Source organism: Hibiscus syriacus, unplaced genomic scaffold, assembly GCF_006381635.1.
Source record: "Hibiscus syriacus cultivar Baekdansim isolate YM2019G1 unplaced genomic scaffold, ASM638163v2 tig00110374_pilon, whole genome shotgun sequence".
NCBI lineage: Eukaryota > Viridiplantae > Streptophyta > Magnoliopsida > Malvales > Malvaceae > Hibiscus > Hibiscus syriacus.
In genome coordinates, this window is record NW_024062710.1 from 163,529 (window position 1) to 294,932 (window position 131,404).

At 33.2% G+C, this 131,404-nt stretch overlaps 8 protein-coding genes, 1 non-coding gene and 3 pseudogenes across 13 annotated transcripts in view; 1 reads left to right on the forward strand and 11 right to left on the reverse strand.

Annotated features, from left to right (window-relative positions):
• The window catches only part of LOC120121494, a 3,564-nt gene extending 2,219 nt beyond the window's left edge, over positions 1–1,345 (reverse strand). For both annotated transcript variants that reach the window (XM_039140838.1, XM_039140837.1), the window contains exon 1: positions 1,129–1,345. The gene's annotated coding sequence lies outside the window, so the exon portion shown is untranslated. The remainder of the gene's footprint in view (positions 1–1,128) is intronic.
• Positions 1,346–6,816: 5,471 nt separating this feature from the next.
• On the reverse strand, positions 6,817–9,002 carry LOC120121497 (superoxide dismutase [Cu-Zn]-like). 2 transcript variants are annotated; one of them, XM_039140842.1, is made up of 8 exons: positions 8,916–9,002; positions 8,258–8,346; positions 8,079–8,180; positions 7,895–7,990; positions 7,697–7,728; positions 7,490–7,565; positions 7,238–7,291; positions 6,817–7,069 (listed from the first exon to the last, which is right to left on the reverse strand). In XM_039140842.1, exons 2-8 carry the CDS (start codon positions 8,331–8,333, stop codon positions 7,047–7,049), a joined length of 459 nt encoding a protein of 152 aa, XP_038996773.1. In that variant the 5' UTR covers positions 8,334–8,346; positions 8,916–9,002; the 3' UTR covers positions 6,817–7,046. The 2 variants fall into 2 exon arrangements, with proteins under 2 accessions (XP_038996773.1, XP_038996774.1); XM_039140843.1 differs by lacking the exon at positions 8,916–9,002 and adding an exon at positions 8,813–8,837.
• A 4,251-nt stretch (positions 9,003–13,253) lies between these two features.
• On the forward strand, positions 13,254–17,520 carry LOC120121496 (vesicle-associated protein 2-2-like). 3 transcript variants are annotated; one of them, XM_039140841.1, is made up of 9 exons: positions 13,254–13,430; positions 13,928–14,032; positions 14,414–14,484; positions 14,628–14,709; positions 15,507–15,622; positions 15,698–15,880; positions 16,141–16,560; positions 16,755–16,832; positions 17,245–17,520. In XM_039140841.1, exons 2-9 carry the CDS (start codon positions 13,984–13,986, stop codon positions 17,389–17,391), a joined length of 1,146 nt encoding a protein of 381 aa, XP_038996772.1. In that variant the 5' UTR covers positions 13,254–13,430; positions 13,928–13,983; the 3' UTR covers positions 17,392–17,520. The 3 variants fall into 3 exon arrangements, with proteins under 3 accessions (XP_038996772.1, XP_038996771.1, XP_038996770.1); XM_039140840.1 differs by having other exon boundaries at positions 13,936–14,032; XM_039140839.1 differs by having other exon boundaries at positions 13,952–14,032.
• Positions 17,521–50,509: 32,989 nt separating this feature from the next.
• Positions 50,510–69,358, reverse strand: LOC120121517 (thioredoxin-like 1-1, chloroplastic). The gene is made up of 4 exons (XM_039140859.1): positions 69,226–69,358; positions 68,661–68,840; positions 68,303–68,467; positions 50,510–50,815 (listed from the first exon to the last, which is right to left on the reverse strand). Exons 1-4 carry the CDS (start codon positions 69,331–69,333, stop codon positions 50,510–50,512), a joined length of 759 nt encoding a protein of 252 aa, XP_038996790.1. The 5' UTR covers positions 69,334–69,358.
• On the reverse strand, positions 66,873–67,068 carry LOC120121529. The gene has a single exon (XR_005515997.1). It is a non-coding gene; the product is annotated as a U2 spliceosomal RNA (small nuclear RNA).
• A 638-nt stretch (positions 69,359–69,996) lies between the features above and the next one.
• On the reverse strand, positions 69,997–71,281 carry LOC120121486 (pentatricopeptide repeat-containing protein At1g09220, mitochondrial-like). The gene has a single exon (XM_039140835.1). It carries the CDS (start codon positions 71,116–71,118, stop codon positions 70,057–70,059), a length of 1,062 nt encoding a protein of 353 aa, XP_038996766.1. The 5' UTR covers positions 71,119–71,281; the 3' UTR covers positions 69,997–70,056.
• A 1,707-nt stretch (positions 71,282–72,988) lies between these two features.
• LOC120121502 lies at positions 72,989–74,386 on the reverse strand (annotated as a pseudogene).
• Positions 74,387–98,500: 24,114 nt separating this feature from the next.
• LOC120121518 lies at positions 98,501–100,383 on the reverse strand (annotated as a pseudogene).
• A 5,915-nt stretch (positions 100,384–106,298) lies between these two features.
• On the reverse strand, positions 106,299–106,955 carry LOC120121519 (apyrase 2-like). Its single transcript, XM_039140860.1, has 2 exons — positions 106,804–106,955; positions 106,299–106,498 (listed from the first exon to the last, which is right to left on the reverse strand). The coding sequence occupies exons 1-2, from the start codon at positions 106,946–106,948 to the stop codon at positions 106,299–106,301; spliced, it is 345 nt and encodes a 114-aa protein (XP_038996791.1). The 5' UTR covers positions 106,949–106,955.
• Positions 106,956–107,068: 113 nt separating this feature from the next.
• LOC120121520 (apyrase 2-like) lies at positions 107,069–111,393 on the reverse strand. The gene is made up of 5 exons (XM_039140863.1): positions 110,906–111,393; positions 110,324–110,452; positions 110,177–110,233; positions 109,998–110,090; positions 107,069–107,299 (listed from the first exon to the last, which is right to left on the reverse strand). The coding sequence occupies exons 1-5, from the start codon at positions 111,224–111,226 to the stop codon at positions 107,069–107,071; spliced, it is 831 nt and encodes a 276-aa protein (XP_038996794.1). The 5' UTR covers positions 111,227–111,393.
• Positions 111,394–118,897: 7,504 nt separating this feature from the next.
• Positions 118,898–121,202, reverse strand: LOC120121498 (aquaporin SIP1-1-like). Its single transcript, XM_039140844.1, has 3 exons — positions 120,729–121,202; positions 119,941–120,213; positions 118,898–119,221 (listed from the first exon to the last, which is right to left on the reverse strand). The coding sequence occupies exons 1-3, from the start codon at positions 121,026–121,028 to the stop codon at positions 119,030–119,032; spliced, it is 765 nt and encodes a 254-aa protein (XP_038996775.1). The 5' UTR covers positions 121,029–121,202; the 3' UTR covers positions 118,898–119,029.
• Positions 121,203–125,081: 3,879 nt separating this feature from the next.
• Positions 125,082–127,746, reverse strand: LOC120121521 (annotated as a pseudogene).
• Between the last annotated feature and the right edge of the window lie 3,658 nt (positions 127,747–131,404).

Here is a 131,404-nt window from a genome sequence, read left to right on the forward strand (position 1 = left end):
CAAGAAGATAAAATTCTAAAACAGGACAGGAATGCGTGAAAGAGAGTAACACATAACAGTATCTCTTGCCAGTGGAGCATGATCTATAAAATAGACTCCATAGCAGACGTAATTATACCATGTCCCAGATACCCATAGAAGAGTAACACCCAAAAATAGAGTCCACATTCAGATTCCCACCTCATATTTTTATGTTTGGATAGTGACTAAATGATAAACTTGGCTGCAGGTGTTACATTGACATATTCCAACTGTCTTGAAATATCACATTTACTGTCATACAATTTTTACATCCGCATTGTGACTTGAACCAGATTAATATTGATTAGCTATAACTTCTTCTCAGTCGTGCAATACTACCAATTTTAATTAAGAACCACATATGATCATCTTCTTGCATTTGGACAATTGAAAGCTCTAACTATCAATTTAAAAGAAACTCGATATAAATATTTAAAGTTATATGCTGGACTCCAAACTAGACGAAGCAAATATCACAGGCCATGAGAAAATTCTCCCTTCTCCTACTTAGAACAAGGAACAACAGTCTAAAATAAAATGCCATAACTTTTAACTCTATTCTTCCCTTCCACCAATTTCATATATCTATTAAACAAGCTCAATTTAATTTCCAAGTAACTAGTGATTCTCTCATTCTGAATGTTTTATTCAGTATTCCAAAAGCGGTTTAGCATACAATTAATGTATATAATATCAATGCACGTTTATCTAAATATCTTATTAGATCCCAGTCCTTGTATAGCTACTGATAAATTCTCAAAAAGTAACACATGAAAGTGCACAAAAATCTGTTCCAGTTCCAACTAAATTAGTAATGATCCTTAAGAGGTCAAACAGCAAAAAAAACCCACATATATCCGAATAAACACAAATTAAAACGCGCAAAAGTAAATTAGAATCGTTTCAATCTTAGCTCTAATCAATCAACAATTTTCACTAACAGTAAGCTTTTACAAAACCCTAGAACGTTAATCCACGTCAAATTCCAACTTACACAGGTAAATCAACGACAAAAAAGAACCCATGAAAACGCAGTAGAATAATCAATCAAAAGAGACCATTCCCATAATTATAAAAATTGAGAAAAAAAATTCAAATTTCCGTTACCTTGCCTCTTCGTTTCCCAGTAGACAAACAATGACAAAATCAAATTACACTCCGGAGAATACCGATACGGAATCCGATCAAACAAGCATATTAAGGATTTGAATCCTCGAAAGTGGATGTTCGGGGGATAAAGTTTTAGGGATCCCTTCAATTACAAAGATAACAAATTTCGAATTTCTTTATTCTCATTTTATCTCAAGGGTAAAAAGAAGAAAAAGAATCTTGAAATAAAAGTATGAACGAATGGACAATGACACGAGTTGCGTTTAGATATAGATGCGACAAAAGCTGGTGGATTGTTAAAATGGTGATTTCCCCAATAAATCACCTTATTCGTTTTTATTTTCCTGTCTAGAAAGACGTCCTGCCACGTGAGGTAAGATGCGCCATGCAACGCGTCTTTTTAAAAGTGTGAAAAATTCATATGTTAATTTTATAAATATTTTTAAAATGATGCCTAATATGTAATTAATTTATGTTAAAGTGATATTTGTGTAAAAATATCAATTTTATCTATTTATTTTTTTATGATATTATTTTTTAAAACATTTAATAATGTTTATTGAGTTTTAAAATTAATTTTTTAAAAATATTAAAATAAATTTTTAATTATAATTGATAGATCAAATGAATTATTATTTATTTTTTAAAAAAATAAATAAAAATCCAATAAAATTCAATAAAATTCAATAAAAATATAATGTAAAGCTAAAAAATATCACATCTTTATTTAAAATATTTTTTTAATATTAATTTTAAAAAAATATTAAATAAATATTAAATTTTAATTTTATTAAAAATGAATAAACATTATTAATTGTTGTTAAAAATAATAATTAATGAATAATAATTCATTTGATCCCTCAATTGTAATTAAAAGTTTATTTTTATATTTTAAAAAATTAATTTTAAACTACTTTATTCTCAAGACCTATAGTCATGTTTATGATTGTTAAACAGTCGTAGGTGTAGAAAGCTATAGGAATCGAATGAAAATTCAATCGTACAAAGTTAATAACTCAAAATTGACTAACTGCTGTCTAAATATCAACTCAATTGTACCACGAATAAACATCCGATCAAAGAGTTGATTTTTTCTGCTCAATCTTCACAAAAACTATTTTGTCTCATCATTTTCTTCCGCGTATGAGCTTCTTTTTTTTATAACATTCATGCAAAAGAATACGTATTGTGTAATTTCATGCAAAAATTAAAATTTGTCGAGTTATAAAATAATTTGCAAAAGAATATTTAAAAATATTTAAAAATATTAGTATTTCTTTTACAAAATGATGATGATGATGATGATAAATATTTTATAATTTAAAAATTTCATATATTTTTGAAAAAATTTATTGACTTTTAAAATTAATTGTTTAAAAATATAAAAAATATTAAAATAAACTTTTAATTACAATTGACTTTTGTAATAAAAGTCACTTTACTTTTGATTTTTCTGTGTGCACATGGACAACTATATTCAATAGAAAAGAATTTAAAAAGAAAGGAACTCATACGCAGGAGAAAATTATGAGACAAAACAGTTTTTGTGAAGATTAAACAGAAAATATCAACTCTTTGATTTGATGTTTATTCGTGGTACAATTGAGTTGATATTTAGACAACAGTTAGACAATTTTGAGTTATTGACTTTGTACGATCGAATTTTCATTCGATTCATGTAGCTTTCCACACCTACTACTGTTTAACAATTATAAACTTGACTAAAATAAACTTTTAATTACAATTGAGGGATCGACTAAATTATTGTTCATTTATTTTTTAACAACAGTTAATAATGTTTATTCATTTTTAATAAAATTAAAATTTAATATTTATTTTATATTTTATATTTTTTAAAATTAATATTATAAAGAATATTTTAAATAAAGAGGTGATATTTTTTAGCTTTACATTATATTTTTATTAAATTTTATTTATTTTTAATTTTTTATTGCATTTTTTATTTATTTAAAAAATAAATAATAATTCATTTCATCTTTCAATTGTAATTAAAATAAATTAAAAGTTTATTTTAATATTTTTAAACAATTAATTTTAAAAGTCAATAAACATTATTAACCGTGGTTAAAAATAATATCACAAAAAATAAATAGATAAAGTTGGCATTTTTACACAAATATCATCATAACAGAAATTAATTACATATTAGGCACCAGTTTAAAAATATTTACAAAATTAACACCCGATTTTTTTACACTTTTAACAAGGCGCGTTGTAGGGTGCATGCTTTAACTATGTGGCGTCAGATCAGCGTAAAGCGCAGTGCAGGGATGTGCTTTCTGTAAAGGGTGTTAGATCAAGAAATATAGTCTAAACGATATCTGACAGGAAAATAAAGACATAGGATGATTTTTCGGAAAACTGCCTGTTAAAATTAGGGTATTCGAATTTTTTATATTTGAAATATTGGGTATTTAGATTCGATTTGTAACCTGGCCTGAAAGAGGTGGGTAGTCATAAATTGCGTACTTGTAAAACTCAAATATTTGTATTTTCAAATAAAATATTTTTTTAATTTATATTAATTTTTTAAAAATTAACATAGAAAACGCAAAATTTAAAACTTAAAAAAATAATAATGCATAACATAGATATAAAGATTATAAATTCAAATTATGTAATCTAAAAATAAAATTTAAAAACATAAAATAAAAATAATTTAAATGGTAAAGTGAAATATTTTGAAAAAAAAATAGAGGTTTAGAATGTCAGGGTAAAATAATTTTGAAATTAGAAATAAAATTTAAATTTAAAATAGTAATAAAATAAAATAAAAAAGAAAATTGGATCGATAGGTCGACTGGTACCCACTTAAGGACAATTTTGTGGTTAGGGCTTAACCTGAAAACCTACCAAAAATAACAGGTCAGATACCTGACCCGCAAAATGAGTACTTATCTTTAAAATACCCAATAATTTATATTGGGTCGGCGGTGGATGGGTGGAGTACATATATTTAACGAATATTTATCATTTTAGTATTGTTTAATATATATTTCTGGAAGTGGCACTCTTTCGGTTGAGCTGGCGAAAGACGCGTCTCCGGGGATGCTCTTTATCCGTGTTTTCGCTGAGTTAGATGTCACGTGTGGAAGGCGCGTCTTTCGCCAGCTCGACTGCCACATATTTTGTTTAATAATAAATATTTTATTTTATTATTATTATAAATTAGTAATATATTATGTAAAGTGTTTCGATTATAATGTAAGAATTATCAAATGTATTTTGTTAATGTGTGTTAAAGGTGGAGTGAATTATCTACATTAATATGATAGAACAATATATGAAAATCAGTTTTGACTTTATTGTAGTTATAGGAAAAATGTATGAAATTATAATATTACACATATGGTTATATTATTATTTTTGATTTTGATTATCGATCTATTAATTTTATCAGTTAATTATTTAAATGTTATCAATCTAGTCATCTCTTATCAATATTTAACGAAAATATTGATGCATAAGTTAATAAATTAGTATAATTACATATTTAATCTTCAAGACTTACATATTTTATGATATTAGTCTTATTAAAAATTTAATTTAATAAATTTAATCCTCCAATCAGAACATGAAATGTGTTATCGAATACATAAATTTTTTAATAACTTTTAATTTGTTTAATTTAATATTTTTCTCTACTTAGAAGGTGGAATTATTATTATATTTTAAAAAGTTTTATAACTAATAATATTAATTATTATATTAAATAAATATATTAAAAATATTTATGTATTTAAAAGTTAAAAAAATTATTTAGGTATACATACATTGACAAATTATATAAATGCAATAACATTAAATTATTAGAAACAAAAACATTCATTTAAATACAATATTAATTACATAAGAGTTAACGGTTATATGATGATAATAGAGCTGGACATTTTTTTCTATTGTGCCCGATGTTTCTACAATGCCCACATCGTTTTTGTTCTGTTGACTTCTCCCGAATATCCATATCACAATGTATTCTAGTAGATTTTGGACGACCGGAGTCCCTCAATAGCAATGGATCTGGTACAATTGTAAGCCAAGTTTGAATCTCATTTGGGTCTCTTTCGTTTCCTATGGGTGGAAACTCAAATTCATATACCTTGAATACTTGTGAAAGTTGGTATACGGGATCAACATAATTTTTGTAGTCCAAATGCGAATGTGAGCAAGCTGCAATGTCTGGAGATATGATCAATATCCAATCGCAACAACATTTCGTTTTCCATTATAACTGTAGACAAAAACAATATAATTAGCACAAAAAAATTAATAATTCTAAATAAATAATAATTATATAAATATTATTTTAATAAAAAAATAGTTGGAGAATTTGAGTTATATAAGAGAGGAGAATATGATTTTGGTGTGAAGAATGAGGGAGGGTTGAGGGGGTTTATATAGGGGAGGAGGAGGGGTAGTTAGGGAAAATGGATGGGGGTATATATGGAATTTAATGGAAGGCACGTCTCCGGGGATGTGCTTTCCACACGTGGCAGTCGAGTCAGTGAAGGCGCGTCCCCGGGGATGCACCTTCCACACGTGGCATCCAACTCAGCGAAAACACGGGTAAAGCGCGTCCCCGAAGACGCGTCTTTTACCAGCTCAGCCGAAAGGGTGCCACTTCGGAAAATATATATTAAACGGTGCTAAAAAGATAAATATTCGTTAAATATGTGTCAGTTCGGTCAAATCGCCATTTTTTTTAATACCCCTAGCGAATTCTACTGCTAATTACAAATTTACTCTATTGCAAAATTTTAAAAATATTTACTAAAATACCAGAATATGTTAATATTTAAATCGGGCTCAAAAGATTAATTGAATAAAATTTACTTAACAGGAGATATAATTGTTTAAATTTAAATTTTTAATGAAGAATAACATTTTTTATTAATAAGACAATAAGTTCAATTGAAACATTACTTTTGTACACGTTTTAGTTCAAATTAAATAATAAATCATATATTTAATTACGTAGGTATGATAGCAAATGAATAAAAAAAATAGATAATAATTCCTCAGACATTCTTTTGTGATTCTTAAAATAAAGAAATCTGTTTAACAAAACTTTTATTCTTTTTATTTTAGAAAATTCTAAATTATTTAACAATAAACGTTGAAATACCTTTGATACTCAAATCCAAAACATTTTTAGATAATAATTATCTCTTTAATTATTGTGGTAATTTAGTTAGTGTAAAAATAATATCAACGATGTTCTTTTTTAAAAGAGAGGGGACATGTTTCGGAATCTATGAAAGCAAGGGCATTCGAAAGTATGGATTTAGATATTTTTAAATTTAAATACCATACGTATCTGAATGCACACAATACCTTTAGATCCAAACATCTTTAAGGACTTCTAATGGATTGAGAAAGGAATTGGATGCATAATGTAATGAATTGATGGAAGAATCGAATAGATTTAGAAAATGTTAAACGAAGTAAAGGAAATAATGTTTTGTGTCCCTGAAAATTTGGGGATTATTTTTCTTTTCCTGTTTGATCCATTTGTTCAAAAAGCAAAACTCAATTTGAAGCGCTAGTGTACTCTTTTCGTCCGTTACAATACACTTTGATCGATTACAAGCCCCCCTTCTTTTTCTGTTATCAAGCCAACTAAAAATCCAGTGGTTTAAGCGAGTAAAACCTGTAACATAGAAGTTAAGCAAAACCAATGAAAACTACAGAGCAACATAGAAATTATGCATTAAAGTTCCAACGCAAAACACTTCTAAATTTCAAAGGCCGCCAACAAAAGAGTACTCTTTTCAAATGACAAACACAAAACAAAGTACACCAACAACCGACTCTTATTAACACAGTTTTTACCTCACATAAACAGCTCTCAAGGCCCCTGCATCTATTATTTTCTGCTCACCATGGCTCAGATTTTACCCTTGCAGACCAATAATACCTACAGAATTTACAATAAAAAGTTACCAATCTACAAGATTAAGAACTTGCAAACAATAGTAGAAATCATAGTAACTACTCTTGCTTTCGCATGCATGATACTACTACAGTGAGAGATGTTAATAGAAAAAAAAAAGTTTGTTCGAATGTGACAGATAACAAAATTTACCACAAGCTACTCTGCCACCAGCATTTCCTGTGCTTTTGCTAAGCTCATGGCCTCCTGCAAATATGATAGCAGTGTCACAAATTATGCCCTAACATCTGGATCCAGTTCATAGCTCCAGCGGAAACTTAGTTAATATTAACAAAAGGGTGACCGATCTAGTGAACTACTTATTTACCAGCGCTCGTACACATGCAAACACTATAGGAGAAAGAAAATAATTTAAGCAGAGTTCGGTTTTTGAACTATTATTACCCTTGCCGAGATCATCAGGATCTGCATGGACTACAACAGCTCTTCCGATAATGGAGTTCGCGCCTTTGAGAGGGATCTGAAGAATTGAAAGAAAAAAAACACAGCTATTAGCGATAAACTCAAGTCAAACACTGGTACAACAATAAACATAAGAGAAAGAAACTTGGATGGATGTAAGCATAAACGTATGAGGAGTTGAACAAAGACCTGGCTGTCGATGATAGAAAAATTTGCAGTACCTGGACCACAAACAAAATTAACAAAATAAATAATAGAAGTAATAGGAAAACAAACATGCTGCTAAAAAAGACGTGAATTGAAACAAAGAATGAAAATATAAAATTTTAGAATCTTTTGAAAACCACTTGAAGCTTATGGTCATTGACCGAAGGCAAATATTCCTACCATCATCACCGACAGTGATATTTCCTAGATCACCAGCATGGCGGTTCTCATCCTGTGGAGCACCATGCTCTTTTCCAGCAGGATTAAAATGGGGCCCTAAAATCAGATCAATCACAAGGTCAAAATCCGGAAAAACAAATACATGTAAGCTGAGATCAACTAAGCCAACTTTTAGACTTTTTACCAGTTGACATGCAACCGTTAGTAGTGTCCCCAAGGGCATGAACATGGAAGCCATGGAGTCCAGGCTTAAGACCAGAAATTTCCCCGGTCACAATTGTTGAACCTAGAAAAAATGGAAAAGATAAAACTTCTACATGAAACACAGAAAACAGAGAGATCTTATCAGGGTTGGTGATTTACCCTCTCCATCTTGGGAGAACAAAATAGTTCCACTAACACCTTCACTGCTGCTAAGGACGGCAACGGCCTTCACCATCTTAGTATGTGATCTATACTACACAATGTTAGATATGCCAGTATACCATTTTACCTAAATCAATACTAAATATATGTACTACATCTAACAATCAATCCAACAGTGTCCTAAATTCAACCAAAAATCATCAGAGAAATTCAAGGAATCACTAAAATAAAATTACAAAAGCTAAAATTTTCATCAAATGAGTTAATTTCTCCCAACTAGAAAAAGACCATCTTTTATGCACGATCATTGAATCATATAACAGCAAAAAAGAAGAATACTTCTCTCAACTAGATTACAATTTCTTAAAATGAAAAGAAAATTTATAACTTTCAAAAATAAAAAAGGAAATCCAGCTACTTCCTTCAGAAATAAGACAAAATGAAAATCCATAGTCATCAAAATCAAGCTTAACTTATGCAGGAAAAATTGGGGGGGGGGGGTTCAACAAGCAAGCAAAATCTAGGTAAGAAAAACAGAAATCAAGAGCAGACCTTGAATAGAAAAATCAAGCTTGAAGTACATAGAAATGGAGCAGATCAAAGCTTTAAAACCCTAAAAATGAATGAAAAATAAGAAAGTCAATAAGAATCTAACCTCAGAGCACCCCTTTACGGACTATAAAAAGAAACAACAAAACAAGATTGTAGGAAGCTTCTATAGTTCTGGCAAGATTAATGTGCACCTACCGCTATCGAGGGTACAATTGGTAATTGATCAATGGGATATTGGGCTTAAAAGGTGTCCTTTTCTCAATAAGAAAATTCCATTCTTCTACCCGACTTGCATGTTAAAATGTTAATAGAAGGCTTAAATGCATATTTTTCCACTCAACTATATTTTTTTTTTTATCGAATTGTTCCTTAAAACGGATTCGCATCTCTTACAATCAACACATTTTTTATCGAATTATTTCTTAAAACGGATTCGCATTTCTTACAATCAACATATTTTTTATCGAATTATTCTTTAAAGTGGATTTGCATCTCTTACAACCAACACGATCTTCTGTTCTTGAGACGGAAACAATTTGCTTAGCTTTACATCCATCCCAAGATATTATTTCTAATACAATGGTGAGATAGGCTCTAGTAAACTTGTAAATGAATCATTATAGTTAAACACCAGACGAATCAACGATTTATCAGAAATTTTCTAATCAATTTCTTTCCTTTGAGATCAACTCATAAGAAAAAGACCAAGATACTTTGATTTCTCACGTTTTAGAAAACATGATATAGATTCTAACATATTAGACATGCTAATTTAAATTGTTGAATCTTATAATATTATATTATAAATATAATATTACTTATTCAACAAAGTTGATTGATTTTTATCCCTTTCCTTAACTATTAATCGTTATCTTATTTGTTTTAAATAATTAATTCCGTTAAAAATAAAATTCACATATCAATTAGAACGCACTCCCCTCCCTCACTTCCATCGTAACATCACCATTTCTAACCCCAACACTTCTATTTTTATTTTCTCTATTTTTCTTCATCTCTCCATTTGACCTCTCATCAACTCTCTTTTGTTTACATTTCACTTGGTCTTTGTCTTGGTTTGTTGATATGGATTGGTTTTTGCTTCTAATGTTTTGTGTTTTAGTTGATTTTTCTTGGAACTTTGATTCGGTTTCGTCCGTATTGATTGAATCATATATTCTTGGAATATGATAACCTGGAAATTTGGATAATTTTTCCTGGTAGATTCAAATTCGTTTTCTTTGATGGGATTAATTGCTTGAATTTATTTTTCTTTCTTTTCCTGGGAACATTGTTTGGTTGCTTGAAAAGAAAAGAAGAAGGAAAGAACCAGGTGAATTTTTTTTCCTGAATCTCTATTTTTATGGTGGTTTTAATAACTGTGTAATACTGCCAATTGGGTGTGAATTGTTCTTTAATTTGTTTGATTTTTTTTAAAAAAAAATTAGGGAGGAATAGTTTGCTAATATGTTTGCATTGTTGGGGAATTTTGAGTTGAAATTTAGTGTTCTTATGTTGAATTATTGAAATCGTGTTTTCAATTTGGAAGCTAATCTTAGGGTTTTCAATTTGGAAGTCTCGTTGGCCGAGGAAGAGAACGCTGATGGGATCTCTTCCATGATCGATCGACGCGATGGAGGGTTAGAGATGGTGATGTTATGGTTACGGCTGTAAATGAGACGAGACAGATCGTGAACTACTCAAAAAGGTTGATAAATAGTCGACTCAGTTAAAGTTTGATAAATACTTGACTCGAGTTTAAATTCGACTTAAATTCTTAACGAGTCAAAATGAACTAATTAATACTCGACTCAAAAAGCTCATGAGCAACTCAAAAATATAATATATTAAGATTTTTTTAAAATAAATTATTGATAATATTTCATTTATGTGTTGATTTTTTTAAATGTACTAGAAGATTTTCATGTATTTAATGTTCATGTTTAAGTTTAAGTTTGAAGTTTTAATCGAGTTAAGTTTAAGATTTTTTTTTCTTTACGAGCTTCAGTTCATAATTTCGAGTTCGAATCGAGTTTAAAAATTTTCGAGCTCGACTTGGCTCGTTTTATAGCCCAAGTTACGGTGGAGGTGGGGAGAGGGGAGGTGGGGAGAGGGTATTTTATGTATAATATAAATTTTATTTTATTTAATAGATTTTTATTTATTCAAATAAAAAATAAATATTAAAGTAGTGATGTGACACGTTCTAATTGATCCATGAATTTTATTTTTAACGATGTTAACAATTTGGATAAACGGTGTAAAGACTTATAGTTGAGGGGGCAAATCGTCTCTAAAAATACTTTAAGGGGGTAATTCAATAAAAAAAATGTATAGTTTAGAGGGAAATATGCATTTAAGCCTTTCTAGAATATAAAAAAATATTATTATTGAAAAAATATCAATAATTTTATATATAATTAAATAATAATAAATGAATAATATATTGTTTGTTTAAAAAAAATAATTGTGTCACCCAATTTTTGAAAGATCAATATCGAAAGGTTTAAAAAGATTAATATCAAAAAGGTTAAAAGGTTAAGAGTTTATCTTTAACAGATACAGTCTTGTAATTACTTCAAATTAATAAAAAAAACTCAGATTAATAAAAGAGATAGAAATAAATATAGAATTTTATGTTGGATTTGTGTCTGCATATATTAAGTTGGTTAATTTAGGTTAATTTTAGTTATAATGTAATTGGGTCGGCTAGATTTTAAAAAATTGTGTCGGATTGGGTTGGTTTGGTTATTGGAACATGGGTAGTGTAGTTGGAATTGTATAAATTGGGTAATGGATATTGTTGGGGCCTCCAAGTATAGGGCTGCTGAGTGCTCAGGGACCCGGTTTTGGCAATATAATTGAGGCCTGGATTGGCCATTAATAGGAAATTTTAACGCCTCAATTAATTGTACTAAATCCACCATTTTCAAAATTGAAGGACTAAAATAATTTTTTCTTAGAAGGACCAATTTGCCCAATTCCAAATTGGGAGGGATTTGAATGACCTTTTCATCGAAATGGAAGTTGGGAAAAAATAGTTGTCATAACGCACTATTTATCTTTTTCTCAATCATAATTCCACTATCGGCATATTCACCTTTTTGGGCGACTTTGGCTTTTTTGACAAACTTTTTGGCGTTAAATTACCCCCTTTATTGAATATGCGAGTGTTTATATGACTCCATTTCGTATTAGAATATTAAATATTTGTTTGAATTATAATTTTTATATTCATTATTTTATAGATAATTTTTTATTCACATTGCTTCCTACCTAGCTCATGCAAGGAATTCTAAAGGTATTCCATCAAATTGTTTAATTAAGCGGTGGCCCAAAAATTAATTAATTAAACCCCAGTGACGTGTATCTCAATTAAAATAGGTAAAAAAGAATCTGTTTTATAAATTATTAATTTTGTTCACCTACAATAGACTTGGAATAAATATTTATGTTGCATGATTGTTTATTTTTTCTTAAATAATTATTTAATTGAAATATGCAAAAGAAGCCATTGCATGGATGTTGATTAACTTAAGTTTGGGTTTAATTACCACTTTGACCACTCAACTATACCCTGTTAAATATGATCATTTATACTTGATCACTCTATTTTCTTATAGTCACCCACACTATTTTTCCTTGTCACATGCAACATAAATTAATCAATAAATATATAACGTGTGTCAGTTTAGAAAGATTAAAACCATATTTAACTTTTATTCCATTACATTTTTTCAAAGTCAATACCATTTTATTTTCTGACAACCACAGTGAATAGATGCATCATCTCATTTTCTTGCTGATCTAAAAGTATTCATCATCTAAACAAAATGTCATCATTTAATACGAAAATACATCATACTAAAAATCCCTTTTTGTACGATGGATGTACATTTCTTTTATTTACATAAATAAATAATATTTCAATAAATAATTTAGATTCGTTGAGTAATTTTAATGGTTAAAAAATATTATTCTCTTTTAATATCTTAGATTTAAACATTATATCTATACGATGTGTAAACATTATCAATAATTAAAAAAATTATAAATAAATATATCCTATATGTTGTAGTCACCTATAATTATTAAATAATAATAAATTAAAAGGATCAAATCTATAAATAAATTTAACGACGGTGTTCAGTAAGATGATCGAATATCAATTATTAAATAATTAAAAATATTTAAAAAAATATATAATTTTATAATCACTTTAATTTAATTAAAAAAATTAACGACAGTGTTACGGGATAATAAGCCTAATTTAGATGCACAGTTGTGGTTCTTCTCCGATTGAAATTCAAGAACTCTGTTGGGGGGATGTTCATGGCTCACCGTACACCAGGACTGGCTTAGGCTTAGGCCTTCTCTTTAATTCAAAAAGGAAAAGAGTATATTGAATTATCCAAATTTTGAATAAATTAAAGCTATACTCTTTTCCCTTTTTTTCTTTTACTTTATTTCTAGAAAACTAAAGCTTTGGTTGCTTTTCTATGATTGTCTCGCTTCGCTTCGCTTCTTCGGCCTTTTTCTTTGTCTCCCAGTTTCCATCTCTTCTACTACCAAATTCCTATCGTCTCTCTCTCTCTGACAGGAGATTCTTTCGTTGAACCAGGTAAGCTTTCGCTCTTCTGATTCTCACTTTCCCGCTGAATTTCATGTTCAATGGAACTGGAAACCCTAAGAAACGGTGTCGATTTGCCTGGCTTTTTCTCGAGTTTTGATCTCCGGATCCAATTCAAAGAAGGCAATCCAACGTTGCTGTTTCTCTTGAGTTGAAGTTCGACTCAGTTTCGAGTTTGTAATTGTTTTTTAGCTCAATTTTTTCATAGCTGGAGTTTGTTTGAGCTTAAAATGATTCGAGTTGGAAGCCAATTCATTATCTGGATCTTTGCTTTCAAAACTTTAAAACCTCTTATTGTTTTCTGTACTTTTGATTTCAGAAACTTCTCGCCTTAGTTTCAACGAACTGGGGTCGTTGCTTAATCGTAGTTTGGAATTTAAACTGCGTTGCTTCAAGTCTAATCTGAGTCAAAGCACGTCAAACTCTATTTTCGTTATCAATTTTTAAAAATTAAAAAATGGAATTAGCTAACCATCGTTGCTTATTAGTATGACAGTAATTATCATGTGCAGATTAAGATTTGTATGCTGATAGAAGAAGGAAAATGAATACACAACTTTTGGAGATTGAGCCTAAGGCGCTTGAATTCAGATGTGAGTACATAATTACTTGATTTTCTGTTCGTTGTTGTAACACAACTATTTTTTTAATAGTAATAATTAGTATAAAATACTTTTGATTTTTTTTGTTGCATTTATCAGAAGAAATAATCAATCTTATTTTATAATCACTTTGTTTTTCCCCCCTTAAACCTCTTCCTAACTCTTTATTATTTTTATAGAAAAAGTATATCATATAGAACCCATAGTAAATAATAAGACTTTTTCGCAGCAATTATATTAATATTTCTGGATTTTTTATGGAAGAATTGAAAGGGTAAAAAATTTAATAATATGATTTTCAGTTTAGCTTTGATATTAATTTAAATAATTGTCTATTTTCCAGTTAGAGTTATTTATTTTTGTTTATTATAGTTACGTTGAAGAAGCCATGCTCCTGCTCCGTCAGACTCACAAATAACACTGACCAAAATGTTGCTTTCAAGGTCTGAACTTTGAACCAGGCCTTTCTGCATTCTCTTTATTATTTTTCTTTTCTTTAATAAAGTTTATGACCTTTGTTTTGGATTTTTATTTTTAAGTTTAGAGTACTGGATTCTAATGTAATTTCAGCAATGGTAATTTGCAGGTTAAAACTACATCTCCTAAGAAGTACCATGTGCGGCCTAGTTTTGGCATTATTATGCCCAAATCAATATGTGACTTTACAGGTAAGGAGCTTTTGTACCGAAATGTATATGTCAATGCTTGTGCATGTAACGAATGAATTTCAATGCGTTTAATTGTACAAGTCTAATCATCGAGTTGAGGTCAAGTTGTAAGAAGCTCGAGTTTCACTTAAAATCGAGGTTCAAGCTTGATCAAGTTTTTCTTTTGATGCTTGAGCGCGATTAGAGACACAAGCAAACTGCTCAAGCTTCACTTCGGTTAGGCTTCGCAGCTACGTGTATAAAGCGTTACAATACTCAAATGTGGCATGCCGAGCCTATTTGAGCTTGAGCTCGACTCTATTGAACCTAATCTGAGCTAACATTTGTGACGTGCGACTACAAATCATAGTTAAGTTTCCTTTATTCTTATAATGGCTCATAACTAAGGTGTTAGTAGATATAAGGTCATCTGGCTAAGGAACCGTACAAGTTTCAATGATTTTGCCATCTAGTAAAGTGCAAGGAATGGGATAAGCCGATAAGAGTAAATTTTGCAGTTTAGGTGCTTTAGAGGCAGTGCATGTATCCCTGCAGTTGGCTATTGGCTGGTTTCTTTTCTATCCGATAATTCATGATTAATTTCATGAGAATGCAAATATATTGAGCAAACAAAAATTAAATACTTGACAAACGACAATCTTTACAACAATCTGCCATTGTGCTGCCTCATCAGTGGCTGGACAAGTGAATCAAAGTAGTGAAATTTCTCATACGACTTCTTCATCCTTTTCTTTAATTTCCTGTGTCAAAGTATATGTCTCACCCTTTTTCATTTATTTTGGTTGTTTTTTATTCAGTTACCATGCAAGTCCAGCTCGAAGCTCCTCCTGATATGATATGTGGAGATAAGTTCTTAATTCAAAGCAAAGTTGTCCCTCTTGGAACAATTGATGCGGACATTACATCTGCCACAGTAAGTGATTTTATGCTCAAGTCGTGCTCTATTTGACACTAATAAGTGACTTTCACTCATCATTTTGTTTGATAGTTTGTCAAGGACAGTGGAAGGTATATTGAAGAGCACAAGCTTAAAGTTGCTCTTGTCTGCCAATCTTATTTGCCAGTATCATCAACAATTAATGGGATAACAAACCAGGGAACAGATCATAATGCTTCAATACCAAAAGAGCCAGAACTATGTCGAGTTGGGATTCATGCACCATTGCAGACGGTTAGATGTGCATTATTTATTCTTCCAGACCTTAAAATAAAGTCACTTCGGTTCTGACACACATATATGTTTATATACATACATGACTTGCAAGTGTGATTGCATTATCTTTTGAAGGAAAATACATGTTCTTTTAAATCTGAAGGTGAACTTGAATGGAACTTTGAGTTCAAATATGATTTAAAGACGAACTTCATGTCCGTTGATTAAGCTTGTACCTAACAGTAACACTTCTATCAATGTTCCCTGCTCTGTGACAGGTTGCCAGGGTTGAGGAATCAAAAATGATAAATTTGGAAGATTCAAAGACTACAAAGGAAGTGGAGTGGAAGCCAAAGAAAGATATGTTCTATGCAGAGAATTTAAAGCCGAAGAAGGATGCAGAGCCAAAGCCAAAGCATGGTGTTAATGATGATGACTTAAAATTTACAAAAGAATCCGAGCTGAAACCGAAGAATAATTTTTTCAATAGCAAGGAGTTAAAGCCGGTGAAAGATGTGGAGTCAAAGCCAAGGGAGAATATTCTTACTGAGGAATTTAATTCGGTGAAGGAAAAGGAGTTCAATGCATTGAAGGATGTTGAAGGGAAAACATTGAAGCCAGTGGAGGAGCGAAAGTTTGCCAAAGATGCTGAAGAAATGAAATCGAAACTGGCCAACCTTGAATTTAAGCTAGGCGAGGTAAGTTTATTTATATTTAAGGCAGTTTTTACGTAGTTACCATATAAGAAGAGATAAAATTAGTAGCCAAAATTACGTAGTTACCATAGAAAAGTACTTGTGTTCGGCATATATACCTATATTTGACGCACTTCTGTGCGAGTAACATAGATCTGCTAAGCTTTAGTAACACTAGTGGTCAATTCCTCTATCAGGCTGAAGCTACCATATCAAAACTGACAGAAGAGAGGAGGTTAAGCACTCGAGAACGAAAATTTTTACAAGACGAGCTTGTAAGTTTCTATCCGTGCATTCTTGTTCTAGTTCGTGTTGCATGTTCCAAATCATGCGTTCAACAATAGACAATAAATTCTCCAGCCACTTGTTTAGCGTGATCTTATGATGTCACTTATTTTCTTGACATTTTCTTTTGGACCAGTGTGATGAATGGTGTACCGTGGAACGTCTTCTCGTTCTCACTTTCTTAGAATAGGCCAATGATTGTCTCTTAACATGTGACTATCTTTCTGTCTTTTAAGTCCACTATAAATCCAGTTTTAGACCACTGGTTCATGGGTCAATTGCAGCATAGATGCTCATTAAGTATGATATTCTGAGTAGATTATTTGAATCTGGATAACACAAGTACAATGGGAAATCCATTTAAATTTATTGAGAATAAACTTATGTGTCAATATTATGCAGGTGCTATTGAGGAAAAAGGCGAAGCTCAAAGAAGCTAAAGTGGGAATCCATCTTTTATGTGTTTGTATGGTGGCACTCATCAGCGTCTACATCGGATGCTTTTTGGTGAAGAACAGGACTTCCATGTCAGATCTTTACCGGTTATAATCAATACGAGATTAATCCGTTGGTCAGGCAACTGTTTTCCTTTTTCTTTTTGTTAATAATAATAGTAATGATAATCATTTTGTCGTCTGGAACAATTACGAAACTTTTATGGAGCAAATGGTAGTCAGACATTGATGAGTTCTTTTGAGGATCAAATTAGGTGTTGAACTCGTGGGTGTAAGTTCTTGATTTGGTGTCTCGTAAAAGAATAAAGATAACATAGAACACAGACACGATACAATGATACATTAGTTTAGGCCTTAAAGTAGTTAATAAAATCATCCTAAAAATTTAAAAAAATGATAAATCAATTACCATCTGCCTGAGCTGCACTTGCGCTTCCAGGCATGGCTTCCAATGAAGCAGTTGAAGAAGAACAGATGAAGGTATTAAAACCTCGGAAGGCCATGGAATTATTAGAGGTATAAGAATCCAAGACGAAAAGAAAATAAAAATCAAATATTTTATAGATTTACAATTTGCGTCCATGGTGATTCATACAAGTCGCGGCAAATGACATTCAATTCCTTGGTAGAATCTCAACCTAAAATTCGAGTATATGAATCAAGAAATAAAACAAACACAATCAATAACATAGAAAATATTCGATCAAAAAATCTGAATAGAAAACCATAAATATATTAATAGAAATAAGTTGAGGCCTGCAATTACGTAGTTTCCTTAAGACAGATTTTCTTCCACTCCTTGGTGCTCGAGATCTTTGGTCATCTGTCTCCCAGGATACAACAATGGGATGATTAACGCACAGTAGTACAACTGTCGAGATCACGAACTATTCTTGTCTTCGCCTATAACCAAAAACTAAAAAAAAAAAAGAATTCATTTGAATTGGTTTTTGAGTTGTTTTTGAATTGTTTATAACCTAGTAGGTTAACATATTATTTATAGAGAGTTCACATTGTGAACAATTGAAAATTTTTAACCGAAGCATTAATGAAAATCAAGCAATTAAACAATTTCTAAAATTACTGTTTTGATTAAAGGAACATTTTTAATATTTATCCTTTTAATTCCAAAACACATTTTGAAATGATATGAAAAAATATTTTACTTGACCGGTTCAGACATTAACGTTACCCACATCGTGCACGTCTGCACATTTACGAACCAATAATTGGTTTCACATTTTCCTCAATAACGTTTGGATCAATTTCTCATTCAAAATTCTAAAATTATCGAATTTTTCCAACAGGATTTGGTATCCAGTACCTCCTTTGGTTTCTGCCCTGCCACCGTTTCCGACAGCATTCCCTCGATCTTTCATTGTCCCAAGGCAGGCGGAACGGGCAAACGGGGCAAGAGCTATGAAGCTCCAACCATGGAGTAGTGCATTCGCCATGGAACTTATGTTTACATGGCATCTCTTTAGCTTGACTCCCGATTTCAGTATCTTCCAAACACGCACAACATTGTACGTTGTCATCAATGGTTCGGCATCGCTTTCATAGCTTCTTTCTAATCCGGTTGGATTCCATGGTGGTTCCGATCATTGTCCGACAAATACTGTAACAGAAGATCCCAACCAGGTTCCATTAGGTAATCACTAAAACACATGGCTGACCTTAGGATTGAGCTTTGTCCGTTGTTGAAACCGAAGTGAACCTTGAACTGTCAAGGCCTTGTCCTCCCCATAACCTAAATATTTTAAAATAGCCCCATCGGCAAATAATGTCAAGTCTCCGCCACTGAACACTTGGGTGCTTTTAGAATTTAAACCAAAAATCATACGGCAGCCTCATGCGTGAATCAATTAGAAAGGCAATGGGAAGAAAGAAAAATGAAGCACAACAAAGAAACTTTAAAAATCTAGAACATATTAGAAGGAAAAATGATCCTATATATGAAAAATATTTTAATTTAATTTATTATATGATGTATTTTTCATTTAATTATTAATATTTAATTGAAATTTTTAATTTTAACTTTATAAATATTTATATAAAAAAATATTTCAATTTATTTTATTTTATTTGTAAATATCATAGTTTTAACTCTTGAACTTTTAATAATCATTTATAATATATAATCAATCTTTTCTTACCCTGTCTTTTATAATCAAGCTATATTCCTTGATCAATCTTAAAATTGAAATCATCCCACTACCATAACATGACCTACAGTGTAAGATTTCACAATTATATGATACTAATTTATTGCTCTTCTGATTATAGAGTATGATTTGTTGAATCTCCGAATACATGATACTAATTTGTTGAATCCCCTAACTATTAGAGGTGAAAAAATGGTCACCCGACTATTCATTTTAATAAATTTAATCATTTATTAATATTAATTATAATTTTAACTTATATAACTTAAAATTTCTAATTCTAAACAAATTAAATTACTTAAATTAATTATTATTTTTAATAAAAATTATAATTAAATTATAATTCTATTAAAATTATAATTAAATTTTAATAAATGATTAAATTTAAATAAATCCTTATAATTATAATTCTATTAAAATGATAAATTTAATATTTACATTTATTTAGAATTGGAATTTTTAAGTTAGAATTAGGATTTATTTAAATTTAATTTGTTTAGAATTAGGATTTTTAAGTTATATAAGTTAGAACTGGTATCGATACTACCCATACAGTATCGATACCCCTTCAACCAGTATCGATACTACCCTTAATAATTTCACAGATTTTCCCTTGAAGTATCGGTATTGTTCTAACAATATCGATACTCGAAGCCCATAATTACCATTTTTACTTCGAAAATCACTCAAAAATACTCTCAAATCTATTATAAAATCCTTTCTTAAGCCTTTAAACTAAACTTCTTTCATTCAAACCAACTTGTCATCAATTACTACTCTTAAACATACCAAATTCTCACTAAAACACTTACATTTAAGGATCATGCCATGTTTTCAACCAAGCTCTTAATCATTTCTAATACTCCTAACCCTTTAATTAACTCATTGACAAGTAAAAATCTCACCAAAACTCTAAAAACCAAACCATATCAAAAATTCATCTTAAAACCCATTTTACAAATCTATGTCTAAATCACTCCTCTTTATGTTTTAATCCTATTCAAGTTTTCCTTAAACTTATTTAACACCCAAGCTTCCAAAATCAACCCAAAAATTAAAGAAATCATCAAATTTACAAAAGCTTACCTTTGCTAATGAAATCCACGACAAGAAGAAGAAGAGAAAGAAAGAGTTCCATACACTTATTTTTTTTTTCCACATACTTATCCAATAAGGAAGCAATTAAAATATCCTTCCTTGCAAATTACCATTTTGCCGTTGTTAGCCATCCATATTTGCTATAGTACCCAACACAAAATTCCTCCATAAATCGTTAATTTTATCAAATTATTTTAATTCAACCACTGAATTAAAAAGTTCTTACATTTTGGTCACTGACCCGATGATTAGGATGTTACAAATCTCCCCCTTAATAAAATTTGTCCTCGAATTTTCATTGCACAAAAAGGTGGGGAAATTGCTTCCTCATATCCTCTTCACACTCTCGCGTAGCTTCTTCTACTTTATGGTTTCTCCAAAGGACTTTAACTAGTGAAATCGTCTTATTCAGCAACTGCTTGTTTTCAAAAGCTAGAATTTGAACTGATTATTCCTCATATGTCAAGTCAGATTGAACTTCTATTTCATCTGGAGTTATGATGTATGCAGGATCTGATCGATATCTCCTAAGCATGGACACATGGAAAACATTGTGGATATTTTTCATCACTAGTGGCAACGCTAACTGATATGCTACAGGTCCAACTTTCTTCAAAACTTCATAAGGTCCAATAAACTTAGGACTAAGTTTTACTTTACGCCCAAAACTAAGCACTTTCTTCCAATGTGATACTTTCAAAAACACTTTATCGCATTCTTGAATTTTAATTTCTTTTCTTTTCAAATCCGCGTATGACTTTTGTCTGTCTGAGGCCATCTTCAAATTATATTGAATCACTTGAACCTTTTCTTCTACTTCTTTAATAAAGTCTGGACCATGCATTCCCGATCCCTTAATTCATACCAATTGAGTGGTGTTCTGCATTTCCTTCCATATAATGCTTTATATGATGTCATCTTAATTCTGGATTGGTAGCTGTTATTACAAGCAAATTCAACAAGAGGTAAATACTTTTCCCACAATCCAGTAAAATCAATCACACACGATCTCAACATATCTTCCAGAATCTGAATTGTTCACTCTGATTGACCATCAGTCTGAGGATGAAAATCAATGCTAAAATTCAATCGGGTACCCAAAGCTCTTTGAAAAGACTTCTAAAATCTCGAAGTGAATATGGGATCTCTATCAAAAACTATTGAGATTGGAACACCATGCAGTCTCATTATCTCCTCGATATACAATTCAACATATTTTTCTATAGAAAAATCTGTTCGCACAGGGATGAAATGTGCAGTCTTTGTAAGGCGATCCACAATTACCCAAATTGAATCCTTTTTACCCGGAGATAAAGGCAAACCTGTTACGAAATCCATCGTAATGTTTTCCCATTTCCACTGAGGAATTGAGATAGGTTGCAATAATCCCAAAGGCACTTGATGTTCAGCTTTCACTTGTTGGCAATTTAAGCACTTTGCTACAAATTCCGTAATATCTCTCTTCATGCTTGGCCACCAAAAATGCTCTTTCAAGTCTTGATACATCTTTCAAGTTTGTGTTCCCAAAGGCACTCGATTTTTGAAATATAGACACCCATTCGACTTAACCTCGAAGTCCTTGAGTCCACCATTCTCTACTTGCTCGAACCAAGTTAAACACTTATCATCTTTTTTTTTGCAACTCCTTAATCCGCTCTAACAATAATGGCTTCAGCATTAACTCAACCATCAATGCACCATCTTCCTTTAACATAATTTTATGTTGTCAACATATGTGTGCCTACCCTGTAAAATATTTTCGGATCCGCCACTACCTAGACGTTGAGGGTATGTTCATGTTCGTTCGTTTAACTTTAACTGAACAAAAGACCGAACACGAACAACAAAAACGAACACAATTTTCTTGTTCGTGTACGCTCATTAAGAAATTTAGCATGTTCGTGTTCGTTCATGTTCGTTCGTTAAAATGATAAATGAACACAAATGAACGAACATAAACAAACAAACATAAAATTAATTGGGTTTATATTTGAGAATAGTTTTTTTTCTTTTCAAAATAACTTTAGGATTTGAGTATTTTTTATTTGGGTTTTAAAATATTAATAGGTTTAATGTTAAAATTTATTAAGTCTTAATATTTTAAATAGGTATGGAGATTAGACTGAATGTAAACGAAAAACATAAACAAATACAAATGAATAAATATAAACGAACGAATTACCGAACGTTTACAAACGTAAATGAACGAACGAGCCCTTTGTTCGTATTCACTCATTTAATTAAATGAACATAATATCTTGTTTATGTCCGTTCCTTTAAAAAAAATAAAAAAACATAAACGGACTTCTCGTCGAACGATTCGCTAAACGTTCAGTTCGTTTACAAGCCTAATCCTACCGCATTGGATTCACCCCCACCTGAACTTACGGTAATATTATGAAAATAATATCTTTTATTAAAAAAATATTTAAATAATATTATTTATCAAAATAATATTCTTTTGAAATATATATATATAAATTGGGAAGTGTCTATCTTTTAAAAGATACATATCGTAAGATATGTCTTTGTAACATGACAAGTGTTTTATACAATTTTTTTATACTCTGATCTTATCTAATATGAAAATAAAGAAAATGAGAATAATGAGTTAAAAACTTAATAATAATTATATAAGTATTATTAAAATAATAACATACATAATATATATTGAAGATATATATGTTCATAAACATGAATTAAATTGTCTCCCTAGTTTTAGTTAAAGTTAAACGAACGAATATGAACATACTCTCAACGTCTAGGCAGTGGTGGATCCAAAAATATTTTATAGGGTAGGCACACATATGTTGACAACATAAATTTTTTAAATGGAATGAGTACAAATAAAATTTCAGGGAAAGCAACGTCCATAAAATAAGTAACTAATCGAAGAAAAACTCAGATTTTAGGGTGGGCACGAAAAATTTCAGGATGAACACCATCAATACGATTAAATTACAATGAATTAAAAATAATAAATAATATGAGAAAAAATCATATCCACGTATATATATAATTCTACCTACACTTTTACATGGACCTTCATCGTCAGAGGTGAGAGGATGGGAGGGAGAGGGACGACACAAGGGTTTATTTTTTAAATAATATTTTTATTATTAAAATATATAAATGCAAGCACCTTAAAGTGTAATATAGAAAATGATAGATACATATTTTTAACGCAAAATTATTTAGACATCAAAAGTAAATTTGAGTTACAGTTTATTCATCTAAAAGTATATAGTTTTAATATATATATTTTTTAAAATTTTATGTGTAACACGTGTCAGATAATAGTCAAATTTAACGAGCGTTACGGTCCGAACACCTAAAAATGTAACGTTGAAAACATTATATACATATTTTTAACAAAAAAATTAGACAACAAAAATCGATTTAAGGTATAATTTAATCATCTAAAAGTGGATTAAGTGTAAGTTGAATGATAAAAATTTAATATTTTAAACATTTTTAAAATCTAAATTATATAAACAAAAAAAATAATAAGGACCCATTTTCGAAAAAAACAGAGTCGAGGAAGCGTCACTTTAATTCTGGGTTTCAAAATTTCAAATATAAAAAAATACGTTATCGAAAATATTAATATTTTTTAATATTTTTAAAAAAGTAATATTTAAAATATTATTTTTTATTAAAAATATTAATATTAGATATTACCTAAAATGTTTTTTTTATCGATTTTTCTTTCAAAAATTAGATAGCAAATTTACTTATTACGTAAATAAATCCTAATTCTAATTCAAATCCTAATTCTAATTCTAAGTCTAATTCTAAATAAATGTAAATATTAAATTTATCATTTTAATAGAATTATAATTATAAGGATTTAGTTAAATTTAAATTTATTAAAATTTAATTAATTTTAATAGAATTATAATTAAATTATAATTTATTAAAAATAATAATTTAAGTAATTTAATTTGTTTAGAATTAAGATTTTTAAGTTATGTAAGTTAAAATTATAATTAATTTAATAAATGATTAATTTCAAATAAATTTTTATACTTTTTAATATTTATATAACAAGAACAAATTTGCTTGTGGTACATTTCAATACGCCGTTTAGTAGTATTTCGGTATGCGACATGCGTGGTAGACTTATCCATAATTTAGATACTTATTTTTTATCAATAATTTAATAAAAGAAAATGTTTATTTTTGAATTAATTAAAATAATGCTTTTATTAGTATAATCAAGTAAGTCTAATAAAATATTTTTATGTTAAATTCGTATCTAATTAATCTAAACTCAGTTTTATTTATTTAAAAAAATAATCCCGGTCCCCCGTCCCATGTGAATTCATACATAAATGATAAACCACCAAAATAGAAAGCGTGTAGTAGAAGAAAATTGAACCCCCACCACCTTTTTTTTCCCACTCACGGTCTATATACCAAAGCTCTCGTAACGCCAAACTCAGTCCATAGTTGTTTTGAGCATTCTGTCAGCTATGTTCCTTCCCCAATGTTGGCCTCATTTCCTATGATTAGATTTCTATTTCTGGGATTTCACTTCCATTACTTGTTTTATGTTCACGTACCAGGCCTTACATTCTTACTATATCTTCTTCCTCTTTTCTTTTTAGATCCAACAGAACACAGATGTCTATGGAAGCTGCAGTGGAAAGGAAGAGAAGTCAGAAAAGGCGGATGAAAAAGGTGCTGAGGGCTGGTCTAGTGGCGCTTCGACAGAAATCTAAGGAGCGTCTAATGCTTAAGAGGAAGAAGCAGAGCATGCTTGCTGAGCAAGCCTCCAAGGATAACATGGTTGCTTCTTTCATGACCTTCATTGAAGCTGAAGAGAATAACGATACGGAGACTGCCCAGAAATTTGACGAAGGCAATGAAATACTATTCTCTGTATGATGTGGGGATTTGGGCGCCATCAACATAAACTTTACAATTTGCTTTCATGGGATAAAAAACCAACGGCTTATGTTTTATGCTTTCAATAATGTGTTGTTTTCCCTTCTTTTACAATAGTGTCCGTCCGAGATTGATTCCTCCCCTGTTCTTGTGTTTGATGGTGGCAGCGGCGGCCTTTTTTTTGTCTTCACAGAGCTTTGCATGAGGCTCTGCTTAAGCATGGGTCGCCCCTGTTGCTTCCGTTGTTTAGGCCGGTTTGCCAGTTCCGGTAGGGTATCCCTTCAGTTTAATGAATTCCCTCCTTATTTTCAACTTTATATATATCTATTAGAATTTTTTTAATAGTAGTACGTGTTATTTATAAGGTTATATTTACTTGAGAAAAAATCAATCATGATAATAGAATTATTTGAACTCATAATCTTTAAAAAAATAATTATTTTTATCACTAAATCGTTTGATGATTCATACCATACTAAAACTTGGATTTTCTAAAACCTTGCTCGGATTATGAAGCAAGTTCAACTTTATCATGAAAATGGTTTATGAAACTGGTTTTCATAAAAATTAAAATACATAAATGATCTCTCGACTATAAGGTGTTGTTTTGTTGAGTCTATGATTATTAAAAGTTACAAAATGACATCTCAATTAAATTGTGTTGCTCTGTTGAATCTATTGATTATTAAAAGTTAGAAAATAGTCATTTGAGTATTCACAAGTTCCAAATTCATCACTTTTTTTTATTAAAAACAATTAATGATCGTCTGAGCTGGACGTTTACCTGTTGACTAAGATATGATTAATATGATCCTAGAACCATTTAAATTATATAGTCGTTTGAGATTTTTGGGATCATATTTTGTCATATTATAGTCAGCATATTAACGTTCAACTTAAGCGAACGTTAATTTTTTTAAAGGAAAATGACGAGCTTAAAATATATGAATAGTCGGGTGACTATTTTGTCACTTCTAATAGTCAGGGGATTCAACAAATTAGTACCATGTGGGATTCAACAAATCAACAGAACATTATAATATAGTTAGAAGATTATTGGTATATTTTACCCAAAATTAAAAAGTCCCAATTTGTTCCAAAATTAATACTTGCTTTAATGTCGCTGTCATGCTATATGGCATTTTATTTTTGGTTACACTGTAGGTCATGTTATGGTAGTGGGATTATTTCAATTTCATGATTGATCAAGGAATATAGCTTGATTATAAAAGACAGGGTAAGAAAAGATTGATTATATATTATAAATTATTATTAAAAGTTCAATAGTTAAAATTATGATATTTACAAATAAAATAAAGAGAAAATAATTTCAGTGACTGAAAATGTCTTATAATATACGATTTTAACCAATTTTTTTTGGATTTGCGAAAATAACCAACAAATTCGCAACGCAAACTCTAATTTCGCAACGCGATTTTCAAATCCGTAATGCTAATTACCGATATAGGTAAACAGTACTATCGCAACGCTAATTATCGATATAGGTAAACACAACTATCGCAACGCGAATTTCACAAATCGAATTCGCCAATTTCGCAACTTAATTGACGAATTCAATTTGTGAAAATAACGTTACGAATTTGAAAATCGCGTTGCGATAGTACTGTTTACCTATATCGGTAATTAGCGTTGCGGATTTGAAAATCGCGTTGCGAATTTGAAAATCGTGTTGCGATAGTACTGTTTACCTATATCAATGATTAGCATTGCGGATTTGAAAATCGCGTTGCGATAGTACTGTTTACCTATATCGGTAATTAGCGTTGCGGATTTAAAAATCGTGTTGCGAATTTGAAAATCGCGTTGCGATAGTACTGTTTACCTATATCGGTAATTAGCGTTACGGATTTAAAAATCGCGTCGCAAATTTGGAAAATCGCGTTGCGATTTTCGAAACTGCGTTGCGAATTTATTGGTTATTTTCGCAAATCCAAAAAAAAATGGTTAAAATCGTTTATTATAAAAAAATTTCGGTTACTGAAGTTATTTATAAAATAAAAAATTAAAATATTTTTTATAAATATTATAAAATTAAATATTCAATCATAAATTAATATTAATAATTAAATGAAATAATATATTTATGAATCAACCCACTCCAACTTTTGTCCTCCCGGGGATCAGAAACGGCTACAGGCCTACAAACTCCCTGGTTGTAATCATTTTAGAATTAATTTAAGGGTAAAGTATAGTAATGGTCACTGAACATTTCTGAAGCTTTCATTTAGGTCCCCCAACTTTTAAAACTTGCAATACAGTCCCCTAACATTTATTCCATTTGCAATATGGTCCCCCAACTTAAACCACTGTTAGAAAATTAGGGTAATATATATAATCGGTCATTAAACTTTTCAAACACTTGAATTTAGGTCTCCCAACTTTTAAAACTTGTAAAACAGTCCTTAATTTCATTATAACCCCAATTTCCAAAGTAATTCAATTTCATTCTAAACCATTGATTCTACTAAATCATAATGATCACTGTATGAGTAAATTCAGGTGAATCATAAATGATCGCACCGTAAAGCACTGAAGGGTTAGGTACTCAAATCTGATAAAAAAAAATAGCATGCAAGAACATAGTGGTACTTAAATCATAATGCTCCAAATGAGTGTTCCAAATTTCATATAGTCAAAAGTTGAAGAAATGAGCAGAGTTTATGGGAAGTTGAAATACCGAATAGAGTGCTTTCATTTTGCTATTCGGGATGTTTAATCAATGCATATTGTTATTCAAAATTGATATAAATAGTTAAACAAACCTCAAATTTATATTGAAATAAATATTGTCAAATAGTAAATTCATGTTCAAAATTTCGTTAAAATTTAATTGAATTATTTTGGAATTTAGGGTTTAGAATGAAATTGAATTACTTTGGAAATTGGGGTTTAGAATGAAATTGAGGACTATTTTACAAGTTTTAAAAGTTGGGAGACCTAAATTCAAGTGCTTGAAAAGTTCAATGATCGTTACCCTAATTTTCTAACAGTGGTTTAAGTTGAGGGACCATATTGCAAACGGAATAAATGTTGGGGGACTGTATTGCAAGTTTTAAAAGTTGGGGGACCTAAATGCAAGCTTTAGAAATGTTCAGTGACCATTACTATACTTTACCCTTAATTTAATTTAAATGTAAAGTTTCTAAATTTTATTTTTTATCTTAAAAATCTAATATTTTTTACCGAAGTAATTGTTTTGATATTTTTATCATATTATCATTTTAAAGGTATAACAATTGGTGCTAAAAAATTCATATAAAGGTTCGATTTTAATTTTCTTTTAAAGTAATTAAAATCATTAATTTTAAAGATATCATTAAACTTTTAAAAACTCTAAAATCATTAATTATTAATTCTTAAATCTTTAAATCACTCATTGTTTCATCACCATTAATAAAATTTAGGGTAAAGTATAGTCATGGTCACTGACTTTTCTAAAGCTTCATTTAGGTCCCCCAACTTTTAAAACTTGTAATACAACCCCCAATATTTAGTCTATTTGCAATATGATCCCCAAACAGTTACGTCGGGGACCATATTGCAAACGGACTAAATGTTGGGGGATCATATTGAAAACGGACTAAATGTTGGGAGACTGTATTGCAAGTTTTAAAAGTTGGGGGACCTAAATGAAAGATTTAAAAAAATTCAGTGACCATTACTATACTTTACCCTATTATTTATTGGTTTTTATTATTAATTTTATATATGTTTTTATTGTTTTATTATTTATTGTTTTTTATTGTTTCTTTATAAGTCTTAATGGGAATCTCATCTTTTTTTTCCCTTAAAAAAATAATTAGCTCCGTCTATCATCTACTAATCAAAATTCTATTCGTGTTTTTGACATAATGAAAAATTAAATATTGATTTTAAAGTATAATTAAAATTGAATATTGAATATTGAATATTGAATATAATTAAATTATTTGATAAAATATAAATTTTAAAAGATAATATAATTAAAAAAGAAAAAGAAAACAAAATGTGTTTATATTATGTGATAAGTAGTTTTTATCTAGTTAATAATTTTATACAGTTTAATTAAAAATTCATTTGTAGATTTAATTTATACTATTAAACAGTTTTATATATTAAATTATTAATAATTATTTTTTGATTAATTAAAAATTTTCAAAATGTTATTTAAGAGATCTTAAAATTGAGTTACATTATTTAATTAGCTCTGTACTAGTTGAATCTTAATTTAATTAGAATATTTTTTGACAAAATTAGAATCTTTTATAAGTTGTAAGTTTGAATATATTAAACCGCAATCAGTTTTAATTTAGATGTTTGTAAGATTATGACTAATTAAAAAATTATTTTTAAAAATATTTTTAATTTTTTTTATAAAGGATGATTAAAAATAGGATAAAGTATAGTAATGGTCACTGAACTTTTTAAAAGCTTTCATTTAGGTCTCTCAACTTTTAAAACTTGCAATACAATCTCCCAACATTTAGTATGTTTTCAATATGGTCCCCAAACATTTAGTCTGTTTGCAATATGGTCCCTGATGTAACTGTTGGGGACCATATTGTAAACGGACTAAATGTTGAGGGACTGTATTGCAAGTTTTAAAAGTTGAGGGATCAAAATGAAAGCTTTAGAAAAGTTTAATGACTATTACTATACTTTACCCTAAAATTTATATTGTCAAATCAATCACTCTCGTCCACTTACTTCGTGAAATCCTAATATTTAATTGTTTTCATATTGTTACATGTAATGTCTAAATCTCTTTGAATTCAGTTATGTCAGTTGTCATTCATTGGTTCATCACTGTAGTTGTCCGAATTAAATCGGTGGATTGCGTCGTCTAAACCTTTGATTATTGGAAGAGATATTACGATTTCATATAACAAGAAGAAGAGGTGATAGATACAAAAGACAATAAACTTTAGGGGTTCAGAATTTTATAGCTTTTTAGGTGTTTAAGTTTAAAAATTTAATGATTTTAAGTTATTTTTAGAAAAAATTAAAAATTAAATTACTTGTTATATATTCATTAGATGATATTTTTTTACGAATGTCGATAATTTAACTTTTAAATAGTAACAAAATGAAACATTGAACATATACTTTAAGAAAAAAAATCCAAAATTTTAAAAAATATATAATTTAAGTACTTATAACATAATTTTTATTTTAGTATTTTATGTCTTCTAGTTGTAATAATTTTAGGATATTTTTGTTGTTGTTAGGATTGTGATGGATCACGGTTTGTGTTTGTTAACTTCAAATTTATATTTTTGTTCAGTTTTTTAAATGTTTGTAAATATATTTTTTAATATTTATAAATTAAATAAAAAAATTCACGAATACTTTTACGAATATGTTTGTAAAGATATCAATGAACTTGTTTCTTAATAATTAAAAATAAGTGTATAAAAAATGAACAAATAAATCATAAATAAACATAATTATTATTTGTACGAACTAAACTAAGCTTAAGAGATGACTATTATTCTTAATACTCTGCATCCATCACTAAATATTCATCACTAAAATGTATAGTTTTAAGTCTGTTATAGACAGTATTAATATTGTTCATACATTATCAATATTTATTCATGAGACAACATCGATACCAGGATATTATCGTGATTATGTTCAGCTGTTCCAAATGAGTTTTAGTCAATGTTTGTATACGGGGTTTACGTTTAAAAGAAACTTGCATTTTTGTTGGGTGTTGAGTGAGACATAAATGAGAAAGATAAGACAAAAGATGAAATTTGATGAGGTTGACGCTCTTTGTTTCGTTGTAAATTGTAATATTATGCCTTTTTTTTGACAAAAGTAAACACTAAATTAGTAGTGGGTGTCTTCTTCTCAAAGAAGCCAGATCAGAAGTGATAATGCTTTTCAAGAAGCGATTGTTGGAGCACCAACAGTCCCTGGTTTCCCTATGGCCGAGCTTGGCCATTTTATGACATTTCTTTTTGACAATATATCATGACATATTGATAGTGTACTGTGTACGAAACCAATGGATTTAATCTAAACCCTTTCACAATGACATTATGGTTTTATTGTCTTCATTCGACGTTACACTGCAGAGGGCCAACAATCTTTTTATATATAATCATCTATTTTTTATTTATTAATCAATTAGTTCATATTAAATATTATAAATATAAAGAAAACTCTTTTAATTTAAATTATTTCATTTGTAAATATCATAATCTTAACCCTTAACATTTATTTAAAAGATTTAACATTTTAACTTGTTAGACGGCCCATAGGCCGACAAATTTACCAAAGTGGATAATCGACCTTTTGTCATTAACTGAGTCCCCAACCTTTAATATTGAGTGGCCAGTGCCTACGTAATATACATAGCAGAAAAAATAATTTAATACAAAAACTCAAAGAGGGCCACCTTTCGTACTCCGGACAGGTGCCGAAATAAAGCAATTGCTTGACCTATTTCTGTACCGACCGCCGACCCTCCCTTGTATACCAACATTATATATTGAGAAATCTGTATCAGATCGTTCCCCACGCTTCTCACCAGAGTTCTAGCATCTTTCCCATTATATGGTAACATATTCTGTTTCTTGCATCTTCAACTATCATAACAATCTTGATTGTTAATCATTGTATCCTTTTTTTACTGGATCAAACAAGATGTGTTGATGTGATGGAATGCATGGAGTTGATGTAATGGAATTGTTGTTTTGGTGAAGCAAATGAAATGGCTGATTCATTTGGGGGGGGGGGGAGGTCTCAGTGGGACCGGGAATATTCATTTTCTTGATGAGCTGGTTGTCATAACCATTTTCTTTTAAATAATTAAGTTCAAAAATAATTATGACTTTATTTGAAAAATTTTAGGATTTTTAAATTGATTTGAATTAATTTGAATGGGAGTCGATATCGATCTTTGAGTTAGGTAGGTCGAATACCTAAAAACTTCTTTTAAAACCATTTTAAGAAAAATCGTTTTTTAGACGAAAATCGGTTTGCGTTATCAAATATTCAATTTAACGGGTTCGAGAGTCGATTACGCGTGAGGAATGATAAGCACCCCATAACGTCCAAAAATTGGTACTTAATCGCTTACACGTTGTCGTAATGGTAGAAATCACAAATCGAACATAAAGTTAAAATATGATCAATTCATTGGAAATTAATTAATTTGTTTCGAATTATTATTATTAAGAAAAATTCTTTAACTTGAAAAGAAATCTCGAGATTAGCAATCCTCCATCGAGAAAGCTATCTCGACTATTTCTTATCTGTAAAAGAATATTTCATACTCATTGAAAAAAAACACAAATCGAATATAAATGAAAAATCGACATTTGCGTAAAATAAATTACCACATAAAAACACATTGGATCATTTGAATAAAAAAATATTTAATTAGTAAAATAAACTAAATTTATTTCAAGTTCCCATTTCACTAGAATAACGTATCAGATCAAACTACTTCAATCAAATAATATTTTTCACGCTCATTCTACACATTAGTGTTCTTGAAAATACTCGAATATCACACCAATAGATAAAAAATACAAGGGTATTTTTTATATGCTCGTCCATGGAATGCATGGAGTTGATGTGATGGCATTGTTGTTTTAGTGAGGCAAATGAAATGGCTGATACAATGGAAAAAGGTACGAGTGGGAAGAGTCATTTTCTTGATGAGCTGGTTATGAAGTGTGTACTTGAAACATTTTGACAGACTTCAATATTATCTAAGGTTGTAAAAAGCTGAATCGATATGTAAAACTGACTGAAATCGACTCGAGTTAAAATTATTTTTGATATGTACTGTAGTGATCCGAAACCGACTCGAGTTGGAACTGGTGTTGACCTGAACCTGATTTGGACCTGTAAATTATGGATCCGAATCTGACCTGCATCCGGCTTAAGAACGACCTGAACCCGAATTGAACCGAAAATATGATACCTGAACCCAAACTGCATCCGACTGATATGAACCCGAACCCGAGATTGACCTGGTAAATAATTGGTATTACCCGACCTGTTTCAACCTGACCTGTTTTCAACCTGAATGTTTTCAACCTGACCTGTTTTCAACCTGACATGTTTTCAACCTGACCTGTTTTTAACCTGACCTGTTTTCAATCTGACCTATTTTTAACCTGACTTGTTTTTAACCTGATCTGTAAATGATTCGACTTGTTAATGATCTGATCTAATATTTACCTGACTTATATATTACCATGGACACAATTACAAGATTTTAATAAAATTATAAGTTTTTTTAACTTATGATGTAATTAAAATATTAATATGATTACTTTTTAAATGTTATAATAAAATATTTATTATGATAATTATATTAATAAATAGACCTATTATATAAAATTATTTAATAAAATTAATAAACTTATTTAAATGTAAATTAGATAAAATATTATTAATTATGCAAAAGAAAATTGATATAATATAATTTATATAAATTATATAGTTTAATTTATATAAATAAAAAATAATATTATATAAAATAACTTGAGCCTCTAAATTAAGAAAATAAAGTAAAAATTATAAGGAAAAGGCCCATAACCTAACTTCAACAATGTGAATGAAACTGGGAGACTAAATGACTAATGCAAGTTCATTTTGATTTTAGTTTATCTTGTAAGAGAGGAAACTGTAAGGAACAAGAGATTAAAGATAAAGAAAAGTGAAAGATTTGAAAGATTATTTATAATTGGAGAAGTGATGAAAAACATAGAGTACACACCTTTTAATGCCCACTTTATATACTACCACATGTGATACCGTAAAAAAAGTAAATGATAGGAATTTTTGGTGTAAAACTTTCATCATTTTAGAATTAGATCAAATAGTTCCCATTGTTCTACCAATTCCTATCTATACAAACACATATATGTTAATATATATATTTATATTAATAAATTAATATTTAAAATTTGTTCAATTTGATCCTTATATATTTTTCAATTCTTTCGATTAATATATATATTTATATTAATAAATTAATATATAGTTTATATATACTAATGAACTATATAATATATAGTTTGTATATACCATATACTATATAGGTTATATATACTAATGAACTATATAATATATAGTTTATATATACTATATAGTTTATATAATATATAGTTTATATATAATGTATAGTTTATATATACCATATAGTCTATATAGTTTATATAGTTTATATATACTAATAAACTATATAGTTTAGGGTTTAGGGTTTTTATATATAGTTCATATGTAAATTATACTATATAGTACATATAGTTTATATATATAATATATAGTATATAAATATCAACTATAGTATATATATATATATATATGTCATATGTAAACTATATAGTTTACATATATAGTTCATATGTAAATTATAGTTCATATGTAAATATTAACTATAGTTTATATGTAAACTATAGTTAGTATATAAATTATATAGTTTATATGTAAACTATAGTTCATATATAAATATCAACCTTAGTATATATATTTATATATATAGTTCATATGTTAACTATAATTCATATATATAGTAATACATTTATAAATTGTATAGTTTATATATAATTCATATATAATTTGTATATAAACTATGTAGTTTCTATATAGTTCAATAGTTCATATATAAACTATATAGTATTATAGTTTATACATGGTATATATAGTTTATATTTTATACATAATATATATATACTATATAGTTTATATATATAATACATATACTTTATATATAAACTATATAGTTTATATTATATATATATATATTAGTTGTTTTAATTTTTTTCTCAACTTATTACTTATTTATATTTATATTTATTAATTGGCCAATAACTTTTTAAATGAGTATAATTTGTATTAATTTCAACCTCAAAATTTAAAATTATTTTGATTCGATCCATTTTGTGTTGTTTAATATATTTAAATTTTTATTTGTAATTTCATATTTATTCAATTTAGTCCTCCAAATTTTATTTGCACCTGAAATTGACCCATACTTATTACTTATTTCTATTTTTAAATTGGCCATAACTTTTTAAATGGGTATAATTTAGTACTTTTTTTATTAATTTTAACCTCAAAATTTAAAATTATTTCGATTTGATCCCTTTTGTGTTGTTTAATATATTTAAATTTTTATTTGTAATTTCATATTTGTTCAATTTAGTCCTCCAAATTTTATTTGCATTTGAAACTGACCCGTACTTATTACTTATTTCTATTTTTAAATTGGCCCATAACTTTTTAAATGGGTACAATTTAGTACTTTTTTGTATTAATTTCAACATCACAATTTAAAATTATTTTGATTTGATCCCTCATCAAAGTGTGTTGTTTAATTTATTTAAATTTTATTTGTAATTTCATATTTTTTTCAATTTAGTCCTCCAAATTTTATTTGCATATGAAATTAATCCATACTTATTACTTAATTCTATTTTTTAATTGGCCCATAACTTTTTAAATGGGTATAATTTAGTATTTTTTTGTATTAATTTCAACTTCACAATTTAAAATTATTTCGATTTGATCCCTCATCATTATGTATTGTTTAATTTATTTAAATTTTTATTTGTAATTTCATATTTGTTCAATTTAATTATTAAATTTGTATTTTTAATAAAATTGAATCATGATTATTTATATTCTTAGCAATTTACTCTAAATCATATACAATTACAAATTGCAATTCAACGTTCGCGAAAGACGAAAATAATTAATCCAAAAATAAAAATTAACCCGATTTGAACTCAATCCGTATTTGATAGAGAAACGACTTGAATTTTATCTGCCAATGATGTGACCCGATCTGAACGAGATTCGCCTGAAGTCTATTCAAACCTGAATTAACCTGCCTTTTAATTGCTTCGGACCTGAACTGGCAACGATCTGAACTGAAAATGACCTGACCTGAACCCGATCTGGATCTGGTGTCAAATCAACCTGAAAATAACCCGAACTGATTTGACCTGACCTGAACCTGATCTGGATCTGGTGTCAAATTTACCTGACTTGACCTGTATCCGATTTTACCCGACCTGCCAGGATCCGACTGAAACCTGAAAGATTACCCGATTTTACAGCCCTAATATTATCTAGTACTATTTTCATCTACCAACGTGGACAACAATAAAATATTCAATCCAGTGACTGTCATAAACAACAAAAAGATGGTTTTTTTTCGACTGTCGGAAAATAAAAAATAAGATGAACTTGGCTCTTCATTACAGTGATAATGTTTTTGGGTAAATAATAAATTCTATCGCTAAACTTTATTCTCTTAGCTATTTTGCTCACTGAAATTTAATTTTTTAAATTTTCTCATTATATTTAATACATTTTAATTTCTTGGTCAATTCATTGTTAAATAGTTAACGGCGTTAAAACGACGCTATTAAAAAAATAAATTTTCACTAAAACAACGTCATTTTGCATTTATATAAAAGTTTAATGTTTACGTCGTTTGTGAGGAAACGACTGAGTGACAAAAAAATTAAATGTGTTAAGCCTAATGAGAAAGTTGAAAAGCTTTAAAGTACACTGAACGAAATATGAGATAGTAAATTTAGTTATCAAATTTGTAATTTATCATGTTGTTTTTTGAAAAAAAATGGGGATTTCCCGATGTGTTGTGTTTACATGCCACAGTCAAAGACGGAAGTAGAATTTTATGTTAGGGGAGTAAACTTAAATTTAGGGGGTAAACTAAAATTCCATAAGGCAAAAATAGATTTTCAATAGAAAATTTAGAGATAAAATCTAAAATATATGATAATTTTAAATTTTCAGGACGACTACCTTACATGTTCTATATATTCATCCCTGCCCACAACTGTGTGTGACTTGATGCTGAATTTATAAGGATTTAAAAATTTAAATTTAATCATTTTAAATGATATTTTCAAATTAAACGAATCTATTTGATTATGATAAATGTGGAATAACAATATTATATCATAAAATGATAAGTTATTCTTGAATTATTATTATACTAGAAAAATTATATAACATTTATGAGAGAAAAATAAATAATTTAAGAGAAGAACACAAACTAAACTAATAAAAAAATAAAGATTAAATTGATAGAATTTTTAAATATGAATAATTAATTTTTTTGAATTAGGTCAAATTTTAGAGACTACCATTTCTAATATACATATCTAGCCACATCATTATTTAGTTTAAAATTTAACGGCCAATGACATATTTGTAATATATATCTATAGAATGATTAAATTATACAACTGTTATAAAAAAAAGTAACTCTTATTACAAAACATATAACCGAGTGACCTCAATTGTATTTTACCCTAACGTTTTTCATGGGTACTTTTGGAGCTTTGAAAGAAAAAAGGTCCACTTGTGATGAGTCAGAAAATGGGTGTCCCTTTTCTTCATTCTATATATATACATCAAAATCAAATCAACCCCTCACAACACGATTCTTTCAGCTTTACCCTGTCTTCCGTTACCGAATCTTTGCGTACTGTTCTCATGGTTTGATTTATATTTCTGCTATTTCAATTTCCCTTTCTGGATTTTATTCAATTAACAACTACAGTTGGGCCTTAAATTCTGTTAGTTTATGTATTGTATATTTGTTTTTGGGTAAAACAGGATCTCCGAGATGTAATTATTGTTTTGGCTCAGGAAGCTGAATTGGAAAGGAGACGAGAGGATAATAGGGGGATGAAGGAGTTGCTAAGGACAGCTCAATTTGAGCTTCAGGAGAAGGTTAATGCGTGTGAAATGCTCAGCAGAAAGAAACAGGACATGGCTGCCAATGAAGCCGCCAACCAAAAGCTGGTTCATGAGTTTATGCTCTTCATTGAAGCGATTGACAAAGAAGGCAACGGGAAGATTGCCGAAACTCTTGATGAAAAAGCTATGATGAATGCGATCGTCGTTGCGATGCATGGTGGCGGAGATAACGGCGGTGACACTGGTGGATTTGGTGTCAAGGAAGGTAAAAAGGAAGCATAAGAAAGTTTACAACTGAGTTCATCATGGTGGTGGTGGTAGCAGAAAAAGCCCAGCGCTTATGTTTTTTGTGTTTCTATGGTTTTGTTTTTGTTCATTCTGTAACATTTTCAACTTCATATTTCTGGCCTTTTCTGTGTCTCTGTTATGTTGTAATATTCTGAAGAAATTGTGTGAAATAAAATAACATTATGAAAACCTACCCTTCGTTCTTTTGTTATCGCAGTAAGAGGGTTTTTGTAGTAATTTTAGACTCCGACCAAAGTAACACCAGAGGATTTTCTTTCAGGAGAGAATGAATCTTCATATCACCCAATTCCTCACAATTTTTGTTTAGAGAGAATCTTGCTATTCACTGGCATGGAATTTGACAGGTTTATTAATTGATTTTTACTATAATCTTCAAATTACCCTGTTGCCCTCAACATTTCTGAAAGCTCTGTTTCTTGATTGTTTACAGATTGGACCACCCCGGTTTGATGGAACCACTTAAAGAGTAAGTTTCAGCAATTGCTTTTCAATGTAGCCCGGATCATACTTTCGTCATGCATATTATGGAATGCAAAGAGAAGCTGGGTTATATGGATCAATCATTGTGGGAATTCCTGGTGGAAAATCAGTACCTACGATAGACTATAATAGGAACATCATCCTCAACGATTGGTACGGTACCATAACCTCATTGCTGATCAAGCTGTCGGCTTCTGCTCCTTTCCCATGGATCGGAGAGCGTAAGATGAATTTCACAAAAAAATAGATTAAACCCTCTGTTTATACAAGCATTTTGTAATAGATTCTTCAGAAAATTTTGAATTTAAGAATCATTTACAATCTATGGTAAGCACTAGGCACGGTGAAAAACAGATAACAATCTCTGGAGATTCATTTGTCATTAAACGCTAAACACAAAGGAAAAAATAAAAGAAAAAGGCTTTCATTTTATATAACCGTATCAATGTATATATAACATATATATTGATATGAATGTAATCTTTTAAATCAACTCAATATATTCACAGCTACTTGCTCTTCAAATTCAATCACCCTTGAACCAAAAGCTGGTTAGGATCCAAAAACCTACAACTCCATGGAGGAGACAAATTGCCATTAATGGCATTTCAACCTCTACTATGTTTTCCATTTATAACATGAATGTTTGTATACGGAAGACGAACATGGAACTCTAGTAACTGTACTGCAATGCCAACTGTGGAGGAAGACCTTCGAGGTCTTTCAAAAGGAAACCTAACATCATCCCCCAACACCAACCAAGGTTTTCTCCTCGCTCTCTTTCGGGTTTAAGCATGTTTCCGATACCAGGATGTCTTCCTTTTTCAGGAACAGGATTCGGATTGGGTGTTACTGGTTTTGATTTGTAGGTAAAGGATGTTGTGGAATTCGGGTTAATTTCCACCAATAATAACAAATTCACCTTGAAAGCTATTATCTAGGTGATTAGTGTGAAAACGATTATACTAAAAATCACCCAAAGTAGATTCCCAGGAAAAAGGAGGGGTCACAATGGTCTCTCTTAAAACACACTTTCCTTAGACAGAACTACCAAGACAAGTAATTTTAATAGGACAATAATTAACAACAACTATACCCGACAATAGCTATTAAATAGACATAAAAGAGAATACAAAATTTAACGAGGTTCGGCCAAAATTATGCCTATATCCTCGAACACTACTAAAATAATATTTCACTAATAGAGGAAATATTACAAAGAGAGAAAGAGTACAAATAGTCTTTAATAGTGAAGAAGGCTTATATTTGTGGGATGCTTAACTAAGGAGGAGGAGAGCTCTATTTATAACAAAAGAATTTCCCCTCCTCCTTATACACAACCAATGTGAGCCTTTGCCAAAAAACCAATAAATCTCCACCTTGGCAAATTCCACACACATCTCTAAAAAATTCAATCTTTAGTACTGTCTGCAAATTCATCTTTCAATTTGTAATAATATTGACCAAGTCTAAACAATGTTTAAACTTGACCGCAGTTACCACTTTTGTCAACATATCAGCAGGATTCTCAGTGGTCTGAATCTTCTGGATTATGACTCCACCTTCTTCTAGAATCTCTCGTACAAAATGATATCGAACATCGATGTGCTTCGTCCTTGCATGGTAAACCTGGTTCTTTGCTAAATGAATAGCACTCTGACTGTCACAGTGTACTTCGATGTGCTTTTGTTCCATTCCCAATTCACCAAGCAACCCTTGAAGCCAAATTGCCTCCTTCACAGCCTCTGTAACTACCATTAGGTGTGTTCAAATTTTCGAACTAATTCGGTTAACCGATCGAACCGAATTAGTTCGGTCGGTTAACGGTTAAGAAAATTTTAGAATTCGGTTAACGGTTAATTCGGTTCGAAATCGATTAATTAACCGAATTAACTGAATTAACCGAAATTAAATTTTAAATTTTAAATATATTGTATATAACATATGGGCTTAGCCCAAACCATTTAAAACCCAATTAATAATTTAAAATTCAATAACTTTTAAACCTAAATCAATATTAATTAATTAAAAAACTTATATAAAATTTTTATTTTATAATTATATATTATTTAAATTAATTGTAAACTATTTTTTGAATTAAAAAAATATTAAATATATTATATATAACATATGGGCTAAGCCCAAACCATTTAAAACCCAATTAATAATTTAAGATCCAATAACTTTTAAACTTAAATCAATATTAATTAATTAAAAAATTTATATAAAATTTTTATTTTATAATTATATATTATTTAAATTAATTATAATGTTTTTTTTGAATTAAAAAATATTTAATTTTTATATAAATTAAAAATTCTAAAAAAATTCGATTAATTCGAAAATTAACCGAATTAACCGAACTTTATTCGGTTCGGTTAATATTTTCAAAAAAAAGTTCAGTTCGGTTAACGGTTAAAGAGAAAAAAGTTCGGTTAATTCGGTTAATGGTAGTTTGGTCGGTTCGGCCACCGAATGAACAGCCCTAACTACCATATACTCTGCCTCTGTAGTAGACAAAGCCACTGTTGACTGTAAGGTGGACTTCCAACTGATTAGTGCCTTTGCAAATGTAAACACATAACCAATAGTTGATCGACACTTGTCCAAATCACCTGCATAGTCTGAATCACAATACCTAACTACACACTGACCATCTTGTTTGTCCTGCTGAAAGACCAAACCAACATCTACGGTGTTCAGAATATACCGCAGAATCCATTTCACAGCTTGCCAATGCTCCTTTCCAGGATCATGCATATACCTGCTCACAATCCCAACTGCCTATGAAATATCGGGTCTCGTACATACCATTGCATACATCAAGCTACCAACAACACTTTCATACGAAACCTTTGACATGTATTCCTGTTCTGCATCATCCTTAGGTGACATGGATGCACCGAGCTTGAAATGAGGAGCAAGAGGTGTACTAACTGGTTTTGACTTCTCATTCATGCCAAAACGTTTTAGTACCTTCCTTAGATATTCTTTCTGAGACAAACAAAGCCTCCCCAATTTCTTATCCCTTGATATCTCCATGCCTAGAATCTTCTTCACTTCACCAAGATCCTTCATCTCAAACTCCTTGTTCAATTGAGTCTTTAGTTTCGCAATTTCTGTCTGACTCCTGGAAGCTATCATCATATCATCAACATAAAGAAGAAGATATATATAGGATCCGTCTTGTAGCTTGCGTAAATACACACAATGATCATATTTGCTTCTTGTGTACTTCTGCCCTATCATAAACTTATCAAATCACTTGCACCACTGCCTAGGAGATTGCTTCAAACCGTACAATAATTTTTCTAATTTGCACACCATTTTTTCTTTTTCAGCAACTTTGAATCCATCTGGCTGAGTCGTGTAGATTTCCTCATCCAAGTCTCCATGTAAAAATGTAGTTTTTACATCCATCTAAACTAATTCCAAATTCAATTGTGTTACCAAAGCCAACAAAATTCTGATGGAGGAATGTTTTACAAATGGAGAAAATACTTCATTATAATCAACTTCCTCCATTTGAGCGTAGCCTTTAGACACTAATCTTGCTTTGTAGCGGATGTTATTCTTGTCAGGAAATCCATCTTTCTTTACATATACCCACTTGCACCCAATTGCCTTCTTTCACTTCAAAAGACTAGCTAGTTTCAACGTCTGATTTTTTTGAAGGGATTGCATTTCTTCATTCATGGAGATCCTCCACTTTTTATGTTCTGGACTTTGGATGCTTCATTAAAAGTGGCAGGAACGTCATCAATTGCAATTGGTGATGTAAAAGAGACCATATAAGCATAACGAGCAAGTTGTCTAATGGTCATCTTTTCCTTTCTGAGTGCAATTGATTCATGTTTTTGTTGAGGTTCTTGGGTCTGAACTTGTTCTTCATCCGACTCTTCTTCTACCATAGGAGAGTCAACATCAGTTTCTTTACTGGCTGGGTCAATTCTGCTTCCTTCAAACTCCACCTGTTTGGGAGTTCCATCTGTCTGCTCTAATTTTTTAGAAGTCACCTTTCTCAACATGGTAGATTCATCAAAGGTAACATCCCTGCTGAAGATTATTTTCTTTGTTTCTAGACACCAAAGACGATATCCTTTTTGTTGAACTATGTTTTGATATAACAATTTAAGGCAAAATGGTTTTTGGACTTGAATTGAATTTACAAAATGTTTTTGGACTTAATTGAATTTATTCAAAGTTTTAAAAGGTTTCAAAAATAATTCAAAGTCCATTAAATTCGGATTTGAGCCAAAATTCTAAAGGGTGTCAAAGTGCATCCATGCACCTGCACTAGTGCATCGATGCACCATGCATTGTATCCATGCACTCAAACACCGAATGTAATTAGTGCATCGATGCATCCTTCTGTGCATCGATGCATCCTTCTGTGCATCGATGCATCAAGGCTTTGCATCGATGCATCCTGTTGTGTATCCATGCACGAAGGCTGCAACAACTAGTTTATTTGAATTTAATGAAGGGATATCGATGCACCATGATAGTGCACCGATGCACCATGTTATGGGCAGCTTTTTTGAGTAGAAAAATCATCCCCAAAACGGCTCCAAAACATCCCTAACGGCTATATACAACATCAAACACATTCAAAGCTATAAATACAAGCTAAGGACACTTGAAGAATAAAGAGAACAACTATCCAAGCAATCAAACACAAGAGAAGAGTTTTTCATTCTTATTTCATCTTTCTCTTGTAAATATTTTGTTCTTGTGTGCTCAATCTTGTAAACACCTACCTTAGAAAGGTTTTCTTGTTTACTTATTTTATCCTTTTGTAAAGGGGAAAGGCTCTAGCTTATCCCGTGTAAAAGCTAGGGAAAGGTTCTAGTTTAGCCCGAAAAAACTAGGGAGTTGTAAGGTTATCATGGTCACAAGGAACATACTTGTCCTTTGAAGAAAGGAAAACATTTTAAAATTAGACAAGTATGGGTTCCGAAAGGAACAAGGGGCATTGAAACTAACGTTCAAGGATCCAAAGCAATTTGGATACCAAAATATACTTAAATGTCTCTTGTAGGTGTGTGAGAGCAATGGTGATGAAAGTGATGATATTCAAGATGCTCTAGCCACACATGAAAAAGGAATGGGTAACCTCTAAGCTTAATGTTTTAATTTTGGTTATTTGGTTGCTCATTTGATTTTAAGCATGCATAAGTTGTGATAATAAATGATTATGTTTTGTTTTAATCTCATGTATGTTGAAAACAATTGGTATGATGAACATTTTAAAGTTATATTAATTTTTAAGAATTTTTAGTTCATCATAATAAAATTTTGGTCAAAATTGGTTTTAATGCAAATGATATCTCTCTAACAATTGATATCAAATTTTCAAATACTTTGATTTTACATATTTTAAATTTTTGACCTAAATTTGAATGTTTATGCATGTGGTTTAAATGAAAACGATATCTCTCTAATAATTGATATCAAAATTTTCAAAAATGCATAACATTTTTGGAAAACTTTATGCATTTGCACTTAATTTTAACAAATGGTATTGATATCAAATTTCAACAATTGGTATTGCATAAAGTATTTTAGTCTTGGATATATTGAATTTCATGTGCTACTAACACATTTGTTATTCTTTGTAGAAATTCAATTTCTTTTTAAGTGTCAAGTTCTTAAAGCTAAATTTTGATTAGAATGCATTTATTGAGGGGGTGCTTAACATTTTCAAATGATTTTTAAATGTCAAATTTACCACTTACTCTCCAAAGTTATTTTGAACTTCAAATATCGAATTATTTTTGATATAACAAAAAGGGGGAGAAGTTTGGTTTGAAAAATTTAATTTTTAAATGAAAACCTACCCTCCGTTCTTTTGTTATCGCAGTATATTGGATTACTCAATCAAGAAACATTGTAGTTTATTGATGTAACAAAGAACTGATTACAAGATACACAATTGTCATGTATATATACACAGTATGCGTGACTCTCAACGTGTCATATTCTTCATCTCTAATATTCTCCCCGCTTCTTTTCCTCCTGTTGTTTAGATTTGCTGCACACAGATTTTGGCTCGGAAATTTTCAAACGCAACCTTCGATAATGGCTTTGTGAAGCCATCAGCTACTAGGTGCATGGCTGGAACGTAGTTAACACAAAGTTGATCTGCTGTAACTTTCTCACGTACAAAGTGTATTTCAAGCTCAACATGCTTCGATTGAGCATGATATACAGGATTGGCACTTAAGGCCACTGTACTGGTTATCACACAAGATAATTGGTGTGCATTTTTGTGGAACACCAAGATCTTTTAATAATGCAGTCACCCAGGTTATGTCTGCAGTAACATCTGCAATACTCTTGTATTCTACTTCCATAGTGGACCTCGAGACTATTTTTTATTTCTTCGATGACCACGAAACCAGGCACGATCCCAGGAATACTCCATGTCCTGATATGGATCGACGATCGTCAATGTTAGAACCCCAATCTGCATCAACAAGGGCTATCACATCTAAACTAGCTGCTGAAACAGAAAAATGAAGACCATAATCTAAAGTGGCAGCCAAGTATAGAATTTTTTTAATTGCTGTAAAGTGAGGCTCTCTGGGCGAGTTTATGAACTGTGTTACATGCCCAACGTTGAACCAAATGTCTGGCCTAGTATGACACATGTAAAGTAGAGACCCTACAATACTTCAATATTCAGTCACATTTTGAATTAATGTACATTCTTCATGCAAGAGTTTAGAGGACATGATCATCTGGGTATTGCAGTTAGCAGCGTTTCGCATACCCGTTTTCTCCAAGAGTTCTAACGCAAAATTCTTTTGGTTTAAGATCACAGACTCCTTAGAACGTTTGACCTCAATTCCCCTAGGTCTTTTAAAGAAAACTTGTCCTTTAGCAAGAACACAACACTTTTAACATAATCAAAGGATTGCCCTGTAATGACTATGTCATCAACATGCACCAGTATGTAGATGACTCCATGAGGCGTGAGCTTATGGAACAGTGAGGGATGAGCTCGAGAGACAGCAAATTGCATTTGCAACAAGTTCTCTTTTAACATCTCATGCCAGTTCTTGGGTGCTTGTCTAAGCCCATATAAAGCTTTATGGAGTTTACACACAAGTGGCATTCCACGCTCATCCATCTTTTTAAATCCTGGAGGCTACTACATGTACACATCCTCGAGTAGCTCCCCGTTGAGAAAGGCATTATTTATGTCGATATGCCTAAGTGCCCAGCCATTATGCACAGCAATAGCAAGGATTATGTTAAAGGTTGAAAAACGAACAACAGGGCTAAACGTCTCTTTAAAGTCATAGCCCGAGACTTGCGAGAAACCTTTCGCAACTAACCGAGCTTTGTATCGTAGTACAAAACCATCTGGGTTGCGTTTTACTTTAAATAACCATTTGCACCAACTGGGGTTCGACCTTCTGGAAGGCTGACAAGGGTTCAGGTGTCATTTTTTAACAATGCATCATATTCATCCTGAGTTGCCTGTCTCTAATGTGCCACCTGAAACGCCTTATGAACTGAGCCAGGAACATCTTCAGTGCATTCAACAGTATACACTTTTGGTTTAAAGACACCACATCGACTACGCGTCATCATATGATGAACTCGTTGTGGAGTAGAAGGAACATAACTCGAAGAAGATGTAGCAACTTCAAGAACTGAATTAAGTTCAGGCAGGATTGTGTTATCCTGATTATGGGCCATATCAGAGGCATCATCTCCAGTCCTAGACAAGGACTCAGGCTGCTGGGGGGTATGAGAGTCAGCATTATCAATATTATTTTTCGACCTTGGTAAAAGTTCAGGCTATTGGGTAGTATGAGAGTCAGCGTTATCAGTATTGTTTTCCGACTTTGGTAAAGGTTCAGGCTGTTGATACGTACAAGAGTCACCATTGTTTGAAGACTCCAAGGGCATTGATGTTTCAACATTATTCCTGGCATCATTCGATTTTGACGCACGTGTTGGTTCAGATGTGGACTGGAATATAGGTTTCTTAGGATTAGCAACCAAGCTCAGAGAAGGTGATAGAGTAGAGATTACATTTGAGACATGCTCCTTACTGCTATTAGTACATGAAAAAGGAAACATGTGTTCATTAAAAACTACATGACGAGAGACATATACACAGCCATCTGGAGCCAAACATTGGTATCCTTTATGCTGTGAGTTGACACCCAAAAATACACATGCTTGAGAACAAACGCAAGCTTGTGATTCTGAAATAATCTCAAATGGGGAAAGCATTGACAGCCAAAGACTCTCATCATATTGTAATCTGGTGTCTTTTGCATCAGTTTTTCGAAAGGTGACATTCCTTGAAGATCTTTAGTGGGTAGCCTGTTAATCAAGTAGACAACAACTACAACGGCATAAGACCAGTATTTTATTGGCATAACAGCTTGAGCCAATAATACCAGGACAAGCTCGATCACATGGCGGTGCTTTCTTTCAACTACACCGTTTTGTTCATAAGTATGTGGACAACTTATCCTATGAACAATGCCACACTTTGCCAGGAAGGAAGACAGGCTGCGAAATTTACCCCCCCAATCGCTTTGAACAGACTTAATTGAGTAACCGAATTGTTTATTAACATTTTTTTGAAACAAGTCAACTGCTAGAATAACCTCTTCTTTAGTTTTCAAGAGGTATTACCAGGTATGTCTGGTAAATGCATCAAAAAAGGATACATAGTATCGAAAGCCATTAGAGGAAATATGGGGGGGGGGGGTCCCCTCAAGTCAGTAAACACAAGCTCAAATGGAGAAGAAAATACTATTTTTGATTCAACAAAAGGCATTTTGTGGCTCTTGCCCATGTAGCAAGCAGTACATTCCTTATTTATATCAAACTTAAACTTGACACCAAGTGTAGATAAAAATGTAGCTAGAGTATGGAACGCAGGATGACCAAGGCACCTATGCCATAGCTCATCAATGGAACCTTTCATCGAGACAGTATACACCTTAGCAACACGATCTTTGGAGTTCATTGCAAAGGAGTAAAGGCCATCATTCTCTTCACCTTGAATTAAGACACAACCAGTCTTCTCATCACGAACACAGCACCGATTAGTATGAAACTCTAGCAATACATCATTGTCCCTAACAAGCTTTGATACCGAAAGCAAGTTTTTAGTAATTTAAGGCACATGTAGTAAATCTTTGAGTAGAAGAACTCGAGAGGAAGAAGAAACAAACGACTGACCAACTATATTAACACCAAGACGCATGCCATTGCCAACGACAAGTTTACCTGGGCCAACATGATATTCAATGCTTCAGAGGTGACATAGTGTGTTGCTCCAGAGTCCACCACCCACCTATCAGAACTGTGACCAGCATTAGCAGTGTTTGCTTGAGGTAGACTCAAGGAGGTTGGTCGACTTTTACCATAACATTCACACGCATTGGAAGAGGAGGAATATGAATCATTCTTGTAGGAAGCTCGATTATCTATTGTGACACAAGAAAATTCTTTATCAAACCTATGCCAACAACGATCCACTAGGTGTCTGATTTTGCCACACAATTAACATTGTAAACGCGGTCAACCTCTGTCTATGCCATTAGGTGCTCAAGAACCAATGGAGTAATTGAATCATTGATCAGTACGAGCATTAGAAAAGGAGGAACCACGTGTTTCTCCTTGAGCAACATGAGCACTCATGGGTAGCACTTCATTTTGCACATCAAATCCTACAAGTTGCATTTCAGCATCAAGTAACATAGTGTATATGTTATCAAGGGTTAGAGTTTCTTTCATTGTAGTTATAACAGCCACAAAGGAGTGATATTCATGAGGAAGGCCTTTTAGAATGCTGGTAATGCGTTCGACAGAAGGTACTGGGCTCCCACACGATTTCAAGGCATCACATACCTCTTTGATGTGCGTAAGATAAACTCTCATAGTGTCACCACCTTTTTTTAGCGACTGTAATTTGTAATGAAGGCTCATTACGACCGTCGTTGATCGAGCAGAAAAGAACTACAGTATTGTGTTCCAAACTGCCGATGCAGACTCGGCTCCAACAAATTGAGGTAAAAGTGGAGCACTGATGGTAGAAAGTAGCCAAGAAGCCAATGCACTATCTTGTGCAACAAATTCCTCGTATTCTTCATTAATCCGAACATCACCATTGTCGTCAACCACCGTTTCTGGTGGCGTTGAAACTGCACCAGTAAGCAAACACTCTAATCGATGGATGCGGACTGTTAATAACACCTGTTGTTTCCAAATCAGGAAGTTCATTTCGTCGAGCATCACGTTGACCTTCTTATGGGAGAAGGTCTTTGAGCTATATAGAGGAAATTCCATGATCACACTCTATGCAACAGAAGCAAGTTAATAGAGGCCAGGAACACCAACGATTAATATCATATTGGATTACTCAATCAAGAAGCATTGTAGTTTATTGATGTAACAAAGAATTGATTACAAGATACACAATTATCATGTATATAAACACATTATGTGTGATTCTCAACTAAAGTTTGTTAAGCCTAACAGATTCTAACTGTTTCCTTAACAGCCATCACCAGCTCAGCACCAATAACCGCATACTCCACGTGTCATATTCTTAATCTCTAATACAGTAAGAGGGGTTTTGTAGTAATTTTAGACTCCGACCAAAGTAACACCAGAGGATTTTTTTCAGGAGAGAATGAATCTTCATATCACCCAATTCCTCACAACATTTGTTTAGAGAGAATCTTGTTATTCACTGGCATGGAATTTGACAGCTTTATTAATTGATTTTTACTATAATCTTCAAATTACCCTATTGCCCTAAACATTTCTGAAAGCTCTGTTTCTTGATTGTTTACAGATTGGAACACCCTGGTTTGATGGAATCACTTACAGAGTAAGTTTCAGCAATTGCTTTTCAATGTAGCCCGGAACATACTTGCATCATGCATATTATGGAACGCAAAGAGAAGCTGGGTTATATGGATCAATCATTGTGGGACTTCCTGGTGGAAATTCAGTACCTACGATCGACTATAATAGGAACATCATCCTCAACGATTGGTACGGTTCCATAACATCATTGATGATCAAGCTCTCGGCTTCTGCTCCTTTCCCATGGATCGGAGAGCGTAAGATGAATATCACAAAAAAATAGATTAAACCCTCTGTTTATACAAGCATTTTGTAATAGATTCTTCAGAAAATTTTGAATTTAAGAATCATTTACAATCTATGGTAAGCACTAGGCACGGTGAAAAACAGATAACAATCTCGGGATTCATTTGTCATTAAACGCTAACACAAAGGAAAAAATAAAAGAAAAAGGCTTTCATTTTATATAACCATATATTGATATGAATGTAATCTTTTACATCAACTCAACATATTCACAGCTACTTACTCTTCAAATTCAATCACCCTTGAACCAAAAGCGGGTTAGGATCCAAAAAAATAAATCCAAAAACCTACAACTCCATGGAGGAGACAAATTGACATTAATGGCATTTCAACCTCTACTATGTTTTCCATTTATAACATGAATGTTTGTATACGGAAGACGAACATGGAACTCTAGTAACTGTACTACAATGGCAATTTTGGGGGAAGACCTTCGAGGTCTTTCAAAAGGAAACCTAACATCATCCCCCAACACCAACCAAGGTTTTCTCCTCGCTCTCTCTCGGGTTTAAGCATGTTTCCGATACCAGGATGTCTTCCTTTTTCAGGAACAGGATTCGGATTGGGTTGAACTGGTTTTGGTTTGTAGGTAAAGGAAAGGTCTTTGTTGACAGCTAATGCCAATAGCTCCTTCTCATCGAGACCTTTTGCCGGCCCGAGGCTGCATCGATCTATTGTGTTCTTGGACAATGCATTCTTGAACTTTTGGATCTGCGGAATCATTCTGACCATTGTAATTGGAACATATATCTTGGTAAACAGGGTGAAAAAATCGACAAACAATATAGATTATGCCAATGTCAAATGAGATTCGAAACCAGTAGCATCAGCTGAGCAGCAATCTATCTGTCAACAGTCTCGAAAATTAAGCGACAAAATATCATGCCTTATATCAGAATATATTTTAGGTACGGGAAAAGAAAAATTATAAGTTTTTTTAGTATTTTGTGATGATTAAAAGGTATTCCTTTCTCTCATTAAATTGTTGACTTTTTTTTGGTCAATTTTTTTTATAATTAGTCACAAGTAGACAAATGAGTTAAGGAAAGGTAAAACAAAAGATGAAGTTTGCTGAGGTAAACGCACTTTGTTTCGTTTTAATATTATAATTTATAACGTATAGTGATAGCTTACGAAACAATGGGATCAATATAGACCTTTTCATAACGACATCATGGTATTATTGTCTTCGTTGCACTGCGGAGAGCCGTTGAACTTACCAAAGTGGAGAATCTACCATTGGTCATCAATGCCCCCCCCCCCCCCCCAAACCATTGGTAATATAGAGTGCCGAGTGCCGACGATATTTTAAAAGCGAAGCCCACAATTGCAGATGCCGAGGAACTAGGTAGTTTAGTTGTTGTCATGTCCCAATACCATCATTAAAAATATGATTTGATTATACCACTCTAAAAAATGTAATTATTTTTATATTAAATAAATATAAGTAATTATTTTCATTTCATTTGGATCATCTAATTATTATTTTTTAAATCATACTTGACATTACATTTTGGCCACTATTCGTTAAAAAATTAATAAAATTATTGACGTAGTATTTTAATTTTTTTCAACTATGACATAACATTATCTTATGGTGATACATCGATATTACTGTTATTAGTTTAACGATATGTAACAAAAATGAAACTAAAACATTGCCATATGTATAATTTTGAAACAAAAAATAATTTGATTATCAAAATGGAACAAAAATAATAATTAGAGTAGTAAACGTGTAGATTACCAAATTTTAATTCACGAGTACTGACCCAGGAGTTGTATCCCAAGCTTTACGTGAATTAGAGTGCAGAAAAATTAATTTACTAATACTACGAAGAGGAGCCCACCTTTGGTAATCCGGACAAGGTGACGAAATAAAGCAACTGCTAGACGCCTTGAGCTAATTTATCTGCCGACTCTCACCACCAATTCACACGCCGCCCTTTTAATGTGTACAAGGAATAAATGGGAGAGTCATCGGCAGAAGGTCCTGGTAGTAGGGAGAGTGTTTTTTTTATTGATGAGCTGGTTTATCAAATGTTTGCTTTTAAACATTTGACAGACAAGTACTGTTTGTGCTTGCAATGTCTATCACTTGTTTTGATGCCAACGTGGACTACAATAAAACATTCAATCCAAATAAATGTAGAAAAATATGAAGCCACTTGGATCTCCACTTCAGTGATAATAATGCGTGTGTTTACAGGCCACAGCTGGGATGCTGAATTACATTAGAAAAGTTCCACATCCTGGCTTTGGGATTTGTGTTTGGGTGCTCCATGAAAAGACGCAAAAGTAGTGTATTAAACACAATTCTTTGACATTGTAAACACAATACATGGCGGTTGAAAGATGAAGCCACTTGGATGTCCACTACAGTGATAAATGTTTTCTTGACATTAATGTGTGTTTACAGGCCACAGCTGGGATGCTGAATTACATAAGAAAAGTTCCACATCCTGGCTTTGGGATTTGTGTTTGGGTGCTCCATGAAAAAGAGCCAGAAGTAGTGTTGTATATTGTAACAAACAAGCAGCTGTTTGTTTGATTGACGCTGATGTTTCTTTGTTTCATTTCTCTCTCTCTGGTATACTGTGGTTTATATAACCTCTGATAATTATAAGATGTTCTTAATTTTCTAACTCTTGATTACATATATATACACCACGTAAAAACCGCTATTCAAATTTACAACTTATATATATATATATATATATATATATATATATATTTTTAAACACTAAAACTAATCAATAAATTATTTTTAAACACTTTTATGTTAAAAATTTTGAGACTCAGAAATTGATTAAGTGCCAATAAATAATTTTTACGGATGTTAATGTAATAATAGAACAGCTGAAATTATATAATATTTTTTATTTTTACTTTTGAGGCTCAAGAATTGATTACGTGCCAATATAATTCTTTGACATTGTAAACACAATATAATCTTTTTAAATACTAGTTTTTTAAAAGTCAGATATTTAAATGATTTTTATTTAATGTATGTTAAATTATAATTATTTTAAGTTAAGTATTCAAACTATAATTAGTAATTAGTTATATTTTTTACCATTAATCTTTTTTATTTTAAATGATGTGGAATAACTAAAAATATACGTAATAAATAAAATATCTTATTTAAAAAATATTTGTTAAAAGTATTTTATAATTATTTTAAATTATTACATTTCTACAATATTTGTTTTTGCTAACTTTATAGATTTTTATTTTACAGATTATATTTTTATAATTTTAAAGAAATTTTTGAGAAACATAATGTTTGTCACACAATTATATATTAAAAAAGGGTGTCATTTTTCAAAAAATATATATAATTTAAATTTTTAAATAAAAATATTTTACAAATAAATTATTTATCATTAAAATTAAAACCGACATTTAGTGTGCTTTTGTATAATAATAATTATAGCTCCTAAAATTTATAATTTTTTAACAATTTAATCCTAAAATGTAATTTTTTTTATATTTAATTTTTTTTTATCAATTTAGTTATTTTTACAATACTATTAAACCAAATGAATCCATCATATTATAACTGTAGAATAACAACATTCTGCCATAGATCAGTAATAAGCTATTGTAAAATTTTTATAATATCAGAAAAATAATATAATCTTTATAGAAGAAAAATAAATAATTTAGGAATAAATACTAAATTGATAAAAAAAAATTAAATATGAGTTGAATTATTTTGAATTAAGACTAAAATGATAGAATGTATAATTTTCAGAATTAAACTTGTTATTATATCAAGTTGAATTACTGTTACTTCTAAAATTTAAATATCAATATTTTGCACCAATCATGCGTGTAAAAGAATTGTTGTTATTTCTTGAGGTCTTGTGTAACACCCTATACAAGTACGATACCCAGTCGGCTGATCAGAGTGCCACACGAAACCACCGAAGTGACTAACCAAAAATTTCCTTGCTATATTCGATGGAAAACATTCATTTATAAAATGCTTAAAATGAAATAGACAATAACATTCAAACAAAACAATTTATATTTGGGAGCTCCCTCAGATATAAAAATCAAAATATACAACCCTTGAATTTAAAACAAGTTACAACTTAGTATACAAAATAAATGTTGCAAATATACATGCCCTCTAAAGGACTCCAGACGTACTTTACTCTGGATCTGGTATGAAATTGTTGTTGGTCAAAAGCTCCTCTACTGATCTTCAACTAATCTGCGTAAGGAAACAAATTCCAAACGCTGAGCTAACTAGCTCAGTGTCATACTAACAACTAAAACATACTAACAGGGGTTCATTTATAACATGCTCAAACAACTTATAGAAGATATAATGAATCTATTTAATATGAAATCATTAGTGAGTATCCTTGTGATACTCACTTTCTACGATATGGTAGACATCATTGTGCAGTTGAGGGATCTATGCGTCTCGGCGCTCACACACCCCTTTAGTCTACCGAGGATGTAGTCCTCGAAGTCTCTGCATCGAACACCACACCTCAACTAACCTACCCCTTGCGAGTGTCGTACCTTGCGGCCTAGCTAGTCAGTTTAAAGTGTCTTGCGCACTCCTAAGGATATCCAGACTTATTCTATACTTCGACACCCTTAACTAAAAGAACTCGGGTGTCTGATTAGTTTCTCGAGCATTAAAGAAGACTAGTCTTATTTATCCCTATTTTATCTCATTTCTATGTTTGATTAAGCGTTATTATCATTTCCACTTGTAGTCTTATTTGAGAGTGATTATAGAGTTCTTGAGAATCTTATTTTCCTATTACAAACCCTTGAAAATCCTTAACTTAAAATGTATGTTGGTACCGATATTGGCCTTTCAATGTTGGTATTGAACTCTTAGTATTGATATTTTACCTTAGGTATCGATACTTTACCTTATTATTACTTGTTTTGAAAAGAATAGTATCGATACTCACCGCCTAGTATCGATACTTCCAAGCTAAGGTACCGATACTATACGGGGTATCGATATTAAATTTAGATTTGATGTTCTGAAAATAATCTCAGCATCGATTCTCCTATAGGGAGTATTAATACTTCTATCTGGGTATCGATACTCCCATGAGTACCGATACCAATTTGAGCTTCGATGTTTTCATAAATTCCTCAGTATATCGATACTCCTTAAAGGAGTATTGATACTTTTGTTCAAACTAAGCCCATTTTGCACTTCTTGAAGAACAATATTAGTAATGTTCTTACAATATTGATACCCCTGCTCGGAAAGGCCTTACTTAGGCTCAATTTTACACCTAATCTCACCCACATTGCTAGAATGAAGTTCTCACTTATTATTAATGTCTTATGTGATCAATAAGGGTCATAAATAAAGCTTCAAAACACACTTATGACATAAAACATTGAATCTATCATTAACATGCTCATCAAGCTTATTTCTCACTTTCATGCTATTTAACACTTCTAAAGATCCACTAATAAGTATGAAGAAGTTGTAAGTGTTATTACCTTGAATGCTTGATTTCTAGAAGCCCTCAACTCAACCAAGGGATAACTTTTCTTTCCTCTTGCTCTAGAGATCTCTCCCACTTATTTCTCTAATCAAGATGAGAAAAATAGATCATTGAATTAACTAAGGGATTGGATTGAAATGGAAACACTTCCTAGAACTTGAATCTATCCACAAACCACCTAGAATCCATAGATTCTCTTAAACCTTTCAAAAACCCATTTTGGAAACTATGGTTAAAAACTTACAAAATGGAGCTTAAGTTGAAGCTTGAAGAATGATGATTCACACTCTTACCTTGACTTAACCAAACTAGAATTGAAATGCTTGAAACTCTTGATTTTTGGAAGGGAATAGGAAGAGAAAATAATGCAAAATAGAAAAAAAAAATTTGGTAGGATATTTGGGGAGTGATTCACGTAACATACATAAAATAGGCGGAACATTTTCAGCTTCAAACAAAAATATGAGATTTGCACCTTAACTCCCTCTACTTTCCATTTCATAACAACCCAACAACCTTTAAAAATTCTCTTGGGCCCAATTTAAGTCCAAATGCTACCAAACTCGATCCAAGCTATTTTAATAGGTCCTTTGGGCTCAAATTATGGGTCTCAGGTCGATACAAACTACTAACCCGAGGTTTAGGGTGTTACATCTTGGATTTGAGCATCATGAATGTCTGAGATATAAACGTTTAATATTAAATGATTGAAAAATATCTTTGAATAGATATTACCTTGTACATATCCAAGATTAATTGAAAAAAATAACAATATCTTATTTATACTATATTTTAATTGAATGATTAAATTATAATATTTATAAAAAAAATATCTAGTTTGTTATCAAACATACAATTGAATGATATGAGATGTATTTTACAATAAAGTTTTTCATAAGGTGATAATGTCAACAACTTCGGAAGAAAAAGCCCTCTTGTTCTGAGTCAGAAAGTGGACGTCCCTTCTCTTCATTCTAGATTTTTATGGAAAATTCTAGACTCATCCGTATTTCTATATAATACATCAAAATCAAATCACCCCCTCACACCACCGGTCTTTCAGCTTTCCGGTCATACATTTCCGAATCTTTGCATCCCGCTCTAATGGTTAGATTTATATTTCTGCTATTCCAATTCCCCTTATGGGATTTTATTCAATTTGCAACGACAATTAGGCCTTAGAACCTGTTAATTTATATTGTATATATTTGTTTTTGGGTATAAACAGAATCTCCAAGATGCAATTATTGTTTTGGCTCTGGAAGCTGAATTGGAAAGGAAGAGAGAGGAGAATAGGTGGATGAAGGAGTTGCTAAGAGCAGCTCAACTTGAGCTTCAGGAGAAGGTTACTGAGTGTGAGCTGCTTACGAGAAACAATCAGGACATGGTTGCCAATGAAGCCACCAATCAAAAGCTGGTTCATGAGTTCATGCTCTTCATTGAAGAAGTTTACAAGAACGGCGATGGGAAGAATTCCCAAAATCTTGATGAAAAAGCTATGATGAATACCATTCTCGCCGCGATGAACGGTTGCGGTGAAACTGGAGGTTTTGGTGTTAAGGACGGTAAAAAAGAAGAATAAGAAAGTTTACAACTGAATTCATTATGGTTGTTGTTGTAGCAGAAAAAGCCCAGCGCTTATGTTTTATGTGTTTATATGGTTTTGTTTTCGTTCATTTGTAACATTTTCAATCTCTCTGTTATGTTGTAATCTTCGGAAGAAATTGTGTGAAATAAAAAAACATTATGAAAACGTACCCTTCGTTTTTTGTTATCTCAGTTAATAGAACACACTAAGAGGGTTTTTGTAGTAAATTCAGACTCTGGCCGAAGAGCACCACCAGATGATTGCTTGCAAGGATGTCAACACATATTTTCGTATTATTAAGATTTAAATTTTTAAAAATAGGATAAAATTTTACTAGGATTCAAACTTTTAAAAATAGGATAGAGTTCTACTAAGATTTAAATTCCTAAAGATAGGATCTACAAGCACTATAAATAGCCATTGTAACTCACCATTGTAAGACACGATTTACATACAAAACATAGAGGAAAGCACGAGAAGATACAAAGGCAAAACTATTGTAAAGGATTCGAAAAGAAAATAAAAGGTAACATTTTTTGTTGTTGCATGTGCACGTTATTTTTCTTGAGATTTGATTCGAACAACCCAAAACGTGGGTTGTGCCGATGATCAAAATGGGTGGGGTTTCGAAGTTTTGAACCTAAATCTACCCTGAAGCTTATTTTTAAAAATCGGTTTGATTTTCAATTAAAAGAAGGGAAGAGATTTTTTAGTCCCTTTATTTATTATATGGATATTTTATTCATTTATTTTTATTATTCATATTATTATTATTATATGTATATATATATATATTAAATTATTTTCATTTATTTTTTTACTATATTTTATTATTATATATATATATATTTCTTTATTATTTTACTTATAAATCTAATATTACTATATATAATTATTACTTTATTATTTTTTTTCTTATCTTACTTATTTATTTTATTTATTTTTTTTTCCTTGTATCTTATTTGTTTTCTTTACCTTGTTTATCTAACACGTTTCTCGATTTTTTTAAAGGATATTTTCAAATTAATCAAGGGTAAGTAATTAGGATCGAAACTTTACATTTTAATTTAACTTGTTATTTTTCTTAATTAAGACAACTGGAAATTACGTAGTACCGAAAGGGCAGTTCAAGGGTGCTAATCCTTCCTTGACCGTAACCGACTCCCGAGCCCGACATATTTCTGGTAAGACGCAGATCAGGTAAGCAATAGGATATCCGATCAACCCATTTATTTTTAAATAAATGATCGGTGGCGACTCCAATCCACATTTTTCTAAGTCGAAGCCCAATTCCGGGGCCCAACTGAAAGACGGTTGCGACAGCTTGGCGACTCCGCTGGGGACGGTAAGTGAGTCAGGCTAAAGTAATTTCCAATTGTCTTTTTAACGAAAAGGGTAAGTTTAAATTTTAAGGTAATATTTCGATCCTTTTTACTTACTTTTGATTATTTTCGAGTAAATAGTTGGACTAATCGTTTTTTCATGATTTCAGCCTTCAAAGTTTTCTTTTTTTCATCTAAAGGCTCTATACCCGAGCTCCGAACCCGTTTTAAGTGGGGGTGAAAGCGACGCCTTCGTGTGAATTTATTCATCGTATGAGCCTAGCAAGTAACCTTCGGGATTCATATACCTTATGCCTTCGTGTGAATTTATTCTCCGTATGGGCATAAGAGAATATGTCATCTCGAGTTTAACTTAGTCCACACAAGCCTGTGATGGGTTTAGGACTAAAGGTCTGGTAGGCCCAAGGGGGCACCAGCAAGGAGAACTCGGGTACCGTTTTTTAGAAACTAACCCAGGAGACTATGGAGAAATTAAGCCTACCCCGAAACCACATTCCGAAACCTATGACGTTTTTTTAACCTTGTTGTTTTTGTGTATTTTACTTATTTATTTTTATATTATCATTTTACTAACCTTTTTCCCTTTGTGTTTGTTTTATAGCATTTTGCATCATAACAAGAGGTTTCTGATCCCTGAAAAGGTGTTTATTACACAAAATAATCTGAATTAATGGACAAAAGTGTTGTAATACAAGAGACTAAGAACCCCGAGGTACGACTATGGTCCGAGAAGACTCAGAAAGAAAAGGGAGACAACCTTCAAGAAAGCTATGTGTCAGAGCTGGTTAGCTACGCATCTATCAGCCTAAAACAGAACAATGTGCAGGAGCTTCGAGATATCTGGGACAGTTTGAAGAATGATCGGAAACAGAAGTTCAGCCAACGGTACGGTGACATTGCACTTTTACTTCACGTTAGGATTGATGAGACCTTGATTAGAGCCATGGTCCAATTCTAGAACCTGGGATACAGTTGTTTCACTTTTAACTGGGAGGACATGGTACTTACTATCGAAGAATACACCACACTGCTACACTGTGAAAACATCAAACTAGGGCGAGTCTACGTTAAGCACACCAAAAGTCAGCCTTTCAAGAGTACACTGGCCAGAGACGCAGCCATCTGAGACTTCCTAGATCAAGTACAGAAGGCAGCCCGTCATCTTCATGGCCTGGCAAGGGAAGTCGGAGTGGTTCGACAAGGTATTCAACCAGTAACGGATGAAGGCAGAAGACTTGTCAATCTACTAGAAGCTATTCAGGGTTTAGAGGATTTAATCTGAGTGTACCTTTGATTGTTTTTATGTCTCTTACGAGATAAGATATTTTTGTCTGAATAAAGATTATTTATAATAATGAACACTTTTTCTGGATCAGTGCCTCTAAGCTGCATACATCATGCATTGCATATTTTGCATTATATATCTCATATTTATTTCTATATTTTCCATGTTTTTACATTCGTATAAAAAAACAGAACATGTCTCAGAAAGCGAAAGAGAAAACACCAAGTCTACCACTACAGACATTAAATACACATCATCCGCATAATACCCGAGCAAAGAAAAGACAAATGGAGGCCAGAATGGAAAAACTCGAGGAGAACATGGCAAGACTACAAAAAGAACTGGAAGATAAGATGGCTCAAAACAGTCAGAGCACTCTGGAATCCATCAAGAAAAACCAGGAATCCTTGGTCGACCAAATAGTGGCCAAGTTATCATGTTTACAGCAAGTTAGTGCAGAAGGGGGAAGTCCATTCGAAGGGGTAACCATGTCACCAACCTCACAGGTGGTTATCTCACCCGAGATCATACCAACACCACAAGAGAACTCTTCTGCTGTCAAAAGAAAAGCACCATCTGTTGTAAAGGTGCAAACTTCCACAACTAATCATGATAATCGTCCAGATGATTACGGTATCCCGGATTTCGATGAAGATGACAAAGCGAAGAAGATAGAAGAGAAGATCAGGATGCTAGAAGATCGAATGAAGTTGGTCCAGGGGGATCATGACTATTATGGAGTGGACGCAAGAGAGCTGAGCCTAGTTCCAGATTTGGTGCTTCCGCCAAAATTTAAAGTTCCTGAGTTTGAAAAATTCGATGGAAACAACTGCCCATCTTCCCATATCACTATGTTCTGTCGGAAGATGACAGGATATGGAGGGAATGACCAACTCCTGATACACTTCTTTTAGGAGAGTCTGTCCGGTTCTGCTATCCGTTGGTACAACCAGCTCAGCCGAACTCATATCAAAACATGGAAAGACTTAGCCAAGTATTTCCTGGAACAATATAAACATATCAACAATATGAGACCAGACCGGGTTATGCTACAGAGTTTGGAAAAGAAGCACAATGAAAGTTTCCGACAATACGCACAGCGTTGAAGGGATTTGTCTGTCCAAGTTCATCCACCCTTGGATGAAAATGAAACTAAAAAGTTGTTTTTACAGACCCTGAAGGCACCTTACTTCGGGCACCTGGTGGCAATTACATCGGGAACTTTCTCAGATCTAGTTATGGCTGGTGAGATGATCGAGCTAGCTATAAAACAAGGAAAAATTGAGGGAGATATCAACAATGTCAGTACCTACAACGCCAACAAAGGTGTTACGGTCTCAAGTCCAAAAACTGTTGCAGTTGTACCGTCTAGTACTTCTAAACAAACTCAGAGAGGACCAAGGAAAGAAAAGATTTGCATCAGTCCAATCCCAATGACATATGAGGAGTTACTCCCAACGCTAGTTGAGAAAAATCTTGTGACTCTAGTTCAATCCAAACCTAAAGAGGCCCCATATCCTGAAGGTCATGATATTAACGCCGTATGCAGCTATCATATCGAGAGCTCAGGGCACACCACTGAGAATTGTGGGGCATTGAAAAGTAAGGTCCAAGATCTGATCGATTCAGGGGCATTCACTTTCAATATATAATAGGGGCATTCTGATCGAGAGTCATACGGGGCATCCATTAGGAATTTTGTTGCATTATCAAGTATATCAACTTGTTTGAACTTGTTTTTCTTTCGTACTTCTTATGCGTAAACATTTTAAGTCACTTGACGTTTAAACATTTTAAATAAAATGCTTCATTCTTAGGAGATGAGCAAATTTTAATCTTGAATTCCTTGAATATCACCTCAATTAAAAACTGTTTAATAATTGAGGTTGTAAATCTTTGAAAAATGATAAGATTGAACCCTGCAAAACAAAGACCCCTTGGTCCTAATTTAAAAGATACATCAGACTACATATTTTTCTCTTACCGAGCTAAGTTTTCTCTTCTCATGAAGAGTCCATCCAAGGTTTGGTATTCAGACACGTATTAAGAGCGAACAGAATAGGGCAACTAGCACATGAGATTGCAAAACTAATTTATACCCTTGTTTATGATGTTCAGGGATGATAATGATCTTTACAGATGGAATAGTCGAGTAAGCAAATCTAGTTTAGGTCAGTTGTTTGGAAATTGAAATCTAAAGATGAGATCCCTTGACTTTCAAAAACACCTAGACTATAATAGGTTCTTCTTGACAATCTTAAGAAATTAAATCCGTAAAGCTGAGCTATTCCACTAAGGAAATTGGTTATAGAGGAAACTCGAAAGCCCTGGCTTTATGAATAGATTATGTTCAAACTATGACACTGCTCGGACACTTGGCAATTCGGTGTTTGCTCCACTGCTTTTGTCAGGCCAAAGACTTTGTGATGAGATGAACCCTTCAGTTAAACCTGATAAAAGTGATAATAAGTTGTCCCTCTAAAGCAATTGGTTGAACGCCCTGACTTTATGGATTCGGCTATCTAGACAATGGCAAAATAAATCAAATTCATCTAAAAAGAAATTTTCGGTAATAATAGACTAAGGGAGTTGAGAAACACCTGTTATAGTCAAATTCACACGAGCACTCAAGAATTTCATTTTTTAGACCGATATTTCTGCACTACCTTTGTTAGAAGAGCTTACGAAACTTGAACAAATGGAAGATTTAGAGAACTGAAACAGAAGTGTTCTGAAAAGTCTAGTCATTGATTATGCTAGTTGTATCATTTTGTTCGCCTCTGATCAAAATACCAAATCAAGAAAGAGGGGCATGCCATGATCTTCACGATAACCAAATCGATGAAACAAACCCACCTCTAGACCAACTTTTCGATCTTGATATTTGTCAAAGATTTGCAGCTATCAAAGATTAAAAGAGTGTTTGATTCTTTTGATATCCAATGAACTCATGTTTTATGATTTGCTTCAATTGTGAAACCTAGAAAGAGATAACTTTTTCAAAAGTTCTTTTTAATATTTTTCAAAATTTTGAAAATTCGAAAGAAGAAAAGCATTTTCAAACAAGATAAGTTCTCTGGAAGCATATCTTGGAATTCAACAAATATCGCTCCGAAGCTCAAGATTGAAACAGAGGCAAAGGAAACCATCTTTGGGGCAAAATTTGATAAGGGAAGGAAAAATTGTCTTGAGGTCTGCAAGAGTACACCCTAGTGGAAATGAAGACAAATTAAGTCAGAATGAAGACTGCACACGCAGCCATTCCCCTCACATCTCAACATATACATCAACACGTACATACATGACGCATGAAATTTGCATCTTTGAATTCATCATCATGAGCAATAAAAACCTTGATTTTTCCTCCTTTGAGGGCAAATTCAACAGCAAATAAATTTCATTTGGGCATACATCAAGCATACATCATCAGGATAGTTACATCCATATACATTTTACAGATCTTTCAGGAGAAGATGAGATTAAAAACTAACTCGACAGATTGAAAGATCGACATTTATCTCCAGATTCAACATTTCCAATATAAACTTTGTCTCACTTAAGACAGACTCATTTAATACAGATGATTATCTCACTCAAATTTGTTTTTCTTAAAATATACTTTGTCTCACTTGACACTGTTTTTCTCGAAAAAAGATTTATTTCACTCAAGATTGTTTTTCTTAAAACAAGATTTGTCTCGCTTGAGACCGTTTTCACTCGAAAGAAGGCATTTCATTTCACTCAATGCTATTTTTTTAAGAAAATTTTATCTTGCTTGAGATAGTTTCCCTCGAAACAGAAAATTTTGTCTCCCTTGAGACAGTTTCTCTTGAAAACATTTCCCTTGAAATTATTTTTCTCTCTCCTGAGATAGTTTCCCTCGAAACAGAAAATTTTGTCTCCCTTGAGACAATTTCTCTTGAAACATAAACATTGAAAACATTTCCCTTGAAATGATTTTTTTTCTCTCTTGAGATAGTTTCCCTCGAAACAGAAAATTTTATCTCCCTTGAGACAGTTTCTCTTGAAACATAAACATTGAAAACATTTCCCTTGAAATGAATTTTATCTCGCTTGAGATAGTTTCCCTTGAAACGAATTTTATCTCCCTTGAGACAGTTTCTCTCCAAACATAAACTTTGAAAACAATTTAACGAAATCTTTGAATATGTTTTCCTTCAAACAAATTTTGTCTCCCTTGAGACAGTTTCTCTTGAAATGACACAATTTTCTCGAGAATAGATTTCAACTTCACAACGAAGGATATTGGACTTCAGACAACGCAAGTTCAACTTCAAGACGAAGGGACCGCTGCTTATCAACAACAACTTCCCAATCTCAGAGCCAATTTCAACTTCACAACGAAGGATATTGGACTCCAGACAACGCAAGTTCAACTTCACGACGAAGGGACCGCTGCTTGTCAACAACAACTTCCCAATCGCAGAGCCAATTTCAACTTCACAACGAAGGATATTGGACTCCAGACAACGCAAGTTCAACTCCACGACGAAGGGACCGCTGCTTGTCAACAAAATTTCATTCAGAGTCAATTTCAACTTCACAGCGAAGGATATTGGACTCGAGACAACACAAGTTCAACTTCACAACGAAGGGACGACTGGTTGTCAACAAACAATTTCCCGGTTCCAGAGCCAATTTCAACTTCACGACGGAGGATATTGGACTCGGAACAATGCTACTTACTTGGATTTCAACTTCACGACGAAGGATATCCAACTCAAATAAGGATTATCTGCCATTAAAATTGTCGAGTTCGACTCATTCAGCTCGATGACACATCAATCGCACTACTTTCCGGTTGCAGTCGAGGTTTTCAAGTCGAGAAGATGACCTGGGTTAGCCGTGCCTTAGTGACAAGCAACCATTTTCAAACAACATAGCTTAAGTCAAGAAAAAGCTATCTGTCAATGAAGATTTCCGAGTTCGATTCCGATCCAAGGTCTTTAAACCGAGAAGAAGACCGAAGGGTAACAGGAATCCACATGCTGATTCAAATTCCGAACTACGGCTTCAATTTCATATCATTTCAAGATGAACTCGACTTCACGATGGAGGAGTCATCCGTAACTCAATTCGACAGTGAGTTATTGAAACATCAGAGTTAATTTTCAACTCCACTGAACGAAAAGTGTGTCTTTTAATCTTTGCCCTATCCCCATTACACGACTATGGGCAAAGAGGGGCAGCTGTCAACACACATTTTCGTTCTATTAGGATTCAAACTCCTAAAAATAGGATAGAGTTCTACTAAGATTTAAATTCCTAAAGATAGGATCCACAACCACTATAAATAGCCATTGTAACTCACCATTGTAAGACACGATTTACACACAAAACATAGAGGAAAGCACGGGAAGATACAAAGGCAAAACTATTGTAAAGAATTCGAAAAGGAAATAAAAGGTAGCATTTTCTTTTTTTTTTCTTTTGCATGTGCACTTTATTTTCTTAAGATTTGGTTCGAACAACCCAAAACGTGGGTTGCGCCGATGACCAAAATGGGTGGGGTTTCGAAGTTTCGAACCTAGATCTACCCCGAGGCTTATTTTTAAAAACCGATTTGATTTTCGGTTAAAGGAGGGGAATAGCTTTTTTAGTCCCTTTATTTATTATATGGATATTTTATTCATTTATTTTTATTATTCATGTTATTATTATTAAATGTATATATATATATATTAAATTATTTTAATTTATTTTTTTACTATATTTTATTATTATATATATATATATATTTCTTTAATATTTTACTTATAAATATAATATTACTATATATAATTATTATTTTATTATTTTTTTCTTATCTTACTTATTTATTTTATTTATTTTATTTTTCCCTTGTATCTTATTTGTTTTCTTTACCTTGTTTATCTAACACATATCTCGATTTTTTCAAATTAATCAAGGGTAAGTAATTAGGATCGAAACTTTACCTTTTAATTTAACTTGTTATTTTTCTTAATTAAGACAACTGTAAATTACGTAGTACCGAAAGGGCGGTTCAAGGGTGCTAATCCTTCCTTGATCGTAACCGACTCCCGAGCCCGACATATTTCTGGTAAGACGCAGATCAGGTAAGAAATAGAGTATCCGATCAACCCATTTATTTTTAAATAAATGATCGGTGGCGACTCCAATCCATATTTTTTTAAGTCGAAGCCCAATTCTGGGGCCCAACTGAAAGACGGTTGCGACACAGGACATGATGAATCTTCATATTACCCAATTCCCCTCATCATTTGTTTACAGAGAATCTTGCTATTCACTGGCATGGAATTCGACTGGTTTTATTTATTTATCCTACAATCTTCATCTTTACCCATTTGAAAGCTCTGTTTCTTGACTGTTTACAGATTGGAGCACCCTGGTTTGATGGGACTGAAGGAGTAGCTCAGGGTCCAGTCTAGCCTGAAACCACTTTCGCATATCGATTCGTCGTCTACAGAGTAAGTTTCAACAATTCAAAAAGCTCATGCGTGGTTTTTGTATAGAATTATACACTGACAATTCAGATTTTCAGTCACTTTTTGTAAGGTATGACTCATAAATATACCGATAAAGAGGACAGGGGATGGAGTGAACGAAGCGAACATCAACTGTCCTTACAAAGAAAGTCTCGTAGAGGGGGTTACGATTATGTGGGTTGTGGGTGCGGGGGCACAGCCCCGCGGTACGGTACAGGTTAATTTTGTAATTATGTACCAGGATTTTCTATTATAAATAGAGATATAACCTAAACCTATGAGAATTGAATAAAATTTTCTAGCGCCGCCTAGGCACCGATGACGTAAGTACATTGTCGAACCTCGTTAAAATTTTTGTGTTCTCGTTTACTTTGCCCGATTTATCAACACTTTTGTTATAGATTCGGATTTTTAATAGAGATTAAAATCGGATCCTTTGAAACACTTCCTTTTTTCACACTCTGTACGCATTCCAGCGATCTTTTTGCTCTCCTTGTCTTATTTGTCTGTTACGGATATTATTAGGATTCAAATGTTGGTTTAAAAACAAATTGACCTATGATCGGGTGGGGTGCGCCAGGTTCGAGCTTTAGTGCAGCGCTTGAGCGACGCGCGAAAGACCCAATAGCAAGCTATTGTTGAGGCCAGTCCCCCTAAAAAAAAAAAATTTAATATCATGTGCACCGATGGCCCACGTATCAGATACTAAACTGATAATAACAGATACTACACTTGATCTTAGCCAAAAGGCCGCGTTTTTAATAGCAGCTTCTTCCTTCATCTTTTCATGCCTTTCCCACGTGGGGTTTAGACAATGCAATCCACAACTCCCGGACGATTACCTTCATCTTCATCTCCGATTTTGCAGACAATTCTTGTGCACTGAACTTCAAAACAGCCATTTCTTTTCTTCAAGGGTACATTTTCTCAGATGAATGAAAGTATCCTCGCATTTCTTAACTTTTATTATTTTCAATATATTTCTTTTGATGGCATTAATCCATATTTCTCGTACATCTTTTTTAACAGTAATGTTAAACTAGCTTCGAATATGGCAATTGTTTCCTTTCTGGTGATGGACATGGGAATTCATTTGTCATTAAACACTAAGCACAAGGGAAAAAGGAAAAGATAAAGGCTTTTATTTTATATAGCAATGTATATATATGGATGTCATCTTTTACTAAACATATTCACAGCTACTTGCTCTTCAATCACCCTCGAACCAAAAGCGGGCTAGGATCCAAAAACAAAAATTCCAAAAAAACAACAACTCCATGGAGGAGAAAAGTTGCCATTAACGGCACTTCAACCTCTACTATGTTTTCCATTTCTGACATGAGTGTTTCTATTCGGAAGACGAACATGGAACTCTAGTAACTGTACTACAATGGCAACTGTGGGGGAAGGCCTTTTAATTTGAGGTCTTTCAAAAGGAAACCTAACGTCATCCCCCAGCACCAACCAAGGTTTTCTCCTCACTCTCTTTCTGGTTTAAGCATGTTTTTAATACCAGGATGTCTTCCTTTGTAGGAACAGGAATCGGATTGGGTTGAACTGGTTTTTGGTTTCTAGGTAAAGGAAAGGTCTTTGTTGGCAGCTAATGCCAGTAGCTCCTTCTCATCGAGACCCTTTGCTGGCCCGAGGCTGCATCGATCTGTTGTGTGCTTGGCCAACGCATTCTTGAACTTTTGGATCTGCGGAATTATTTTGACCATTGTAATTGGAACATATACCATGATAAAGATGAGGGAAAATTCGACAAATAACATAGATTATGCATCTGCTTTGATTCTCGTAAAAAAGTTCATAAATGTGACCCCTGGAAGGAGTTATACATTCTCACCATTGGAATTCAAGTTCCATATATTTGATTGACATGCATCATAGTGGGAAAATGAGCATAAATTGACAGATAGGGTGCTTTTCTACAATTCTATTTACTAAACATATCTGATAAGATTTGCATCAGAAGAGAGGGAGTACAGGAACTAACCGTCGCATTGGTGCAGCTAAACTGGCATAGACGCCCCTGAGCTCCTCGATAGAATTGGAAGAAGGGCAGCACATGGACATTAAGGCTATAACACATGGATTTGTGCTCCTCATAATTCACCTGAAGAAACTGCAAACCCGGGTTCATCTTTGCCAATTGACAAGTCTACCAGATCCCAACATCCAGAGTCAATTAATCCAAATAAGAGCAGCACAAATACATGGAGATGTACAAATACGCAAAAGAAAGTATACCACAAAACTATGAATCTACAACCTTGGGCGAAAATAACACTGCAATCACCAGAACTACAACGCAACACAGATGATGTAAAACTATGAGCCTACATTATTACAACCTTGGGAAAAAGAGCCTTGCAGCCAATACAAGCAGGGGAGTAGAAATCTAGTATAACAAGTTTATCATCGGCATTGAACAGAGAGTCCACAAGGTCTTGTGCAGATGCCACTTCTTTCATGTTTGGTTGCAGTCCAGTTTCCCACCACTTTGGAGTTTTGCCAATAAGGCCAGTTTGTATCTGATTCAACTAAACAATACCAGAAGACAAGAGACACCAATTAGTTTTTGTTTATTGATCTTCGCCACAGATAAATTATGGGGGGAAGGAGGTTCAATCATAAACCAAATATGTTAAAATTTAGTAGTATCATTTATTTAAGAGCAAAAACCGAAACTTTTATATAAATATTTAAAGTTTGTTCATAGGCATCTGAAAAACTAAGCTAAGAATTGCAGAAGGTTAAATAAGAGAACGTGTTAATTACCAAAAAAACTCGAAATTTTAAACCAAAAAATTCATAAAACAAATTAAGAATCAATGTTCACTAATGACGTACCCTTTCTTTCCAAAAAAAAGAAAGATCCAAGATTTGAAAAAGAACAATAAAGTTGATGAAACCAACCTGTGCTTTAACGGGAACCTGAAGAAACCTTCTCGTGTCAACAGTTTTTCTTTCCAAATAGAACACTCTTTGCCCATTAAAATCACACCTCAAAGCAATAGATTTCATCTTCAAGGAAGTAAATCTATTTTCTTCAAAACAAATTCCAGAAGTTCTCCTAGAATACAAAGAACCTCCACCTTTTTAATTCTTCTGGCTACAGACACAAGCTGATGAAAGACTTGGTTTCCCCCAAACCTTAGCCATTGTTTGATTTGTCTATTTGTTTCCCATCAACCAAAACCATAACACAGATTGAAAATTGAACCCTGTTCCTTTAACTCCTAGGAAAACTAAAATTAAATATATAAAAAAGAAGAGCTTTTGCTGTGTTTATGTCTGTTATATTCTTTAGAAGTGGATGCCTTTTATCTTTTTATTTTATAGGCTTTGCCAGTTTTTTTTCTTGGCTACTTTTAGCTTCAATGATTGACCTTAAACCGCTCATCTATATTGCCTTGAGTTGAATCCAACCATATATGATGTTTTTGTAATTGGAAAAGTGTTGGCCGGTTTCTTGCTGGTCTGGAGATGCATGTAAATGTAATTAGTCAGTCTTTTGACAAGTGGTATTGTACCTAAAATTTTGCAAAATTAAAGGTCAGTTTCGGACATGCCTTCTTTTCTACAAAAACTCGACATTTGTATATTTTCATTTATAATATAATACAAGTTCGGGTTTGTCGTTCAATTAAGTTCACAGATGAATTTGTTGAAACTGAAATTGCAGTACAAGGGACGAATCATCATCAACAACTATGGTTACACATTAGAGTATTAGACACCAAGGTCTCAGGTCGCACTCGAGCCAGCAACTTTGATGGCATTCCTCTTCTCCATCAATGCCCTCAACCTCTCAGCATCTGCAAACCTTCTGGCACCCGCAAGGATATTCGACATAAGAACGTAGTCACCTCCGTATCTCTTCTCGGTCTCCCTTATCTTCGATGTCACCCTCTCGCCCATCTCGACATTACCGTAAAAGCAACAGGCACCGAGCAGTATTCTCGAAACCACTTCATTTGATATCTCACAAGGAATCTGTAGAGCAATATGTTCGGCTTCTTCCAACCTCCCTGCCCTTCCCAACATGTCCACTAAACACCCATAGTGCTTAATGTCAGGCGAGATTCGATACTCGTTAACCATCTTTTCGAAAAACTTATGCCCTTCCTCAACCAGACATCCATGGCTATAAGCACTTAAAACACTCACAAAAATGACCCCATTTGGTTTCCAACCTTGTTGCTCCATCCTTTCAAAGTTCTCAACAGCTTCTAATTTCTCCATCCCATGCATAGCAAAACCTGTAATCAATGATGTCCATGAAACCAAATTTCTCGTAGCAGTCGAAATATCTTCGAAAAACCTCGATGCACTTACTATGCAACCGCATTTTGCATAGGCATCTATGAGCGAATTCATGACACGAATGTCGGACACAATAAACCCTCTCTTCAATCCATAACAATGAATCAACTGGCACATCTTGACATCTCCAATGTTCCAAACAGCAGGCAAAATAGCTAAGAGTGTTATTTCACTAGGATCGACCCCATCATCCGCAACCATTTTTCGAAACAAACCTAAAGCCTCCCTATGCTGGTTCATCCTAGTGTATCCATCAATCATCCCACTCCATGAAAGAATATTCCTATCGGGCATCCCTTCGAACAAAAAACGTGCAAACTCAATCTCTCCTTGCTTAGCCAAGCCAGTGATCATCACATTCCAAGTCACGTGATTCTTCTCAGGCATTTCATCAAACACTTTCTTACACTCAATCAACCCCCCACTTTCTACATACATGTTAACCATCACAGTTTGCACATAGAGATGAGACTCAAAACCCATTTTTATTTCAACCCCGTGAAACTGTTTGCCTAAAGCTAGGTCAGCTAAACTAACACAAGCTTTAATAAGGAAAGCATAAGTAAAGCTATCAAATTTGAAGTAAAGGTAGAAGCTTTGGACTTGTTGGTAAAGAAAGATGGCATCTTTAGGATTTTCACTTACAAAATAGTGTCGTAACCGTCTTTCTGTTGGGTCCTAGAATTGGACTTCGATTTGAAAAATGTGAATTGCAGTCGTCACCGACCATTTTAAAATGAATTTAGGTGGGTCGGACACCATCTTACCTGATCTGCGTTTTTACCAGAAATGTGTCGGGTTCGGGAGTCAGTTACGGTCAAGGAAGGATTAGCACCATTGAACCGCCCTTTCGATACCAATTAATTTACCGGTTGTCTTAGTTGAGAAAATTCAAAATTTAAATTAAAATTGAACATATCCGATTCAAATTACTTACAATTGATTGATTTGAATACTCTTAAAAGATAAAAACGTTAGATTCGTCGTGAAGTTGAAATTCAAATTACTTACAATTGATTGATTTGAATACCTTGAAAGCCAAGAAGTGAATGAACGAAGGAACCATAGAGAAAATTTGGTTTTGGATGGAAATGGAGGTTTTTTTTTGACTTAAACATGGCTTAAAGACAGCATAAGCGATGAAAAGGTTTTGGTTTATTTCCAGTGAAAATGTGTTAAAGCCTTCAGCTGGATTTGTTTATGATTCTAAAAGAAATTCAAATTGTTGGAAATATTTGAAGGGAAAATTAGAGAAATTATTTCAGGCTGATCACATAATCTATAATTCTAATAAATTACAGTCATAAATTTTAAAATAATTTTCAAATAATAATTTACATTTTATTTATATATAAAAAAAGATGAAGATTTATCTTAAAAAATAACGTAAATAAATATTATTGATTAAAGTACATGATGAACTTAAATCATCCAATAATTTCTCTGAAAATTAGGATTTGTTAATAATTGTACCACATAAAAACAGGATTTTCGGGGTGGGGGATTGTGAAATTATTGAGCCAATCAATGAAAAATGGAGAACAACCCGTGTTTTTGTTGTTCAACTATCTCACAATACCACTAAATTATCTTAAAATATTTTATTTAACATTAAATTTAAAAAATATATAAAATAAGTATTTAATATTTAAATTTATTATAAAATAAACATTAAACCATTAATATAATACTCAACATATGTTTATTGTATACAAAATTAACAAATAATTCGTCTGTGCTTTTGTTCTAGTTCTAGTACTCAACTTTTCCCATGGTTTGTATTTGATGTGTTTGTGTTGTGTGTATGTGTTAAGTAAGAATTGTTCGTGTATTTCACTCTTACCACCTTAAGGTTTATTATTTTTCCTTCAATTAGGCTTAGGGAAGTTTTTTAATGAGGGTCTTGAGGTAGTGTACTCTGTAATTCTTCATAATATAAAGTACTATCTTTCAAAAAAAAATTAACAAATAATTATTAGTGGATGCGAAAATATTAGATCATAACTTTTTTATCATGTTATAATTAAAATTATTTGTAACATTAATAAAATTATATGATTAATATATACTTGAAATTTAGCAACTAAGAATTTATTATAGCGATGGTAAGAATTTTTTTTCTTTCATAAATACATTTTTTAATTAAGAGGGGTATCGTAAATTTTTCTTTATTTATTTTTTAAAAATGTATATTTTTTCTATATTAATTAATAATTAAAAATGTATATTTTTTCTAATTATACATTGTGCTTATACCCAAGTGTAAGATGAACTGTCTTCATCTTCAAATACATTATTTACAAAGTCAGAATATGATACAGCTTTTCTACAAAATCTGATACATTTTCAAATACTTCAAATATTTCTACTCAAGTTTTCACATTTGTTTTCAATACAAATTCACACATGTTCAATCGCTGGCAATTCCTTTTTATCTATCATTGGAAATGAAAATGATGATTTGGAAGTAAACTATGGTTGAAAATTGGCTGGTTTAGCAATTTGTACCTAGTCAAATCAGATTGGCTGGTGCTCTTAGCTTTACTGCAAGAACCCATATGTTTCTTTGATGGCTCCAAGTAATCCTCATCAGTGCTTGAATATTGGCGCTTGAGTTTGTTTTCCATTTGCAGCAACCTGCTGTCACCGGCGGCCGGTGTCTGTTTGATGTTCCGAAGGCTGAACGGAGAAGATTCATATCCGGTTATGTTGCACTGATTATCTGCAAGGAAACTTCTGAGCATCGAGTAGTCGGCGGCATCTAACAGATTGGAGAAAGAACATGATTTCTGGGGACGAAGGCTAATGGTATTATTGATGTCGGTCGAAGGGCTTTCCAAGGCTGGTAAAAGGGTATCTTGAATGAACTGTTCTGCTTCATCTTCCTCTTGAACTCCATCATCTGCTGCTGCTGCTGTTGACGTTGTCGAAGACAAAACATGGGGTTTCTTGTAGATGCGGCAAAGAACCAAATCATCCAACTAAAATCCACATTAAAAAGAGTCAAATCACTACGTAAAATGCAGTGATTTGCAGCGTTTAAGAAGAGGCTCTTACCCTCATGGAGCAATCTTTAGGCCTGAACGGTCTGTTGTTGTTGTTGTTGTTAGGGCTCTGTGAAAGTCGATACTCATGCATGATCCAATTTGTTTTTATCCCTTTGGGAGGCCTTCCTTTGTAGAACACTAAAGCTTTCTTTACACCGATATTCGAATGCACTTCACCCCTTCCGGCTACCACTGAAGATGTAACTATAATCTTATCTGTACCAGTTGCTTTCCAATACCCAGATCCAGCTGCTCTGTTCGGCCTTGCACCATTAGGGTACTTTCGGTCCCGAGGGCTGAAAAAGTACCATTCTTTTTCACCGAACACAGCCTTGTCTGATGGAGAACAAAGACATAACATTATTAGCACATTAAAACAAGTTCAGAAATGACAACATTAAAAGGGTTGTTAAAGGAAGGCTCACCTGGTAAGTCCCAGGGATCGAATTCGTAGATATTGATGTCGGCGATGATCGAAACGGGAAAGGTGAGGAACTGAGTTTCTTCATTAGGTAATGAAGGACAAGTTCTTCATCTGTAGGGTGGAATCTAAACCCTGGAGGCAAACTTGAATGCTGGTGCTTCATGTTTAGATTCCCCCCCAACTGTTTAAGTTATTAACTCTGACAAAGTTGAAGTAGATGAAGAGCTTTGAAAATGGAGAAAAACAGAGGGTTTAAAGAGTTATCAACCCAAACCACAAAACAGGGAGAAAGAATTGAAATTTTCAAGAGGGAGGAACGTTGGGGTTTTATGGATGCAGGATTTGTGTCGTTTTGTGTGGAAAATAATTAATTTTTATTCTAAAAATATAAAAGATAAGGTCCAGATTTACATCTAACAAAAAGAATTATAGATGGCCGTTTTGGAAAGATCCCAAAATCCCATGGAAAGTGGCAGCTATGGTGGTGGGAAATGTTTAAGATGATTGGCTCTCGTTTTGACTAAATATTTTTGTTCTTTCCTACGTATGGGGAAAGGTGGCGGCTTGTTGAGCCATGATGTTAGTTTATTACATCATATTATTTTGTCTGTTAGATAAATCCTATTCCTTGCCACGTTTCTTTCCTTCTACGTTTTGGATCTATCTCCGCATTCGATTTTGGATAACGTGTTAATATATTATTAATCTTTTAATTAATATTTGTGGCAACTTATATATTTAATAACTAAACTATTAATTTTAGTTTATTTTAATATTTAAATTTTTTAATTTTTCTAAACAATACTTAAAGTTCAATTTTTATTTTCATTTTGGTATCCCAATTCAAAATTCAAAGTTAAGTTTTAAAAAAATTTGAAAGTTTATGTATTAAAATGAACAAAAACTTATAGTAAACGTGTTAATTTTTTAACGGAAGATACTAAAATGAAATAAAAACTAAACATTAGGTATGATTTTAAAAAATTAAAAGTTTATATACTAAATCGGACCAAAACTAATAATTTAGATATTAAATGCGTATTTTACCTTAATATTCAATGTATGACATGTTAATGAATGAAATGGTGATAGATTATTAATTTACTATAAGATTTCAAATAATGTTTGTTATTAAAGATGTTTTATTATCTAATTTATCATGCTATATATAATTTTAAATATTCACCGTTATTTTTGTTATATTTTTATGTTTATTTTATTATTTATGTTTAGAATTAACTTTAATATAATTAACTTTTTATAACCTATTTTTTTAATATTTTTGTGTATTCTTTTTCTTTGATTTTTGTTTAGCCGTCATCGACACCAATTTTAATGTTGATTGTCAAAAGTCAGAGATTATTAGTTCTTTTGTTTTTTATATTATGTCTTTTATTTATTTTTCTAGAGTCTTTTTAATTTTGAATAAAAATCTTTTTCTTTGTGACATATTTTTCTTTGCTCTTATGTCACGTTTTCTCTGTTCTTGTGGCACACATTTTCACATATTTTTAGGTTGTTTTGGTACTCACACAAAAATCATCATGACATTTATTTTCTGATTGGTTTGGTAGTGGTCAAGTATAGTTAGATTCCCTCTTTGGCAAAAGATTGTTTGTCAATGTAATTAGAATTGTATAGCGAAGCTGCCTGCCAAATTGTTTAGTTCGCTCACTACTCCTTTTATCACTTCGTAAAGCGTCCCATTCGACAAAAACAAGAAGCTTTTATAAAGGTTATTGATTTTTGATGTTGGTCGTTATTCTAAATGAAATGTTTTATTTTTCTTCGTATCTTTAGATTCAATATTTTATTTTTTATGAGTATTTTGGTGACTATTGTCTCCAATTTTCTCTCTATATTTTGATGCGATGTAATTTTGGTTTCTTCCATTATTAATAAAAATCAATTGTCATTGTAAAAAAAGAGTTTTTACCAACAAGTGTTGGTTTAAGTGGTAAGCAACTTGATATCGCTTAAGTAAGGTCTCAGATTCGAGTCCTTGTGCATGCAAAAAATTCTCGCTATGAGACTCACCCATTAAAGTTTAGTGTGCGATCCGGGTCAGTCCAGATTAATAAAAACAAAAAAAATAAGCTTTTTTTATATATATAAAATCACGTATAATGATGAATGGATTTGGATTTTAATTTAATTTAATATACACTTCTGGACATACTGGTCTATACTAAAACTCAGAGAACGAAATTCCATGCTCCTACCCCAAGATTCTTTATCGAGGAATTGGATTCCATTTTGGGATCATTGTTTATAATTTTTTTCTCTAAAAGTATTTTTTAGAAATCAGACCAAAGATTTGGCTTTTGGTTTAATTTTATTAAAAACAATTTAATTATGAAATGAATACTATAATATCAAATAAGTATTTAACGAAATAAAACTTGTCTGATTAAATTATATTAATTTTAATACAAAACTAAGGGTTTAAATATCTGAATTTCAAGATTTGTTTTCTTATTTAACAAGGTTTTGTTATAATATCCATAATAATAATACTTTATTATCCAATTTAAAAAATCCAATAATCTTATACCAAATCTAAAAGTTAACTTATTTTTCCATGACACGTCAGTATGATCCTAATCAAGCTTAGTTAATGATTGGGTAAAGTGCACAAATAGTCCCCCGCCTACATGATGTTACTTTGTTGAGTCCTTAGACTATTAAAAGTTATAAAATAGTCCCCCGATTATAAGATGTTCCTTTGTTGAGTCACTCTACTACTAAAAGTTACAAAATGATCACCCGACTATTCATTATGTTCCAAACTCATTTTTTTTGTTTAAAATTAATGACAATCTGGACTGGATGTTAATCTACTGTATGAGATATGACAATCGTTTGAGATTATGAGATCAAATTTTATCATATCTCAGACAACATATTAAAATCCAACTTAGACTATCGTCAATTTTTTAACGAAAAAGGACAAATTTCAAATATAATGAATAGGATGACCATTTTGTAACTGTCAATAGTCGAGGGACTCAACAAATGAACATCCTATAAATACATGACCATTTTGTAACTCTAGATAGTAGAGGGGCTCAACAAAAAATACCATATAATCGGGAACATGTGTATACTTTACCCTTAATAATTTAAACCTTAGATTAATGTTCAATTGATACTCAAGCTTCAATATCCTCCGTTTGCCTTTATCTTATATAATATGAAATATGCAATCATTTTTTTAAAGATTAACCAAAGGAAAATCCAATAGATTAAGATTAAGGCTTAATGCACAAATAAGTGTCCAGACTATACCTTTTTTACCAAATAAGTGCTTACATTTTTTTTTGCCCATCAAGATGCCTAACGTTACAAACGCTAGCACTGTTGGAGGAAAATTTAGCAAGTGTGGCTGAATAGTCAAAAGGTGGGGGCACGCCTAAATGGAAATTAAAGGGGGTGAGCACCGGCGGTCTGGTGTTTTATCAACAATGGGGGCACCGAAATTTTTAATTAAAATGTAAATGGGTTAATTGTAACTTTAGTCATTGTATTTTTTAGGGTATTTACAAGATTAGTCCCTAAGCTTCAACTATAAATACTCAAACCCATTTAGCTTCAAAATCATCCAAAATCAATTTCTTTCTCCCAATACTAGAGAGCTTTCTTGTGAGTAGTGAGTGTTTTGTAAACACCTGTAAATTTTCTCTCTTAGTAAAAGATCTGCAGCAGTCCGGAGACGTAAGCAAAATTGGCTAAACTCCGTTATCAATTTCGGGTATTATGTTTCCGCTTTTATTTCGTATTCTCACTAATCTGGTTATAGGGAAATTATTTATTTCCCAATAACTGGTATCAGAGCTTTTGTTTGTGAATTTTGTCAATTTTTTGCGAGGTTACTATTCATTACTATTCACGTGAATAGCGAATTTCATGAATAGTAAAAATTTTGTTCGCGATATGAGTTGATCGACGGAGGTGTTATAATATACGGTGGTTCGCACAAATTATCAAAAACGGTCCAAAGAAGCCAGATTCGAGTGGGAGCGATGGCTGCAGACGAAGGGAAGGTGAAAATTGAAAAGTTCGATGGTGCGGACTTTGACTTTTGGAAGATGCAGATTGAAGATTTTCTGTACAAGAAAAATCTATATCAACCTCTCTCAGGAAAGCAACCAGAGGGCATGAAGAATGAAGCCTGAGCTCTTCTCGACAGACAAACCCTCGGAGTTATCCGATTGACGTTATCCCGTAATATTGCTTTCAACGTAGCAAAGGAAAAGACCACGACGGGTCTTATGGAGGCTCTCTTTAATATATATGAAAAGTCATCGGCCTCAAACAAAGTTTACTTGATGAGGCGATTATTCAATTTGTGGATGACAGAAGGGGCATAAGTGGCTCAACACCTAAATGAACTCAATACAATCACAACCTAGTTGAGTTCCGTGGAAATTGAATTCGATGATGAAGTTTGAGCTTTAATTATCTTATCATCTCTACCAAACAGTTGGAATGCTACTGTTACAACAGTCAACAACTCGTCGGGAAACAACAAATTAAAATTTGACGATGTTCGAGATCTAGTACTTAACGAAGAAATTCAACGGAGAGAATCGGGTGAAGCATCAACCTCTTCAGCCTTGCACACGGAATCCAGAGGGAGAACTTCAGAAAGAAATTCAAATCGTGGCAGATCCAAATCCAGAAAGGGAAAATCAAGAACGGGAAATAAATATTTTACATGTTATAATTGTGGCAAGAAGGGTCACTTTAAAAGAGACTGTCGAGCACTGAAGAAAGATACCGGTGCACAGGAATCTGCCAACATGACAGAGGAGACAGGTGATGCCATGATTCTAAGCGTCAACAGTCTGATTGAATCATGGATCTTGGATTCAGGGGTATCTTTTCACTCCACCCCATGCCAAGAAATCATGGAGAACTATGTCAGTGGTGATTTTGAGAGGGTTCATCTAGCTAATGATGAAACCTTGAAGATCGTCAGAAAAGGAGACATCCGACTAAAGTTGTCAAACCAGACCACCTGGAAGCTGACAGGAGTGAGACATATTCCTGGCCTCAAAAGAAATTTGATTTCTCTAGGACAACTTGATGGAGAAGGTTATAGTACAACCTTTTCAGGCTGTGAATGGAAGATTACCAAAGGAGCAATCGTCATTGCTCGTGGTAAGAAGACTGATACTCTCTATGTAACATCAAATTTAGAGAATATCATTGCTGAAGCAGATGCTGATGAAAAATCAAACCTATGGCACCAAAGGCTTGGTCATATGAGTGAGAAATGTATGAAGACACTTTTGTCAAAAGGGAAGCTGCCGGATCTAAAGAATGTAGATGTCGGACTATGCGAGGATTGCATCTTTGGAAAATAAAAGAAAGTCAGTTTTGTAAAGATTGACAATACACCCAAGGCAGAAAAGTTAGAGTTAGTTCATACTGATGTATGGGGACCATCTCTAGTTCCATCTCTTACAGGCTAACTATATTATGTCACCTTCATCGATGATTCGACAAGGAAGGTGTGGGTTTATTTTCTGAAGAAGAAATCAAAAGTCTTTGATACCTTCAGAAAATGGAAGGCAATGGTGGAAAATGAGATTGGTCTGAAAGTCAAGCGGTTGAGGTCTGATAATGGAGGAGAGTACATAAATAGAAGATTCATAGATTTCTGCGCAAACAATGGGATCAAGATGGAGACAACAGTTCCCATGACACCGCAACAGAATGGCGTAGCAGAGCGCATGAACATGACTCTGAATAAACGTGCCAGAAGCATGAGGATACATGCCGGATTGCCCAAATTTCTATGGGCTGAAGCTATCAACACTGTAGCTTACCTGATCAACCGTGGGCCCTTAGTTCCTTTGGATGGTAGAATACCAGAGGAAGTTTGGAGCAAGAAATAAATAAACCTTTCACACTTAAGAGTGTTTGGTTGTATTTCTTATGTACAAATAGACTCTGCTGAAAAAGTAAACTTGATGCTAAGTCCAACAAATGTGCCTTTGTTGGTTATGGCAGTGATGAGTCCGGTTATCGGTTTTGGGACTATGAAAATTGAAAGATCATCAGAAGAAGAGATGTCATTTTCAATGAGAATATGATGTACAAAGACAGGGAAACCATAGAATCAAGTAGCTCCAATACCAAAGCTGAAACAAAGGAATTTGCTGAGTTTGAGGAGATTTCTGGAAATGATGTTCAGATCAGTCCTGAAGCAGTTCAAGAAGAACCAGGCACACCAGAACTGAGAATTTCCTCCAGAATTCCTAAACCAACCCAGCGTTATTCGCCTTCTTTGCACTACTAATTGCTAACTGACAATGGTGAACCAGAGTGCTATGATGAAGCAATGCAGGTGGAGGATTCAGTCAAGTGAGAGTCTTCCATGAAAAATGAAATGAACTCGCTTATGTCAAATCAGACGTGAGAATTAGCTGAATTACGACCAGCAAGAAAACACTTATAACAAGTGGATTTACAGATCAAAGAAGATCACGATGGGAGCAAACGCTACAAAGAAAGATTGGTTATCAAAGGCTTTCAGCAAAAAGAAGGTATTGACTATAATGAAATTTTCTCTCTAGTCATGAAACGATCTACAATTAGACTGGTGTTGAAAATTGTAGATGCAGAGAATTTACATCTTGAGTAGTTAGATGTGAAGACAACTTTCCTTCATGGTGATTTGGAGGAAGAAATCTATATGAGGCAGCCAGAAGGCTTCATAGAGGCAGGCAAGAAAAACCTGGTATGCAGGTTGAAGAAGAGCTTGTATGGTTTAAAACAAGCTCCTAGACAATGGTACAAGAAGTTCGATAGCTTCATGGGTAGCAATGGTTTTACCATATGCCAAGCAGATCATTGTTGCTACATCAAGAGGTTCGACAATAGCTTCATTATTTTATTGTTGTATGTTGATGACATGCTCGTTGCAGGCTCAGACATACAAGAGATTATAACTTGAAGCAAAAATTGTCGAAGCAGTTTGTTATGAAGGATCTGGGCGCTGAAAAGTAGATTATTGGGATGAGGATCAAGAGAGACACAAAGTCGGGGACTTTGATATTATCACAGGCTGAGCACATCAACAAAGTACTCTCTAGGTTCAACATGCAAGATGCTACACCAGTAAGTACACCTTTAGGTGTTCATTTCAGATTCTCCAAAACAGTCACCAAAGATGGAGGAAAAATATGCACACATGGTGAAGGTGTCGTATGCCTCAGTAATTGGAAGTTTGATGTATGCCATGGTTTGTACCAGACCAGATATTGCTCATGCAGTGGGAGCTGTTAGCAGGTACATGAATAATCCAGGAAAGGTATAGTGGGAAGCAGTCAAATGGATCCTCAGATATCTGCGAGGTACCACAAACAAAGCACTTTGTTTCAAAGGTGGAGATACAATACTGACAGGCTATATAGATGCTGACTTAGCCGAAAATGTTGACATCAGAAGAAGCACTACAGGGTATGTCTATACTCTAGGAGGTACTGCAGTGAGTTGGGTTTCTCAACTACAGAAGATAGTTGCTCTCTCCACAACTGAAGCAAATATGTCACTGTTACGGAAGCTATCAAGGAGATGGTTTGGCTCCAAAGTTTCTTGGAAGAGTTAGGCAAAAAACAAGAAAACAATGTCTTGTACTGCGATAGTCAAAGTGCTATCCATCTAGCAAAGAATCTGTCGTTTCATTCCAGGATGAAGCACATACAATTGTGATATCATTTTATCCGGTCTCTTCTGGAAGATGGGATTTTGAAACTTGAAAAGATTAGTGGAGCTCAAAATCTGGTAGACATGTTGACAAAGACGGTGACCACAAACAAACTGAAGTTGTGTTCAGCTTCAGTTGGTATGCTAGAATAAAAGACCAGAAACGCTGCATTGATCGAGGTGTGAAGACAAATTAAAACCAGTCTTAAAGTGAGAGAGTATTGGAGGAAAATTCAGCAAGTGCGGCTGAATAGTCAAAAGGTGGAGGCACGCCTAAATGGAAATTAAAGGGGGTGAGCACCGGCGGTCTGGTGTTTTTTCAACAATGGGGGGCACCGAATTCGGTGCCCCAATTTTTAATTAAAATGTAAATGGGTTAATTGCAACTTTAGTCATTGCATTTTTAGGGTATTTACAAGATTAGTCCCTAAGCTTCAACTATAAATACCCTAACCCATTTAGCTTCAAAATCATCCAAAATCATTTTCTTTCTCCCAATACTAGAGAGATTTCTTGTGAGTAGTGAGTGTTTTGTAAACACCTGTAAATTTTCTCTCTTAGTAAAAGATCTGCAGCAGTCCGGAGGCGTAAGGAAAATTGGCTGAACTCCGTTATCAATTTCGGGTATTATTTTTTCGCTTTTATTTCGCATTCTCACTAATCTGGTTATAGGGAAATTATTCGTACTCTGTTTATTTCCCAACAAGCACTTTAGGTTCCCGGACCGTCAACGTCGTTAGTTTTTCCGTTAAGTGACACATGTCACAACCTTGTAAAAGTTTTATATAAAATTTTAAAAAATAAAATTATATATATATTTTAAAAGAAAACACATAAATTTTGAAATAACCCCTAAACTTTAAAAACCTTCATTTCAACCCCTTAACCCACGCCTACCGCCGCCCTTTGCCTTCGAAGAAGCTCCACCCGACATCCTCTCCCCCTTGCGACCAAAACCCCTATGAAACCGTGATCGGTTGACGACCGATCAACGATAAATCGAAGTTTTAAATCCCACAAATCCTAGGATGAAAATCGTGATCTCATGCGATTTCGATGGTTAATCGGCCACAACTATAGCGTCATATAATTAGAATGATGACAAGGACTACGTCAGCGGTGGCGGTCGTGGCTGAAGAGGGCAACAATAATGGATTAAGGTTAGGATTTGAGATTGTTTTATAATATAAGAAAAGTTAGGTTTTTTTTATAAATATAATAATATTTTTTATAAAAAATAAATTTAAAAATTATTAAGTTGTGACACGTGTCACTTAACGGAGAGAACTAACGATATTGACGGCTCGGGCACCTAAAGTGCTAATGTTTATAACGTTAGGCATCTGGATGGGCAAAAAATGTAGACACTTATTTGACACAAAAGACATAGTTTAGACACTTATTTAAGCATTAAGCCTAAGATTAAAAATGACTAGAAAATAAAAAAAGATTTGAAGAAGTCAATTCTTGACTAACCTGTCGAAGACACGTATTATCACGACCACGACCACGACCACGACCACGACCACGACCACGACCACGACCACGACCACGACCCGAGACGGGACGGCGGCGGCGGCGGCGCGTGAGAGTCCCCCTTGTTCTCTATCACTCAACAAGGAATTGGGAAAGCCAAGCCTTAAATACTATTCCCAATAGTGTTTCCAATACTATGTGGGATTGAGCATTACCAACATTTGCTTCCAATACCATTACCTTCATTGTTGTAAGAGTTTAATTTTGAAACTAAAAAAATATTTATTCGAATAAATAATCTTAAAATTATTTACGAAAATAACACTAAATATCACTTTTACCTCAATTAATAAACACATTTTTTAATTGAACAATGCAAAATCGAGATTGAAAAAATAAAATAAAATAATTAATCTCTTGCACAACCGTTTCTTTTAAATGCTTGCTTAATTAATAAATATTTTCTCTAATATTTATTGTATCTGTTAGTTGAATGCATTGAATGAAATCACAAAGATAAATTAAGTTTTTGCAATAAATCACCTATGGTAAAAAAATCATGGGATATATCATCGGAAATACATAGTAAAATTTTCGGAATTCAAGAGAACTAATACATACATAGCAGGATTTATGAGATTGATGAAAACTAAACCAGTGTATGCATTGACAATACACTGCAAAATTTATTTATTAATGTCTTTCAATTATTTTTTAGGTAAATTACACAGTTACTCACTAAAATATACTCTCTCTCCTATTTTCCTCACCTAACTTTCAATTTTTCTATTTTGCTCACTGAACTTTACAGATTGAATCATTTTGTGCACTCCACCTTTAACTATTTAAAGGCATTATGACGTGGCACAAACATCAAAAGGACGCCGTTTTGAAAAATTCAAATATACACCAAAACGATGTCCCTTCGAATCCTATATCGAAAGTTCAATAAATAAAATAGGAGATGGAGTAAAGTTCAGTGAGGAATTGTGTAATTTACCATTTTTTCTTTTCTTCTCCATTTTTTCTCCATTTTTCACCCAACCACCGTCCACCGTCGTTGATGGTGTCCGTTCGATCCCAAATTTTATGGGTCGATTTATTTCGATCCCCTGAGTTCGAATCTGGTGGTTGTTTCACCGAAAAATATCTCAAAACCCGCAAATGATCTCGACTGAAACATTTCGACTCCATCACTTTCAATCTCAAATACGTGGACTTCGAAGCAAGTTCCGACAAAATGAAGGTCGAATTTGAAATCACGATGTCGAGGTGAAGTGACCCATGAAATTTGAGACCGAACGACCACCATCTATGGTGGTCAACGATGGCTGACGGTGACATATGACCACCTTCTGGTTTTTTGATATTTTCTCAATTATTTTATATTAAAAATAATTAAAAAAAATGACACATCATCAAAATATTAGAGAGTTAATGGGGGAGTGAGCAAAATAAATAGGAGAGAAAAATAAAAAAATTGAAAGTTAGGTGAGAAAAATAAGAGAGATTGTATAGTTCGATGAGGAACGGTGTAATTTACCATTTTTTTTCTGGTTCAAAAAATTTCATGCACGTATGCATGACTTTTATTTTTTATTTTTGATAAAAAAAAATGTAGCCTTCAACAAAGGGATGGATTACAGAAGAATAAGCACTTCAACAAAGGTATGTATGATTTTTGCCGATTTGTTTTCAAATCCCATGAATTCAGCTTTATGTCAACTATATATTAACTGACCTTTATTCACATATGTAATAGGATAGGGGAGGTAGGATAGTAAGCTGGCCTCAATATCAGGTTGAGAGCAGCTTCTATAGGAAACCTCCGAATTATGAAATGTCCTCTGTGGGACTCGATCCCACGACCCCAAGATTAAGAGCCTTGTGCTCTAACAACTGAGCTAGATGGTCATTTCTTTATGTCAACTATACCTTTCTTTTAATTAATAAAAAAAATTCCAATTTGCTGATTGGGTTGCCCCATAAGGTAAAAACGCCCTACCTTTCCAAAGACACAACTAAGAGGACGTACATTTATCTACTTGATAAAAATAAATGATATTTTAATAAATAATATTTGGACGGTATATTTTCATAAATAGTTTTAAAAAACAGTATATTTAGACAAAATAGATGCAAGGAAATGGTGGGGTTTTGGAGCAAATGTTAGAGAGAGAATAAGAACGAGAAAAAGTTGTTTTATGATTATCCACAATATTATTATTATTTGAGATTCTGATGTTTATCCATCAAAGATGCCTTTGTTTGGCTGAAAACGAGTTTTTTTAAATCCAAGTTGTTATTAATGCAAAGAATAGGGGGTTCCATGCTTTGAATCTGTCACCTATGACGAAAAAAAATACAAAAGTACCTGGGAATTCAAGCTTGCTTGCCCTCAACCTCCATGACTTCCCATGTACTAGGTAACTTGTTCACCTGAAATTCTAATACCCACATGTCAAAATCACAACTAATATAATCATTTATCATCCCTTCATCAAATAGGCCAATGGCTATGTTGTCTAAGTTTGTCTTTTTCTAAACCACTCATGTTTGGTATTTATATTCAATTCATATCCATACGTGAATATGAGATATGATTTTCCAAATACATGTATTCGATTCATATAATCTTTAAAAAATTCAACATATTCGTATCCAATACATACCCGTATAGGATAGTCATCCCCAAATTTGAAGTAATGATATTCTAAAGTTGCCATTATCGCAGCTTGCAGATAGACATGAAAGAGAAAAAGTGGAAAACTTTCGGCAAAGCCAATATGAGCAAGAGAAGGTGTAACACCCAATTATTGATAAATACCTTGAAAAGCATCACTTTACTTGGTTGTGAGAACCTTGACTTTTGATTTTACCTGTGGGGAGAGAGAAAAAAAAGGTTAAAAGGCCAGCTAAATGGAGGGGAAAAGAAGACGAGCATTGAGCAATCAAATGGTATTCTGTGCCTTTCAAAGTTCACCGTGTTGTTTGGACTTGAACGTGAGTGTCAAATATGGTTATTTCAAGCTTTTCGATATATTTAGAGGATCATATCCCGTACCCATATAAAAACAATGCTTTGCATTGTTCAAGAAAAAGAAAGAATTGGAATAATGGAATCAATACTTTACATCATTTGTCAAGGATATTGATTTGATAATGGCATGATCATACAAGCATACAAGTAAAGGTAAGTCAAAGACAAATGGATGGCATGAAAGAATACCAATCAGCTAACTTAGTTCCAAATGTGGAAAAAGTCATGAAAATGACCCATGTAGTTTTCCACGTGTAATTCACCTAATCTACAGGCTAGTGGTAATCTCATGTCAAATGGCAATGCACCAGCTTTTTCCCATAAGAAAGTAAGAAACAACCCCACCAGATAATGAGTTAAGCCTAACTTGGAACTAAATCTAGAGTGATGATATAGATATCATTCCAACTTATCGTTTTTCTTGAAGTATTTGGATTCAGTACTTGTATTTATAGATACGATCCAACGCCTAACTGCGTATCAAATACAAATATATTCAACTTAGAAAAGAATATATACATGTATCCGACACCTACCCGTGTACGAGTAACATAATTACAAACCATCATCTACTGGCTCTCGGCCATTAGTACCTCAAAGATATGTTTTAAGTTTTTAATATGGAGATATCATAAATGTGCCCGACATGTGTATATTCAATTTATTTCGAAGTTTTCCCTTGGGGGTCCTTGGAAGGTCATATTTCATATCCATATCCGGATATACAAGTATACAACAGACACAGATGTCAGGCACAAATATTTCGTAAATTTAAGAACCAGAGCAACATATTGCTGCTTCATCGACACTTCTGTTCACATTCCCTAATTAAATTTATATGATATTGGAATTGAGAAGGCAAAGAAAAAGAGAAAAAGAGAAGTTTACTTACTTTGAAAGGAAAGAATGTGGAGACAACTAGCCATTGATGAAGCCACAAGATGTCAAAGTATCTTTAATAAGAACTTAATTTCACTACCAAACTAAAAAGCTAGACATTATTATGTCAACTTGATCTCAATAAGCAGCTAGAAATATTGATTTCAAATCAAATCTCAACATCTGTACTTTTAACCCACCAATTGTACGTCAGATTTGTAGGAAATTCTCCCAATAACAGAAGATGGATTGCTCACCTCAGCTTAGAACTAAACATATGACGTATTAAAAAGTATTGAGCTTTGACTATTCCTTGCTGGATGGAAGACCTTTCAAACTAAGACATGGAAATGGCTTGGAGCCTGAAGGTCAGTGGCTATTAATAGTATAAGAATGTTCATAGTCAAAAAAACAACAGACTTAGAAAATGCAAGTCGATGAAGTAAGAATTTGGAGATCCTGAAGGAAGGAACAAACAAACGAGCTACGTTACTCAAATACATATGTGAATACCGGATACATATATGTGTGTTTCGAAATTTCAATGCATTTAAAGGATCATATCCTCATACCCATGTTCAAATACATGTCAGACAAATTTCAAACATGCATGCTTCAAAAAGGATAAAGGGTCAAAGCAACATAGAACAGAAATATTAATCGATGAGAACAAATTGGCAAATACGAAAGAGGCAGTGTTAGAGTCAGCATAGAGCACGAGTACAAAAAAATCCAGTCAATGCTGTGCGATTATCCATTTTGGCTACTTACCATTTAAACCCATACGTCCACACATGGATGCACAAAAACATATATGAATTTATTATAACAATCTCAATTACTCCCCGTTGAACGAACTGCTTAAAAGTAGGGATGCAAATGAGCTAAAGGATATTGGGTTAAATCATTTTCAGTTTTCTTCAAAGCAGTGAATGGTTAAGGGAACAAAAGCAGTCTGATTCATAGTTTAGGAGTCAGGAAAAAGCATGGGCGGTTACAGACTTCATAATGACAAAATAATGCAATGTCAAAGCTAAAGGTAGAACAAAGAAATGAAGAGCAAGAATCAGAATTGTAACAAGAGCTAAAATTGTCTAATACATTGCCATAAGAGTTTTCTACCTCAAGCAGCAGGGTTAGAGGATTGTCATGTAATCTATTAGAGTATGTTTCAAAATAAAATAAATTAATATAATATATATTGGAACATCTGACAATATCCTAATTTTACTTGGTTGTATATTTTATCTATCAATGCTCGATAATGATGTGTAAAGTCAAGATGAAATCTAGACAAACACAACCGTATAATTAACTTGTCAGAGGAAAGCTATTAAATGTAGAATCACAATTTAAATAGTTTCAGCAAGGTCTTGTGGTAACTGAACTATTTTAATAAAAGTTCCACATATTCCAGTAACAAATTGTGAGTTGTGTTAGGTTTAAACTCTAAGTTTCCCACTTTAATTCTAATATCCTAGTTTATAGGAAATAAAACTTCTGATTTACTTAGAACTCTTATATATCTCTTTAAAAACCTCATGTATTCTCTTTCTTTTGTGTGAATCTTGAATAAAATTAAAAGCTTTCCTCCTTGAAAATCCTAATTCTACATGGTATCAGTTTAGGTTAGATCTATTACTGCCATCTCTCTCTAACAAAAAAAAATCAATTTGTTTTTGTTACGCGACGCCCCTACTTTGGTTTTTATTTTCCATAGTTGTTTTCCAATTTATCGCTTAATTTCCTTTGGGGTCGTGACCCATAAATATAAGCATTTGAATTGTTATGTATTTTTTTTCTTGGTACCCAAGTTTATTCTCGTCCTGATTTTGTTTAGACCCCTTTCCTTTATTTATTTATCTTTTCCATAACTACTCATCTTTGCCTCTCTCTCACCTTTTTCAGATCTATCTGTGCTATTTGGTTTGAAATCTGCCTTGTTCAGCCATAATTTTCCCTTGTTCAACCATAATTTTACTGAAGTAAAAATTTGGCCTTAGATTTTCCCTCTTAAGAAAAGTCCATGATCATAACCATAATAAATCTAACCTTGATCCTCGAGCAATCTGATGTGTCTTTGTTGGATATTCGTCTCTCCAGAAAGGTTATCAATGTTATTCTCCTTCTACCAAAAAGTTCTTCACTTCTATGGATGTTACTTTCCAAGAACATAAACCCTTCTTCTCAAAACATGAAATCCAATGGAATAGTGAGTATGAATTTTAAATGTTTCTATTAATACTGAACTACCCAAACGACTATCCAAACAAGTCCCACAGACCACTACGCAGCCTATGCATTGTCAAGAGCTGGAACCATGTTTAAATTCATTGAAAAATGAAAGAGATGCTGATCAAAGTAATTTGGATGTGATGATTGATACTATTAAGTTACCGATAGCTCAAAGAAAAGGAGTACGACAATGTACAACTCATCCGATCAATAAATTTGTTGCTTATGGTAAACTAACATATGGTTTTAAGGCATTTACAGCTCAGGTTAACAACATTCGTATTCTAGAGAACTTTAAGCCATTGAAAACAACAAAACATGGATTATCGTCGATCTTCCTAAAGAAAAGAAACTAGTTGGCTACATATGGATATTTACTGTGAAATACTAGGCAGATGACAGTGTTGAGCGATATAAGGCTAGACTTGTGGCAAAGAGGTTTACTTAGACTCATGGAGCAGATTATCATGAGACTTCTGCTACGATTGCAAAACTCAATTCGGTATGAGTACTATTATCATTGGCTGTAAATAAGGATTGGATACTTCATCAGCTAGATGTCAAGAATGCATTCCTCAACAACAATCTTGAAGAAGAAATCTATATGCAAGTTCCACCAGGAGTAAAAATTCATTATGGAAATCAACGAGTTTGCAAGTTGTTGAAGTCTTTATATGGTCTAAAACAGTCTCCTCGGGCTTGGCCTGACAGATTCACTAGGGTACTTTTGCATGACAACTATAAACAATGTTAGCATGATCACACTCTGTCTGTAAAAATTGCTCCAGATAAAAAGGTGATCCTAATTGTCTACGTTGATGACATTATCATCACAAGTGATGAGTCATTAGAAGTCAATAAATTGAAGACGTCACTAGCAAAAAAATTCGAAACCAAGGACTTAGGGACCTTGAGATATTTTTGGGCATGAAAGTGGCAATATCAAGAGAAGGAATTGTCATAAATCAAAGAAAGTACATTATAGACTTACTCTCTGAGATTAGAATGACTGGTAGCAAGCCCTCGGAAACTCCCATAGAAGTTAATCTAAAGTTGAGAAAAGACTGGAATCCAATAAATAAGGAGTAGTATCAAAGATTAGTTGGTAAGCTCATCCATCTATCTCTAACTAGGCAAGACATCACGTACTCCATTAGTATTATGAGCCAATACATGAATGATCCTAGAGAAGAACATTAAGAGACAGTAAATCAAATTTTGAGATATCTAAAGATGACACCGGGACATGGGCTGATTTTCAGAAAACATGAAGATAAAACAGTGATAATTTTCATGGATTCGAGTTGGGCTGGAGAATTAACTGATAGACAATCAACTACATGTTATTGTTCATTTGTTTGAGGAAATTTGGTGACTTGAAGAAGCAATAAACAAGCAGTAGTCTCAAGAAGAAGAATATCGGGCGATAACACTCGGAATCTGTGAAGGTGTTTGGTTATAAAGACTCCTAACCAAACTAGAGATGTGTGACAAAAACCACTTTGAACTTCAGAGTGATAGCAAGTTGGCAATAAGTATTGCGAAGAGACTAGTACATCACAACAAAACAAAACATGTAGAGATCGACAGACACTTCATTGTAGAGAAAGTGAATGGCGGAACTGTAAAGCTAAAGTATGTTTCTTCACAAAATCAGCTAGCCGATGTATTGACTAAATTACATCCAAGCTAGGTCTTTATAATATTTATTCCCCAACTTGAGGGGGAGTGTGAGTTGTGTTAGGTTTAAACTCTAAGTTTCTCACTTTATCTCTAATTCTAATAACCTAGTTTGTAGGAAAGTTCTGGGATTACTCAGATGATTCATAATTCCAAGTTCAAACTATGTATCTTTCATAATATGATGTGTTGGGTTTCTATTTGCATGTCTCATGGTATACCATCAAGCACAAAATATGTGAATTAGTGTGAAGAATGTCTTAAAGAATATTGTACTATAAAGAGCAGTGTGACCAGCCTAATAGCAATGAGCTCACAACGAAGGAACTGTAAACAATCCAGATAGTTGTTATTAATGGCTAAAATTTTGCAAAGTATGGCTATAAATACTTGTTACTGCTAGAGCAATAATTGTGCTAGAACCCTTACTCTATGTCCATAAGACTAATTAGCCACATAATTGTATGTTAACGACATGAAAAATAATAATTCATATCAGACCACATATGATTTTAGATCCAAAAAATAGTTTAGAGGAACAACATAATAAAAACATCTCATCATTCATAAAAGGATATTTTTTTAATAAGAAGTGGAGATCTCGATAAAACCCCCTTCATGATTACTAGAACACTATAAGGTGTTCCAAAAATCAGAGGAAAGAGGAAAAAAGTCCTTAAATTTTATTATTGAAAAAGTAGTACAATGCATATGATTACAACCAAACTTACCCCATACACTAGATAAAACCAAAAAAGAGAAAAAAACAAAACCCAACCAAAACTCCCTAACTTAGCCAATTCCAGACTTTGCTAAAACATCTCCCTCTAAGTTTGTTGGCCTAGAAATCCAACGAATAATGCCCTCTAAATTTATTATCTTTTCTGTAATTTCTTTAGAAATTGAAACATACAAACTTGGGCAATTATCCAGATTCTTAATCCACTCCACAGATAACTTACTATCACTATCAACAATCAGTCGTCTCTTAGAGTACCAGATAGAAGATTCAAAGAAAATAAATCATGTTTAATGGCCTTTAATTCCATTAAAGAATGAGGACCCTGACCAATAGATTCTTGAAAAGATCGTAGCATTGTGCATGATCTCTCAGAATTCCACCTAAGTCGCTAGCCTTCCAACCACTTTTGCTAGAAGAATCCATGTTTAGCTTTATAAATCCCATTGGGGGAGGGGACCAGGAAATTTGATTTGTTATCTGACTTTTTAGAACAAAACATAAATCTCCAAGAGATAGGGTCACTAATGAGGGAATCCATCGAAATGTGAATATTAGTGAATTTAGCTAAGAACCAATATGTTAATCTGAACCTTGCTATGAAGAACAATTGAATCGAATTGAACACTCACACCTCGAAAACAATGGCATTCCTACACTTCCAATTGTCCACAAAACTACACCAGGAATAAAGGTCCAAATAGTTGAATAAGGCACCAATTCCTCCCAAGTTGAAAGAAAGAATTGTACGTTTTCATGTATGACATCTGATATTTCCACAAATTTAGAAACCTATTCTATAATCCCCACGCAGCAGTGCAAGAGAAGAATAAATGCGACGAGGACTCCAATTCCAGCTTGCATAAAGAACACAATGGATCCAATATCCCCGGTACACCTCTCTTTAATAATTCAGCCTTTACAACCAATTTTTGATGAACAACTTGCCACATGAAAGTCTCCACCCTTGGAGGAACCAACCCCTTCCATATGTAACCCTTCCAAAAATGATCTAAATCCAAATCTATGGAGCACATTTTCATACAAGAGTTAACTAAGTAAATATCATCCCCATTTCTTCTCTAAATTAGATTATCTCTCGAATTTTCTGAAAGACTTATATTATTAATTGTTGCCAATAAATCGACCCATTGTTCAAACTCCCAATCGCTCAAATTCCTTCTCATATCAATATGCCAAAACAACATGAAGTTCCAAATTCACCAAACTCCCTTAACTTTCCATTTTGATTAGCAGTGAGGGCAAAAAAGTCTAGGGAAAACTTCTTTAAGGGTGGATTATAAAACCCAAATGTCATGCTAAAAACGAATATTCTCACCATTACTCACTATGATTCAAAGCTGGTTGTGATATTTGGAACTAAAACAATCATCTTTAAAATGATTATTCACCACTGATCTCCACATTCAGGAAGCCTGAGATGGTACACTATTATTGAGTAGCAACGAACTTTGAACTGAATTGTATTTGGTACAAATCAACTTTCTTTACTCAAAATCCTTTTCATTTGCAAACTTTGAGGTCATTTCCCTAAAATGACTCTATTAATTAGGTTGAGATCTAACACTCCTAAACCTCTATTATCTTTAGATTTGCATACACTAATCCAATTTACCCAATGCATCTTATTTATTTATGATCCTCCTACCCATAAGAATCTAACCATAATGTAATTAAGCTTCATGTTCACACTTGATGGGATCTTGAAAATTGACAAGAATCTACCCAGCTAAAGAGATAGTTGTTGCCTTCCAACAGAAAGTTTATTGTAAAATTTCTGAATGACTAGTTCCCACAAAGTTGTTAAATTTCTCTTAGCTCCAAGCGAAATACCAAAGTATTTAGACGGAAATATACCAACTGCACATTCGATAGAAGATGCCCAATTCTTCACCCTTTCTTCGCTTGTATTAATGCCAAATAATCTACTTTTGGAGAAACTCAGCCGAAGACCATACATAATTTCAAAAACACGCAATACACTCTTCACATTTCTAATATGATTCTTCGAAGCATTGCTCAAAACTATAAGGCATCTGCAAATTGCAGATGTGACAATTTAAAGATCCTTCATTCCTGTCGATATTCAAACCGCAAAACATCTCAATAAAAACCACCTTCAATAACAATAAATTAAGGGGTTCCCCAATAAAGTTAAATAACAATGAAGAGAGATATCAACTCTGTCTAAGTCCCTTAACCATTAGAAATTCCTCATAGGAACCATGTTTACCAATACCGAGACCGAGGTAGAATTAATACATTTACTCATCCAGCTACACCATTTAACCCCAAAACCCATCTTCTCCATTACTTTAAACAGAATTGGCCAATCCATTGTTTCATAAGCCTTTCTAAAATCAACCTTGAATACGCCTCCCTTAAAGCTTTTTTTCCTCCAATAATCAATCCCTTCATTGGAAATGAAGGAGCAGTCCATAATTTGACGACCTGGAATGAAAGCAAATTATAAAGGGCTGATGATATCGCTAATACAAATTCTAAACCTTCTTAATAGACATTTCGAAAGAATCTTATATATTCCTCTAACCAAACTTATGGGTCTGTATTCATCTAGGCTTTATGGATTGGGCCTCTTAGGGATGAGAGTAATGAAAGTGTGGTTGATTCCATGCTCCCAATCTTTACCCAAGAAAAGAAGAAATTCATTATGTATTCTTTAAAAAAAGACCATAATATTTTAAAGAACCCCATATTCAACTTATCATGCCCTAAGACTTTGTTTCTATCACAATAATTAATAGTTTCTCATATCTCTTCCTCCGATAATTCATTTTCCAACAAAAGACTTTGTTTCATGGTAATTTTGACAAAATTCAGTTTCATATCTTCTACTTCCAAATTCGATCTATACATTTCAAACAAGTGATCATGAACACTTACTTTAATAAGAGAATGATCATTAATGAGATTACCCTTTACACTCAGAGCCTCTATAGAGTTCATCATCTTTCTAATAAAGATGCAAATATGAAAAGTCTGGAATTTTGATCTCCTTCTTTCACCCATTTAGATCTTTATTTTTGGAACCAAATTTGCTACTCAATTTTGTACAATCTCCATAATTCATTCCTTAGTGCAACTCAAGATGTGACGATTGCAACCGATTCAAGATTCTGTTGTAATTCCCGTTCCAGATTGTGTATTTTCACTCTATATCAGAAATTGAAACAGCCAGTTGCAAATTTCTAGTCCCAGACCAATTTTTTATGGTTGTCTTCGTGTTTCTCAAGATACTTAAGATTCCTGCTCTTTTTCGATTTCTTTTATGAACTAAAATTGTTGAAAGCACCATCTCCTCAAAACCCTCCTCCTCCATTAAGTAATTAAATAGCTTAAAAGGTCTATTTCCCAATTGACACCACCATTCTCAAGAATAACAACATTGTAATCTGAGATTGACTTTGGGAAGAGAAATTGAGTGATTTCTGGAAAAGCATTCATAAAATTAGCATCCATCAGGAACCTATCAAGCCTTACAAAAGTTGGAGTCTCCCTGTTGTTACACCATATGAAATTTCACCCGATTAGATGAAGGTCTATAAGGCTTACTTGATGAATAAATGACCTAAAAAACTCTATTGAATTCTAATTTTAGTATATGACTTTCTTCTTCTCTTTAGATAGATACACATTGAAGTCTCATCCCACACAAAAATGAGTTATCTGACTATCCAGATAGGAAGATAACTCTTCAAAAAAGTTATTTTCTAATCCTACGTGGCCGAGCCATATACATTGATGAAACCATAACTAAATTGAATCTCTCTAAAAGCCCTAAATATGAAAATGAACCTTGTATTTACAAAATGTTTTTTGACTTCAAAAATGCTATCATCCCAAAAGCTTGGTAAACCTCATGTCGATCCTTCAGCTGGAGAGACCACGTAACCTTGAAGATTATTTCCCCGGTTCTTCTTAAAATTGATTTTGAAAAAATGTCCACTTTGTTTTCTTGTAGAAAAAAAGGATGAATATTTCTTGGATACCAATCTCTGTATTGCACGTTGTTTCTCGTTTCTTCTCAGGCCCCTTATATTCCAAGTGATGATGGATAATTTTGGCATGATAAAAAAAATCTGAAAAACCTACTAACAACATCAGGGCATTATCATTCCCTAGCTACTCCCGATCATTTCTCCAGACTGATTATTTTTTTTCCAGAAAGGCCTTCTTCTCATCCTTAAAAGAAATTCCCAACAACTTACTAATTTCCTATGTAGCCAATGCTTCCTCCAAGTACATCGAGAATGAAGATAAAGAAATCATGGAATTACTGACATGGTCTAATGCATCCAATATCAATGTTCTTATTTTCTTTTATTTTCTTTCCCATTGACTTTACCAGTTTGACAACCAGCCAATCGATTTCCTTGACAAGGACTGGTTTGAGTTTAGTGCTCTGTTAGACCCTGAGAATTAATATCACCAATTTTCAGCTATGTCAATTCCTTCCCCTAATTCTGTCAAAGAGTTATTTTGACCCGTACTAAATTCATCTACATTCTCCCCTTGTTCAAAGTGACCCACTTCTTGAACATGTTCTCCTCCTGTCTCTGATCGAAGCCATATCCACATCTCTCTAGATATATTGTACACTCTGTTAAAGAATCCTCTCTCACTCTTCTAATATGGAGTGCTCTTTATGGATAATCGGCTTGAAGAAGGGTACGATGATCTCCATCAAAAAATATCCCTTGAATGTATCTCATGGTTCCTTGTTTTATCGGCTCCACTGTAACTAATCCTTCTTCTGCAGCGATTCCTCCCCTACGTAAAACTCCTTCAGAGTCGTCATGTTCCAAATTTATTTGAGACAAGGCCCAATCATCACTCTGTTTACCAAACCCATACAAAGCTATGTTTACTGCAGGCCTAGAAGGTTTAATTATCAAAACAGGGGAACTAGGCTCACAATTTTCCTCAGATTGGGCTTGAACATTAAGATCTGGATTTACAACCTTTCTAATACCGAGACCCTTATAATCCCCGATGGTATTTCTCCCAATAACGAGGAGATCTGACACCCCATCATTAATTGATGTCCCCCACCATCTCCTTCAATTCCTTTTGTTCCTCCTTGTTCAATCCACGTGTCCGCCCTTAAATGTGTTTCCTTGATTTATTGTTCAATTCCATCTCCCGCCAGTGTCGTTCGACAACCTTCATCTTCCTCCGACGATGCATCCTCACTGAACTCATAATCTGAGACTCTATCCGATGCCTTTCCTAGAAAATCACTTGACTTTTTGAACATCGAGCCAATCTTAATTCTCACCTTAAAAGATCTACCAAACGATCCTACATTAATCATATTCAGAACGTTAAAAGGGCTCGCCACTCTCACCAACAATTTCGCTGTCGATAAATCCTCCCTATTCTTTGTCGACTCCTGAATACATACCACCATCCCCCACCTCCTAGCAAGCCTCTCCAGGAACAATTCGTGGTAGCATAGAAGAAATTCGATCAAACAATATGCCATTGGAACTCTATCTTCATTCAAAAGGGGATACAACCAGTCAAACCATAAAAGTAACTCCTCTTTCATATTCGTCTATACCTCCAATAGCTCTTCAACCGACTTGAAAGTGATGGTACAAGAGTTCCATACATAACCCCAGCTAGCAATCTTTGCTTCAAATGCCTCACTGGCCAAAGCCTTTTGCACAAAGTCCAATTGAAAAGATGATTTGACAATCCCTGTTAGAGAACGTTCATCAAACTCGATTTCTATGAAGGGATACGCATCTCCCAAATGTTCCTCATCCCTGTTGCATCTTGCATATTGCCTTCCCTATTCTCCCTAGTTTCATATTCGCCCCACGACCTTCTTTATGAGATCAATGCTTTTTCGTAAGATATGTCATCCCTTGTGCTTCTCAGAGACTCAACTCTCTCTTTGAACCTCTTTTTTTCAACTTTATTCGACTTCTTAGCATCCGCCTGGGCTCTGCTTGCACCCACTGCCCTTGTTCGAGAGTTCTGATACTTTGTAGCCCCCCACTGAGACTCTCATCCCATCAATCCACGTTCCATTAACATTCTCAATAGCCTTCCTTAGACTATCCTCACTAGCAAACTGAATAAAAGCAAACGTGGAGGTTTTGTATTTTGGTTTGTTCGTTACACTTGGAATGAAGACCCTTGTGACTGGACCTTGGTAATGGAAAAGTTCCCTTAACGCTCGCCTTGAAACTCTCTTACTCAGATTATTCACGAACATTGTCCATTCCTCACCGGAGAAATAATGACCTTTCGAATCCTCTCTCGCTTTGCCTGTGCTCATTGTGAACATTCATAAAAGGATATGATGTGCCTTTCATATAGATGTATAGATGACATTCATGGAGTAAACCCGAACTAATTTGAAATCAATACATGCTTTGTGTCAATTATTCATGATTTAAAAATAATATTCTCAACGACAATGTTAGATGGTATTATCAAATAGTTATAAGGAAGTGAGGCATTCGGGATTATTATTACTGATGGAGAATCTCATGCACCAGATAGTATCCAAAGGAAACTCAATATTTAAGCCTATAGTCTCATCCCATAAACAGATATTCTGGCATTTTATGGTATCATGCAAACCTATTGCGCTCCCAAAAAGAAAAGCCTCTTTTCCTGACAACTCTTCTGGTTTCGGGTTCCTTGAGAAAATCTTTCGCTTGATCAAGTTTTCTCGATGGATCTCTGTTCCGGTTATTCAACTGGTTATCTAGCAATTGATTGTTCTTCAGATCAACCACTTGTCGCTCTGCAAATTGCTTACCAGAAACCAACCCTACAGCATCTTATCTATTTTTGGTTCTGGAAAAAAAACTAATTTTCCTTCATCTCCATGTAATATTTGTATGCTTCATCCAACTTCCCATTTAAAAACAGCCCATTAATTAATACAATATATGAGCTATGGTCAGGACCAACCCCATTTTCAATCATCTCATTCCATACCTTGAAGACATTATCAAACTGGCACCATCGACTAAACTTCCTAATCAGCATGATACAAGTATCATTAGTTGGTTGGCGGCCCATCTTTCTCATTTTGTTCAAGAGCTCAAACACTTCTTCCCCAATTCTTAGAATACAAAGAAAGCATGGTAGATCTAAACTGTAGGAGTGAGGCCCTTATGCAACATCTCATCAAAGACTTGTCTAGCCTCATCTATTCTTCGTGCTTTGCATAGAGGCTTTATCAGTGAATTAAAAGTAACAACATTTGGAGCAATACCATTCTCTTCCATAACTTTGAGAAGATTGATGGCCTCTTTTACATGCCTAGCCTTTGCAAGAGCATGGATTACTGCATTGTCAACCTTCTTATCTGGTTCAATCCCCCTTGACTTCATCTGGGTGAAAAGTTTAAGTACCTTGTTAAGATTAGAGGCCTTTGGGTAGCAGGACATGATACTTGAGCATGACACAACATCATGTCGAACACCTCTCTTGCTCATTTCGGTCCAAACCATCTCTCCTTCACGTGGACTCCCGATCACACTACACCAACCGTTCAGTATAATATTAAAACTCTTGGTATTAAATGGGAAGACATCCTTGTTACAAAACATCAGCGTCCTGCACATTTTTGTATCGACAAAGGGCAGACAACACTGTGGAAGTTCTCAATTCCCACATCAAATTTAAACTTCCTGTACGCATAATACGTGTTTATAGCCCTCCCCACGTCCTGCACAGCACAGTAACGCCTTATCATGATTAAAAGAGTCTGTGGTGTCACAAGGGCCTACACGCCCTCCTCTCATTTCATCAATCAATGTCCATGCAGTATCAAACTTCCTCATCTTTGCTAGAATAGAAATCATTGAATGATATTCCCGCAATGAACGAGCATAATCAGGCTGATCCCCAGCCCATTAAAAGAATGTAAACGCCGCTTCCCAATCTTGTCGAACCCGATAAAGCACCTCCTCCACCAACTCAGAGGAAACCCTTACATTGTTCAAGCTTATTCTTCAATTCAAGATAATTACTGCCAGATTCACGGATTATGTCCATAATTGTTTTTACCTCCTGAGTAGCACCACAGCTTGAACTCGATCCATTTACACTATTGCCATTAAAATCATCACTATCGTTATCACTGCTTTCATCAAAACTTCCAACCTTCGGTTGAATTGGGAAATCAATATTTGAAGTACCAAAAGAAGATAATTGAAATGAGAAGAGAAAAATCAAAGGATTGGTTATAGCTATTGATTTTGCAGTTGTTCCAACTGTTTCAAATATAAGATTTTGATATTGGGTTGGCTTTAAATGCACTTCTTTCAAATGAGCACTTGCGAAAACTGAAAAAGCATAAAGCTTTGATCTTGTAAACCTGATTTCCCACATTTCTTAGGAAGTGCTCGAGAAAATGACAGAATAAGTAGAAAACTGAAGCGCAATAAATTATAAGAATAGAACAGTGTCTTTCTACTTACTGTCTCAACAATTTAACTCAGAAAGTTTAACTTTTTGCTGCTTTGAATCAAGCTTCTTTTTGTTTTTTTTCTAGCCCGCCACTTTCCTCTTTGCTTTTCATGATTCATAAAATCCCATGTGAGGGCTCGGGGAAGAGATCATTTTCCAGTCTCCCAAACAGTTCGCACCTCTTATTCTCGCACTTCGATTAAAACAATCAATCAAAAAATTCTCTTTGTCAAGAAGAGGACTGATCGATCTACCTTTATTATTTATCTCTAAGCAAAATGGAAAAGGTGAAAAACAAACCTAATTCATAAGCTCTTTATTTTTTTCCGCGCAATATATATATATATATATATATATATATATATGTTTATTAATCCCATATAAAGTAGTGAATTTCATTTTTTAATTGTTTTTTTAGAGAAATATATTAATACTTAAACTCAAACTTCTAAAAATAATAATCTTTTTAATTATTAAAATTATATGATTCATACAATAAAAATGTTAAAAATTGGGAATCCGAACTAAAGAAAGTTGTTTTTTAGCCAATAAAATTATCGTAACCGCAGAGCTATAAGAAATACTATAAAATTTTGAAAAATAGGTTTTGAAGATTTTTATTTTTTAATACTCTTTTTCATTTTTTTATTTTAAAGTTTTTATTAAGAAATAGGTTGGATTCAAGCATCTCATATCAAATAATTATTTGGTTTTTTATTATCCAAAACTCTGTCTTTTTTAAAAAAATCTATATTTTTCAAATATTTTATTTTTAAAAGGTTTTTTTCTTTTAGTTCTTCCTTTTGTTTTAATTGAATAATTACGGGAGTATAATCAAACACACAATCAGATTGATTAAAGATCTTAACAAAATTTTAAATTCTAAGTTATACTACATTGAGCTAAACATTGTTGGTTAAAAATATAATTATAAAAATACTACAAGTTGTAAAGGATTTATACAGTTTTCTTAATATTTTTTGTTGATTAAACACTTAATTTTATCTTAAATAGTAATTGCTAATTTTTTATTTAAAATATATAAAGTTTGAAAAAAATCACCATTATAAAAATAATGTATGAAATTAGCTTCTAAATAATTTAATTTACAAAATACAAATTCAAATATCTAATTAAAGTTTTTGTTTTCAGAAGATCAAGTTAAAGAGAAGGCTTAAATATAAAATAAGTGGTCAAATTAAACATTATTTTTACGAATATGTATCTAAAGTATTTTTTTTTTACTCATCCCGGTTAGAGGTGAGAAAAACACAACTCGACTCGAAAAAACCGATTTTTTGACTCGACTTAACTCGAATTAGCTTCAAGTTGTAATTTCATAAACTCAATTAAAAAAAATCAAGTTCAAAGCGAGCTGTAAAATACAACTCAAATAACTCGAATAGTAACACAAATAACTCAAAATTTTTAGTAACTAGTGGATTGATTTTCAAGTTTGAGTTGAGTCTCTCGACTCTGTATCATAAGTATATCACATATAAAAAAAATATGAATAAATACACATGTATTGTATATGGTTGTAAAAAATAATTTAAATTAGAATAAAATAATATCATAATATTATAAATATTTATAATTAAATTTAAACGGAAACTCAAATTCGATTTGACTCATATCGACTCGAATTTTATAACCTCGACTCGAAAAAATTTTATGTATACTTCGAGTTGTAAAATAGGACTCGTCAACTCAAATAACTCAAAAATTTTCAACTTGACTCGATCAAGAGCTCACCCCGGTGCCTAACGTTACAAACGTTATCATTTTAGGTGCATGAGCCGTCAACGGCGTTAGTTTACTCCGTTAATTGACGCATGTCATAATCTAATAATTTTATAAATTTATTTTTTAAAGAAACTTAAAAATATTATATTTTTGAAAAAGCTACAATTTTTTCTAAAATACCAGAAAAAACTCAAAACTCTTAAAATCTCTTATTCTAGTCCCATTTACTCCAACCGCCGGTCACCTTCGGCCATCAATACGTCGCCGACCACCCAATGACCGGTCACAACCCTTATTATTATCTCAAAACTCAAAATTCTCAATCCCTAAATCTCAAATACTCAATCCATTAAATTCCTTTGATCGATCGTGATAATTAACCATTTAGTCGATCGTGACAGCCAACCATTTGGTCGGTCGTTTGTCCATGAAAATGCCATAAAAACAACTAAGGGAGAGGAGCAGGGAAGAGAAAGGGGTGGGACGCGATTGGGAAAGGTTTTTTATTAATATTTTTATTTTTTAAGAAAAAATCAAAATTCAAAATTCTATACAAACGTTACAACGTTATCATTTTAGGTGTATGAATCGCAACGATGTTTATTTACTCTGTTAATTGACATATGTCATAATCTGATAATTTTAGAAATTTATTTTTTAAAAAAACTTAAAAATATTTTATTTTCGAAAAAGCCTCAGTTTTTTTAAAATACCAGAAAACTACAAACTCTTAAAATCTCTTATTCTAGTCCCATTTACTCCAATCGTCGGTCACCTCCGGCCACCATTCACAGACAACATGCCACCCATACGTCGTCGACCACCTAATGACCGATCACAACCCTTACTATCATATCAAAACCGAAAATTCCCAATCCATAAATTTCAATCCCTAAAATCCTAAATATTCAATCCCTTAAATTCCTTTGGTCGATCGTGATAATTGATCGTTTAATCGATTGTGCCAGCCAGCCATTTGGTCGGTCGTTTGGCCATGAAAATGCCATAAAAGCAAGGGAGGGAAAGGGGGTGGAACGCGATTGGGAAAGGTTTTTAATAATATTTTTAGGTTAACTACATGGATGATCACTTATATTTGTATTTTGTTCACTTTTAGTCACTTTTGTTTTTATTTAATTAAGATGTGATAACCTCAACTTAACTACCGTTAACCGTTGTTAAATATTTTGATATAATCACACATTTGATCCATATTATTTATATATTCTCTCAATTTAGTCATACTTTTAATAAATTAAAATAAGTTTAATCCTCCAATCGAATGATGCTACATGTCATGTCACGTAGGGGTGCTAAAAATACTTGACCCGATTAATCCGACCCATCAACCCGCTGACATAGTTAAAAAATACAGGGTATTTATAATAAAAATAATCGATTTTTCAGGTCAGTTACCCGACCCGCTATTTTTTTTCGGGCTTCTAGGTTGGGCCTAGGTCACAAAATGTTGGTTAACCGAGTACCCGTTAACCTGATACCCAATTTATTATATTTTTTATTTTTATTTTATATTAATTTTTTATTCATAATTCTCAAATTATTTCACTATAACAATCTAAAATCATAATTTCTTAAACTTTGACACTATAATATTCTAAATTCTTAATTTCTTAAATTATTTAACATTAACGTTCTAAATTATTTTTTTAAAATATTTATTTTAAATTCAAAACATTTGAAATTTAATTATATATTTTTTTATTTTTTTAATAAATTTTATTTTAATTATGTAATTTGAATTTTTAAAATTTATGTGGATTATATATATTATTGACTTTTATATTTTAAATTTTAGAATTTTTATTTATAATTTTTTTAAAAATAATATAATTTAAAGAAAAAATATGAATCGATACCCTGACCCGGATTATATATAATATAATTTTATATATGTTAACTTAAAAATGTTTTATATTAACTTATTAAATATATTTTATTATTAACTTAATTTAAAAAAATATTTTTAATTTCAATTAAAATATATATAATTTATTTTAATTTATGAAAAGTGTGACTAAATTGAGAGAATATGCAAATAATATTGACCAAATGTGTGACTATATCAAAATATTTAACTACTATTAACGACAGTTAACTCGTAGTGATCATATCTTAATTAAATAAAAACGAAAGTTATCATATTTTATGTTTTTTTAAAATCAGTGACTAAAAGTGAACAAAACATAAACATTAATCATATGTGTAGTTAACCCTATTTTTTGGGATATATGTTAAATTTTATTCATCCAAAAAGAACCTCCTGTACAAGTCAATTTACAAAAGCAAAACACCTCATCCATAGGGGTGTTTATTCGGTTAATTCGGTGGCCGAACCGACCGAAATATCATTTTTGAATTAACCGAACTTTTTTTTTCTTTAACCGTTAACCGAACTGAATTTTTTTCGAAAATATTAACCGAACCGAATAAATTTCGGTTAATTCGGTTAATTTTCGAATTAACCGAAATTTTTTAGAATTTTAGAATTTAATATTTTTTAATTAAAAATAACAATTTACAATTAATTTAAATAATATCTAATTATAAATAATATATAATTAATTTGATTCAAACATTTTGCATTTAGTTTTGATATTATTTTAATTAATTAATATTGATTTGGGTTTTAAATGGGTTTTAAATGGATTAGGCCTCTTAATATAATTATATTTAAAGGTTAATTCGGTTAATTCGGTTAATTAACCGATTTCGAACCGAATTAACCGTTAACCGAATTCCAAAAAAATCCTTAACCGTTTCCCGACCGAATTAATTCGGTGGCCGACCGAATTAACCGAATTAATTCGTTCGGTCGGTTAATTCGATTAAAACCGAATTTTGAATATCCCTACTCATCCAGACAAGAACCTCCCTATACAAGTCAATTTACAAAAACAAAACACCTCATCTAGCAAAGAACCACTCAATTTACAAAGAACAAAATATCTCACCTATAAACACCATAATAAAAAATAGAAAAAAAATATATCCTATAACAAATCCCATTCAACAGCAAACTCCGAAGACTTGCCCCCGAATACACCCCTTTAACCTCAACACAACAATACTCTTTATCAATAAAACCATACCCTCAATTCTTCTAGGACTAACTCTATGCAATCTACCGTTCCTCTCCTGCCAAATAAAAATTTCAATATTTTAAGATTATGACACATGTTAATTAATAGAGTAAATTAACACCATTGATGACTCATGCACCTAAAATGATAATATTTTTAACTTAGGCACCAGAATGAGTCAAAAAAAAAATACTTTAGGACCATATTCGTAAAAAAATGTATAATTTGATCACTTATTTTATATTTAAGCCTGAAGAGAAAGATAATGTAATTCAAGAGACAAAAGTATATTTTTTAACTAACAAAAATTATTAGGGACATAAACATGTTGGTAACGTAATCTGTTATGATATAATTCAATTAACTCTTACAATAATTATAAAAATCAGGAAAACTAATAAAAATGTAAATTATCAGTGAGGAAGATTAAACGAAACTTTTCTCTCTAAATCGATTATTCCCCACCAAAAAATCCGATCTCAAATACGAACATCCAATGCTGCTTCTTTCTGCATATTTATCAGCAGTGTATTCGAGTAGGAAACGATGCTTAAGAACCAAGTCATGCAAGATTTCGAATAAGTAATTTAAAGAAGATGATGCTGACCTGGAATTTTTACTTCAAGATGATACAGCTTCGATGGCAGAGCCTAGTGGCCAAGCGGCTTCGACGAAGGAATTCCGGTATTTCACTTTCTTCACCAATGTAATATCTTGGTAGAGATCAAGTCCTGTCCGAAAAAAGGTTAACATAAGATACCTATGAAGTACGAAGTTGCATGACTTGAATTCGATGCCAAAAGTACAGACTTACCAAATCCATCGACAAGTAGGGTGTACTCGTAAACCAGATCCATGCATATATAGGGCATGTTACTCTCACCCAAATCTGTATATGTTGTTTTAGCATCCACAAACTTGGTTTGTCAAGCACGTTTTGCGGCATCTAAGAACGAATGAGGCTGAACTTTTGCAACAGGATCACTGGCTTTAATAAAACCGGCCTGTATATAAACAAATTACTTAGAATGGATAATCAGATTGTTCAGTAGCTTGTATTAGGTCATACAATTCTCGATCATGGAATACCCGGGCTGCCCTAACAGAAAAATGAAGCAACAAACAGATTCTTCTGTACATCTCCACCTCCGCCATTCCATAAACCACCAAATGTGCACTTCATATGCGTGCATGAATCATTTACTTTAAGAACCTTGAGAGTCACCCTCCTGCATTCTTCAATACTTGAACCGGATAACGGCGCTGATGCTTTAAATTCTCCCCCGTATTGATAAGTACCTTGGAAAGATGAAATGCCCATTATGTTCAGTACCTAAATGGCAAATATTATGCCCAACAGAGAACAAAGGATGTGGAAACTACAAGGACTATCCCATTATTCAAAGCATTCAAAAAAATTGTTTTGGAATAGAGAGATGAAGTACAATTTTCAGAACAGAGCTGATTGCCGAAGATTACATTTTCAGTGATCACTAAACTCTGGTTACTGAATCCGTACATCAATGTTCACCATATGCAGCTCAAATAATTAAAATAATGCTCTTTGTAGAGTTAGGGTTCTGATTGAACAAATTCAAACATACCATCAAAACCCTCTAAGATACAAGGGTTGCCAGAATCTTCAAAGACCTTCAAAATTTCTGCTTGAGCTGCCAATAAGACATAGCGCAAATAGCTGCTCACGAAAATGCAACATATTGTTATAGATCTCAATATAAATATGTTCATGACTCGCGAGAGTACAGAATCATATGTCTGAGTAGTGACGCAAAGGATAAATTTGATTCCTTAAGTAATCACATTCCATTATAGTTTATCTTTATCATCCACTTCAAATCACTAATAGAATCATAATTTGTCAAAATGAGGACACCTGTGAATATAAAGATGATATTTCGATCCTTTCAGATGCATTTCATTTACATAATTGTCCTGTCCAACTGGTACACTTAGAGCCCTTGAAGCAGCACTCTCTGAGATGGCATACGCCATTTGAACAGATCCACCGCCAAGATCAACTATCCCAACCGTGTTTTGATATGTCCTTCCCAAATTCCCTAATAGGTAATTTATTGTTACCTATAAAATAAGATGGCGGTTAAGAAAGTCAAAATTAGGTCTATTTGCCCAATCAGTCGGAAAAATTCTAATGGTTCATGATCTCTGACAGCATGTATATACTTGATTCTAGTTTCCCCTTGTTCTACCTGTGGTTTGAGCACCACCATGAATCATCTTGATAAGACTGATCATGCTGATCAGGAATAAGGTTAAAACATCAAGTGGTCCTTGTACTATAGAACTGATTCCTTTAATTTCTTATATGCTTGATATTGGTGAAAATAAGTTAAACTGATAACAATGTCTATCGAAAGACATCTAAAAGCTACCATAGACTCTTAAAATCTCATAATAATACAGATCTGTAGATAGAACTAATGTAGGAAAAAATTTGTTTAGAACATAAGTTGTCAGATTTCAACATGTCCTTTACCAGGTTTCAAAAGTCCACATCAGCATTTTTCCATTAATATTTGTATCAATTTTACTTGTTTGCACCTATGGAAAATGTTCAAGGATTAAATTGCTCAGTTATAAAATACAAGGACTGAATTGCATGTTTGACTATAATACAGGGTTTCAATATACTTTAACCCTAGCTATAGTAAACAAAATAAAAGCAAAGTATAGAAGTACAAGAATTGTAACCCCTTAGACCCGACCTGGACGTAATAACCAAACCTAGGTGGTTACCTATCGTATTCATAAATTCTTTTCATATTTAAGACAACCTTAAAATCCATATAACAATATAATATAAAAATTAGTCATAAGAAAGATTCATACGATAAATATATACGTATACATATATCAGAAAACCGTATAGAACATATACATACAAAATATTGGTAATACAAATATATCGAGACGGTAGTAAAAACACGTGGCACCAAAGTATAACAAAAATGCATATAAAGATATACAATGGTACAAAAAATTGGAGTAGTTGGTCCTCCTGATGCTAAGTCTGCTAGTTTACGGTTTTCTACTATCTGAAAAAAGTTAAAATTTACAGAATGAGCTAAAAAACCCAGTGTGCTCCTTACGGTGTATAAAAACATACTGATAAAATACTTTAATAAAAATCAGTTTATCAAACATGTTTTAAAAATATGACCACTACCCCGTCCGACCACCAAAATGTGTAGGTTTCCCAGAACCATAAACCCACCTGTACACCCGATAAGGGCCTTGTACATATAGCATAAGGACCTGCGGTAATGATTTACCCTGTGTACAAAGCAAAGAAGCTTGCGGTAAGGTCTTACAAGTCATAGACTAAACTTGATATACTTCATCCAATAATACCCCAATGACAGTAATAAACATGTATTTATTCGAGTGAAAACGATATTTTAATCTATTAAAACATGAAAATGTTTCATACTCAGAAATTAAATACATAAATACAGTAATCAAATATCATATAAAAAATATACAGTAAATCAGATATCAGATAAACAATATTCAGGAAATCAGATATTGTCTCGTAAAAATATTCAGTATCATCATAAATATAAAACAATTCAGATGAACAATTTAAAACAATAAGTAACACCACCAGGAAACATACCTGTACCGGTCTGAGTATTCTGATAGGAAAGCCTACTACTGAGTCTGTCTATCACGATCAGCGGTAGTGCTAGATTCTATGAATCGAAAAATTTATATCAGAATCCTAATATGAATAATAATAACCTTTATTTAAATAATTTATAGAAACATACGAGTAACCCTCGAAGAACGTAAATCGAGCGGATCTGATGGACGGGAAGCACCGAATCTAACCAATCCTAGGTCGGTTGGAACACGTGTACCTTCATAAAAATATTTTTTTCGAATTAATTTCATAACCAAATCGCAAATAAATAAGAAAAAATGCCAAAAATACTAAGCGTTTTTGGATTAACAGACTCGATTCAGGGTTTTTGGGTTCGAATTTGGCAAAATGGATCGCAAAATCGTACCCAGGACGTCAAAAAAAGTCCAGATGAAAGTTTTTGAAAAAAGTCAACACCGGTCAACGGTCAACGGCTGACCCGTTCAGTTCGGGTTGGACTGAGACAGTCGAGTCGGGTCAAACATGCTGGTCGAGGCGGGTCGGGCAGGTCCATTTTTTAGAAACCCACCAGGTGGTGGGACTTCCCCATGCGCAGCAGCGGCACGTGCGGGGTCTTTGGGGGTCGAAAAAATTATAGAAAATTTCCTATATGCATTGTAAAGGGTTTTGAGACACTTATCAAGCTCGATTCATAGCAGTGAACGATGAAGAGCTCAATTTCGCAACGTTGAAAACTTGATCTTCCTTATACCCTCACACACCGACGGCAATGAAGACAAGATGGATATCGGTGGACTCGAGACGATGCTAGGAACACGAAGGTGCGGGAGGTGTCGACGAAAAACGATCAACGACTAAACGTCGATTAAAGATATTTACTAAAAGAGGAAAACTTGAAGAGAGAGAGAGAGAGTTGGTTTCCAAAAGAGTAAACTTTCCTGATTTTGGGATTATATATTCCATAAAAAGGAAAAATGGTAAAATTGTGTCATTAGTCCTCTAGTTTTTTATACTTTTTAAATTTGGATTAGAATTTAATCAAAATTTCACTTTAATCCCTAAATTTAGTTAAAATTTCAATTTAATTCTCGGAAAAATTTAATAAAATTTTATACCCTAAGTTGGGGTGTGACAAGAAAGTTTAGCACATCATACCCACTCATAAGAACCTACTTGAGAGCCGTCTAGAATTTTGACCCCATTTGCCTCGGATTTAAGGGTGCTTCTACTTTTCAACAGTTTAATAACCTAAAAATGTATTTTTAAAATAGCATTAGCTTGATGAAATGGCAAAGTAAATGCTGTGAACATAACCAACATAAAAAAAAAAGTACTGATTGCAAAATTTTATCAGATGTGTATCCTCCTAGAGCCCTCAGACCAGCGGTTGCCTACACAACATTTGAATTTCCATTTTTCAGCATATTAACAGACTCAGAATGCAAAAATAAGAATGCACAATGGATGTAAATAGTACCTACCCCAACTCTGACTGGGGTCTTTGATCGCAAATCCATTGGCACAACACTTTCTGCCTTGTCAAGAAGACTACTTAATGAATTGACCGCAGCCTGCGGATCTTTTGCATAGTAGCTCAATCCCGGTTTAAGCTAGAACAAAAGAAGCCGCACAAAACTAAGTAATACTTGGAAAAGCAAGTGCACAAAATTGAAGAAAATGTTTCTTCCACAGCACATAAACAAAACGGCACATTGGAAAAGACCGAACAAAAGATGTTTGAAGCTTCCTTTTCGTTCAATTCAAGTAAAATCCTCTTGTAGAGCATACAAGTTAAAATCCCATTTAAATTTGAGCCAAACTCTGTCATAATTAACAACTATCATTCAAATAAAGGTCATTAATATAACCCTTCTTCAGCACAAATTACTAAAGATAGTAAGGGGAAAAACCAAGATTATAGAATTGAATTACCATATATATCATCTTAAAAGTAACGGTTCTCATCAAAATTACTGATTTAAATCCACAACTACATCATAGACAAAACTACAGTCCAAGAAAGCATAGTTCTGTCTAAAAATTACTGTGGAAAAAGAAGTTAACTGTTCAAAAAGCTCTAAATCAGAGCCAATTGGAACAAGATCCAAATTCTGATCAAAACAATAAACATGAAATCGACTTCCTGAACTCCCCGCATCAAAAATCAAAGCATAATTCCTATTCCCTCTGGAATTCGCCCCTACTCTCCTTCTATTTAATTCGATCTCCTCCATCACGGCTACATCACACGCCGATTTCCCCGGAAAGACGTTTAACACAAAGGTTATAAGCACGACAGGGATGGATATGACCAGCAAAACGCCTCGGTACTTATGGATCTTGTCGGAGATGGACTTATGGCTAGCCATTGAACGCTTGATCATCTTTTCGGGGTGATCGTCTGTGCCGTTTCCGGACGGAGATAATGGGCCTATGTTTGAACCGGACTCGAGGAGCTCGGCTGAGGATGGTGTTCGGTACCGGATCTGGCCGTTGCCGGTGGAAACCGGTAATGGCTCCAGAACTTCGGTATTTTCGAATTTATAAGAAACTTAAATCAAAACACAAAAAATGTAGCAATAAAATTGATGTGATTTTTAAAGGAAATCAGGAGAGAGAAAATGTAGAGGAGGGATTTTGGGAGCAAAAGAAATACTACGGGGATTTTTTTTATTCATTAATTCTACGCAAAGTGGAGAATTCTTAACGTATTTTTAATTAGTTAATTTGATCTTAGAGAAACTGGAAACTAAAAGAGTATTTCACAGTAACATTCTTTTGGTAAAATGATACGCGAAGCAGATTTACTTAAAAAAAATATCAATATGATTCTTGTATTACTTTTTTAACATGATACTTTAACTTAAAAAAAAATTACTTTTACACTTTGATTAAAGTTTTTTATCATTGACCAACGAATTTATTAATTTTTATTGACATTGATGTTTTGTTACGAAGAAAATACTACTTACGACTATTGTTAGAGACAGAAATAGTTTGTTTCTGATTGTATGACAGTTATTGAAGGAGAAGAAAAACAATGGAAATGATTTTTGTAAAAACTTATGATTGACTAAAACATCATAATCACGAATGACTTACACTAATATTAATCAATGACAAAAAACGTTAATAAAAGATCATATTAAATTTTTTTGAGTTAGAGTGTCTCATTAAGAGAAAAAAAATATTACAACCACCACATTAATTTTTTTCTTCAAAATATAATTTCACATACCCTTTTATCTATTATGTGTTTTTGGTGTTGAGAATCCAGGTGTTTTGTTAATTTTATTTGATGGTAAATATCATATACTAAATTTTATGTAATTCCGAAATATCTTTCAAAAATAATTAACGGGTAATCTTATTCTAGTTTTTAAATCCAATTTTTCTTGTTTGACTTCACAAAGCCTTGTAACTGTCGCTTTTATTCAATTATATTTGTAAAAAAAGTGAAGTTTCATTGGAAATATAATTTTTTTTTGTTCGTGTTGGTAATGCTCAATCTCACATAGAGTTGGAAATACTAGTGGGAATGGTATTTAAGGTTTACATTCTCCATTCTCTTGTTGAGTGATAGAGAACAAGGCGTGGTAATACGTGTCTTTAACATGTCCACACGGATACTATCTTTTTAGAGAAAATTCGTAAGGAATTTTTCTCTGAAAGATTAAATGAAAAATGTAAAAGATTCATATGATATTTATAGGCTACTGAGACTGTTAAGGTTCGAATATTTCAGATGATAACAATTGATTATTAGTTGTCTGAAATTAAATAAATTAAACAATCATTTTTTCTAAATTAAATCATAATTTAAGATGTATCTGGACTGATTTTCAGCTTTGTTCATGGGAGAGACAAACTGTTAATATCAGGAGTTACAGGAGTTATATGATTTAATTTCAAGAGTTATAACTGTTTAATTTTTATGCAATGAACATAGACTCTTTTTTGAGCCAGATTCATCAAGAGAGTTACAAAAAGGGTTTAAATTCAGAATTAAAATCAAATTTAATTTGATTTTCTTATTAGACGGATTTACCCTTACTTCTAGCCTATAAATAGAGAGCTAAATTCAGCTTCTCAACACACACTCTCAACATTCTGAATTCACTCTCCAAGTGTTTTCTAAACTTGTTCTCTGTGTGTTTTCCGATCAGAAGTGCAATACCACCAGCAGTCCACTCCGATTTCGGGTGTACGAAATTTGGAGCGACCGTGTTAACCTCGGGGGACGGTCCGCCTACTGCAGCGAGTACACACATCGGGGCGAATTCGTTTCTAAGGCAGTGGTTAATACCACGACACGGTTAATCGGTTCTTTATTTATATTTTTCAATATATATTTTTACAGTCAATGCTAATGCCTCGTTTTGCAACAGTCTATTTTACCAACAATTTAGAAACGAATTATTATACTACTGTTAAAAGAATACTTGTCTTGATTGATCATCGTTACAAGGATCTTTAATCCGAGTTCAGGTTTGATCTATCATGTTAAATGTTACATGTCTAATCTTTTACGAGAAACTGGCAATCAAGGCATGTGGGATGAAGTGTTTGTTGAGTATGGATTAGTCACGGCAGTAAACGTAAAGATGTTGGGAGGTATTTCTGTATTTACATTATTCCATCATGTTGCTTCTCTCTTCTTTTTCATATAAACTGGAAATCAAGGTGTTTGTGGGTCACAGCAGTGAGCGTAGTGGTGTTGGAGGTATTTCTGGATTTATACTTTTCAATCATGTTCCGTATTGTGTATCTTTGAATTCTTGATAGATACCATAAATCAAGCTATGCTGGATGAGGTCTACCTCTGCAGAACTTGCTGGTTGCAGCGAGTATACCGATGTTCGGAGGTATTTGGGATGAAGGGTTCTTCCCATAAAGATGCTAGGAAGTATGCTACATTTCCATGATGCATACGTTTTATTATAATAATGCATAATAATGATGTTTAAAACATATGCACGTTAGCAATTAAAGTCATTAAATATTGTTTTTAACAAATGATATTTATTGGTAAGCATGAATATGTTATAATCATTATGACATTATTGATATGCTTTAATCATTGAAACGATTGGTTTATTATTAAAGGTGTAAAATCATGTTTATATATATATTAGACTGCCAATGTTATGCATGTACCATAATTGAATATTAGTGGTATATTCAATGCATTAAAGATTGAATGCACATAAGTTATAAAATTTATAATGTAACTTATGTGAATAAATATATATATTTTTTAATGTTTGCATTGTTTGCATTTATAAATGCACAATAATATATTAATCATGTGGTTTGAAAGATTAATATTAAGTTAATACATCATCAAATTATGAATTGATGATAGTTGATATATGGGTACGAGAGATAATACATGTGTGATATTTGGTTCATGCGGAGATATAAAATAAATTATTCCCATGTGGGGGTAATATAGTTCCTGAAAACTAATGTGAAAATAATTATATCTATTTTTGTACCGTACTAATAATTTCTTTTGAGAAATTTATAAAGATAACAGAACGGTAGCAATTTTTGAGAATCATGAAGATGATGATTTTTTGAACGAGAAGATTCTTCAAAATGATGATGCAAAGCATGATGAACAAGTCTATTTGGAAATTATAATTATACCTGCGAGGTCAGACTATTTAGACTTGTTACTTATTAATTTATGCTTATAATGATGCATGACTTAGTATAGATGTGCCTTTGAGTTAGTCTGTAAAACTTGGTGGAAATACTACGAAATGACATAAACCACTAGCAAAGACTAAGGTAGTATTACTAAGGCTAAGGTGGTAGTGTGAGCACAAAAATATATATGCTTAATAAGATACTATTGTGAGTAAAAGTATCAAGCATAATTCTTTAAAGAGATCTTATTTAAAGAGAAAGAAAATTCACAAATAATTTATTGGAAAATAGTGATGAGTATGAAAGTGCATGTCTAGGATTGGTTCTATGAAGACTTGGTACTTAAGCGTGCCTAGTGCATCACCTCTCTTTCATAGAAACCTACCTGGTGCATTGTTCATTACTATGCTTACTATTCCAATTTATAAAATACTATGACAAGATAAAAACTCTTAAAACTTAGTGCATAAGTTAAACGAGTAGAGATTAATTTGGTTGAGCGGAATACCAAATTTAGTCATAGTAAATAAAATATATGATGATCTCTTTAAGGAAAATATGTTGAATATCATGAATGAAAATATGATAGACACTATTGCTACTAAGAGTGTGTTGTAGTTATTAAATCTCTTTAAGTGATTTTCCTAAGTAGAGGAAAGAAAAGAGATTATCTATTTCATAATGGTTTATGCATTTTAATCTTAATGATTTATAACTTCTCAAAACTTTGAGAATATAATTATGTGTAAACAAAACTTGAGTTTGTTAAAATATAGTTTTATGGCTAAAACTCATAACAAACTTTACTCTAGTATGATTGAGTATTTGTTTACACGTTTTACAAGACACTTATGGATATCCTAAAATGTTAGAAATGTGGGGGTGTCTTAAAATGTAGATTAAATGCATAAACTTAAATAAAAAATATTCTATCAACTTCTTCTAGTATTCCTGCTAGGTTTTCTCAAGAAATTGATTTCGAGACTAGAAGAAGTAAAAGGCTATTTGGACCAAATTTTATCACTTCCTTTTTTTCTGAGATAAATGATTTAGACTTTTTTTTGATCATATAGCTTAAATATTATAAGAGGATCCTAAAAGGCTATAAGATCTATCGATACTAGTTCTAGAAAAGCGCTATTAATGATGAACTAGAATCGATAATGTCTAATCATACTTGAGAATTAGTTTACTTGACTAGAGGATTTAAACCAATCTGTAACAAATGAATCTTCCGGAAGAAAATGAGACCAGATGGTTTGATCCAGTGGTATAAGGCAAGGCTAGTTGTCAAAGGGTTCACTCAAAAGTTTGTTTTAGACTACTTTGATCCTTACTCTCCTGTTATGAACATCTCAATGATCCGTGCATTATTTGCACTAGTCTCCATTCATAAGTTGCGAGTACATCAAATAGATGTTAAGAATGCATTTTTGAAAGGAGATCTAGATGAGGAGATCTATATGAGAACAATGGTATAAGAAATTTCATAAAACTATACTTAGTTTTGGTTTTGTAGTGAATGGTTCGGATGCTTGCGTGTATTCGAGGATGTTTGATACTGATTGCATCATCATAAGTTTTGTATGTTGATGACATGTTGATTTTCAGTTCTAACATTGAGTCCATTAACAAAACAAACGGTTTCTTGTCCACTAAATTTGAGATGATGGATATGGGAGAAGTTGATGTAATCTTAGGAGTCAAAGTTACCAAAACTGAGAAGGGATTTTCTTTAATGTCAAGCACATTATATAGAGAAAGTGCTAAAGAAATTTGACAGTTTTGATGTCGTCCCTGTTCGAACTCCTTATGACCCTAGCATACATCTAGTTAAGAATAAAGGAAGTAGTTTTCCCAAACCGAATATGCTAAATTAATCGGAAGTTTAATGTTCTTAATGAACTATACTCGGCCTGATATTGCTTATGCTGTGAGTAGACTAAGTAGATATACTCATAATCCGAGTGGTGAACACTGGATTGCGCTTAAACGCTTACTGAAGTATCTTAAGGGTACTGTGGATTGGAAACTTGAGTTTGTTGGCTTTCCTGCGGTACTGGAAGGATATTGTGATGCCAACTGGGTTTCTGATAATGATGAGGTAAGCTCTACGAGCGGGTATGTTTTTACTTTGGGTGGAGCAGCGATCTCGTGGAAATCATCAAAGCAGACTTGTATTGCTCGTTCTACCATGGAGTCAGAGTTTATAGCTCTTGACCTAGCTGGGCAAGAAGCCGAGTGGCTTAGAAGCTTGTTAGCAAATATTCCGTTGTGGGGAAGACCGATTCCTCCAGTTTCATTGTTGTGTGATTCACAAGCTGCGATATGTGTGGCTAAGAACCAAACTTACAATGGTAAGAAAAGACACATTCGCATAAGACATGAATCAGTTAGACACTTAATAAAGAATGGAGTGCTCTCTTTAGAGTATGTGAAGTCGGAAAGGAACCTAGCAGATCCGCTTACCAAAGGGTTAAGTCGGAAGCTAGTCCTAGATTCGTCGAGGGGGATGGGTCTCAAGCCCATTGGTTGAGGAATTCATGGTGGATACCCAACTTAGTTATCTAAGTTCCATGTGGTCAAACAAAACCATGGAAAGACTCATAGTGCACATTCCTACTGCCTATCCCTATGATGAATAATGTGCATGCCCAGTATGAGCTTAATTGCTCTTAATAAATTCATAGGCCATGCTTTGGGTGGTCTTAATGAGAAAGACTTGATGAATTTACCGATTTTGGTTGAATATCTATTTTTAATAAGTTCATAACCCAGAGTTGAGTGGGTAGTTCTAATCGCGAAGGACTAGATGAACTTACCGCTTGAGAGGATGAGTTTTATTAAACTCTTAATGAATTCAAACCCAAGAGTTTGGGAGTTCCTAGTGAGAAGGACATATTGAATGGGAGTTCCTAGTGAGAATGACATATTGAATTCACCAAATTATGAGGTTGAATATTTATTCTTAATGATTTCTTAGCCCAGAGTTTGGGTGGTTCATTAATAATGAACTTGAAGAAAATCACCATACCCTTTGTGAGGTTGAGCTTTTATAAAAGCTCTTAATTATTTCATATCCCTGTTAAGGGTGGTTTATATCGAGATAAACTTGATGAAATAACCTATGTAAGTGAGAAGGGTTAGCCGCCTTCTATGAAAAATGTTGGGCCATTTTTCTAGCACACTTACTAAAATCCTGAGGTAGGATGACCAAATATATACTTTTGTATATATATATCTTACACATCGAGGACTCAGGTGGATGAAGGGTTCAGTTGTGTGTTATGAGTTTACCCCCATCTTAGAAAGTTCCAGACTAGTTTCACTTATCTAAGAGAAGGATTGCTCATCATCACTATGTACTAGTTCCAGATACGTTCACTAGTGCTTAAGCAATTAATCTCGCTATTGCTCTTCTGGAAAGTTTGTTTTCTAGTTTCAGAAGAATTCTTTCGCATTAGTGGGGGAATGTTGATAATGCTCAATCCCACATAGAGTTGGAAATACTAGTGGGAATGGTATTTAAGGTTTCCATTCTCCATTCTCTTGTTGAGTGATAGAGAACAAGGCGTGGTAATGCGTGTCTTTGACATGTCCACACGTATACTATCTTTTTAGAGAAAATTCGTAAAAAATTTTCTTTGAAAGATTAAATGAAAAATGTGAAAGATTCATCTGATATTTATAGGCTACTGAGACTGTTAAAGTTTGAATATTTCAGATGATAACAATTGATTATTAGTTGTCTGAAATTAAATAAATTAAACAATTATTTTTTTTAAATTAAATCATAATTTAAGATGTATCTGGACTGATTTTCAACTTTGTTCATGGGAGAGACAAACTGTTAATATCAAGAGTTACATGAGTTATATGATTTAATTTCAGGAGTTATAACTGTTTAATTTTTATGCAATAAACATACTCTTTTTTGAGCCAGATTCATCAAGAGGAGTTACAAAAAGGGTTTAAATTCAGAATTAAAATCAAATTTAATTTGATTTTCTTGTTGGACGGATTTACCCTTACTTCTAGCCTATAAATAGAGAGCTAAATTCAACTTCTCAACACACACTCTCAACATTCTGAATTCACTCTTCAAGTGTTTTCTAAACTTGTTCTCTGTGTGTTTTCCGATCAGAAGTGCAATACCACCAGCAATCCACTCCGATTTCGGGTGTACGAAATTTAGAGCGACCGTGTTAACCTCGGGGGACGGTCCGCCTACTGCAGCGATTACACACATCGGGGCGAATTCGTTTCTAAAGCAGTGGTTAATACCACGACACGGTTAATCGGTTCTTTATTTATATTTTTCAATATATATTTTTCCAGTCAATGCTAATGCCTCGTTTTGCAGCAGTCTATTTTACCAACAGTTTGATTTTAAGTCATGGATTGTTCACATAATTCGCAGCCAACCAGACAAGGGAATGCAGAAAAGACTATAGGACAGGTTCATATTATCCACAGATGATAGACGGGTATTGATGATCAGATCAAAAGATCTTATTGCATAAACGTTGAGCTTATTTTCTGTTGTTGATGGACACACGAACCTTTTCAAGCAACCTTATGATTTCTTCACTTTCTCGTGGTGGGGAGAAGAATAGCCGGAAAACCATCGCAGCCAATATAGTTCCGACGAACGGACAGATCCAATAAACATAAAAATGATCCCATGTGTTGTGCTGGCTGTACACATATGCCCAACCAAAGGCCTGCAATATGATTCACAACTCCAAACGCATTTAGAATGTCAAACATGTCTGCACCAATAACATGTGGTTGCTTTCGGAAAGAGACTTAGGAAATGAATGGTTAAAATTTACAAACTTGTGAAATTTAAAAAAAAAACCGATAACAAGCGAGGAAATAAATGCATAATATGATGCATATTTACAATGGAGTATAACTTTATTGATTCAATACGAAGTGTAATCAGGACTTCAAGGAGATGATGCAATAGGAACACAAGTTCGCCGCAAAAACTATGGAATATGAAGGTCCAGCAACAAAAAGGACTCTCTAAATTCATAGAAAACTTAAATTCAACGAACCTGTGTTAGACACATACCCAAATCCGACACTTGTACCGAGTCCGTGTATAGAGAAACCTTTAGGGACAACTATCATTGACTAACCAGTCAAAGAAGCACTATTGGAATCCTAAACTGGAAACACAAGGTAGCACTGATGGTCTATGTTACCGACTCTTCTTTTTCTTGAAGAACCCGTTTGACACAGATCCAAACATTGGTATAGAGAAATGGTTACAAAGACCCTCAAAATACATGGAAACCTTTAGGGAGGGACACATAACATATGTTGCTACTTATCTTTAAGCAACTATGTCCGATGCTGGGTACAATTCCAAATATAAATATATCAGACACGTTTCAAAATAGAAAAACATACAAAATGGACGGGCGAAACTTACAAATGCAGGATTCATGGAAGGTCCAGTGTAAGCAGAGGCAAACGTTACTAATGTTACGACCACAATCGAAATCAACCCTGTCTTGAATATCGGACTCTGTGGGCCTCTAAGAACGATAAAAAGAACAGCAAAGGCGATTAAAAAGGTCAAGACCCCCTCAGCAATGGCTCCAGTGTGTGCATCTACTTTCAAAGATGGTCCCCCTATCAGGTGCTTGTATTGCTCCGGGATCGCCGCCATGATCGCCAGGGCACCACCCAAGGCACCAGCAGCCTGCCAGCGAAATACTCCATTTTCAGTAATGTACATCAACATTGTAGCTTTAGCTACTAGTTCAATTTCATTTTTAAACAGCTTAAGATGACATAACTCTCTTGCTAGGACAAGGATTTTAACATGAGTTGTTCTTTGCAATTTAATATTGTCTCAAAACAACAGAATCTTGACACGCAGCACGACATGAATTGAATACACATTACACAACTGCACAAATTGTATGGAGAAGAAGACTAACAACAAATTGCTAGCAAGTAAGATAATGAATATTTGAAAGTAACAAAAAGAAAATAACTAAAGCTAGAGTGTTAACATTTAAATTGGATTTAGAGGTGAATTTACAAATTATTTTATTGAACTAGTAAATGAATGTCAAAACAGTTAAAAAGATCATTATTAAACCGCAAAAAGGATCATATAATTTGATCAAAAAAGTTAAAAGAACAGCAGAACCCATGTCAAATAAAAACAGATTTTTTCAAAAAATGCCAAATTTAGTGTATTTATTTTATCTGAGCTGGGAAGCGGAGGGCCATGGAAATAAGGGTATCGTCGCTGAAGCCGGCGGCATAGAAGGCAGCAGTAGCAGTAGGATCAAAACTTGCACCACCGAGAACTGCACCAATAATATTAAACATGGAAAGGAAAACGAAAAAGACGACGGTAATGATAACAAGGGGTGCCCAAGCTAAGGATTGGACACCAACGGTGCTGGCTATCAAATAAGTCAGTAAACCAAACGACGATGAAACGAAAGCCCACATGAAAGAGATAACCATGTCACCGATTGCAATCTTTATTGGACCCTTCATCTTTAGGTTTCTTCTTGTTTTTTTTTCCAGATATTTTTCAAACTCACGAACAAATGGAGAAGAGGGTTTCTCGAGCAGAGATTTGCTTTGTGTAAAAGAGAGATTTTGGTTCAGAATTGGACCGATATTTTGAACACGAAATGATTCCCGAAGAGTTCTTCAGGCTTGAAAAGGAATGGAAGGATTCTCTGTAAAAGGAATCGGTCTCTTACTCTCTTTATCGGACAAGGGATCAAACGATTTGATTATTAAAATTTAGAGTAAACGACATTATGGTCAATGAAATTTTAGAGGTCATCAAAATTTTAAATTTATATTATAATTATTAATTTTTTTAATTATGATTATTATTATTTGAAAAATTAATGTAGTACATTAGAATATTCTTTTTAAAAAAGTGAAATTTTAAATTAAAAACTATTATATATGTCAGTTTCCAATTGAACATAACAATTATCGATTAATTTTAACGATAAAAGCATTTAGTTTAATTAAAAATTAACATAATTTAATTTTAAGTTGATTTGATAATTAGTAATATCAGATTATTTTTTTTATCTTTTAATTACGATTGAGGTTTGATAAATTATTTTTAATTAATTTGAATCAATAAAATAATAATAACAATAATAACAACAACAATAATAATAATTTGATGATATTTTCGATTAAAGAAGTCATCAAATTACAACAAATACGATAAACAAAAGGAAATAATGGATTCTAACTTTTTAGGGTTTTTAATGTGTCACACTAAATGTTGTTAATGGTTCAATGACCTAGTGAACTAAATGAAAATTTTTCACAATAATAATAACTCTAATAAAAGTTTTCCAATTTTGACAATAAATAAAGAATTCTAAAACTAAATGATTATTATTTTTAATTGACCTTAAAATTTATTATTAGTAGGAGTGTGGGTTGTGGAATGTGTTCGTAACGCAGAGTTTATAATCTTACAGTTTAAAAGAAATTTTGAGCGTAAACCATTTCATTAGTCATTAAATTATGATCTCAATTCTAGGTAGATCATTAAATAAAAATAATAATTTTAATCCAAAATCACTTAACACATTTCCTCAATTTTAGGTTGTAGGTTCAATATTCATCGGGAGTAAAATTTCTCTTCCTCCGTTGGATAGAAATTGTTCAACAAAATTAAATAAAAAATTCATTAAGTGACCTTAGTGATTAAATGGAGTGTCGTTCTCTTTAAAGATCATGGGGTTCGTGCAATTGTTTTTAGAGGGTGTGTATACATTTTCAATGACTGAGAAATATTATCAACACATATTATTTTATTAATAAAAAATAATAAAATTTGGATAGGTTTAAGGGATTGAAGTTGAAACGTAGTAACATTTAATAATTATATCAAACTAAATAATTATTTATGATTAGAAAAAAATACATATTAAATATATAAAATTAAACATCTCAAAAATTATGTACTACTCCATAAATTATCAACATATTATATAAATGTAAAATATTGAAGTATAGTTATAATTATAATTCACTTCAATATATATATATATATACCAATTTGAAATGGAAAAAAGATGAAGGAAAAGTTTAAAACAACGTAAAAAAGATGATGGTCGAGGAAAAGTGTTGGAGATGCTGCTAAAGAGATCGAGAGGAGTTTTTTTTGGATAATTCAAATTTTATTACCTAAAGAAGCAGAAACTGCTACAAAAAAACACCGATCACAAAATTTCTATGTACATCCTACTAACAAAATAACGATCGGTTTAGGCAATGCCCCAAGAGTTACAAAGGAATGAGTTAATACTATCAGTCCTATTGATATTTCCCCCCTCAATTTGATACTTACAAAATCTTTGATGCGATTGAAGAGGTCTTCGGTTGTTCTTGATCTTCCTTGGAAAATTCTATGATTGCGTTCTTCCCATAAAGTATAGATTTTAGCACACCAAGCTAGTTTCAGAATAGTTGTAATGAGGGACGTGCCTTTCCAAGTGTTGTAAGCCCAATCAACCATGTCATCCCAAGAAGAAATAGATTTTATCCCATTATGATGTAATATTTTCTCCCATAATTGAGTAGCAGTGGAGCATTCGAAGAACAGATGGGAGCGTGATTCCAGAGCATCACTGTAGAGAACGCAGTTTCCAGAGGTTGAAATCTCCATTCGCTGTAGACGGTCGCGAGTAGGAAGACAGTCAAGGAGAGCCATCCATGCTATCATATTGTGCTTTCGTATATGTAATGGGAACCAAATCAAGGATTGCCAAGGAACTTTTTCCCCATTAATCCTAATTTCCTGCCAGATTTCCGTTATAATGAAGGTCCTGTTCGAGATAATTGGTATGGCTTCAGCTCGTAGTTTGTTGAAACTCCAGCTGAATTTAGGGCCTTCTTCGATCTGCCAAAGATTATTGTCCTTTAAAATATAATTCTTGATCTATGCAACCCATAGCGATCCTTCTCCTGCAAGGATATTCTTGATGAGTTTTATCATGCAAGCACGATTCCATGTTTTTAAGTTCTTCAAGCCTAGATCTCCCTAAGATTTCAATGTGCAGATTTTTGCCCAGCTGACTCTCGCGCCTTTAGCAGTAGAATCGGTTCCCTTCCAGAAGAAACGGGAGCAAAGCTGCTCGATCTTTTTATAACAACCTGGGGAGTAGAAGCTGTCTTTTCCAAAAGTTGGCAATGCTGAACAGAACAACTCTAATGAGCTCAAGTCTGCCAGCAAAACTCAATAATTTCCAGACCACTGGTTGAGTCTTGATTTAATGTTCTCAATAAGGCTTTCACAATATTTTTCTGTGAGCTTTCTAGTAATAAGGGGAACTCCTAGATACCTAACATGCAGACATCCGATTGAACCCAGAAAAGTGCTTAATTATCTTAACATTTCTGGTTGAAATACCAGCAGTAAAAAGAACACATTTTACAACATTAAGGCTCAAACCAGAAATTTCATAGAATTTATCAAGTACTGATAACACACTAGCAACTAACTCCACATTTCCTTTACAAAAAATCAAAAGGTCATCGGCAAATGATAAGTGTATGAGCCCTATTTGTACATTTCGGGTGATAACTAAAGAGTCTTCTAACAGTAGCCAAATTTAGCATTCTGGTCAAGACATTCAAAGATAAAACAAATAGGATTGGTGAAAGGGGATCACCTTGCCTTATGTCTCTCGCTCCTTTGAAGAATCCAATCGATGTCCCATTGAAAGATATTGAGAATCTTGCTTCAGTGAAGCATGCTTCAATCCATGCAATAAAAATTTGAGGGAGGTCTAAACCTTTCAAAACAACAGTAATAAAGTTCCAATGAAGAATTTCAAATACTTTTTGAAGATAAATTTTCATTGTGCATCTTGGGGTATGTTCTTCCTTCCATATCCTTTAACCACATCCTAAGCTAGAAGTGTATTGTCAACGATGCTTCTTCCCTTAATAAAAGCAGTTTGGTTGAGGGAAACCATTCCAGAATGAGACAGGACATTCTTCTGACTATAATCTTGGTAATAGTCTTATATATGACTGAACAACAGGAGATTGGTCTAAAATCTTTGACTTTGCAGGGGTTAGGAACTTTGGGAATCAAGGCAAGAGTGGTTGCATTGAATGGAGGCAGCATAGATGAGTGATGGAAAAAATATTTAATGGCAACAATCACATCTTCTCCAATCGAGAGAAGTTTGTTGGAACTGCACCAGATGTTTATGGATACGACATCATGTGATTAATGCTAGCCATTATGTGAAAGATGGTTCTAAAGAGCTCAACACTGCAAAACAATATCAAAGGGACAGCAGGAAGTGTATGTGCATTGGGATCATTCTTTTGTTGCTGATTGTTCTTGTGATTGTCATCCCAATTGCTACTAGCTTTAGTAGTTCTTGATTGGGATGTTTTTACGGAGGATTTAATGTCCAGTTATTCATTCTGCTTTATTTTATTTAGAAAAAAAAATGTATGTCCGGTAATAATATATATCACAAATATATGGAATATTATACTTTTATTTAAGTTGCTTTTGCATATCTTATTAAATCAAAAATAGAAACTTCATGCGTTAATCTCATCTAATTCAACTGGTTTCTCTGCAATAATGATTGTAATTTCATTGATTTGTTCATGATCTGCAAAACTTGGTTTTATATCCCCCATTGAGTCCTCCATATCTACTTTTTGCATTTGTTATGTTATCTCAACACCCTTGTTTGTGTTCCTATATTTCACATAGATGATCATTTGAGTTATTCCAAGCAGAAACCCCAACACATTTGGTAACTGGAAACACAAAAAACATGGTTGTCAATGTTATCAAGTTCAAAATAGAATTTTATTTCAACATAAAAACACTAAAAATGTACGAATTAGACTTACCGCCCCAAAGAAATCTTGTATGAGAAGTCCATAGAAGAACCACATTGTGGCACATAAGGTGAGGAAAAAGGAGGGGGAAAAGAGCATGTATTCCACACTTTTAGTCCTTATGACATGTCTCTGCAGCAAAAATAGTGAGGATGAGAATAAGATCGTTGAAGAAATCGAGTAATTGCCTTATCAAGTTCAGATTTATGAGATTAATAAACAATGAAAGAAACTGTTGCTGTAAACAAACCATGATGCTTAAAGGAGAAGTATAGACTGCAACACTGTAAACAACACAAATCCATCCCATGACAATCACTTGTTTAGACCTTTGTGTTAACATATTGGTGACCACCATTATCAAACAATACCATCCAAGGTTGAATAATATTATCTCTTTCACTGTAAATACCTGCAAATTCCAAATAAAAATCTTCCCGTGTCAAAACTTTCGAGTTTAATCGAGTTGAGTTGAGTTATCAAATGGTACCTCATTAAAAAAACCTTCTTAATCCTAAATGGAGGAAAAAGAGTGTACCTTGAGGTGGAAAGGATCTAATAACCTTATCCCTCTTTGGTGCATATATGATGTATAACACAATATAAATAACTTCAATGGCACATCCGAAGCTGCTGGTGCCGATGATGAGGTTCACGTTACTCTTCATCCTGCCGTAGTACAATAACAACATCGCACTTGAAAGTGAAACCATGTATGGGATTGATTGGTATCCTTCAGCAGTTTTTTTTTCTTGTAAATTTTATAAAAGGTTTTCCTGATAAAGAGACAGAAAGGAGACAGATTTATGAGCAAGGTACTATTGATTTCATTAGCAAATATGTATTAAGAAAGGCTCTTTACACTGGTGCCAAGAACACCAAGAATAAAACAATGCTACTTGAAAGAAACAATAATGAACATTAGAGATTACGACCCTACGAACATACGTGTATCCTGTTGAAAATTAAAAAGCATACGGGCTGCTTGAAATTAGCAGTCGACTGCTTGAAAAAAAATGGAGGGGTTGAATTTTGTTGAATTTTAGGCATTGGAAAATTATTTTTAGTCATTGGACTTTAAGGTATTTATAAAGATTAGTACTTAAGCTTCAACTATAAATACTCTAACCCATTTAGCTTCAAAATTATCCCAAATCATTTCTTTCTCCCAATACTAGAGAGCTTTCTTGTGAGTAGTGAGTATTTTATAAACACCTGTAAATATTTTCTCTTAGTAAAAGATCTGCAGCAGTCCGAAGACGTAAGCAAATTGGTTAAACTCCGTTATCAATTTCGTTTATTATTTTTTCACTTTTATTTCGCATTCTCACTAATTGATTATAGGAAAATTACTTGTTCTCGTTTATTTCCCAACAACTGGTATCAGAGCTTTTGGTTGTGAATCTTGTCAATTTTTGCGAGATTACTATTCACGTGAATAGTAAAAAAATTTATCGACGATACGAATTTGTCGATGGAGGTGTTTTAATATACGATGGTTCGCAAGAATTGTCAGAAACGATCCAAAGAAGCCAGATTCGAGTGGGAGCGATGGCTACAAACGAAGGGAATGTGAAAATTGAGAAGTTTGATGGTGCGGACTTTGGCTTTTGGAAGATGCAGTTTGAGGATTTTCTGTACTAGAAAAATCTATATCAACCTCTCTCAGGAAAGCAACCAGAGGGCATGAAGAATGAAGACTGGGGTCTCCTCGACAGACAAGCCCTCGGAGTTATCCGACTAACGTTATTCTGCAATGTTACTTTCAACATAGCAAAGGAAAACACCACGACGGGTCTTATGGCGGCTCTCTCCAGTATGTATGAGAAGCCATCGACCTCAAACAAAGTTCATTTGATGAGGCGATTATTCAATTTGCGGATGACGGAAGGGACATTGATGGCACAACACCTAAATGAACTCAACACAATCACAACCCAATTGAGTTCTATGGAAATTAAATTCGATGATGTAGTTCGAGCTTTAATTCTCTTATCATCTCTACCAGACAGTTGGAATACTACTGTTACAGCAGTCAGCAGCTCGTCGAGAAACAGTAAATTAAAATTCGACGATGTTCGGGATATGGTATTGAGCAAAGAAATTCGACGGAGAGAATCGGGTGAAGCATCAACATCCTCAGCCTTGCACACGGAGTCCAGAGGGAGAACTTCATAAAGAAATTCAAATCGTGGCAGATCCAAATCCAGAAGGGAAAATCAAGAACGGAAAAGAAAGATTTTACTTGTTATAACTGCGACAAGAAGGGTTACTTTAAAAGAGATTACCGAGCACCGAAGAAAAATACCGGCACATAGGAATCTGCAAACGTGATAGAGGAGACAGGTAATGCCATGATTCTAAGTGTCAACAGTCCGATTGAATCATGGATCTTGGATTCAGGAGCATCTTTCCACTCCACCCCATGCCGAGAAATCATGGAGAACTATGTCAGTGATGCTTTTGGGAAGGTTCATCTAGCTGATAATGAAACCTTGACGATCATCGGAAAAGGAGACATCCGATTAAAGTTGCAAACCAGACCACCTGGATGCTGAAAGGAGTGAGACATATTCCTGGCCTCAAAAGAAATTTGATTTTTGATAGTACAACCTTTTCAGGCTGTGAATGGAAGATTACCAAAGGAGCACTCGTCATTACTCGTGGTAAGAAGACAGGTACTCTCTATGTAACCTCAAATTTAGAGAATATCATTACACTAGCAGATGCTGATGGAAAATCAAACATATGGCACCAAAGGCTTGGTCATATGAGCGAGACATGGATGAAGATACTTTTGTCAAAAGGGAAGCTGCCGGATCTAAAGAGTGTAGATGTCGGATTATGCGAGGATTGCATCTTTGGCAAACAAAAGAAAGCCAGTTTTGTAAAGATTGGCAAGACACCCAAGGCAGAAAGGTTAGAGTTGGTTCATACTGATATATGGGGACCATCTCCAGTTCCATCTCTTGCAGGCTCATTATATTATGTCACCTTCATCGATGATTCTACGAGGAAGGTGTGGGTTTATTTTCTGAAGAAGAAATCAGAAGTCTTTGATACCTTCAGAAAATGGAAGGCCATGGTGAAAAATGAGACTGGTTTGAAAGTCAAGCGGTTGAGGTCTGACAATAGAGGAGAGTACAGAAATAGTAGATTCAGAGATTTCTGCGCAAATAATGAGATCAAGATGGAGACAACAGTTCCCATGGCACTGCAACAGAATGGCGTAGCAAAGCGCATGAACAAAATTTTGAATGAACGTGCCAAAAGCATGAGGATACATGTTGGATTGCCCAAATTTCTATGGGCTGAAGCTATCAACAATGCAACTTACCTGATCAACCGTGGGCCCTCAGTTCCTTTGGATGACAGAATACCAGAGGAAGTTTGGAGCTAGAAAGAAATAAACCTTTCACACTTAAGAGTGTTTAGTTGTATTTCTTATTTACACATAGACTCTGCTGAAAGAAGTAAACTTGATGCTAAGTCCAACAAATGTGTCTTTGTTGGTTATGGCGGAGATGAGTTCGGTTATCAGTTTTGGGACTATGAAAATCGGAAGATCATCAGAAGCAGATATGATTTTTTCAATGAAAATGTGATATACAAAGACAGGGCAACCATAGAATCAAGTAGCTCTAATACCAAACCTGAAACAAAGGAATTTGCTGAGTTTGAGGAGATTTCTGAAAATGATGTTTAGATCAATCCTGAAGCAGTTCAAGAAGAACCACACACACCAGAACTGAGATGCTCCTCCAGAATTCCTAAATCAACCCATCGTTATTCGCCTTCTTTGCACTACTTGTTACTGACTGAAATGGTGAACCAAAGTGCTATGATGAAGCAATGTAGGTGGAGGATTCAGTCAAGTGGGAGTCTTCCATGAAAGATGAGATGGACTCGCTTATGTCAAATCAGACGTGAGAATTAGCTGAATTACCACCAGGCAAGAAAGTGCTCCACAACAAGTGGATTTACAGGATCAAAGAACAACACGATGGGAGCAAACGCTACAAAACGAGATTGGTTGTCAAAGGTTTTCAGCAAAAAGAAGGTATTGACTACAATGAAATTTTCTCTCCAGTCGTGAAACTGTCTACAATCAGACTGGTGTTGAAAATTGTAGCTGCAGGAAATCTACATCTTGAGTAGTTAGATGTAAATACAACTTTCCTTCATGGTGATTTGGAGGAAGAAATCTATATGAGGCAGCCAGAAGGCTTCATAGAGGCAGACAAGAAAAACCTGATATGCATGTTGAAGAAGAGCTTGTATGGTTTAAAACAAGCTCCTAGACAGTGGTACAAGAAGTTCGATAGTTTCATGAGTAGCAGTGGTTTTACCAGATGCCAAGCAGATCATTATTGCTACATCAAGAAGTTCGAAAACAACTTCATTATTTTATTGTTGTATGTTGATGACATGCTTGTTGCAGGTTCAGACATGCAAGAGATTATAAACTTGAAGTAAAAATTGTCGAAGCAGTTTGCAATGAAAGATCTGGGTGCAACAAAATAGATTCTTGGGATGAGAATCAAGAGAGACACAAAGTCGGTGACTTTGATGTTATCACAGGCTAAATACATAAACAGAGTACTCTCCAGGTTCAACATGCAAGATGCTAAACCAGTAAGTACACCTTTAGGTGTTCATTTTAGACTCTCCAAATAGCAGTCACCAAAGACGGAGGAAGAACGTGCACACATGGTGTAGGTACCGTATGCCTTAGCAATTGGAAGTCTGATGTATGCCATGGTTTGTACCAGACCAGATATTACTCATGCAGTGGGAGCTGTTAGCAGGTACATGAATAATCCGGGCAAGGTACACTAGGAAGCAGTCAAATGGATCCTCAGATATCTGCGGGATACTACAAACAAAGCACTTTGTTTCAAAGGTAGAGATACGATACTGACAGGCTATGTAGATGCTGACTTAGCTGGAAATGTTGACATCAGAAGGAGCACTACAGGGTATGTCTATACTCTAGGAGTACTGCAATGAGTTGGGTTTCTCAACTACAGAAGATAGTTGCTCTCTCACAACTGAAGCAGAATATGTCACTGTTATAGAAGCAAGCAAGGAGATGGTTTGGCTGCAAAGTTTCTTGAAAGAGTTAGGCAAGAAACAAGAAAACAATGTCTTGTATTGCGACAGTCAAAGTGTTATCCATCTAGCAAAGAATCCGTCTTTTCAATCCAGGACGAAGCACATACAATTGAGATATCATTTTATCCGGTCTCTTCTGGAAGATGAGATTTTAAAACTTGAAAAGATTAGTGGAGCTCAAAATCCGGCATATATGTTGACAAAGATGGTGACTACGGACAAATTGAAGTTGTTTTCAGCTTCAGTTGGCATGCTAGAATAAAAGACCAAAAATGCTGCTGCATTGATCAAGGTGTGAAGACAGATTAAAATCGGTCTTCAAGTGGGAGATTGTTGAAAACTAAAAAGCACATGGGCTGCTTGGAAAAAAAATTGGGGGGCTGAATTTTGTTGAATTTTAGGCATTGAAAAATTATTTTTAGTCATTGGACTTTAAGATATTTACAAAGATTAGTCCTTAAGCTTCAACTATAAATACCCTAACCCATTTAGCTTCAAAATTATCCCAAATCATTTCTTTCTCCCAATACTAGAGAGCTTTCTTGTGAGTAGTGAGTGTTTTGTAAACACCTGTAAATTTTTTCTCTTAGTAAAAGATTTGCAGTAGTCCGGAGACGTAAGCAAATTGGTTGAACTCCGTTATCAATTTCGGGTATTATTTTTCCGCTTTTATTTCGCATTCTCACTAATCTGGTTATAGAGAAATTAATTGTTCTCGTTTATTTCTCAACATATCCAACACTCATTTAGATTTCGAGTAATATAGTTGATGAAAAAATTGTGATTATGACGACTATTGCGATTCATATCTTCTGGTTTAAACGAAGAGTCACAGTCAGTGGTTCAAATCAGAAAGGATGAATCGTCGACAAATATCAACAAACATAAAAACTAATCGA

Excerpts from the sequence above, each read along its gene's own strand:
- LOC120121497 (XM_039140842.1), bottom strand. The coding sequence starts at position 8,333 with ATGGTGAAGGCCGTTGCCGTCCTTAGCAGCAGTGAAGGTGTTAGTGGA. Across the intron at positions 7,729-7,894 it reads TATCACTGTCGGTGATGATG|GTACTGCAAATTTTTCTATC; the intron begins GTAGGAATATTT and ends TTTGTGGTCCAG. Across the intron at positions 7,292-7,489 it reads TCCTGATGATCTCGGCAAGG|GAGGCCATGAGCTTAGCAAA; the intron begins GTAATAATAGTT and ends TCATATTTGCAG.
- LOC120121496 (XM_039140841.1), top strand. The coding sequence starts at position 13,984 with ATGAATACACAACTTTTGGAGATTGAGCCTAAGGCGCTTGAATTCAGA. Across the intron at positions 14,485-14,627 it reads ACCAAAATGTTGCTTTCAAG|GTTAAAACTACATCTCCTAA; the intron begins GTCTGAACTTTG and ends GGTAATTTGCAG. Across the intron at positions 15,623-15,697 it reads CGGACATTACATCTGCCACA|TTTGTCAAGGACAGTGGAAG; the intron begins GTAAGTGATTTT and ends TTTGTTTGATAG.
- LOC120121517 (XM_039140859.1), bottom strand. The coding sequence starts at position 69,333 with ATGAAATCTATTGCTTTGAGGTGTGATTTTAATGGGCAAAGAGTGTTC. Across the intron at positions 68,841-69,225 it reads AGGTTCCCGTTAAAGCACAG|ATACAAACTGGCCTTATTGG; the intron begins GTTGGTTTCATC and ends TAGTTGAATCAG. Across the intron at positions 50,816-68,302 it reads TTAGCTGCACCAATGCGACG|ATCCAAAAGTTCAAGAATGC; the intron begins GTTAGTTCCTGT and ends ATGATTCCGCAG.
- LOC120121486 (XM_039140835.1), bottom strand. The coding sequence starts at position 71,118 with ATGGGTTTTGAGTCTCATCTCTATGTGCAAACTGTGATGGTTAACATG.
- LOC120121519 (XM_039140860.1), bottom strand. The coding sequence starts at position 106,948 with ATGAACATATTTATATTGAGATCTATAACAATATGTTGCATTTTCGTG. Across the intron at positions 106,499-106,803 it reads TATCTTAGAGGGTTTTGATG|GTACTTATCAATACGGGGGA; the intron begins GTATGTTTGAAT and ends CATCTTTCCAAG.
- LOC120121520 (XM_039140863.1), bottom strand. The coding sequence starts at position 111,226 with ATGATCAAGCGTTCAATGGCTAGCCATAAGTCCATCTCCGACAAGATC. Across the intron at positions 110,453-110,905 it reads ATTTAGAGCTTTTTGAACAG|CTTAAACCGGGATTGAGCTA; the intron begins TTAACTTCTTTT and ends CTTTTGTTCTAG. Across the intron at positions 110,234-110,323 it reads AGACCCCAGTCAGAGTTGGG|GCAACCGCTGGTCTGAGGGC; the intron begins GTAGGTACTATT and ends AATGTTGTGTAG.
- LOC120121498 (XM_039140844.1), bottom strand. The coding sequence starts at position 121,028 with ATGAAGGGTCCAATAAAGATTGCAATCGGTGACATGGTTATCTCTTTC. Across the intron at positions 120,214-120,728 it reads CCCTCCGCTTCCCAGCTCAG|GCTGCTGGTGCCTTGGGTGG; the intron begins ATAAAATAAATA and ends TTTCGCTGGCAG. Across the intron at positions 119,222-119,940 it reads CTTCCATGAATCCTGCATTT|GCCTTTGGTTGGGCATATGT; the intron begins GTAAGTTTCGCC and ends ATCATATTGCAG.